The 139,137-nt window shown below is 48.4% G+C and overlaps 4 protein-coding genes, 1 long non-coding RNA gene and 1 other non-coding gene across 6 annotated transcripts; 2 read left to right on the top strand and 4 right to left on the bottom strand.

The window, feature by feature from the left end:
* Positions 1 to 7,272: 7,272 nt before the first annotated feature.
* CDC42EP2 (CDC42 effector protein 2) lies at positions 7,273 to 8,400 on the bottom strand. The gene has a single exon (XM_012778057.2). The coding sequence runs from the start codon at positions 8,398 to 8,400 to the stop codon at positions 7,753 to 7,755; it is 648 nt and encodes a 215-aa protein (XP_012633511.1). The 3' UTR covers positions 7,273 to 7,752.
* Positions 8,401 to 28,092: 19,692 nt separating this feature from the next.
* On the bottom strand, positions 28,093 to 55,328 carry POLA2 (DNA polymerase alpha 2, accessory subunit). Its single transcript, XM_012778052.3, has 18 exons — positions 54,913 to 55,328; positions 52,076 to 52,200; positions 51,194 to 51,285; positions 50,963 to 51,020; positions 45,803 to 45,909; positions 43,552 to 43,745; positions 42,851 to 42,939; positions 41,407 to 41,562; positions 40,840 to 40,902; positions 40,055 to 40,097; positions 36,678 to 36,802; positions 35,769 to 35,807; positions 34,616 to 34,689; positions 31,040 to 31,148; positions 30,662 to 30,768; positions 29,758 to 29,817; positions 29,380 to 29,506; positions 28,093 to 28,584 (listed from the first exon to the last, which is right to left on the bottom strand). Exons 1-18 carry the CDS (start codon positions 54,989 to 54,991, stop codon positions 28,435 to 28,437), a joined length of 1,797 nt encoding a protein of 598 aa, XP_012633506.1. The 5' UTR covers positions 54,992 to 55,328; the 3' UTR covers positions 28,093 to 28,434.
* A 26,279-nt stretch (positions 55,329 to 81,607) lies between these two features.
* LOC105878514 (solute carrier family 22 member 20) lies at positions 81,608 to 109,503 on the bottom strand. The gene is made up of 10 exons (XM_012778051.2): positions 109,129 to 109,503; positions 108,954 to 109,057; positions 107,331 to 107,485; positions 103,606 to 103,774; positions 102,913 to 103,036; positions 101,970 to 102,085; positions 93,022 to 93,236; positions 90,876 to 90,984; positions 90,517 to 90,720; positions 81,608 to 82,130 (listed from the first exon to the last, which is right to left on the bottom strand). The coding sequence occupies exons 1-10, from the start codon at positions 109,501 to 109,503 to the stop codon at positions 82,034 to 82,036; spliced, it is 1,668 nt and encodes a 555-aa protein (XP_012633505.1). The 3' UTR covers positions 81,608 to 82,033.
* On the top strand, positions 83,040 to 83,146 carry LOC142870719 (U6 spliceosomal RNA). The gene has a single exon (XR_012919064.1). It is a non-coding gene; the product is annotated as a U6 spliceosomal RNA (small nuclear RNA).
* LOC142870578 (uncharacterized) lies at positions 100,266 to 102,561 on the top strand. The gene is made up of 2 exons (XR_012918914.1): positions 100,266 to 100,436; positions 101,675 to 102,561. It is a non-coding gene; the product is annotated as an uncharacterized LOC142870578 (long non-coding RNA).
* A 1,849-nt stretch (positions 109,504 to 111,352) lies between the features above and the next one.
* CAPN1 (calpain 1) lies at positions 111,353 to 138,466 on the bottom strand. Its single transcript, XM_012778049.3, has 22 exons — positions 138,344 to 138,466; positions 136,797 to 137,064; positions 136,567 to 136,636; positions 136,183 to 136,301; positions 133,962 to 134,095; positions 133,684 to 133,852; positions 132,805 to 132,888; positions 132,384 to 132,469; positions 132,030 to 132,104; positions 131,733 to 131,893; positions 117,827 to 118,002; positions 116,962 to 116,973; positions 116,047 to 116,258; positions 115,902 to 115,941; positions 115,289 to 115,354; positions 115,152 to 115,209; positions 114,379 to 114,443; positions 113,876 to 113,944; positions 113,543 to 113,621; positions 112,822 to 112,938; positions 112,379 to 112,437; positions 111,353 to 112,037 (listed from the first exon to the last, which is right to left on the bottom strand). The coding sequence occupies exons 2-22, from the start codon at positions 137,061 to 137,063 to the stop codon at positions 112,011 to 112,013; spliced, it is 2,145 nt and encodes a 714-aa protein (XP_012633503.1). The 5' UTR covers position 137,064; positions 138,344 to 138,466; the 3' UTR covers positions 111,353 to 112,010.
* Between the last annotated feature and the right edge of the window lie 671 nt (positions 138,467 to 139,137).

Here is a 139,137-nt window from a genome sequence, read left to right as displayed (position 1 = left end):
TGCACTCCAGCCTGGGTGACAGCAAGACTCTGTCTCAAAAAAAGAAGAAAAGTCATTACAACCTCTGTTTCAATAACTTCAGAGATCTATTCTCTGTCCTGACGGGCCTCTGACACCATTGGCCATTCCTTCCTTTTTCAAACTCTGCTACAGGTCTTGAGACACCACGCCTACCCCAGCTTCCCTCTGTTCAACCTCTGTTAGAGTCCCCAGGGGCTTGGTCCTTGAACCTTGTTATTTCCCTATTATACTTTATTTCACCAATTCCAAGATGCACAAATTCCCCACCCCACCCTCATTTTAATATTCAGAATCAGAACATATCTTACCATCACTGTGCCTTATAATTCTGTTTAGCATATGAGAGTTGTGAGGTATTTGTCATTGATAACCCTGTGCCAGTGGCAAAATGTGCAGAATGGGTGTCAGCAACTTGGAAGAAAAATCCAGAAACAATACTGCTGCACTCTGTACTCTTTTACCCCTAGGAACCAAATGTGGGGATAGAGGTATCAGAGATGACTCCAAAGTGGGGATCAAAAGAATGCTAGCTGCTGTTTGTCCTGAAGAATGAAAAAATAGAAAAAACAAATTCTAAAAAAGAAGGAAAAAAAAGAATCCTAGCATTGGCCAGACTTGGTGGCTCACACATATAATCCTAGCACTTTGAGAGCCTGAGGCAGGAAGGTCACTTGAGGCCAGGAGTTTGAGACCAGCCTGGGAAAGAGGGAAAGTGAAACCTTGTCAAAAAAAAAAAAAAAATTATGCTAGCACTAAAATAGAACATATACTTAGCCTATGACCCAGCAAGTCTATTCCTGGATATATACACTAAAAAGCTATACAAGGATGTTTATAATAGCTCCAAATTGGAAACAATGCAAATGCCCATCAACGGTAAAATAAATTAGACAGCAGTGCAAGAACAAAGTATTACTATATGACAACAATAATGAATCTCAGAAAGTTAGTATTGAAAAAAGAAGCCAAATTCAAAATAGAACATATTTATGTAACGTTACACAGACACACTAATCTATGGGGACAGAAGTCAGGAGAAGTGGCTACCAAGGTGCTAGTGCTAGTATTCTTCATCAGGGTAGTGGTTTACACAGGTTTGTTCACCTTGTAAAAATTAATCAAACCACACAAAATTTATATACTTTTCTGTTTAAGTATATTTCAATAAAAAGTTTGAATTTAATAATATTAGTAATAGTAAGTAGGCTAGTTCCATATAATAGGAAAGGCAGCTTATGAGCCCAGCATCAATAGTTTTCAGTTCTTTTATGATTCTTTTTAGAAATTCTGTATCACCAAACAATAGCTACTGTACATGCTCTGAACCAAGGATCAGTATATCTAGTTTTTCTTTTATGAGCAGGAACCAAGAAGTGGCAGTAGGGGTGCACTCCCTTACAATCTCAACTAATGACTCTTTTGCAAAATGTTTATTTCCTGTTCCTGCAACTCTGGCCTCTAGAGACTTTGGGACCCAAGGGAGAAATTATCCTGCCAGGGGGCATAATAATGATTTCTCTAAATCAGGGGTCCTCAAACTTTTAAAACAGGGGGCCAGTTCACTGTCCCTCAGACCATTGGAGAGTGCACACTGTGGAACCGGGACAAGTCGGCTGCTAAGCAGGACTGGCAGCTGCAGCAAAACATCCAGCGGATAAATGTCCGAAGCAGGTGGCATGTGGCCCGCGGGCAGTAGTTTGAGGACACCTGCTCTAAATCATGAGCTGAGATTATCAATTAGCCATTTGGGGCTCCAAAGGCCACTGGGCAAGAAAGTAAAAAGAGGGTCTTACTGTTGGCTGGCATGATTGATTCTAGTTGTTAAGGGGAAATAGGATTGTTCTTACTTAGTGGGGGCAGGGAAAAATATAAATGAAACCCAGGGAATCCCCTGGAATGTCTCTTCTTAATATTATATACAGGTAGTGAAGGGGAGACAGGCTTCTGGTATTTGGATTCTGACCCTTCCTCTAAAGATAAACTAAAAAACAGGAAGTGCAAACTTATTTATTTATTTATTTTTTTGAGACAGAGTCTAACTCTGTTGCCTGGGAAAGAGTGGCGAGGCGTCAGTCTAGCTCACAGCAACCTCAAACTCCTGGGCTCAAGCAATCCTTCTGCCTCAGCCCTCCGAGGAGCTGGGACTACAGGCATACACCACCATGCCCGGCTAATTTTTTCTATATATTTTAAGTTGGCCAATTAATTTATTTCTGTTTATAGTAGAGACGGGATCTCACTCATGCTCAGGCTGGTTTCGAACTCCTGACCTTGAACGATCCGCCTGCCTCAGCCTCCCAGAGTGCTAGGATTACAGGCGTGAGCCACAGCACCCGGCCCCAAACTTTTTTTAAAATGTTGAAAAGCTAATAGTATGGTGAAGAATTACTGGCCAACATTTAGAAGGCTAAAACCCAGAGAAGTCAGTCCAGCATTCAAAGCAATTTTTGTCCTGGGGGCATTTACCAATCTGGAATATATAACCTTGAAATTAAAATGTTATTTGGTAGTCTTTGGAGTGGGGGACAAAAATCAAAACCTAGAGCTTTCCCAAATTAGGAAGTCAGCTACCCCACCACTGACACATATATGCTCTGAGATACAAGTCAACTTCTATGAACTTGTAGCTCAGAATCCTATTATCTGGATGGTCTAGGAAAGCTCAAGTCTTGAACTTGGATTAAGGTGGACCCATTTTTATAATATCCTCATTCACCTGATGAAGGCAAGCATATTTGGTACCAAATAATATCCTTTCTGAAGGACTATACTGTCATCCTAGGTCTCAAATTATTATTTTTTTTTTTTTAAAGAAAATCAGAGTCTTTTTTTATTCCTTTATTTATTTATTTATTTTTTCCATTTTCAGTTGGCCAATTAACTTATTATTTTTTTTATTTTTTTTTTTTATTTTTAGTAGAGACGGGGTCTCGCTCTTGCTCAGGCTGGTCTTGAACTTCTGAGCTCCAACGATCCACCCGCCTCGGCCTCCCAGAGAGCTAGGATTACAGGCGTGAGCCACCACGCCCGGCCTCAAATTATTTTTAAAAATATTTTTTCAGGCCGGGCGCTGTGGCTCACGCCTGTAATCCTAGCTCTTGGGAGGCCGAGGCGGGCGGATTGCTCAAGGTCAGGAGTTCAAAACCAGCCTGAGCAAGAGCGAGACCCCGTCTCTACTATAAATAGAAAGAAATTAATTGGCCAACTGATATATATATATAAAAAATTAGCCGGGCATGGTGGCGCATGCCTGTAGTCCCAGCTACTCGGGAGGCTGAGGCAGAAGGATCACTCGAGCCCAGGAGTTTGAGGTTGCTGTGAGCTAGGCTGATGCCACAGCACTCACTCTGGGCTGGACAACAAAGCGAGACTCTGTCTCAAAAAAAAAAAAAAAAAAAATATTTTTTCAGATACAATATACTGCCCATAGTCAATGGTAATTAGGCACACAAAGAAACAAGAAACCTTGCACAAGAACCAGTTCAAACAATAGAAGACACAAACTGACTCACAGACTTAAGATATTGGAATTTTCTGATATGAGCCATAAAATAACACTGCCTACTGTGTTTAAATAAATTAGAGATAAGCATAAAAATATCTGGAGGGAACAAGTAAAAAGTGCCATAACAAAAATTTAAAGAACCACATAGAACTTTGAAAACCATATATAGTAACCAAAAGTAAGAACACATGAAGGAATGGGTTAAAAGTAGATTAGACACAGCTGAAGAGAGAACAAGTGAATTGGAAGATAGTATCCTTAATATACTATGGAAAGGCAAAAGAACAGAAAATATAGAATTTAAGTAGAGACATCGAGGATATAGTGAGAAGTCTAACACACATTAATTGGAGTCCCAGAGGGTAGGGAGAGAAAAGGGGCAGAGGCAATATTTAAAGAAAAAATGATTACTAATTTTCTAAAAATGATGAAATACACAAATCCACAGATTGAAGAAGCCCAGTAAAGCCCAAGTAAGCTAAATGAAGACTTAATGGAAATAAATCCTAAAGTATTTGGTTTGAAGTATGATAATGTCTGCAACTTACTTTTATGGGTTTTTTTTAGACAGGGTCTTGCTCTGTTGCCTGGGCTAGAGTGCCATGGTGTCAGCTTAGCTCACAGCAATCTCAAAGTCCTGGGCTCAAGCAATCCTTCTGCCTCAGCCTCCCGAGTAGCTGGGACTACAGGCATACGCCACCATGTGCATCTAATTTTTTCTACATATTTTTAGTTGGCCAATTAATTTCTATTTTTAGTAAAGACGGGGGTCTCGCTATTGCTCAGGCTGGTTTTGAACTCTTGACCTCGAGCGATCCTCGAGCCTCGGCCTTCCAGAGTGCTAGGATTACAGGCGTGAGCCACTGCACCCAGCCTGCAACTTACTTTTAAAAGATCAGAAAAAAAATGTATTATGCAAAAAGATAAAGCAAAGAGGCAAGATAGTAATAATTGACAAATGTAGATGAAAGCATATGAAGGGTCACTGTGCTATTCTTTTAATATTTCTGTAAGTTTGAAATGTTTCAAAACGAAGTTTGGGGAGAAAGCAAATTCTATACAGGCAGAGCCACCAAGGGGTCAGATTTAAAAAATAAAGGTCTAGGATATCTTACCTATTAAAGAACCCTGAACAGCCAAGATGAAGGCTGAAGGCAAAGGGAATATGAACTGGGTAGTGAAGGAGGAAAAGTTATACCAGTTTTACCCTTCTTGTAGAAAAAGTCTATAGCTTCTACATAATATATTTTTTCTAGCTGTGTCAAGCATATTTTATATATATTTTAATTCTCATGATTCTCTCTTTCCCTCTGCTCCTATATAGGATGTATTTGGTGGTAATTAACTGTACAATATAGTTCATAGGTTGCAAAATATTGAGATGGGCTGGTAAGGGAATTGCAGGAGGATGGACATTATCCCAAAATCCTGGACTTGGGAGTGGATGTGATAATTACAAGACTTTGAGTTGTCTCCCTTTGGAAAGAGTGAATTTTTTTTGACAGAAAGAGGGATATATGCAGTATACTAGGTAGGCTAGATACGTTGTTGCTGTTTTTTGAAGAGTGCTGGAATAAAGACATACATGAATGTTGAGCATCTAAAAGAGTGGACTGTAGGAACATTTGTCATTTTGTTGGCTGTCCAACAACAACTTTTCTCCCTATTTTGGGGAATTCCTTTTGTGGATAGTATTTGTGGGACATAGTATCTAGACAAGCCTAAGAGAGAGGGGCCTTCTCTCTACCTATAGCTACCTTGGTGTGAAGTGTCCGAGCTCAGTTAATGTGATGCCTTGGGTCGCCTACCTATCTACCCTGATGAGGCAGGCCCGAGTGGTTTCCCAGGGTCATTTGGCTGGTGCCCGATGCAGGGTAGGTTGAGAACCCTTCCAGGGACTCCGGGCAGGAATGTCCTTCTGCGGCTACTCTGGCCTCAGCTGAGGTCCAGGGTGAGGTGCTGCTTTCCTCTGGGTGAAGCTCTAAGGAAGGTGTCCATTTTTCTTGTCTGCCTTTCCCCAGGCAGAAGGGGACAAGCCACTCAAGCACTGAGGGACCTGCAGCAAGAAGGTGCGGCTCTCTCCGACCCTTTGCCATCATAAGTGTAACCGGAGGGTGAAGCTGAACCCCTGTGGAGGCAGGGGATTGCAAGCACGGACAGGCTTTGGGTCCCACAGACCTGGGTTCAAATCCCATTCCAGATAGTACATCAAATCTCCAAGCTCTATATGATGGCAAAAAGTACAAATGAGAAAGAAAAGCCTTGGTGGGAATGTAAAATAATGCAGGCAATATGAAAAACATGGCTGTTCCTCAAAAAATTAAAAATAGAATTATTATGTGATCCAGCAATTTGACTTCTGGGTATATACACCAAAGAACTAAAATAGGATATTGAACAGATATTTGTATACCCATGTTCATAGCAGCATTATTCACAACAGCCGAAAGGTGGAAGCAACCCAAGCGTCCATTGATGGATGAATGGATAAACACAATGTGGTACATGTGATGAAATATTATTCAGTCTTAAAAAGGAAGGGCCAGGTGTGGTGGCTCACACTTGTAATCCCAGCACTTTGGGAGGCCAAGGTGGGAAGATCGCCTGAGGCCAGGAGCTCAAGACCAGCCTGGGCAATACAGTGACCCCATCTCTATAGAAAATACAAAAATTAGCTGGTCATGGTGGTACACGACTGTAATCCCAGCTAATCGGGAGGCTGAGGCAGCAACTCCCGTTGCCTCAGCAACAGTGTTCTCAGCTGACGCCCAGCTGTCCTCCAGCTTCACAGTCTTGCCCCTCCTGAGCCCCAAGTCCCTTTGTTACACACTGTAACCATTTTTAATACCTTCCATGTGGCAATTAATAAATATCCCTAAATTTCTCAAAACTCCTGCAAGGTAGGTATCATCAAGCCCATTTTAGAGATGGGGAAACTGAATCTCGCACAGGCTCAGTCCGTCTCAGAGGTCTGTGCTCTTCTGCCATGTGGCGGCTCCTCTCTGTCATTCACTCTGATGCCACCTCAGTGCCTTTGCTAATGAATGAGCATAAGGCTGTTAGCTCATATTCAGCTCAAAATCCCATGCGATCACCCTAATGTGCCCTGACACCACTTGCCCCTGGCATTCCTGATCATACTGTTTTCTTCATAACATTTACCACTGCTGGAAATAATTTATTTATAATTTTAATATTCTTCTCCTCACTAGAATGTAAGCTCCAAGAGAGCAGAGATCGCATCTGCCTTATATCCCCAGCGCCTGGAGCCATGCCAAGTACACTGTAGTTGCTCAATAAGCAGCATGGATGGGCTGATCAGCATTGTAGATCCCTCCCAGCCCCAGGCTGGTGCCCCTGCTCCGTGCACTCCCCTCAGTGCTCTGCAGCTGTTGGTCCCTGGCACACATCCTGTGGCTATTCTTTCACTCTTGGGTCTCCCCTTACAGACCCCAGATGCCTAGGCAAGGATTGGACCCAGACCTGGCACAGTGTGTAGCCTACCCCAGTGCTCAGCCACCTCTTGCCCAACAGCTGAATCGATGTCGGAATATCCACATTGACACTTGGTTTGTTCCTGCTTCATCCTAACTGTGGGCTCAGAATGAGGTGCAGCCTTCCCGAGGGGAGGGCCTGCCCTCCGCAAAGCCCTCTGGGGCTGGAGTCTCCCCTAGGTGAGTCCACAGCTCACAGAGACTGGCCTGCCCTTTGGAGGAAACCTGGGACAAGGGTACAGGGAGCTTGGCCACTGGCAGCAGCATGTTTTATTGCAACCAGATCCTGGTCCTGTAGGGAAGGGATGGGGCAGCGGACAAGGTGGGACACATCTGGTCACCGACACCACACTCCCAGTCCAGGACGAAGCCAAAGGTCCGGAACAGCCTGCCCACTGCTCAAGCCCTCTGCTGGTTGTGCCCTGCCCCCAGTCAGGGCATGGAACGGGGCTGGGCAGAAGGGAGGGATAAGGGGAGTCCATTTCAGCAGAGCCGTCATCCGAGGGGCCTACCGCACATGTCCTTGGGTGTTGTTAAGGAAAGCACTTAGGCACACTCTGCCCTTGGGGAGAGGATGGGTGGGAGGGAAACAAAGGCTCAAAATGAGAATCACTGGCCAGTGACCACACAGGTGGGACCCTGGGATCCTGACTCCTAGGCCAGGGCTGTGTCCACAGCCTGCCTCCCTGGCATCACCCCAACGTGGGCACCCAGCCTGGTCAGCCGCAGGTCCTACGTGGGGATCTGCAGGGGGTCCAGGTCCTGATCCATGATCTGGAGGACGTCATCCAGGATGGAAGGCCCCAGGTCCACATGCAGGGACAGCAGGGAGCTTGCATGGGACAAGAAGGGATCCTCGGCCCCTGTCTCTGGGGTCAGCCCATTGTGGGGTGAACCAGCCTCTGGTATCCTCCAGATGTCCACGCTCCCGGCCTCCTGCGGGGAAGGCTGTGGGGAGGGCTGAGGGGTCTCCAGGTGCAGGCGAGGGGGTTTGGGTGGAGCCTGGGCTGAGGGCAGGGTGATGGCCTGGGGCCCCCCGATGACCGGGAGGGAGATGGCATTCTTGAGCAGAGGGGACGGGCCATCGGGGAGCTCCCGCCCACATACCGTGGTGGTGGTACGGGTGAACTGGAAAGGGAGGTCGAAGGTGCCATCCTCCTCAGGCCCCTCAATTACTGTCCCCGGCAGGAGGTGGAACTTGCCCTGCAGGAAGGAGATGTCACCGAACATGTCGCTGCCACCACCACTGCCAATGTGAATGGTGTGGCGGAAGTCCCCCAGCGGCGGGCTGATCATATCTGAGGACAGCAGGTCGCGAAGCTTCTCCTTCTTGCCCTTGCGGCTGCCACGCTTCAGATAGATGGGCACCTTGGTGGACATGGTGACTTCACCTGGCTGGCCTGGCTGCGAGGCCAGAGACAGGTCACCTGCCGAGACCACAGCCTCCTCTCAAAACCCTCAACCAGAAACACTTGTTCCAGAGGGTGCTTTTCAGACACCAAAAACTTGCCAAAGGGCTCAAGGCTGGAGTGTAGACGTGACCAAAGTTGGCTCAAGGAATTAGGAAAAGAAAGATTAAAGATCAGTGACGTCAGAGGGTTGAGATAACAAAAATCACTTTCTCCCCATAGAAGAGGGGTTCTTGTAGGCAGCAACACACTTTGGTCTTGTCCTCAAGAATTTCTCCCTGGTCTGGGGCTGAGGAGCTGAAACAGAAAAGGTACACGCAAGTCAGGGACAGGAGGACAAAAGTCAGAAGCATCTGTCTTGTCTCTGGGCTCCCTGCATCAGCCCTGGGAGCCCAGGGGGGGCCCCCTCTCCTATGGGGGAGCCCTGCGGGAAGAAGCATGGACCAACTGCATCTTTTTTTTTTTTTTTTTTTGACATGTTGGCTATGTCTTTAGGACCCACTGCATCTTAGGGACTGGACCTCCGGCACCAAGCCCCTCCCTTTACATGTGAGGAAACTGAGGCCCAGGAACCCGAGTGACAAGCCCAAAGTCACATACAGAGCCCTGCTCTGGTCTCTTGCCCTGGGTCCCAGGCAATATGGAGCTCATCACCCTCATTTAAGTACTCCCTACCCTGTCCACCATTGCCATTAATTGTACCTACAACATGGTAAGGGCCAAATTGTGTGGGGGGTCTCACAACTCCCTGTTCAACCAAGGACAGAGAGCTTGTAACCTCTGTCTCTCCCTCCCAGGCCTGGCAAGCAGCTAGACACACGGCAGGCATTCAGCCAAGGGTGCTGAATGGCTCACACCTCCCATCTGGCCCAGTCATGTCCCAATGGAGGTGAGGTCACCTCAGTTTCCCTTTTCTCCTCCTCCAGGTTTGGAACTCCTTTTGGGCAGGGGCTGGGTCTAATATAGTCTCTGGCCCTCCTTCCTTCCCCAGCACCTAAAGAGAAGGTGGTGTGAGGAGGACAGATATTTTGGGGGGAGGGTGCTCTGCTCTGTACCTGTCATTCTTCTGAGTTCTTTGCAAACACATCTCAATTCATCAACACAACCACCCTACAATCAACCCCATTTGAAAATGAGAGGTATCAGACATTTTGGAGGGATTCCCACAGACATTACAGAGAGAAAGAAGTAAAATGCAAAAGGGTAGCATAGACAATACCATTTATTGAAGGCATTGACTAACCCTCCTTCCCCCCGTAGATGCATATGTAGCTCCATACATACATAGGTATGCAGGCCTGTGTAGCATTCTATCCTATATAACAACAGAGGAGAAATGTGGAAGGCCAGCACTAGGTTGTCATATGGGCTACCTTGACTGGGGTGCAGGACAAGGATGGGGTGTGAGGTCACTGATAGGGGAGGAAAGGTGTCCTCAGTAAAACTAATTTGTAATATTTAGTGCCATTACTTCGCATGATATATGTGTATGATATATGTAAATATGCAAGGATAGTGGCCCAAATGTTAGTGGTGGTTATCTCAAAGTGGTAGAATTGCAGGCTGACTTTTCCTTTTTTGTTCAGGCTTTTAGAAACTTGAATTCTTAGTAAATAAGCATGTATTATTTATAAGCACATATTATTTATGTACCCAGGAAAAAATAAAGCTATTTTTAATGTGGAAAAATGAATATACTATGAAGGGATGTCGTCCTAGTTTAACAGAAAAGGAAATGGAGCAGGCATCCCCTCTGGGTGGGGGTGCCGATGGGGGATGCACCTGAGCTCAGGAGTTTGAAATCAATTGGGTGTGGTGTCGCACACCTGTAGTCCCAGCTACTTGGGAAGCTGAGGCAGAAGGATCGCTTGAGCCCAGGAGTTTTAGGTTACAGTGAGATAAGATCAGGTCACTGCACTTCAGCCTGGGTGACAGAGTGAGACTTTTTTTTTTTTTTTGAGACAGAGTCTTGCTTTGTTGCCCAGGCTAGAGTGAGTGTGGTGGCGTCAGTCTAGCTCACAGCAACCTCAAACTCCTGGGCTCAAGCAATTCTTCTGCCTCAGCTTCCCGAGTAGCTGGGACTACAGGCATGTGCCACCATGCCCGGCTCATTTTTTTTTTTTCTGTATATATTAGTTGGCCAATTAATTTCTATTTATAGTAGAGACCGGGTCTCGCTCTTGCTCAGGCTGGTTTCGAACTCCGGACCTCGAGTGATCCGCCCACCTCAGCCTCCCAGAATGCTAGGATTACAGGCGTGAGCCACCGCACCCTGCCCAGAGTGAGACTTTGTTTCTAAAAAAAAACCAAAAAACGAAAAAGACACTCCTCTAAGGTCACTCAGTGATTAAGGGCAGGGCCAAGACTGAAGCCAGGTCAGCCAATGTTTCCCACTGTCCTCCGCAGGCAGGCCAGGGGCTGAGCAGAGGAGGCTGCTGCCTTCTTCTGCCCCATTCTTCATCCTGGACAGGGGGAGGGGGAGGACATGGGGCTGGTGGGAGGGCACAGGAAGAAGGGAGGAGGATGCAGGAGTGGCAGAATCCCAACTGCCTCCCCCACCAGCCCAGGCCCTTTCTCAGGAAGCCCCACCCCAAGACTGGACACCCCGGGTCAGTCACGCAGAGCCAGAGAGGCCAGACATCTTCTCCTCCCAGAGCACCTGCAGCTTAACGGGAAACAAAGGATGACTCTCTGGTATCGGAATTCCAGCTAAGCCTGGAAGGAGCTGGGGGGAGGGTGGGGAGGCATGGGTGCCCTGAGGTCTTGGAACCCCATCAGTCACTCAGCTTGTGTCCACCATGCCACGCCTGGGGGCATGCTGACAAACATCTAATACATCCCTTGTCAGGTAAGAAGCCCTGGCATTACTTTTCCTCCCTTTCATTCATGGAAAGTGCGGCTGACTGGTGGGACTTGCCCAGAGCCTGGGCCAGGTCCTCCCCCTATCCCCACCCCCTCGCACAGGAGCGCCAAGACAGCCTGAGTGTTTCTACAACAAACCAATCTGGGTGTCCCTGACAGCTGTCTCACTCCAAGCCAGATGTACCCACCCAATTCCAGATGTAGAGAGAACGGAGGGTGGGGCCAGCATCAGCCGCCCAGAGAGCTGGGAATTATAACCATCAAGGCCCAAGTATTCAGATCTGGCAGCCACAAGACCCTTGGCTTCTGCTTGCCACGCAGTTTCTCATTTTAACGCTCCCTGCCACGGCACGGTGGGGTCATTACTGCCCTTTGCAGAGGCACAAGGTGAACCTCAGAGATGTCAAGTAACTTTGCCGAGGTCAAGGTCATCCAGCTAGTAAGAGTAAGAGTGGGCAATGCTGCCCAGCCTGGTCCATGTGGCTCCAATGCAGTGGGCCATGCCGACCACTGTAATCTGGTTGGGGGGCAAGCCAGACAAAAATAGGCTCCCAGCTAGGCTGGGGCGTCCAGGTACCCAGGCCTCCTGCACCTAAGTCCTTCCCTTTGGCTCCCCTCCTCTGCCCAACTTGCACATGTACCGAGATAAGAGAATGAGCTCTCCCTCGGGACAAGGTTGTGGGGGGCTGGGAGAGGTGGCTCCCTGCAGCAGTGGGGAATCAGATGGGGCCAACCCAGCTCTCTGGGCTTGCCCTGGACAGGGGCGCTGGGCCTTCCGCAGAGAAAATGACTTCTTGGAGGCAAAGCCCCTCCTGTCATAAGGAATATTAGGCCATCCCCTATTACGGATGTTCAAGGAGTAGCCCCCAGACCTTGAAGTCAGGAGACCAACCTTAAATCCAGCTCCACTTGGAATTCGCTCTGTGACCTTGGGCAAGACGCCTCTCTTCTGTGGGTCTCACCTTTCCCATCTATAAGATGGGCTGACAGTAAACCACTACCAGAGGGCTGCTAGAGACCCCACTGCTATGTTGCAAGTGAGAGTGCCAATGTACAATAGGCGGGGTCTGTGGGTCATTGTCAGTCCCATCATTCATTTAGCAAATACCTGCAAGGCCTTTCTCAATCACCTTGGTTCTCCGGGGACACTGCTTGAACAAGACCAAAAACAAGACCTGGGGCCTCTGGCCCTAGGCATCCACCTCCTCCAGCCCTCTCCAATATGGCCAGCGCGGAGTACCCCTGGCTCGCCTTGGGGTCTCCCGGGGTCCCCGTGCGGAGCAGCGAGCAGCTCCACAGCCGCTAGGTGGTGCGCGCTCCCGCGATCGCCCTGCGTACCAGAGGGGTCCGGGAGCGCACAGGGCCTCCAGCGCGCCTCTGGCTCCAGGCAGGCGCCCCCCCAAGGAGCTGCGCGTTCGAATACCAGATGGGGATTGTTTGCGGGATCTTTTTCCCTTCTGGGTTTCTGGTCGCGCAATCAGACAAATAGGGAAAAGGGGGCGACCAGGAAGCTCTGGGAGGAGCCTCTCCCGTGCCTTCCGGCCTGGGCGATGTCCGAGTGTCCTCTCGGCACGGGGCCAGCGCTCTGGCGTGCAGGCCCCTGCCCCTCCCACGGGTCTGGCTCCTCAGCCCGGCTCGGGTTCCGGCGCCGACCCCTCCCCGCCCCCTGCCCGGGCACGGCGCAGCCCAGCCCAGCCCGCGGCCGCAGCTAAAGATAGGAGGACACCTCACCATCGGCTAAAAATACGGCCCCCAGCCCCGGCGGGGACACTGGCCAGCAGCATGGTGCTCCTGGGTCCTGGGCGGGGAGCGGGGACTGGGGACAGAATGGAGAGCGGAGGGGGGAATTCGGGCAGGGATGCGCGGCGCCCACGGCCGTGGGGGCACGGGTGGGGCTGTGGGGGCCGAGGCGCGGGCGGGAAACCTCACGGAGCCCGAGGCGCCCGCGAAAGGACCTGCGCAGAGGTGGGATGGGCGCGAGCTGGGGCGAGGCGCCACGGAGATGGGCCTCCCGGGGGTGCCGCGGAGCCGCAGACGAGCTGCAGAATCCCAGTCCGAACTCACCGTGAGGCCTGCAGACAGCGACCGGCGGGCGGCAAAAGCTCCGGAGCTGGACCGTGCGGCTGTGCGACCCGACCCGGGCTGTGAACTTACCGAGCGGACCTTGGGCCCTGAAGCCCCGCCCCCAGCCCGCAGAGCCAATGCCAGGGCCGCTCCATGCAGGCCCCGCCCACAGCCCCGCCCCGCTCCGGGCACGGCCCTGGGCTCCGCCTCGGGAGAGGCGCCTCGCGCTGGCTCCGTCCTGGCTCGGGCGGCTGCGGGCCAGGCGGCACCGGGTGCCCGGGCTGCACTCTGCGGACTCCGACTGTGCCTGTCGGAGCTCACACGCTCGGTTCTAGAAAGGCTGGGGGAGCGGCGGCCGGAAGACCGAATTCTTCAGAATTCGCAGAGCGTCCTTGGACCAGTTCCCTCCGTGCAGGGCTGGGTCGGGGGAGGCGCCCGCACAAGTGTATTCAGTGACTAAGGGAATGAATGAGGCCGTGGAGACGCCCACGTTAAAATACAACAAACTTACGAGCGTTTTGATGAATTTACCGTCCCCTGGAAATGAGGGTATTGAGAGGGAGAGGGGGCAGTATTGCCTGGGCACTGCTGTCAGGCTTCCGGAATGGGGGTGGGGTTCAGACTCAGGCTTGTTCATTTGTTCATTCATTCATTCAGCTAGTCGTTCATGCATATGGTACTAGAAACAATTTCCGTAGGGTAGGCACTGCACAGGGTGTTGGAGACAAACTGAAGGAAACTTTGTCCTTGTTCCATTCCATGATTGAACAGATATTTCTTGAGCATCTACTAAGTGCCAAGCTCTGTTCTTGTCACTGGGGATTCAGCCCGTCTGGATTGGGACCTACAGCTCAAAGAAGGGAAATGGAGAGAATCCAAGTTCCCAAGTGTACTGTGATACCCTTCCAGGTGGGTGAGTGCTAGGAAAAGTGAGGAAAAGGAATGGGTAGATAGTGATAGAGGGGACCTTGCTTTCTAGAGGGTGACAGTGTGACAGTTTAGTGTGACCAGGATGGTTGGCTTGTGGTACTGTAAATGTGGAAAGGGCCCTTAGGGAGGCAGGGCCAGGAAGATCTCGGGAAGGAGGGGAAGATACTGGGGAGGTGGGGGAGATGTCAGCCAAGCCAGGAGGGAAGGGAGGATGGGAAGAAGAGAGCAGTGACAGGTGGCATAACAGCTCCTAAAGATGTTCACAGCCTAATCTTCAGAACCTGTGAACATCTTCTGTCACATGGGAAAGGGAAATTAAGGTTGCCGATGGCCGGGTGTGGTGGCTCACCCCTGTAATCCTAGCACTCTATGAGGCCGAGGAACGCTTGAGGTCAGGAGTTTGAGATCAGCCTGAGCAAGAGCGAGACCCTGTCTCTACTAAAAATATAATAGTTCGTTGGGAATGGTGTCTTGTGCCTGTAGTCCCAGCTACTCGGGAGGCTGAGGCAGGAGGATCGCTTGAGCCCAGGAGTTTGAGGTTGCTGTGAGCCAGGCTGACGCCACGGCACTCACTCTAGCCCAAGCAACAGAGTGAGACTCTGCCTCAAAAAAATAGGTTGCTGATGGAATGATGATTATTAAATCATCATTTAAAGTAGATTATCCTGAATTATCTAGATAATTATCCCAGTGTAATAACAAGAGTTCTTCAAAGTAGAAGAGGGAGACAGACAAGAACAGTCAGAGAAAGGTGTGATGGTGAGGAAAGGCCAGAGAGATGCTGCACCGCTGCCTTTGAAGATAGAGAAAGGGGCCACAAACCAAGCGGTTCATGCGCTTCTAGAAGCTGGAGAAGGCAAGGAGATGGAGTGTCCCTAGAGCCTCAAGAAGGAACACAGTCTGCTGACACCTTGATCTTGTGAAGTGAGACCCATGTTGGACTTCTAAGCTACAACACTGTGAGATAATTAATTTGTGTTGTTTTAAGCCACCAAGTGTGTGATCATCCATTCCAGCAGCAATAGAAGATGAATACAGGGACGTTTCAGGTTTTAATCTTGAGCCTACCTGTTCTCCCTCAGCTCCGCAGGGAGAGTCGGCCAGGTGGATTGTGCTGGACTAGCCTGGTGGCTTGGGGGGAGACTGGGGCCTGGACAGCTGAGGAAGTGGGGATGGTGGCCCTGGGCCAAGTCTTGGTGTGGGTGGGTAAAGGGTGTGGCTCTCCCCCTTCTTGCCACCTGGGCTTTGCCAGACACCCACCCACATGGGGGCCGTTACCAATAGTCTCTTGTGCCTGAACTCCTCAAATCCTTCTGAGGGCCTGGTGGGGTGGCCAGGGCCCGGGTCATTATCCCCATTTTAGAGACAGAAACTGAAGCTCAGGGCAATGACAGTGATTTGCTCAGCCTGGAGGTAGCAAGACTCACGGGCTCTGGGCCCTCCTCAGGCTTCCCCTAATTATCATCCCTGCCATCCCTCTCCTCAGCGACGCAGAGCTCAGAGATGAGGGACAGCCCAGTGCCTGGTCGTTGGCCTCTGAACTAGCGACTAGGTTTTGAGCTGGTTCTGCCATCCTGACTTGGCCTGTGGCACAGGCAAAGGACTTCCTTTCGGAACCTCCTTGCCTGTAAAATGGGACAGTAGCATCAGGTAATGTGAGTTCCAAGCAAGATAAAGGACTTGCATGAATACACAGCCCCTTGGGTGGCACAGTTTCCTGGAAACATTACCTGTAACAGGAGCTTTGGCGCACGGTGGGCTGGTCTCGCAGCCTTGCTGTAAAGACCCTAATGATGAGGCGGGGCACAGTGGCTCACGCCTGTAATCCTAGCACTCTGGGAAGCCGAGGTGGGAGGATCCTTTGAGCTCAGGAGTTGGAGACAGCCTGAGCAAGAGCGAGACCCCGTCTTTACTATAAATAGAAAGAAATTAGCCAAACAACTAAAACTAGAAAAAATTAGCTGGGCATGGTGGCACGTGCCTGTAGTCCCAGCTACCTAGGAGGCTGAGGCAGGAGGATTGCTTGAGCCCAGGAGTTTGAGGTTGCTGTGAGCTAGGCTGATGCCACGGCACTCTAGCCCGGGCAACAGAGTGAGACTGTCAAAAAAAAAAAACAAAAAAAAAAAACCCCTAATGATGAAGCCACCTGAGCCTGCAGGACTGAGGCTGAGGTGAAGCTCCCAGCCCCTGCCCATCAGCGGGGGGTCCTACCCTGGGGTGGGGGGTGGGGAAGGATCAGGGGTTCCACTCAGAGCTGGTGACAAAACAAAGTTACAGGGATGGAAGACAGACAGAGGCACTCACACAAGGCCACACACAGCCAGGAACCAACAACTCCACGGCTCTTTGAAGAGGTTCTGGTGGGGTCTCTGGGGGGGGATAGGGAGCAGCGGAGCCTCCAAGCCTGGCCCTAGCTCCTGCTCTCTTCCCTCAGCCTGGCTGCCAGGCTGGCTCCAAGCCAGGACTGGAACCGCCGTCTGTGCCCTGGGGACTGTTTGAAGCCCACTGGGATGTGACAAGGTTCTGCTCAGTACTGGCTCCCTTACTGCTTGGTCCACAACTGCTGTCACCCAGAGCACAGGCCCGGTCCAAGCCCGCATCTCAGGAGCGATCAGGGTTCTGCCTTCTGCAAGTGCTCAGGAAGGACGCTTCCTTGTCCCCATTCACAGATGTGGTTGACACTTGGCTGGGCCCACAGAATCCCTGGGGAGGTTCTGCTGAATGGACAGGAACTTTGTGTACACACCCAGCATCGCCACGGGAGCCGCGCCATTAATAAGCATTCATAAAACAGGATTTCATCTACTAAAATTGGCTATTTTTGCCCAATTTCTCAGGCTGTGTGTCAGGGCCCCAGCGTGGGAGGGGAGGCGGGGATAGCCTGAGTTCAGGGACAGCAGGGTGGCCTGCATTCCTGACCCAGAAGACACTCAGGCCAAGTCCCCTGCCCAAACTTGGACCCCATGTGCATGGTCTGATGTCTCAGCCAGGGCTGGGACTATGGCCCATGGAAGGGCTCTGGGACACCCTGGTGGCTGAGAGCATTTGGGAGGGCAGAGCAGGCCACGATGGAGAAACACCCAGAGTGGGGTGTTCAGCTTCCTTCGCCTCAGCCTGGAGCCTCTTACTGGCCCTGAGATGGGCCCACTAGGGGCCCCCTCCGCCCGCCGCCAGCTACCTGCCCCCACTGTGATTACCTCATGGGGACTGACTCAGCCCTTCCTTCCCCTCCCAGCCTCTTCTTCCTGGAAATGGCCTTCATCAGTGGCCACAGTCCCCTAAGGCCCTGGGGGATGGAGTTGGAAGCCCCGTCCCCCAGGGCTGACCAGACCGGACAGACCAACAGGAAGCACCCCCCCCATGTCCTGCAAGACTGATGCCAGCTCTTTGAGGCCCCGCCACCTGGGACCTAGGACCCTGGGAGGCAGGTGGGATGACAGGGCCAGGGATCTGGGAGTGGAGTCACAAGGGAAGGGTGGTGATCCTCTTGGGGGGTGTCTAGCATGGCACTAAGAAGAGAATGGGGTCTCTGGAGGTGCCCCAGCTCCCCCCGCTGGGCCACAGGGTGGCAGCGAGCTGGGAAGGAGCCGGTCCCAGCCAGAGCCCAGCCAGCAGGGCCCTATGCGTGGCCTGAGCCAACCCCAGACCCAGGCTGGATTTTTCCTTGATTGTTTCTTGTTTCCTTCCTGCCCTGGACTCCTGCCGACTCCAGCCCTGCCCTCCTTGCTCTCCACCCACCCTCAGGGAGCTCTGACCTGTTAGAGGCTGGGATTACAGATGACCGGTCACCCTCAGAGTTACTCTCTCCTCTGCCTGGGACCCTCCTTGGGAGTTGGGTAGCAGGGCCTTGCTGGGGGGACTTTCCTTTGGGTCTGGATTTTGGCCTCAGGCCCAGGGCCATGGGGGCTTTCCAGAGTGGTGACAGCCCTGTCCTAGCAGGAACCAGCCCAGGCATTTCCTCTCAGAGGCCTCTGGGAGTGTCCCAGCTCCCCGCTGTCATTTGGCCTAGCGAATAAATTGTAGAGTCAGCAGAGGCCATTGTCAGGCTTCCCACGCCTTCAAGGCACCTTGTCACTCCTCATTCTGAAAACCCAATGGCATCTTCCCTGTGCCTAGGGCTGTGCTGGCCCGGAGAAGACACAGGAGGCCGAGGCTGAGCCCAGCCCTCGGGGAACAGATAACTTGGGCGAAACAAAGAACCAATTCTAAACTTTCTCTGTCCCAGGCCAGCATGCACAAGCCTCAGCCAGTGACGGGGAACTGAATGAAGAACCAAAGAGGACAACCATGAGAGGGATTTGTTCTGCCAAGGATGGGAAAGCAGGTGGGAGAGTTAGAAAGGCTTCAAGGAGTAGGTGGTCTAAGAGCAGGGCATTAATGGATGAGTAGGAGTTTGCCAGGCAGAGAAAGGGAAGGTTATTCCAGGGGAAGTAGGCAGAGGCCAAGAGCATTGCAAGTAAATGCATGGTGTGATCAGGAAACATGAGATGCCCAGTAGGCCATGGCATAGGAAAGGGACAGTCCAAGAGGGTCATGGACAGCTCGGTTTTCCCTGCCCAGCATCCTTCCCCTCTCCTGTTCTGTGACTGCTCCTCAATTTTCCAGAGTCCCCATTGTCACTGACTCCATCCCCAACCTCTAAAAATGGGTTTGAGGAGTCGGGCAAAGTGGCCCACACCTGTAATTCCATAGGCTGAGGCAGGAGGATTGCATGAGCCCAGCCTGGGCAACATAGTAAGACCCCATCTCTACGAAAAATTTGTTAAAATTTAGCTGGATGTGGTGGCATGCGCCTGTAGTCCCAGCTACTCAGGAGGCTTGAGGCAGGAGGATGGCTTGAGCCTGGGAGTTCAAGGCTGCAGTGAGCTAGGGTTGCACCACTGCACCACTGCACTCCACTGCACTCCAGCTTAGACAACAGAGTGAGACCCTGTCTCTAAAAAAAAAATTTAAATTGAAAATGAAAGTGGATTTGAATACTGTGCCAAGCCAATCTGAGACAGAGGGATGGTTCAAGGATGGGCATATGACACCCATGAGCACCGTCCAGGGGACTTGCTGGGACTGTTGGGGTGGCAGATGCCAAGATGGCAGCCCAGGGTTGCTGGTGGCCAGCTCTGCCACCGTGAGGGAAGAGCCTGCTGAGAATAAAGCCAGCATAGAAAAAAGTGGAACCAAGAGAATGATCTCAGTGATACTGCTTGTGTTCCTGGATCCAGCCATGCCTGAAGCGGTTTCCATTATATGAGCCAGAAAATTCCAGTTTTTGCTTAATCCAGTTGGGGTTGTGTTTGTGTCACTTGCCTCTAAGAATTAAAGGCCCATTACAGAATGAAGTCATGATAGTTGCTGAATGCAGTGGGAAGAGTATCAAGGGTCTGTGTACAGAGGCACAACATGATCAGAATTGCATTTTTTTCTTTAAATTACTTTTTTGACGAGATACTGCTTTCACATAGTTCAAAATTCAGAATTTATAAGAGGCAAAAACTCTCCTTCTCACCCCGTCCCCCAGGCACTCAGTTCTCCTCCTCTAGATAACTGGTGTTAGCAGTTTCTTGTGAACACATGTACAAGCAAAGCCCTCCCACCTTTTTTACACGAATGGCAACATTTAGACAAGTAGAGCCCCAAAGTACTGCAGGCCCTGGTGGGAGCCAGGGGAGGGCAGGCCCATTGTCTGGCAGTGGGGAGGACTCTGCTGGGGGCCATAGGACGCCACCTTTCCTTGAGCCTCTGCTAGCCATCCTGGCTAGCGCCTCGCTTTCTGCAGTCAACGTTGTATTTTGGAGATCACTCTACGTCAGTACGTAGAGTCTGTCCCCGTTTTCACACGCCTCCAGATGCACGTGTCCCAGCACAGAGCCCACCATGGTCCGCAGAGGCGTATCTCAGCGGTGGGCCTCCGGCTGTTCCCAGCCCTTTCCCACGACAAGCAGGGCCACAGTGAGTCATCGGTACACACACCCTTTCACACGTGCATGAGTGCAGCTGTGGAACAAATTCCTAGAAGGGATTTTGGAGGGGGTGCACAGAGGACGTGCGCAGCGGTCATTTTGTCAGTTCTGTCAGCTTGTCCTTCCCAGAGGGTGTGCCAGCTACCAGGTCCACACACGGGTGACAGCCTCACCAGCACCTGATTCTCCACCTATTTTTTTTTTTTTTTAGACAGTCTTGCTATCATCCCAGGCAGAGTGCAGTGGCGTCATCATAGCTCACTGCAACCTCCAACTCCTGGGCTCAAGCCCTCCTGCCTCAGCCTCCCAAGGAGCTGGGACTACAGGTGCATGCCACCACACTCAGCTAATCTTTCTATTTTTAGTAGAGACGGGGTCTCGCTCTTGCTCAGGCTGGTCTTGAACTCCTGAGCTCAAGCCACTCTCCCACATTGGCCTCTACGGGTTTGATTTTTGTCAATCTGAAAGATAAAAACTAAATGAAAGAAACTGTATAGTTTTAGTTTGTTTCTCTTATGATAAGGGAAGAGAAGCTTTTCGGAAGCTTAAGAACTGTGTGTAATTCTTTTTGGTGAATTGACTGCAGAACTGCGCCTAGGAAGATGGGGCCGGTAGCTTTGGAGAGGGGACCTGGAAGGAGGCCATGCTGCAGGCCAGCGCCAATTCTGGGGACAGTTTGTGCAGCTGGGACACAGAACTTGGCCCCGAGGAGAGTTGTGTGAGAGCCGGGGATGGAGGTGATGAGGTTGAAAGATTGAGATTTGGTGATGGACCAGCCACCACTGGGGCTGTGGAGGGAGGAAAAGGGGGAGTCAGGCCCAGGCCAGCTTTAGGACTTGGGTGACAGGGTGGGGTGGGGGGGACAATGGGGCCCCCAAAGATTTTGAGGGCTAAAATATACCACCTGTCCAATCTCCACCCCACGTAGTGATGCAAAAGCACTGATCTGATTGCCCACGCCTGCTCCCGTGCTTCCTGAGGCTCTCAGCTCGGTGCTCCCCTCAGGAAAGCCTTCTGGACCCCAGTTGGTGTGAGGTGCCCTTGTGACACCCTGAGAAGCTCTGGACCGCTGTCCTTTCTTTGCTGTTGTAATGCAATCCATGTCCCTCCGTCCCTCCTGGACCGTGACCACGGTCTCCCAGCGCGTTCACCATGTAGTAGGTACCCAGTGAACATGGACGAGTGGGTGAATGAATGAATGAATGAATGGCAGGGGGCTGGGCATATAGAAAAAAAGCGTTTAGGAAAGGAAAGCCTGGAGTTGGTGACCTCTCTGTGCGGTGCACTAGACGGCCCTGGGCGCCCCCCTGCCGCTGGCCTGCTTTGGTTCTCTGCAGCATTTGCCTCCATCTGACGCACCATGGTGTTCACTGTTTGCCGGTTTCTGCGAGGGAGTGGCCGCTCTGTGTGGGGGCAGGGCTCTGTCCGCTTGGTCACCTCCGCCCCCGGCTACCTGGAGGGATCCCGCCGGGAGCCACCTGCTGCGGTGTGTACGTGCGCCGCCCCTTCTCTCCACCACCGGCTCTGGAAGCCACAGGGGTTGCTCGAGGGCCTCCGTGCGAGACTCTCTAGAGGCAGCAGAGACCACGTGGACACAACCGTCCCTGCCGACACGGGGAGGTGGACACCACGAATGCTCAGGGCGTGGAGCGCGTATGGAGCCGCGGCAGGAGAGTGGCGTTTGTATATATGTAACTATATAGCAGTGTGTTGACCCCGCGCCCTGTCTTTTAAAGTAATCCACACACGTGATAAGAGACTCCAGACAGGATGTGAGGGCGGACATTGCAAACCGTTCTCCCGGCCCTCCCGCTGCTGACCCCAGCCTCTCGGCACCCGTCCCCAGAGGCAACCAGCATTATTACCAGAAATATTCTAAGGGGCGGACAATGTGAAGGGGCCTCGAGTCCTCAAGGGGAAGGTGGATCTTCAAGGGGACGCAGCTGCAGGGAAGGGCCGTGCCTCTCCCTAGGCACCCTGGGAAGTGCCACCCTCAGGAGCTGTGCCGTGGGCGGCAGGGGTCCCAGCCTGCCTGATGGACGCTCCTGCCACCCACCAGTGAGCAGCCCCGGAGGCAGGGGCTGTCCCCTGCTCAGAGGGAAAGCCACTTCTTCTGGGGCAGTCAGGGGGATGGGGGCCTGCCCCTGCCCGGCTTCTCCGCTTTCCTACTCCTCCAGCTGGGGCCTGCTGCCTCAGCCCCGGAGTCCCAGTTTTCTTTACTTTTATTTAGAGACAGGGTCTCTCTCTGTTGTCCAGGCTGGAGTGCCGTGGTGTCATGATAGCTCACAGCAACCTCAAGTTCCTGGGCTCAGGCGACCCTCCTGCCTCAGCCTCCCGAGTAGCTGGAACTACAGGCATACGCCACCATGCCTGGCCCCTCTGTCTCAGCGAGAAATGCTTCAGACCATGGGAAGATCTGGGGGGCGATGGGAGAGGCCAGAGGAGACGGGGCTCAGCTGGGCCCTGCTGGCTTCTGGGCTCTCAGGGAGCAGTGTGCAGGACCAGGGGCAGTGAGGTCATGGGGCAGCAGCTGTTCCTGAGACCTCCCTGGGGCCCCTTGGCCCAGGCGCTGCAGGAGCCTCAGCTGTCAAGCAGGCTCTGGGTGGGAGGAGCCTGGAGCCCGGGAAGAAGGGTGGGTCTGGGAGGGGGAATTTGGAGCTGGCCATGGACCCTGCTGGGTGGAGGGCAGCCCAGCCCCAAGGCCCCATGGCATTTCCAGGGTAGACCCAGAGGGAGCAATGATAGGGACAAAAAAGCCAGGATGACCAAGGCTGGGGTGACAGAGGGGCCCAGATACCTGAGCGCAGCAGATTGAATCCCACTGTGGACGGCCAGGGGTGTCCTCTGGCCTCTGCAGGCAGAAAGCCCAGCATCTCCCTGCTGCCACCCTTTTCCTCCCCTCCTCCCAAGCCAGTCCCACCCTTTGGCCTGTTGATTGTTGACCCTTAAGCACAATGTTGTCCAAAGTTCTCTCCGGACCCATATCTAACCCGTCCCCCTCTCTCAGCCAGCCTCCCAGCACCTCCCAGTTCTGGAAACTTTTGAACACAGTGACTCTCAGATCAACCTCTCCGCTGCCCACGGCTCACCAGAGTGCTGCTGCTGGAACTCCCACGGTCCACCTGGGTGCTCCTCTTCATCCCCACCTGCCCCGCAGACCCGAGCTCCTCCCCTGAGCACTGCTGCCCTCAAACCACCCTCCTCCCAAGTGCTCCAGGGGCTGGCACCTGGGACTCCTTGTTGGGTGGACAGGTGCATCAGCATGGCAGGGTGGAGAGACAGAGGGTCTGGAGTTTAAATCCCAGCACGATGGATTATTTAGACAGGTGACCTGGAAACTCTCAGAGCCTGCTGGCAGGGTTTTGGGGAGAGTTAGACGTGATTGCATACGTTAAGCTGCACACAGTCCTCGGAAATGTTAGTCTTTGTACCTGAGCTGTGTTTGATCTGTCTGTCCCTGACAGGCATCCCAACTCTGCTGTCCTAGTTCAGTCCCTTATCATTTTGGTTGTAAGTGACAGAAAATTCAACTCAAACCAGTTTATGAAAAATAAAGGGTGGGGGGTATTGTGATCTGGGCTTGGGGATTTCTATAGTTTGGATTGTTTGTCTCCCTAAATCTCATGTTCAAATTTTTAAGGCTGTAACCTTGAAGTAAAAAAAAAAAATTGATCCCCAGTGTTGGGGGTGGGGCCTAATGGGAGGTGTTTGGGTCGTGGGGTGGATCCCTCACGAGTAGATGAATGCCCTGGGTGGGGGTGGGGTGAGTGGGTTCTCACTCTCTTAGTTCTTGGGAGGCTGGTGGTTAAAAGGGACCTGGCACCTTGCCCTCCCTTGCTTCCTCCTCACCCTGTGATCTCTGCACTATCCCGCTCCGCTTCACCTTTTGTTATGAGTGGAAGCAGCCAGAGGCCCTCACCAGAAACAAATGCTTCTTGTACAGCCTGCAGAACCATGAGCCAAATAAACTTCTTCTTCTTCTTCTTCTTTTTTTTTTTACAAATTACCTAGCCTCAGGCATTCCTTTATGGCAATGCAAGTGGACGGAGACAGGGATGGAGGAGGCTTGCTTTCCTGGAGTTCAGACACTGGAGCTTGGTTCTGACCTCTCTCTCTCCATCTCCTGGCTCTGCATCCTCTGGTTTAGTGCACACTCAGGATAGGTTTTCCCCTCATGGTGGCAAAATGGCTGCAGTAGCTCCACCATCACAGCTGTGCCCTTTCTACCAGCTCCAACAGAAGCCTGGGAGTCATTGTGTTTGGACTATCTTAGGTCACACCCATTCCTGACTGGGTCACTGAAGCCAGGACATGTGATGTACTGTTTGGCTTAGGCAAGGGAGGAAGGAGTGTGGAACAGGGATAGCTCCCCAACAGAGAAACTGGGGTGCTGTTTCCATAGGAATGAAGAGTGGGTGCTGGGTGGCTCTGTCCTCTGATAGCTCCTAAAGTGTCTCTGGTCTTCAGCCTCCTCCAGCTTCACTTTGCTCTTCATAGCACTGCCAATTCTTTTCTTTCCTAAGACGCAGATCAAATATTGCCCCATCCTACTCTGAAGCCTTTAAAAGTTTCCCCGGGCGGCGGGCAGAATCAAGTCCAAACTCCTTTGCACGGCATTCTAGACTCTATAATCTGGCTCCAAAGCACTGTTCCGGGCCTGCCACTTCTTCCCTCCCCTCCTTCTTCCTTTCCTCTTTTCTTTTTCTCCCTTCCTCCCTTTCTTCCCTCCTTCCCTTTCTCTCCCTCTTTGCCTTTTCTTCCTTCATAAACCTAAAGCCCCCCATTCCTAGGTATATACTCAAGAGAACTGAAAACAAGTGTTCACACAAAAACTTGTACATAAGTGTCTGCTATTCATAATAGCCAACAAGTGGAAACAACCCAACAATGGATGAACGCATAAACAAAATACGGTGTAGCCATACAATGGAACCCTATTCAGCCATAAAAAGGAATGATGTAAACTGATGCATGCTACTGCATGGATCGCCCCTGAACCCAGTAAGCTAAGTGAAAGAAACCAGACAGAAAAGGCCATGTGTTTTCATGACTCCATTTAACGAAATGCACAGCATAGGCAAATCTATAGAGAAGAAAAATGATTGGCTGCCAGGGAATGGGAGTGGGGAAGAAGTGATAAGTGACTGCTAATGGGTGCAGGGCTTTTTTGTTGTGGTGAAAATACTCTGGAATTAGATGGTGGTAAGGTTTGCACAACATTGTGAATCTAGCAAAATCACTGAATCATCATACACTTTAAAAAGGAAGTTTATGTTATTTATTGTATCTCACTAACCATTTTCTTTCTTTCTTTTTTTCTTTTTTTTTTTTTGAGACAGGGTCTTGCTCTGTTGCCCCGGCTAGAGTACAGTGGCATCATCATAGCTCACTGCAACCTCGGACTCCTGGGCTCAAGTGATCCTCCTGCTTCAGCCTCCCAAAGTGTTGGGATTACAGGCATGAGCCACTGTGCCCCACCCTCACTAACCATTTTCTAAATGTTAAAAAATCCCTCCCTGCCAGGCAGTCCAGGCATTCCTTGCAGAGTTACAGGGCTTGCAGCCTGGAGGCAGAGGCCACATGTGTGCTAGCAGGATGGCTTTCGGGTGGTTTGGCCAAGAGGCCAGGGTCAGGGGAAGGGAAATGTGTACCAAACGCACAGTGAGAAATCAGCCCAAATGGCTACTCCCAGCATCAGGGGAAGCGGCAGGGCTGGGCTGAGCTGGGCTGGGTGACCCTGGGTCAAGGGAAAGGAAACAGCAAGTCCAGAGTGGCTGCAGAAGGCAGGGCAGGGTGGAGGGGCCCCACCCCAGCCCTCCGGCCCCTGGGTGCCACTCACGACCCTAATTCCCTGGCTTTGTTCTTGGCACCCACTTGGGTTCCCACGCAGAAGAGCTATGAGGGGCTTTTGTTCCCCTCGGCAGCTCTCCCCTGACCCTGGCAGAGACTGAAATTCTGAAGGGCAGCCAGGCCAGGGGTTCAGGGGGGCAGAGCCTTCATGGAGTGAGGAAGAGGCGCCACCCTGTGAGGCAGAGGCTGGGGCAGCTCTGGGCGGCAGGGTGGAAGGCAGACTCTGGGCAGGAGCTCGGGACTTCGCCCTTGGGATCGTGTGTCAAGGGTGGGGTTGTAACCAGACCAGGGGGAGGCAGAAGGCCCGGCCTCCTTAGCACTCTGCACGCGCCCCCCCCCCCAGAGCCTCCTTCGAAGACCGTGTATCCCAAAGCAGGTGGGAGCAAGAGCCTGGGGATAACAGACACTTCGGGAAACTGGTGACACAGCTGAAGTGGGGCCCAAGGACAATCAGCTGGCAGTTGCTTGGCACTGACTTCCTGATGAGCAAAAAGGAACATCTGGTGGCAGAGGCACGGCTGCCCTGACCTATCTGCTCTCTGGGGTTCGCATCCTGCTTGCTTTTTGTTTGAATCTCTTAAATGCCTGCTCGCCCTCTGGATCGGTTCCAACAGTCACACGACTTGTATCCAGGCAACCAGGCTTGCTCCCATTCATGAGCGACAGGGAGCTCCAGCTCTCTTGCTTTCCGCTGCCTTCTGGCACCTCCCCTGCGCACTCCTCCCCCTGCGCCAACCCCGACAAGCCACCTGGGCCTCTGGATCTTTCTGTGCGAGGAAGGAGGGAAGGAGGCTCTGTACCTTGCCTGGTGAGGACAAAGACCTTACCATTCCCCATAAGGATTCTTCAGAAGCCACATGGCACTAATTGCCATGTGTGGCCCCCAGAAGAGCCACACGTGGGCTCACACGATAAGGGCTGCAGGATACGTGTGCAGAGCCCCTGTTTATCGTGGTGGAGGCTGCGGGCTAATCTTCCCAGGCACGGGCTTCCCAGGGCAGGGAGAGGCGGGTTTTAGCTGATGCTCGACTTGGTGGAAACCCAAATGATATCCTTGAGCTGGGGTATCAGGTTGTTAGGTTGTGGGCGGGGCCTGGGCTCCAAAATAGCAACATCTGGAGGCTGGCACTGTCATGCTGCCCCCGTGGGACACAGCGGGATGGTTCACCTGTGGAAGACCTGGGGCAGGAGGGAAAATCCACTCCCCAAGTCGGGGCTTGTCTCTCATTCTTGTCCTCAGAGGAGGCGCCTATAAAACAAACGAGACAGAACAGCAGCGCCTGTGTTTAGAGACGCCTCGCCCAACCCCGGTCAGATCTGGAGCTTGATTCCATTTCACCTCAAAATGGAGATGCGGAGGCCAAGTCCGTACACTGCCAGGCACCTATTTATCTCAAAGTCAAAGCTTAGGCAGTGGCCCCTCACTGCGCCCTCGCGCTCTTCCCTCGCCCTGACGGCTGGGGTGCTCCAGCCTTGGCTCTGGCACATGAGGTGGGACAGGCTGCCAGCCTTGGGCAGAAACCCTTCTAGCTTTGGCCAGTGACAGCCTTTCTCCAGATGGGACGCAGGGGTTTGGGGATGTGCTGGGACCCCCAGACGGCCTGACCTTGTCTGAGTGCTCTGGGCTCCAGGCGAGCCCCGGCTGCTCACGGCTTGGCAGAGCGGCTGCCGCCAGGGACTGCAGCTTTGGAACAGCTCAGGGAAGCCACCCCCTCCAGATGGAGAGGTCAGGCCGGACCACAGCACGCATGTGAGGGGCTGCGCCGGGAGGGCCAGGCACAGAGCCAGCTGCTCGCTCCGCAGCCAGCTCCGGCCTGAGCCCAGTGCCTCTCAGCTGAGGCCGCCAGAGCAGCCTCAGGACGAGGGGTGGGGCCGAGCGGCTGGACAGAAACCCAGTGTGACCGACGCTCTGCCTTCTCTGGACATAGGGCAATTAGGAGACTCTCTTTGTCCACTACCAGGAAAAAAGAAAGTGGAAGAAAGACTAGACTCAGAAGTTATACTCTGATTTTATTTTTATTTCTCCAAAAGTTGTTTCTGTGTTTGATTCATGTAGAAAATCGCAAAGCCTCTTGTCTGTTCTGAGTATGCAGTGTCCACAGCCAGCTCGCTTCTCGACGCCACGTCTGCATTCAGACGCAAGAGCTTCCTTCCAGACAGAAGCTTGGCTCACAGCAGGGTCCTGCCACACAGGTCCGCACTATGGCCCTGTCCCGCAGCCCACCCCTCAGGGGCTGGCTCCTTCTTTCTTCTAGCACCTGACAATTTGGTCCCGTCAGAGGGCTCCATCTCAGCTGTCTGCTGCCCGCACAGCGGGGGACGGACGGCGGAGGACAGAAGCCTCAGATCCTGACCACCTGGGCGGCAACACACGGACTGCGCCTGCCTGCCTCGTCCACCGCCGGCCCCCTGAGGTAGAGTCGGCCGAAGGTGCCGCCCACCTGCCCTTTGGTGAGGCGCCCGGGGTTCACACAGACACAGCCGAGGATGTCCTGGGGAAGGAGGGAGAGGACGGCGGGTTTGGAGAGGCCCTAACCTAACTGTGGACTGATGTGAAAAAGAAGGAATCACTGGATGGTTGGACCCCAAAGAGTTTCATAGACAAAGGCAACCAAACACATTTCCAGTCAAATATGTTAACTTATTACTGGAAAACTTTGGATTCCTTCTGAGTCTCTCCAACAGAATAATGAGGTGACTTGGCAGAATGACAATCAGTTCCCAAACGTGGAGACAAACCTGATCTAGCTGTTTATTGTTTTCCCATGTGAAAAATCCCGTACCTCTTGAGGTTGAATTGCCTCCGGTTTGGCAAGAGGGGGCTGGTCTGGGTGGATTCCCTGTTAAGGCCCAATTCTAAGGTGGGCAGGGTCTTAGGGTAGCAGAGATCAGAATGACCTGAGAGCATCTTTGAAATACTCTCAGCTGAGCCCACTTGGTGGTCATGTCAGAATTTGGGGGAGAAGGCAGGCTACATATGTGAAACATTCCCCAGGCCACCCTCACGTGCCCTGGTGAGAGCCATCACTTGAGGCCTTCTCACTGGCCACGTGGGCTCCCGGTCTCTGGGGAGGGGTGGGGAGCAGGGAACACTGTCTACTCAAGCATTTTATCAACAGATTGATTTTCTGGTCCCACAACCTCCCCCAAAGAAACGAGGTCCCGGTGGGGTTGCTTACGCCACTATCCCATCAGCAGGTCTGTGAAGGGTGAGTGCCAAGTGGTCTAGAAAGGAAAGTCAAAGACTGGTTTTGGTGTTTCTGGAAAAAAGCAGACTTCAAACCTACCTTCACAAAGTACTTCAGCTCTGAAGGGATTATGAAGACATCTGGGGTGACAGGCAGCTGTGCGTGGACATAGAAAGTCTCATAGTCAATGGCCATGTCTTCTTGGGGCGGGTAGAGTGGGTAGAAGCTACAGAGACGGAGAGAAAAGTTAGCAGCAGTTGGTTTGGGGTCCCCTTCCCAGACTGAGCCCTTCTATGTACTGGCTTCTGTGCTGCTTGCATTCCTAGACCGACTTTTTCTTTTTTGTGTTTGGGGGGACAGAATGCAGGCTTGTCGTCACAGGGTGAAGTTCCCTGGCAGTGGCCCGGTGAAGGCTTTCACACCAAGCCTGTCCAAATATTCTCTTCACAGCCAGGTGATTCCAGCAAGCGTGCTCACCTCCTCTGGGTCAGGATGTGCTTGAGTATTCGGCTGAATCTGTCTGAAGTTCCAGAAGTACTGGGAAGGAAGGAAAGCAAGAACTAGAAGGCAGAACCTTCTCTTATAGCCCCTAGTTCTCTTCAGGGAAGACTTAAGCATTTAATAAACTAGAGAAGGCTAAATGACCAAGACATAGTGACAAGAGGATACCTTTGGGGAAGTTTAAAGACCTACCCACAAGTAGTCTGGTCTATTCCCACGTGAACAGGGAAGCAGGGCACTGCAAGAGCACGGAAAATCAGCAGCACCACAAGGCGAGCATGTAGCCGGGCTGACCCCGAATCTCAGACTTCAGCCAACGAGCACACACCCATCTCACTTAACACATGCATTGCTTCACACACTCCTTCTCGGCAAGGGCGATGGGAGAACTGCTGAACCGCAACTTGACAGATTTGGCAGGGTCTGATTCTCTGCAGAGCTACACAGTTTTGGTAACAAAAAAAACCCTTCAGAGCAAATTCAGTTCATTCTCCTCAAAGAGGACACCTATACTTGTTCAGGTCAAAAATTTGGGAGATGAAAAGGAAAGCAGAGAAGAAAATGTAGATGAATTTCTATGCCTATAAATTAAGTGCAAGGACAGAACAGATGTGGTTCTTTTGGGCCTTCAATAGTGTTTGAGACCCTCCTTAGACAAGTGGTAACAAAAACAAATGCATGGGACCACTCCTCTTGGACAAAGAGAAACTCCAATGGCCAGAGGATGTGGCATAGGGTCCTGCTCTCAGGACTATAGGGTCCTGCTCTCAGGACTTGCCAGTCAAGACTGTCAAGCAGCCCTTTGGTTTTCTTGGCCAAGGAAAGGACCTAGACCAGACAGTCAGCTATTTTTGCTTGGGGCCTGCAAAACGCGTCTTACCTACTGATCTCCTCAGCCCCCATGTGGAACAGCAGATCTGTGGACGTCAAGCCAAAGATCACTCCATTTATAGAGAGGCTGCTGGGCTCAGACACAAACTGTACTCGCTAAAATGAAGACAGATTGAAAGAAACATTTGCTGCACACCAAGAAAATTCTTTCCCATGAAAGTGGGGCGTCTCTGAGGATTGGGGAGGGAACCAAACCAATGTATAGCAAAACTTACAAACACATTTGCCTATTAAAAAAAGGAGTTTAAGATTTAGTCTGCATGCAAGCCTGAAAGGGTCTATCCACCCTCCACTTCAGGGACAGAGCTGGGTCACTGTGGCATGTTGGATTTTGGCTGCCTGCTGGTCAAGGAGGGGTTGCTGGTACCTTTTTGTCTTCTCGAGACAGATCGGAGTAGCTGAAAGGCGGCTGTGGGTACACCGGCTCGTGGTGCACATCTCTCAGTGATGGGACAAACACAAGGTGGGAACCAGAGCTACTTTGTCAAAAACAAACAGAGAAGGGAGAAAAATGAGTGCAGTTGAGTTGGAACAGCTGGACAACAGACTGGATGTGTCAGCGCTGGATACAAGGAAGAATCCCAGAACTGGACTCTACTCTGAAGAGAGATGTTGTTTCCCATAAGACACTAGGAGTGAAAGACAATTTGTTCTAATTCACACATGTCCATCTTGATAAGGCTCCGACTGCCCAGGACACACTTTCTCACTGCTCTGTATGGCATTCCACCAGGGAGAGGATGGGAATAGTTGCTTGGTAGAAAAAGGAGAGAAGAAGTGGAGATCTAGAACATCTAGAAAGACAAGGATTTCACCAAATAATCACAGCCTCAGGCTGGGCACTGTAGCTCACGGTTGTAAATCCTAGCACTTTGGGAGGCCGAGGTTGGAGGATTGCTTAAGGTCAGGAGTTTGAGACCAGCCTGAGCAAGAGTGAGACCCCATCTCTACTAAACAAAAAAATAGTTGGGTGTGGTAGCATGTGCCTGTAGTCCCAGCTACACAGGAGGCTGAGGCAGAAGGATGGCTTGGGCCCAGGAATTTGAGGGTACTGTGAGGTAGGCTGATGCCACTGCACTCTGGCCTAGGCAAGAGAGTGAGACTTTGTCTCAAAAAAAAAAAAAAGAAAAAAAGAATCACAACCTCATTCACTTCTAAGCAAAATGGCAAAAAAAAAAAAAAAAAAAAAAAAAAAAAGAATCACAACCTCAGAGTCAGAGCTGAAACCAAAGTTCTGACTCATTACACAACAGTCTCTCTGACACATAACTTGGTAAAGCATGAAGCTGGTGATCTTTCCTAGGGAGAAACCAGGCATGCTAATCAGACCCCAAGAATGCCTTAGTGTTTAGAAGATCAAACTGAAACCTCTTGACTAACCAAACACGGGGCTATAATCACTGGATACCCAAGACACAGACATTTCCAGACAGATGGGGAAGAACAGGATCAGCTTCTCTGAGCTGTCGCACCCCTCCCCTCTCACACAGGCACACCCTCCGTTCTTACTTCTGAACAGACTGTCTTGTGAAAATGAAAGAAATATTTAACAGCAACAGTAAAAGCATAGATGACAGCAGATGTCTCCTTTGATAGAGGCAGAAGGAGAATCTCTAAGGTTACAAGTCAGTGAAGAAAAAAGCTGTAACTCGAAGGGCCAACTGTTTATTTTCCCCAGCCACGCAATAGAGGAAAGGAAAAAAGTCTCGAAAGGTGGGTTAAACAGAAATGTGTTCCTTCTATGACAGTAGTGTGTACAGTTGTCACACTGCCGGTTCCCTTAGCTGTTCTTGCTTGGGAGAGGCCTATTATAAACCAAATAAGCATGAAGTGTACTTCAGGGGCATGTTTAAAATCTACCAATAGCTCTCATTTCCAGCTCCTTCTCTTGCTATGTGGCCCTCTTGGGCACAGGTATAGGTACTTCACTTGTGATAAAGGTGCTGGTGACAGTTGTCACCCTTATCACTTGTGTGTCGTGTCTGCTCAGAGTGTGAACTGAAGACTTCTGCAACAGAAAATCAGAATCTTGAGACCAAAGGTACTCTGCATGTTAGTTATAATCTCTTTAACATCGAGAAGTTCACTATAATTACATGAGTCCACCATTTGGGTGCTAGGAGCTGGTAAATAGGCCCCAGGGTAACTGGAACAGGACAATCTATGCTTCAGATCCCGAGGGCTCAAAGTTTGTGATGGACTCAAAGGACTGAGGTGCAGCTGGCTGCTGTCATGGCATAAAATTGCTATTTCAGTGTAGGCTTTGGAAAAACAACAGTTAAGAAAGGAACAGCTCTCCTGCTCATGGTTATAAACTGGCTATAGGGGGAGGGATCAGAAAAAATTCCAACTATGCTCAGCATTGCACAACTTCACACATCATGGTGGGAGGGTCCTCATAGCTTCTCCCTCAGACAGAAGGAGAACACGGGCTCTGCTTGGCTCCTGGGCTGGGTGTGTTTGCTTCCTCATTGGTTTTAGATTTTACCGATAAATCAGCTTATGCCCTGCATTTCTGACCTCTCAGGAATAAAAAGAAATTCCACCCGAGGACCATTTATATACTCCTTCTAGACGGTGGGGCGGCTCCCCCTGCCCTGTGGCACACTGGCACAGATGAAAGTGCCTGGTGGCGCTGGGCACTCGCCCCACTGTAACAAAGCCAGTTTGTTCTTTGTTTCTCTCACTGCTGTCAATACCACATGGGGTAAGGAGCCAAAAACAGAACCCAACCTCAAATTAAAAGCACCCAGCCAGAGCTGGGGCACTGCGGCACAGTCCCTGCCTGTCCCCAACGGCTGACAAGGGGACACAGCCCTGCTCCTGTGTTTTGGGGAGATTATCTCCTGAGAAGTGCTAAGCACTCTCCAGGTCTGATGAATTCCATCAGGCTCACAACAAATCTGGGGAAGAGGGAAGGCATTTGTGTCACCTTCGTTTGAGGGAAGGAGGGAAGAAGGGCCAGAACCTGCTGCAGGCTGTCACTGGCACAGCTCAAGTCCCCGACTCCACCCGCCCTCTTCACCCAGCCCAGATGCCTGCTCTACTGGCCCATGCTGCCGGTACAAGAAGGTAGCATTACCACTAATCAACTCTGGGATCAGTTCTCACGGCCAAAAGGCAGAAGATGAGACATCTTGTTTTAAAAACCACCTTTGTTACAGACTTGTTTCTAAAAGCCTAGCCTCAGGAACATTTGTTTTTTATGAACTCGGCTATAGGCAAACGAATCCCATGAGGAGAAGATCTATCACCTACACCAATTTCTTTCAAACTCTGGCACTGGAGGAAAAAAAGACAGGAATTGAGGATGTCAGCTTCCTGAATAACTTTCTACTTCTAGCTTTAGACTCTTCCTGGAACAGTGACTTTCCTCTCAAATTAGAACTGCACAGCTCTTTCATCACTGCTGTGACCTTCCCAGTTCCTTCCGTTTGGTCTATGGCAGGGATTCAAGTCCTCACCCTCATCAAGTCCCTACCATCCCTGGCTCTAGCCACAGAACCTGGGAAGCACTGACTCAGGGGAAGAGCTTGGGCTCACCCCAAACAATCACTTGCACAATGAGATGTTTGGGGCTTCACAGGATTTTGTTGTGTAAATCATCAAACACTTCTCAAAGTCATTCTGCGAAGATTCCCATGGAATGTTAGTTTATACAAAAAAGAGTGAGAAAAGGAAGTAAGTAAAGAGGGAAGAAAGAGCAAGGGAAGAGTGAGAGTCTATGTAACCTTTTCCTTTCAAGTATGTTTATCTTTGTGTTTTACAGAGATGCTTCCTAACTCAGAGTCTGCACTTGAAGTTCAAGGGTTCTATCTGATCTCAGTAGTTCAAAAGGATGAAAAGAACAGTAACTTTACTTTAAAACAGTTTCAGTTTCTTAATGGGAAACTCTGGAAAACCTAGGAAGCTTAAGATTCTGCCCAGCATTTTGAATTCTGACCTTCTTGTCCCTTCAATAATTGTTCGTAGACATTGCTTGAAAACATCTTCAAATGAACTTGTCAGTAGACAGTTCTGCAAGAAAGGAAAGGAGACAGATTTAGAGGGTAGACTTCTGGTGTTTAGTCACTTGCTCAACATGTTAGGCAACCCTTAGATGCCTGTGGGGCTAAGAGCTGAAGGAGATGAAAGATGAAAAGGGGGTGGTCTCTGTCTGCAAGGAGCTGAGTCTAGCAAGTTGAGAACAGGAGGGAAGACGGGGAAGAATTAAGCCTCTTGAATGGAATCTGAGAGAGACTAAAAGGAACAGTGCTTTGAAATCTTTTCTGTGGAAAGTAAAATATCCTGAGACAAAGGATAGCAGGCCTCAGCCCTCAGCCATAGAGAAGTCCTGTGAAGGGCTGCTTGTGTTTTATGCAAAGGACAGCAAGATACGAGCTACCAGCTTAGGGTAGTGGCCAGGAAAGGTACGTCATAGTGCAGCCCAGTGATTCAGACACTTGCAGTTATGCTACTGCTCTTTTGTGCCTTACTTAGCATGAAGCATCACACAATGGAACGTCAGGACAGATGTATTTATATTTTCCTCTCCTGGTTTCCAGACAGCTTTGTATTCTGGTGAAATGAAGCCCTAGAATTCAAGGTCTTTATTAAAAATACCCTGCTACAATGTTTTTTTTTTTTTTTTTTTGAGACAGTCTCGCTTTGTTGCCTAGGCTAGAGTGAGTGCCGTGGGGTCAGCCTAGCTCACAGCAACCTCAAACTCCTGGGCTCAAGCAATCCTCCTGCCTCAGCCTCCCGAGTAGCTGGGACTACAGGCATGTGCCACCATGCCCAGATAATTTTTTCTATATATATTAGTTGGCCAATTGATTTCTTTCTATTTATAGTAGAGACGGGGTCTCGCTCTTGCTCAGGCTGGTTTCAAACTCCTGACCTCGAGCAATCCGCCCGCCTAGGCCTCCCAGAGAGCTAGGATTACAGGCGTGAGCCCCTGCGCCCGGCCTACAATGTTTTTCTGATCAGCCACAGGGATTAATTAATTTCAGTTTGTTACAGATGTGGGATAAGCTCCAAAAGATGATAATAAAAATGAGGGCTTGACTGAATGCAAGCATCCAGTACTCCTTCCCACTCCAACCTGAGTCACTTACCTCCACCTGTTCATGCTTAGCATCCAGGAAAGGACCAAACTGCAAATAAACCCAAGGGGGAGAAACAAAGGCACCAGAAGAACAAGTCAGAATTACATATGTCTGTGAATGATTTCAGATAACCTCTACTAGCAATTCTCTGCCCAGGGTCCATCTGTCCCTCCAAGGTTACCTGTAGAGCCTGGGGACAGTTAGCAGATGGGATAGGGGGTGCCTCACCAATTCTGCAGGCGGAAGCAAGTGAGCCCTGGAAGGAGGGAGGTTCCCAGGGCCCAATAACCAGTACTACTGCCCCCTCTAACATTGGGCTTTTTTCTGACTTTCTATACCTAACAAGGGAAATTGACTACCATACTAAGAGTAGTACTTTGAACTTTAAAAAGAGATGCTCAGAAGTTCTACAAAAGCAGTGAAGGGTGGCAAAAATGTTGGGCTTTTAAATTTACTGAAGGTCTGTAAATAATGCACACCTCTCCAAAAATGTAAGATTAAGAACTAGAAGATATTTTTATTTTTATTGAGACAGAGTCTCACTCTGTCACACTGGATAGAGTGCAGTGGCATCATTGTAACTCACTGCAACCTCGAGTTCCTGGGCTCAAGTGATCCCCCTGCCTCAGCCTCTTGAATAGCTGGGGCTACAGGTGTGTACCACCATACCCGCTAACTTTTTCTATTTTTGGTAGAGACAGGGTCTCACTCTTGCTCAGATTGGTCTCAAACTCCTGACCTCAAGCAATTCTCCTGCCTCAGCCTCCCAGAGTGCTAGGATTATAGGCGTGAGCCACCGCGCCCGGCCTAGAAGATATTTTTAAAAGGGGGAGAGATGGACATGCTTCTTAAAAATTTAGAACTGCATTAAAACCCTTTTCTAAGAACAACTCCCGTTTTCCCACTGGTGCCTCCTACCAGGATGCAGACATCCGGCCGGTCATGGTTGATGACAGTGATCAGGTCAAGCAAGGGGTCATACGTGATACTGTCGGACGTGGTGTATGGCCCACAGGCAGCCAGGACCATGCTTTGCTCAAAGTCTAAAACAGAAAGGATTGTCTCGATTAGAAGGGGACAGACATTGGAGTAATGGGGGGAAAAGTGCCATAAAGGGAAAATGCCACAGGATTCCATTTATTGAGTCTCCTTATGTGTATAACTCTGGGGATCTAAGACAAGGAGGCCTCACCCCACCTTCCAGAAACACTCTACCAGGTGATAGAGACAAGCAGGCAGGCAAACACCTAGAACACGTGCTAGGCACTTTACTGGCAGTGCACATGAGTGATGCGAGGGCAATGGCAGTCAGGAAGAATTTACCAAGGTGAGATGTGCTCACACTTTGGAGAAGTTTCTGGGAGTGAGGGCAAGGCAGGGTACAGGAGAGCACTGAGCCTTGAGTGTGCTCAGTGTTAGGAGTGTTTGGTGGTCCAGTGTGGCTGGAGAATGGCAGATATTGAAGAGCCCAGAAAGACCGGCTGGGGTGAAAGGCCTGGAATGGGAGACTACTGGGTGACGAATGCAGGGGCATTTGTGGTTTTCTGGCCACCCATCTCGCCTTGCCCTTTTCCTAATGGCAGCTGCTTTCCTTTTGGAGAACCAGCCCTCTTCTCCACAAGACAGTTGAGGTGGGTAAATTAGATGCTCTGTCTTCTCTTCCTCTACATAAGGGGCAGGCACATGATCTAGATTAAGCCACTCACACTCTCCTCTCAGGATCTGAAATCTTGAGGTGAACTACCCAAGGACAGAAAAAGGTTGGAGCTAACCTATTCCAGCCAAGGTGCCCCAAGGAGACAGGTGGGGAATTCCTGCTACCTGGACACCAGAGTTGCTGGCCCTTATCCTGGTTCCAAGCCTGGGTTTCTAGCTGCCTGTCCAATCTGTGAGCTATCTTGTTAGTCTGAGCCAGTTCCTGTAGCTTACAACAACAAAATCCAAAGATTCTGACTTCTTTTTTTTTTTTGCGACAGAGTCTCACTCTGTTGCCCCAGCTGGAATGCCGTGGCATCAGCCTCGCTCACAGCAACCTTCAACTCCTGGGCTCAAGCGCTCCTCCTGCCTCAGCCTCCCGAGTAGCTGGGACTACAGGCATGCGCCACCATGCCCGGCTAATTTTTTCTATATGTTTTTAGCTGTCCAATTAATTTCTTTCTATTTTTAGTGGAGACAGGCAGGGTCTCGCTCTTGCTCATGCTGGTCTCGAACTCCTGAGCTCAAACCATCCACCCGCATCGGCCTCCCAGAGTGCTAGGATTACAGGCGTGAGCCACTGCGCCTGGCCGATCCTGACTTCTTAACATGCAATTGTACTAGTTTTCTATTGTTGCTTTAACAAATTATCACAAACTCAGTGGCTTAAAACAACACAATTAAGGTGTTGATAGGGCTGCCTTCCTTCTGGAGGCTCTAGGGAGACTTCGTTTCCTCACCTTTTCTAGCTTCTAGAGGCTGCCTGCATTCCTTGGTTCATGGCCTCATTTTCTATCTTCAAAGCCGGCAGCTTAACACTTCTAATCTCTAACTCTGATCCTCCTGCTACCCCTCTTGTAAGGACCCTTGTAATCACACTGGGTCCACCTGGAAAATCTAAGATAACCTCCACATCTCAAGGCCCTCAACCTAATCATACCTGCAAAGTCCCTTTTCCCATATAATGGAACACATTCCCAGGTTCTAGGGATTAGGAGCTACTGTGTAGTCTACCACAGCAATAATACCATGAACTGAGACAAAGAATTCAAGGGAAGAGTAAGTTTCATGTGGTATTGGGGCTGGAGACAAACTTAAGATTGGCTCTGAGGAACCTACAGGAAATGTAAACCCTAAAGTACACGGTAGGTGCCTAGAAGGCAACATCCATGTCTTAGTCTGTTATCTCCCTGAGTGCCTTGCTTATTTCCTTATTAAAAAAAAAAAAAAGTTTGTTAACAACCCACTAAACTGCTTCCAAAGGCTTCCCTGGCACACAGCTGAGGCTCCTGGCACCTTGGCCAGGTCAATTTCTTTACATTATCTGAATGTATTATCTGCATGCCACCCTTGCCCCCATAAATACATTTTCTGATAAAATGTGCAATCCCATAAATGCCTACATCTCATTCCTGATTCTAAGTCATCTCCAAGAATGACCTTGCACACTGTTAACGGGGTGCATGGGGTGTTACGATGTGCTAGCATTGGCCATCTGACTGCTAATTCTTAATAGTATTCTACTTTGCTTATAGAAGTGCTTTGAAATATTTTGAAGCAAACTTTGTCAAAATTTCTTCTTGGCCTTTTCCCATCTAGATTAGTTACCAAATAACATTAGGGTTCTTTTTTTTTTTCAAGCCAGCACATTTCTCATAGTTTATTACACAGCAAAAGCTAACTGAAACACATGCCCGTGAGCCTTACGGCTTAGGGCCAAGCCCATGGCCCCAGGAGGCAGAACCAAGCCCTAGAACACTTCCTGGGCTGGAGGACACAGGCAGGAGGGTCTCCATGGCTCCTAGGGGAACACCACCTGTTTAGAACAGAGACCCAAGAGGACCCTGAGAGAGGGAGTCTTTGGGGGATGCCTGAGGTCTGCGCTGAGCTGGGCCTGACTGGTGGCAGAGGCAGGCTGGTTTCCCGATGCTTGGGTGGGAACATTAGGGTTTCTTAGAAATTCTTTAATATCTTATTTTTAAATAACTTTAGAATTGTAGAAAAGTTGCAAACATAGTATACAGTTCCTGTATATCTTTCACCCCATGTCCCCTAATGTTTACATCTTGCATAACTACGGTCTATTTGTCAAAATTAAGGAATTAACACTGGTGTATTACTGCTTACTAAATTCCTGGCTTTATTCAGACATCACTGGTTTTTCCACCAAAGTCCCTTTTCTTTTCCAGGATCCAATCCAGGATGCCACACTGCATTTGAAGAAATTCTTTTTCAAACTGTACACCTTTTTCCTTTTCAAATTAACTTTCCTTATTTTTCTTCTTTTTTCCCTAATTTTACAGGCATAGAGCCAATGATCTTCTTTAAATACCTGTTAAACATTAGTCTTTAAATGATGCACTTGGTGTTAAGTAGAACCCAGGCTGTAACACTGCCAATCCTCACTGGGGTCAGATAGGTGGTCTTGCGACAAAGGGTTTTTGAACCCCTCACCCCACAAATTGGCTATGCCTCTACTGCTTGGTCACACGGCTCTTGAACAGCTTCTGCAGCTTTCTCGGGGTATGAGGAACCGCATTCCTGGACCCTGGTCCACCAATTCTCATTGTAGGCAAAACAATTTTTGAACCAAAACTTACCTCCATCCTCTTCAGTGGGCTGATAAAATGGAAGTGGCACCCCCTTAAAAACAAGACAAAGGCTCAACTAAGATTTTGCACCAGGCTTTGCCTTGGCGAGGAAAGGAGTGTGCATTGAGCAGGGTGTGTGTGCAAGTGCGCGGTGGGAGGCCGGTGGGGAGAGATGAGAGAGTGTGAAAGATGCACCTCTGTTTTTCTCCTGGAGCTGAAAGCCCACATAGCTGATGGGACCTGCCATTTCTCAATACTGCTCAGAGTGGCAAAGAAACCCAGGTAATGGGAGGTTACCATTAAACTCTCATAAAACACCCAGCAACAAGTTGGAACAAAATAGGTCCCTAAAATATCAGTATGCTTCTAGACAAGGATAGGAGAGAAGTGTGTCTTGCTACTTTTCCTGACATTCTGTGAAAATCTCTGGAGGATTACTGCCTAGAGCAGGGATAAGTAAACTATGGCCTGCAGCCTAAATCTAGCTACAGCATTTTTGTAAGTAAAGTTTTACTGGAACATGGCAACACTCATTCACTTACAAGTTGCCTATGACTGCTTTTGTACCACAATGGCAGAGTTGAATCACTGTGACAGCAACCATATGGCCTGCAAAGCCTAAAATACTTATAGTAACAGTTGCTAGAGCTAGTGCCAGATTCCCACTCTGTAGATAGAAAATTGACTAACAAATAAATGGGCTCTTAAAAAGGACCAGTTTCTAGGAGAGACGGTTTCTAGACATACTGTGCCTGGAGCAAACGAGGAGAGAAGGTGGGGGAACCACTGTGTACCTCATAGAGTTTGGTGGCAACCAGTTTTCTACCAGTGGTGTTGATTCCTTCCATAATTACAACCTGAAAGACAAGACACAAAACAGGATTGCTAAGTGGGGGAGATAAATGAGAGGCCCAGAATAAATTATTCTGAGGCAGTTAAAAGCACTGTCTAGCTACTCTCATTTTGTAATTGTAAACTTAGGGCATTTTTCTAAAAAACAAATTAAGGGGCCTTAGTAATAATAATCTGCTGTACAGGAATGATCTAATTTTCAAAACAATCCTGTGAGGTAAGAATTATTATTACCCATTTTACGGTTGAAGATTAATTACCTTGCCCACAGCCACACACCTTGTTGGATAGAGTTGGAATTTGAACCTGGGCAATCAGACCTCAGAGCCAAGGTCAGAACACACAACGGAAAACTGGAACCCCAACAATGGTGTCTGCTCCTGGGCCTGTGCTCCAGAGAAACCTCATGGCATGAGAGAGAGGAAGTGAGGAGCAGCTGCCCACAGCACACACACGCTACAGACGTGAAGAGCCTATCCACATGCCAGTGGACACATCTCTATTCTCACCTGTCCAGGAAACAGAGAATATTCTTTGAGCTCAGACAAATCCACTGGAATTTGAGCACCTGAGGAATGTTCCCGGTCTCCTTCAAGAATCACAGACTTATTGTTCAGCTTCCCGTTGCTGTCACAGCCAATCTGGCCCAGCAGAGTGACAGGCTCCTACCAAGGAAGATTGCAGTGTAAGAATGAGTTTTTGGGGAGGAGCTCAAAATCTGAAGTCAACAGTCAGCAGTGAATAGTAAACAGACCCCGAACAACAAATCCTTCTTTGGCAGGGCATTACTTTGACCCTGAGGTGAACACAGCATAATCACTGACTCTCAGGGTGGAAGAACTGAGAGTTCTCAGGGCATCAGGTCCACCTGCCCACCAAGACTTTCCAGGTGGCTGCCTAAGCATGAGCATCTCTAATATAGGCCCAGTGAATCTCTGGATAGCTATAACTTAATAATAGCTATAATTTATTGAGCTTAGTATATATCAGGCACTGTTCTAAAAGCTTACAGTGTATTAACTCATTTAATCCTCACAACTACCATGAGGTGGATATTACTGTACCCACTTTACAGATGAGGAGAACGATAAACAGAGAGGTCAGATAATTTAGTTATGGTCACAGTGGGAGAAGCCTGGGTTTGAAGTGCAGAAATGTGGCTCCAGAGCCATATCCTGAACAATACACCATACTGTCTCTCAACAGGAAGTTCTTTATTGAGCTAAAATCTCTCTCCCTCTGGCTTCCTCCGTCCTGTTCCTACTCTTGGGAGCAAGGGGAGGGAGTCTAATCTTTTCCCACATGAATGTGCATCTCTGCCTCTGCTCTGCTACTTCCTCCCAAGTCCTCCAAAACTTCCTTCTATGACATGGTTTTGCGTATCTTTTCCAACTGGTCATTCTTCTCTGGATGCAAACATATGACAAAGGTATCTTAAAGAATCCTCTAGAACATATCTTCCCTTAGATTAGAAAATGTTCTAGAGAGAAAACACTAGTATATATACCAGATTAAACCATGATGTAAAGATACTATAGCAGTTGGTCTATAACAAAAGAGTCCAAATCAAGGAAGACAGGAAGTTATTGTCCAGAGAACAAGACTCTGAAAACCCCACCCTCACTGTTGTCCTCACATTTGGATACTTGAATACTTCTATTTGTGAGAAATCTCCAGGGGACTACCTGCTTCACCGAGGGAACGAGGGAACAAAGCCTTCAATTTTTGCTTATGTGCAAGACCCTAATCCAGGTAGGAAGAAAATAATTCTCTGGTCACAAAACCAGAGAGCATTTATAAGTCTTTCTTTAGAAGAACCCATTTTACCAAATTCAACCAAGATAGATGTTCAAGCTAGAACATAGACAAGAAATGAAAAAAGAAGAAAGATGCCTCTTCACCATTGATTTTAAAATGTAAGATTAATTAGCAAGAACTATTAGAACAACTTACTTGTGCTGGGACTAGAAGAGGAGTGAAAGTCTCAATCTTGTAATGTTCCTTGAGTTCACTGCCAAGTTCTTCTATCTTACATGTCAGAACTGCAATCCCAGAGATGAAAAAGAGTTGTGTTTAAAACATTTCACTTGTGAAGAAGAAAAAATACAGCACATTGTAAATTATTATAGTCATTTTACGAAGCAGGAAGGGTGCCTGGGACATCTGGCCAATTTAAACTTTCTAAAGCCTTAGCCAAATTTCCAATATTTGGTTGCTGAATTTGGCTTTCTCTTTGGCCACAGGAGGTCCCATAGCATAATGCCAGGGAGTCAGCATGAACTCTCACACCCAAGCCTGCCCTTTATTCACATCCTCACTGCAATTTCAGGGAGGTCAAGGCAAACCTGCAGACAGCACCCAAAGAAGAAGCCATAAATGTCTTTAATTTGAATTCCTTTAAACAGTTCAAGTTTTCATTACTGGGAATGGTTATGTGCTTTTTCTTTAGCAAAGTAACATGACTTGGGAGAACTACTGATAGTATCGCTAATGTCCCTGCACTACTAGGGTATCCATAAGGACATCTGTCAACTTATATATTCAAAGGCAACCTTGGAACATGTTCTACCAGCCGAACTGACCCTTTATTACTTGCTCTAAACTCTTTCAGGTGGTTTTATATCTACCAGAATTTCAAAGGGAAAAATAATCACCTTCTCGAATGTCTGGAAGCTTCTGAAACATGGTTTTGTAGCTCCCAGTGAGTGGCTCTGGACACCCCAAGACTTTCAGGCTAATGTTTCCAGTTCCTCCTCTCCCAGACCAAGACACTCCCTGTGCTGAGCCAAAGGAAGTAACCACTTCTCCTCGGTTATTTCTCGAGTTGTATTTCTGAGAGGGAGTAGCACTAATTGGAAGCAAAACAGATTAATATTACTGTGTTCATATCCAAAGGAAGAGAGGAATAAAATAAGGTTACCTTTTAGAAATAGGGATTAAAGAAAAGGCAAGTTGGCCTCACATTTTACAAATCTAATCAGCTTAATAGGTTTGGACATACCCAGACCTTTAAAAAATTTCAGGAATGAGGGGCTGAGGAACACCAGGCTCAGGAATACCAAACATGTTTAGAGAAGTTTAGAGACAGAAACACATTTTAAAAGGTTGTCATTCTCTTGGCATTAAAACTAAACAAGGCAAAACAAAACCCAAACCCTGATTAAAAACCAAGTTTTATATACTATTTTCTTCTTATGAGTTTTTAGCATTTATTAGAACATCATTGGAGCCTGGATCTATAGATAAGCCAAAAGTTGCTGGGTACATATAAAAATTCTCACAATGTAGTTCAAGGTAGAAACAACAATAAAATGAAGCTAAACAAAATTAATCAACTTTCCCCAGTGCCTGTAGACATAAAGAGGTAATGAATTAAGTCTGCTGGTATGTAAACATTCCCATTTTCCAAGGCTCAACTAACAAGTTCTCGTATTTCTACTTCTTGACTAGTAAATTACACCTCCAAGAACACATGGATTTTGCTGATCTGCTTAGGTAACAGTGAGTTCTTCTAATCCTTTGGTTGTGAACATAATGTACAGAGAGGTCTATTTAAAACAGGCTTTGTTTAATGCACTGAAACTGTTGGAACCAGTTTTACGTGGGACATCATCGCAATTGGTGCCATTACTCCTTTCCACAGACAAGCTACAGAAAAAGAGCTTAATTAATTATCTCTATCTCCAGTGGTGCCTCTACCTGAATAATTTAGAAGTTACTTTTATAAATTACAAAACCAGTTTCTGTTGCCAGCTTTATTAGTGTGCATTAAAAAATGACTAGGCAGCATTTTGCAGATTTCTCTGAGCTGTTCCCTGCAAAGGTCCGTGGGACAACCTTTTCAGCAGACCCTTTAATGAAGTGAGAAGCTCACATGAGGCCAGCTATGGGGTTCAAAGGATTGCATGTTTAGAATCAACTCCTATAATGGTGCTGGCACATCTATGAGAACCATCCCCATACGTCAAGTTGCAAAGAGGCCAAAGTCAGTAGGAGACCACATTAAAATCACATTGTGCTTTAAAATCTAAGACCACTCATCTTCAATGACTGCAGAGCTTCTATCACCACCTTTCTAAAGTGACAAAGCTGAAAACTCTTAAGCTCTGGTCAGTGTAGAAGAAGTGATACAAAGTAGGGGCAGCAACTCCTGGCAGTCGCACATCCCTAAATAGTTAGTTACCATCACTGCTCCTGAGCCTCATCTTGATGTGGCGGCTCCTAAAAACCCTTCTTCTGCTCAGCAGACCACTTACCTATGGAATTCTCTAGTATAAGACATGTCATTTACGGATTTCAAAAAAAATCACATATGATCTTTGTGGATTTATGTGCAATGGTGGCAGCAGGGAAAAAATACCAATTAAGTCAGTGTAGATTTAGTGACAAGAAAATTCTCAGAAACTAGTTGTAACCTGAGTGAGGAACAATAAACAGGTTATACAACATTGTGAACAAAGATACGTGTTTTTCTTTTTAATAAATAAATACTTTAGATTTAAAAAAAGAAAGAAAGAAACCCAACAAAACACAAACTAACAGAATCAGGTGAAAACCTATTTGCCTCTACTGGCAAGACTCATAGGACTCCTGGACTTCTGAATAGATGGGTTGTTTTCAATAGAAGATATCAGTTCCTGATCTAGGAAATGAGCCCTAGAAAAGTAGGTGGAAAGTGAGTTTCCTTAACTACTGCAAGAAACAGTAATTTTCCACAAAGGACGAGAAAGCAGGCAAGGCAGAGAGCAATAGGCTTTCCAGCCAATTCTCTGCAAATGCACACGCCCACTCACAGTTAATAAGTTACTCTGTAGTTAGCCTCCATTAGACAGCCTGCTTTTTGGCACTTGAAAGAAAGAGGAGTGAGGCCTGCTTTTTGGCACTTGAATTAATCATGATCCATACCTTGGAGAGAAACTTGATGGTGACAGGAGCTGGTGGGGGCTACGAGTAGACACACTCCTTTTTGTTAGGGGGGTTTCTGGTGTAGCAATAGCTCGCTTTTGAGAGCCCTAGAAATAAAAATGGAAAACAAAATCCCAGTCACTCTAGACCCAAGTTGCTCATTAAGTGTACGGTTCTTTAGGAAGAAAAGGGAAAAGGGTGCCCAAAGAAGGGCACAAAATAAGATTAGGTTAGTTCTCTTCTTACAGTCCTGTCCCCCAAACAGAATCCCATGAAGAAACCTTCAACAACTGTAACCGACATCCATCAGGACGCTGTCCCCATTTTGAAGGCAATTATGAAAAAGTATAAACATTTTCCAAAAAGAATCACCAGGTGGGCAATCTGTCCTGTCAAATCCTTCACATGTTCACTTTCTGTGCCCACCTCTCTTTGCTTTTGAACAGATAAGAGTTTTGCAATGTATATAGTTTTGACCTACATGTACACATTTTCTTGAGAAGGGATGGGACCACGTTACCACTTATTTTGGAAAAGTCTACCACACACTTTCAAAATTAAAGAAGGGAATGACTCCAGGAAGATAATGTAGTTGAGCTCATAGTTGGAAGTTAGCAAACTCACTGATGGTTTCTGGATTTGGTTCCTTTTTTTTGGCTCATCAACAAGAATCCAAAGATAAGCCAAGAATGGAGGCTGAAACCCACAGTCCAGAGACCTATTGCTCCCTAAAGTCTAGAATAATAATGACTATAACACAGCAAAGACAAAGTCCGGGCCCAGACAGCAACCAGGAAGCTAGCTGTGTACAGAAGCTTTTCCTGCCCTAGGGCTCCTCCTGGCTGCTAGTTTTAGTTATGCCATCAAACTGTCAACTGATGGCAAATATGGGACAGAATTTGAGATAACAGATTCAAAACCATCATTCAGCAGCTGCAATGAAAACTAGATTTTTAAAAAATACCCTTATGCTACCATACTTACATAATAACTATTTAAAAATATTCCTTAATAGTATTTTAATATTTTTCTAATTTTAAAAATATACAAATTGTGGTAGTTATAATCTCAGTTTAAATATAAACCTAAGTATTTTACATACTGATTGTTTTACTATATTATGAACATCTTTCCACATTGTTACAATCTTTATCCTTTTTAGTAGCTGTGCCATTTGATTGAATTGGTACAATAATTTACATAACTTCTCTATTGCTGGATTATGGGCTGTTCATAATCTTTGATGATTATACATAATGCTAAAATGGACATCTTCATGCATACAGCTTTCTCCATAATTTAGATTATTTCCTCAGGAAACATTTTTTTCTAGGGAGAATTATTGGGTCAAAGGATAGAAAAGATTTTATGGTTTTAATATACTTTCTCCAAAGATTCTTCTAATATACAGTAGGCTATAGTACTCTAGGGCCAGTGTTGTGGGGCAGGGATATTTCAAGAGAATGATAGTCTGTCTGCCAGGACATGACAATGTGATGGCACTTTGGTAAACATGGCATAGTCTGGTAGATCTAGTCCTCAGCCTTAGTGGTACAACTTAATTGTGTTAACATACTAACTTCAGTTATAGTTCTCAGGAATGTGATCCCTTTAACCAAGCTCGTGAGGTTCATTATTAACATTAAATACCAGTTTAAACATTTTTTTTTTTTTTTTTTGAGACAGTGTCTCGCTTTCTTGCCCAGGCTAAAGTGAGTGCCGTGGTGTCAGCCTAGCTCACAGTAACCTCAAACTCCTGGGCTCAAGCGATCCTCCTGCCTCAGCCTCCCGAGTAGCTGGGACTACAGGCATGAGCCACCATGCCCGGCTGATTTTTTTTTATATTATATATATTAGTTGGCCAATTAATTTCTTTCTACTTTTATGGTAGAGACGGGGTCTCGCTCAGGCTGGTTTTGAACTCCTGACCTTGAGCAATCTGCCCGCCTCGGCCTCCCAGAGTGCTAGGATTACAGGCGTGAGCCACCGCCCCCGGCCCAGTTTAAACATTTTAAATGAGAAATATAGTCACCAAGGGTACCATATTATCATATCTTAGGGTGAAGTACATTCTCACACTACACAGAAAGTCAAATTATAACCAAGGATGCCAGTTTATTAATTTACTAGAAACATAATTGCCAAGGATATGGGAACTTCAAATCCTTAGGCTAACAAATTCTCTCTCTGTTAGACAGGACATGTGGAAGCCAAATTATAAGCAGAAGATTTATGGTGAACATAGAGGCAAAAGAACAGCTATCAGTTGCACATGTGAAATACTTAATGGTGATAAGCTAAAACCACTGACATATTCACCTTTATAGCAGAGATATACCTGTCCCCAAGACCTGACAAGGATCGGGCAACATCATCCTAGCACTGTCAGTATGGGAAAAGCCAACGTTCATACTTTGACTCTTTTATCATGCTGCCATTGATGCATGGCCTAACAATGATGGAAGAACTTCCATTTGAGGGGTAGTATTCTAAGCATTTCACATATCTCCAGCCCAGACACACAGTATCTCTTTTAAGCTTCAGACACATATTTCAAATTGTTTGCTCAACATTCCAATCCAACTCATTTAGTGTGGATTCCATAGTCACAAATTTTGTTTCATAGTTTAGTTTCCTAAGTATTTCCATAGCAGCAATGAGTATCCTAAATATGATATTTCAGTCATTGGAAGGGCATCTATATCAACAGTAAATTTGCTTCTGGCTTTAGCATCAGTCTACTGAGAACTGGGTTACCATGAGTGAATATGATCCAAGAATATAATCAACTTTGGATACACAGACAAATCAGATAAATTCCGGATCTGTGAAGCTGCCAATCAGATCAAAATTCTGGTGGCCTCACTGATACTGTAATTCTGTGAGATCCTGCCTAGACAGCCTACCAACCTCCCTTATTCAGAGGTCTGTCTTTCAACAACTATTAATATGTCAGGCACTGGGAAGACAGCGAATAAAGCAGTCTGCATCCGCAAGGAACTCTCATTCTAATGAAAGGGAGATAGACTAAAACAAAGAAATAAATATATAACATGTCTGGTGGCAATAAATTCTATGGAGGAAAATAAAGCAAGAATATAAAATAAAGGAGGGGAAGAGGGGGTTTGTTACTTTAGACAGGCATTCTCTCTGACAAGGAGACATAGGAGGTGGACATGTGCTTGGCACAACAGAAGCAGAGAGTGAGAGGGAGTGTGGAAGGAAGGAAGATGGAAACCCAGTGGGGAGAGTTGTGGGCGAGAAAACCTAATCTGACTTTCATTTGAAAGGAGCCCTTAGGCTGCTGTGTAGAGAGTTGGTTAGAGGTGAACAAGGCAGAAAGAGGCAAAGGGACCAGTTAGGAGGCTGTCCCAATCATTCAGAAGGAGACAGTGAAGCCGTGGACCTGATGGTGGCAGTGGAGGTGTGAGAGATGGCCAGATCCTAAAAGGAGGACTGATGGGACTGGTGGCTGAGTTGGATGTGGGGTGTGATAGAAAAAGAGGACTCAAGGAGGTCTCCAAGGTTCCTGGCCTGAGCAAATGGAAGAATAGAAGTGCCCTTCACTGGGATGTGAACTCTGAGAGGACTACTTTAGGGGGAAAATTAAGAGTAAAGTTACAGTCTCTCCAATCTTGACAAACTCTAAGAAAAATTCCTGGCCAAATGCGGTGGCTACACTCCTATTTATTATCCTGGCACTTTGGGAAGCCGAGGTGGGAGGATCGCTTGAGACCAGAAGTTTAAAACCAGCCTGAACAACATAGTGAGACCCCATCTCTAAGAAAAATACAAACATTAGCTGGGTATGGTGGTGTATGCCTGTAGTCTCAGCTACTTGGAAGGCTGAGGCAGGAGGATCACTTGTACCCAGATGTTTGAGGTTGCAGTGAGCTATGATGATGCCACTGTACCCTAGACCAGGCAACAGAGTGAGACACTGTCTCAAAAAAATATATATATTAAAAAAAAAAAAACTTTCCTTATTTCCTTTACTATGATATGAACCTGGTTTTGTGTTAACAATTTCATAGGGCACATTTTCTTGCTCTCCACGGACATACCTAAACTACTTATCTTCTTTCTTATGATGTAATTTACTTTGAAAAGTTAAGGTTTACCGTATGTCTATGGATTTCCACAATCTTATTTAGTATAAAGAGTAATTACTACTACTGAATATATTGCTTAGGGGCTTGTACTTTACCTATTCATTTCCTCTTCAAGCCCTCCAAGATGGTGGATCTTATCCTCTGGCTGTCAGCTTCTTGAAGGCAGAGCCCATCCCTGCCTGTTGCATTCACAACTGTTTACCCTGTGTTTAGTGCAGTGTTTGGCACAGAGTAGTTGCTGCATAACTGAATGAATGAATCTTGATTTTATACATAAGGAAACTGTAGCTTACAGAAATAAAACAACTCACCCAAGGCCACCTTAGGTCTTCTAACTCAAGACTTTAAAGGCAATGCTTTTCTGGCCGGGTGAGGTGGCTCATGCTTGTAATCCTAGCACTCTGGGAGGCCGAGGTGGGTGGACTGCTCAAGGTCAGGAGTTTGAGACCAGCCTGAGCAAAAGCAAGACCCCATCTCTATTAAAAATATAAAGAAATTAATTGGCCAACTAAAAATATATATACATAAAAAATTAGCCAGGCATGGTAGCGTATGCCTGTAGTCCCAGCTACTCGGGAGGTTGAGGCAGGAGGATCACTTGGGCCCAGGAGTTTGAGGTTACTGTGAGCTAGACACCATGGCACTCTAGCCCAGGCAACAGAAGTATAACTCGGTCATTCATTCATTCATAAATAAATAAATAAATGCAATTCTTTTCTAATGCCCTACACTTGACCTCTCGAGCTGGGGTCTAATACCACAGAACTGGATTATTCAATAACAGTATAAAACCAAACAACTATTTAAAAAGGGCAACTATGGAGAAATTATATTTATGGCTAACTGAAAAAGCAAGATAACTATAGGTTCACAAGGATTGAGATAATGTAAAACATTTAGGCATATAATCAGAAAGATATATAAATGGAAATATAGTAGGAACTGTAGGAAAGTGGTTGATTTGTTTTTCCTCAGATTTTCAAATGTTGTGATAATGTTTTTGAAAATGTTAGGTGTAGAACACAATTTCTAAACACTGTATATTTACCTTAGAGGGTGTGGTATAAGAGTTCAAGAGAGTTTCTTCCTCTTCCTCCACTTCAATTCTAAAAACATTGGTTAAGAAAAACAATAATAAACTTTCACCTAAGGTAAGAGCTGATTAAATAAGAAATCTGAATATTAGGCAATTTTGATTATTGTTTTTAAATTATACATGCAACTGTAGACAAAGACAATATGTGGCTTGGTGCAAAGACCTTCAAGCAGAAAAGGATACAGTTCTTGTATAGAAATAATGTCTCTAGCTCCTGCATGTCCACCATTCTTGAAGGCACTGTGCCGGGCTTTGGATAATCTTTTGCTCAGAAACTGAGGAATAAAAGATAGTAAATATATTATTCCATAGTCAAGTAATAGGGAAGGCATTTTCTAAGGCCTTGAGGTAATAATAGGTATTCAAAATATAGTCAAAGATATAAAATTCCTCAAAGTAAGAATTAAGAAACCTGTAATCCTAGCACCCTGGGAGGCCCAGGCAGACGGATTGCTCAAGGTCAGGAGTTCGAAACCAGCCTGAGCAAGAGCAAGATCCTGTCTCTACTAAAAATAGAAATAAGTTAATTGGCCAGCTAAAAATACATAGAAAAAAATAGCTGGGCATGGTGGCACATGCCTGTATTCCCAGCTACTTGGGAGGCTGAGGCAGAAGGATTGCTTGAGCCCAGAAGTCTGAGGTTGCTGTGAGCTAGGCTGATGCCACAGCACTCTAGCTGGGGCAACAGAGTGAGACTCTGTCTCAAAAAAAAAAAAGAATTAAGAAAATGCATACAGACTAAAAATAAAGACTTACCCCGTGGCTGTCTACAACACCTAACAATTCTAATAAAGCCAATTATTTAATGAAGACCTATGACTTGCTGGGCACAGTTTTAGGTGTTTTACATCCATTCTCATTTAATTCTTAAAATAATCATAAAAAATACAGATTATTAGAACCAATGACAGAAGAGGAAACTAAGGGTCAGGGACATTAAGAGGTCACATAGGGCCTGGAGTCCAGGTGTGAGTCAACACCCATACTCTTTTCAATATATCACAGTGCCTCCCCTATAGAGCAGAAGTGAGCCACATCATTACTTTGCTTACATTTTCTTCTTACCTCATGCTCAAAAGAGTTCAGGATCTCTGAGGTAAGGTCAACTTTATGGGTGCTGGTGCAGAAGGCTATGAGCTCGCCTACCATTCCCTCCTCATTCTGTCCATACTGAATACAAAGCTCTACCACTGTAGGAAGGAAAATTGGACAAGTAAGAACTTAGTTCATTTCTGGCAGCTTTCACTTTGAAAATAGAAAATAATCTTCTACTTATTCAATCACTATTTATTCAGCATCTACTAGTGTCAGGCACTATTGTAGGCAGAGAATACAGCAGCAAATAAAACAGAGAAGAATCCTTGTCTTCCCAAAAATTACTACTGGGGGGAGATAGAAGGCGGCAAGGGCAGAATCAGGGAGACCAATTAAGAGAATCATGGCAGGTCAGGCTTGGTGGCTTATGGCTGTAATCCTAACACTTTGGGAGGCTGAGGCAGAAGAATTGCTTGAGGCCAGGAGTTGGAGACCAGCCTGAGCAACATAGTGAGGCCTCTATATCTACAAAAAATAGAAAAATTAGCTGGGCATGGTGGTGTGTGCCTGTAGTCCCAGATACTAGGGAGGCTGAGGCAGGAGGATTGCTTGAGCCCAGGAGTTAGAGGTTGCAGTTAGCTATGATGATGCTACTACATTCTAGCCTGGACAACAGAATGGCAGGAACAAACAAACAAACAAATAAACAAAAAGAATTGTAGCAAAGTCCACGTGAGAGATGATAGTGGCTTGGATCACAGTGGTGGCAGTGGAGGTGACAAGAAGTGGGTGGACTCTGGATAGGATATATCCTGAAGATAAAGCCAGTGAGATTTGCTGACCAGGTGTGAGGTGTGAGAAAAACAAAGGAATCAAGGATGGGGCTGATGTTTTTAGCCTGTAAAACATGAAGGACGGAGTTACTATTAACTGAGATGGGGAAGAAAGCAGGAGCAACTTTGAGGAGGGGAGGAGATACCAGGAGCTTAGTTTTAAACATACAGTTTGCAATGACAATTAGACATTCAACTGGAGGCGTCAAGCAGGCCGCTGGACAGATTAGCCTGAAGTTCAGGCAAGAAGTCTGGGCTGACATGTAAACTTGGGAACCATCAGTAAACACATGGGATGTAAATCCATGAGACCAGGTGCAATCACCACGGGAGTGAATGTATCTAGAAAAAAGAAAAGATCCCTGACTTGAGCCCTGGAGTGCCTTACAGCATTTGAGAATGAATGTGCAAAGCCTGACACCAGGTTACAAGTAAGGTTAAAAAAAAACTAGATGTAGGAAGGTGAAGTGGTGGAGACACAAGAGCTTACTGAAATGGATTTAAGGAGGAACCATTTGAAGACAGCAAGTCTTTCGAGGTTTGCTATAATTGAGGAGAGAACTAGAGTGGTAAGTGGGGTCAATAGAATATTTTAAAGGCAGGAGTTGGAACCACATTTCTATGCTGGTAGGAAAAAAATCTTGTAGAGGGAAAATTGAAAACATGTAAGAGGGGAGAATTACTGGAGTGATGTCCTTAAAGTAGGTAAGAAGGAATGGGATGTAGGACTCAAGTGGAAAGTTTTGATTTTGCTAGAATATAGAGTTTATTCATTGCAATAGGAAAGAAGGCTAGGTACACACCACAGGCATGGGTAGGTGAGAAGTAATGGTGGTAGCTGATCAAAGTTTTCTAATGTTTCTATTTTCTCAGTGAACAGAAAGTAAATTCATAAGCTGAGAGTGATGATGGGATAGAAGGATGTTAAAGGAGAAAGTGGGCAATAGTCATCTGGAAGACTAGGAGTGAAGAGACCTGGGAAATATGGTATGACTGTCAGGCAACATTAAGTTAGTGATTATCCAAAATCCAGAATTCCAAAGCCAAGGTATTCCTATGTGAGATGGAAGCAACAGGCATCTTGGACTGAGCCTTTGCAAATTTGGCTCACGTAACTAATTTCTCTTGTTACGATCAGGTTTTTCACTTAAGTCCCCTTTTAAGAGGAGAATGCACTGGACATAAAGACTTGGGAGTATTCTGGTCTCTGTGAAAGGAATTTCTCATCATAAAATAATATGTTTGCATTCTGATTTTAAAGATAAAATAAGAAGCTCAAAGTGTTGCTAAGTGGTTAAGTTAGGTGCACATTCATCCCCAATTCTAAAACTGAAAACTTCCACATCTCCCAGAGTCTGTCTGCTTCAAATAACTCCTTACACTGCCCTAGAGCTTGACCATGATGCACCCAGATGATGGAGCACTGAGGCAGGGGATGTGGGTTCACAGACAGCTCAAGCAATTAACTCACCTTGTCTGTTTCTCCATCTGTAAACAGGGAGAGCCGACAAGCTCCCTGAAGTTCCTTCCAAAGCTAAAATTCAATTTTAGGAACCCACCTCAAGGGATTCACATTTACACAGACCAACAGCTTTGATGAGAGAACTAATGGATCAGCAGAAGTTTAACGTGTAGGCTGGAAAGGGAGGAGCTGAGAATAAAAAGCTACACTTCAAAAAACCCACATATCTTGTTTTATTACCAGAGCTTAAACAATTTCCAAGCTTAGAGATGCCACCGGGGCCTAGTCTCAACCGAGCATGTCCCATTTCACCTTCCAGAAACTTCGCATTGATTTAAAACCATGCTTCATATTCCTATTTTTGATTTGGGATACAAGCAGTACCCCGCTAGCATTTCAAAGTCCTCATATCCCAAATCTCAAAACTCAGTTTAATTCATCTCACAGCCACCGAAAACTCCAATCGAAGGGAGGTGAAACCTGGAAGCGCTCCCCTTTCGGTTCTAGGCGCCAGGGAACACGGGCAAGAGAGTGGACCAAGGCTAGGGCCAGGGAAGAGGCAAGGAACTCACATTTCTCAATCAAAGCCTCCTCGCAGTCTAGGCCGAAGATCTGCAGCTCCTCCGCCAGCTTCTGGGCGGACGCGGACATGGTCGTCCAGTGGGGAGGCCGCGGAGCCAGCCCAGCTCGACCTGCACCCAAGAGACTCACAAGGTCCTTCTTATCCTTTCACCCTTCTCGGACCGAGACGGGAGGTGACCAAATGGCCCAACACCTCAGGCCGTCCGTCAGAAGGCCCCTGCTGCCAGTCACAGAGAAATACTTTTTTTAAAAATGTGGGGGTAGCCCCCAAACGCCCCGAAGGGAGGAAGCAGAAATCTCGAGAGGTCGCTCTTCTCGGAAGAACCTCCAGCTTCCTAAAAGCTACCGCTGAGCTTTTCAGTGACCGCGGCAGAACTAGGCAGCCGGCAAAAACCCGCCAAATGGTTTGTGCAGCGCACGCATGCGCGAAACCCTCGAGACCCGCAACCCCACCCCTTCCCCTGGCTCCCCACGGCGCATTCCCCGACCCTGCACGCGCACGCGCACGCGCGTCTGAGGGCGCACAAACGCAAACATTCCTGCTCGTGCGCACGCGCTTGGCGGTCCGCCCGCACTACGGCGGCTGCGCAGTTCTCTCCCCCAGGGCAAGATAGCCGGGAATGACGGGTGGATTCGCTATCACTCGGTCACCCGCGCTGAAAGTGAGCTTCTCTGCTAGCGGCGGATGCCTATTTTCTGGGAAGCTCTGCGAAGCTCCGTGACGCATATTCGTCACCCTTTTGTCCTGTGCCTTGGTGCGCCGGCGCTGTCGTGTACATGCCTTGGACTGACCCGAACTTACTGTGACCAGCACGGAGGAGGAGGGACGTGTAGTCCCCGCAGTACCCCTTTGTCTGTACCCCTTTGTCATCTCTGCCTGCTGTGTCCTAGGGTCATCCTAAAAAGGCTTCGGTAGGAAATCTGGTTGCCATGGTTATCGTGATTATCACCGTGGTGCCAGTCACTTGGTGGATCTATTTTATGAATGGGGGCAGTTGGGGAGATGTGAGGTGAAAGGTGAGAGAAATGATTTAGTTCTGGACACGTTAGGTTTGGGTGCCTTTGGGATTTCTAGGTAGAGGTTTCCACTGGGTGACTGGATGCTTGGGAATGAGGGTATGTCACCAAAAATAGAAAGTTTTGTAAGATGAGAAGTGGGTTCTCCCTCTGAAATACTCCCTAATTCTTTGAGAGACAATCTCCATTGGCTTAGCTTAGATCAAATTACCGTAGGCATCTTACTTTGCTATCCGGATGTTAGAGTGGTAGAGCCTTTCTAGAAAATAGTAGGGAGTATGTATCAGGAGTTTTAAAAATGTCCATCCCTCTTGACTCAGCATTCCCTATACTAGGTGTTGGGGGTCAAGCTGCATTTCTTCCTAGAGGTTTCTTCCACCAGCCAGAGAGAGGAACTCTGTTTTTAAAGAGCTAATATAATTAGGGCAGGCCCACCCAGATAATGCTTTTTAAAATTTTTTTAATTTTTAATTATTTGTAGAGATGAGGTAATGTTATTTTGCCTAGGCTGGTCTCAAAATCCTGGCCAATAATGTCCCTTTTTTAAGGTCAACTGATTTGGGACTTTTTAAATTTTGAGACAGAGTCTCGCTCTGTTGCCCAGGATAGAGTGCCATTGCATCAGCCTAGCTCACAACAACCTCAAACTCCTGGGCTCAAGCAATCCTTCTGCCTCAGCCTCCCAAGTAGCTGGGAGTACAGGCATGTGCCACCATGCCCAGCTAATTTTTTCTGTATATTTTTAGTTGGCCAATTAATTTATTTCTATTTTTAGTAGAGACGGGGGTCTTGCTCTTGCTCAGGCTGGTTTCGAACTCCTGACATTCAGTGATCTGCCTGCCTCGACCTCCCAGGGTGCTAGGATTACAAGCGTGAGCCACTACACCTAGCCTGATTTGGGACCTTTTTTACATTACATCACCAAAATCCCTTTACAGAAGTACCTGGATTAGTGTGAAGAGAGACACTGACCCAACACGAAAGACATTGACCTAGTGGAGCATAACAAAGAAAAACAGTGAAATAGGAGGTTATTGAAACATGGCTGGATCTGTTTTTTGTTTTTGTTTTTTTGAGGCAGAGTCTCACTCTGTTGCCCTGGCTAGAGTGCCGTGGCATCAGCCTAGCTCACAGCAACCTCAAACTCCTGGGCTCAGGCGATCTTCCTACCTCAGCCTCCCGAGTAGCTGGGACTACAGGAATGTGCCACCATGCCCGGCTAATTTTTTCTATGTATTTTTAGTTGGCCAATTAATTTTTCTATTTTTTTTTTTTTTTTTTAGTGGAGACGGGGTTTCACTCTTGCTCAGGCTGGTTTTGAACCCCTGACCTCGAGCAATCCACCTGCCTCGGCCTCCCAGAGTGCTAGGATTACAGGCGTGAGCCACCACGTCTGGCTGGCTGGATCTGTTTTGAAATATCTAATACCTTTAACATTGGGTTTAGTTTCATTTCATAATAATTACTAAAAATAATGTATAGAGGAGAAGGAGTTAGACAGTGATCTCCTCTGAGTGTCTAATGAGCTAGGTGTCATGCCTGCTCATTAGGTATGACATTAGGTATGTCATACCTACTCATTAGGTATGACACCTAGCTCATTAGACACTGGCCCTCACACCCTTTCCAATACTTCTTTCAGTTATCAATTGTCTGGAGGTGGACAATGGGAGTTGATATTCAAAGCACTGGTTCTGGTCTCTAATGGAAAGTTTTCAAGAGCATGTTAAAAGCCTCTCTTTATGATGTGGGCTCATTTGTCATATCTTAAGACAACAGGAAAACTCATTCCACGTCTTGTTACAAATGTTTATTGACCACTTGGATTTCCTTTTCTGCAACTTGCACATTTACATCCTTTGTCTTTTGCTTTTTCTTAGCAAGTATCAGGAATTCGTTGTATGTCATAGAGCAAGGGTTGCAAACTAATTCTCAGGCCAAATTCTGCCACTTGTTCTGGCGCTTGTTTCTGTGAGGCCTGCAAATTAAGAATCATTTTTACATTTTAAATGGTTGGAAAAAAACAAAAGAAAAATAATATTTTGTGATGTGTAGACATATGAAATCTAAATTTCAACATCCATCAAATTTTATTGAAACACAACCATGCTCATTTGTTTATGTGTTATCTATGGCTGCTTTTGCACTACACAGAGTTGCAACAGAGCCCTTATGCCTCAAATATTTACTATCTGGCTGTTTACAGAAAACATTTGCAGATTCCTGCTGTAGACAGTGATTACTGGATAGCAAATGTATTACGTACATATTTTTCCCAACCTGATCTTTTATTAAAAGCAGCTTTAGTGAGATATAATGAACACACCATATGATTTGTCCATTTAAGGAATTTAATTTTTTAAAAGTATATTCACAGAGTTATGCAACATCAGGCTTTGTTTTTGTTTTTGTTTTTGATATAGGGTCTTAATCTGTTGCCTGGGCTAGAGGTCACTGCAACCTCAAACTCCTTGGCTGAAGCGATCCTCCTAGCTCAGCCTGAATAGCTGGGACTATAGCAGGTATGTGCCACCATGCCCAGCTAATTTTTAAATTTTTTATAGAGATGGGGTCTCGATATGTTGCTCAGGCTGGTTTTGAACTCCTTCGCTCAAATGATCCTCCTGCCTCGGCCTCCCAAAGTGCTAGGATGATAGGTGTGAGCCACCATGCCTGGCCTGATTTTTTTTTTTTTTAATGTGTCAAAAAGGCTAGGCTATTGATGTTTTTGGTTTTGGTCAACTGTGAGTCTGTATGTTGCTGTGAAGGTATTTGCACATGTGATTAAAATATATAATGATTTACTTTTTTTTTTTTTTTGAGACAGGGTCACAGTCTGTTGCTCAGGGTGGAGTGCAGTGGTATGATCATAGCTCACTACATCCTCAAAGTCCTGGGCTCTAGCAATCCTCCTTCCTCAGCCTCCCAAGTGGCTGAGATTACAGGCTCAAGCCACCACACCCAGCCAATCTGATTAAAAAAATTTTTTTTCAACCTGACTTTTAACTTTGTAGCTTCTACCACACAAAATTTTAGTCTTTTTGTCAGTCATTTCCTTTATGGCTTTTAGGTTTCTTGCTTTGCTTAGTAAGTTCTCTTCAACCTAAGCTTATGTAAATATTCTCTTAATGCTTCTTTTTTAAAAAATGCTTTTAATTTTTTTTAGAAACAAGATCTCACTCTCTTGGCCAGCTGGAGTGCAGTGGTGCAATCACAGCTCACTATAACCTCCAACTCGTGGGCTTAAGTGATCCTCCTGCCTCAGCCTCCCAAAGTACTGATATTAGAGGGGTGAGCCACTGCACCCAGCCTAATTTTTCTTTTAATAATTTAATTACTTTGCATTTTAATCCACAAAACTATTTATGATGTGAGGAAGGATTTAGCTTTGTTTTCTTTCAGACAAACAGCCAATAGCAGTTACTTTTAGTATATAAAACATTCACCAAACTATGATCTTTTTTTCATGTATCAAGTCTCCATAAATATTTTGATCTGTTTCTGGGTTTTCTATTTTATTCCATTGATTTATTTGTTGTCTTTTCTGTGTCAATAATATTATTACTTTGATTTTCTGTGTCATAATATTTTGTTTACATGTAGTAGTATATCAAGTGGGTTTTGGATGAGTAACATAGTCAAATCCTAAAACAACAGTGGCTTGGACAAAACAGGAGTTTATTTCTCTGTTAGATAAAAGAATTCCAGAGATAGGTAGCTCTGGGCTGATATGGTAGCCTCCTGTTCATCAGGAACTGGATCCTGTCTTTGTGTTCCACTGTCCTCAAATTGTCCTCTATCCATAAGGTAACCTCATAGCCCAATTTGGCATCTGGAATTCCAGCCATCATGTTCACATTCCATTCCAGGTAGCAGAAAGGAGGAACAGGAAGCGGAAAGAGCAATCAATCAATATTTTAAAAAGAATTAAAAAAAAAAGAGAGAGGAAAAAAAGAAATGAGGCTGGGCGAGGTGGCTCATGCCTGTAATCCTAGCACTCTGGGAGGCCCAGGCGGGAGGATTGTTTGAGCTAAGGAGTTTGAGACCATCCTGAGCAAGAGCAAGACCCCGTCTCTACTATAAATAGAAAGAAATCAACTGGCCAACTACAAATCTATAGAAAAACTTAGCCGGGCATGGTGGCGCATGCCTGTAGTCCCAGCTATTTGGGAGGCTGAGGCAGGAGGATCGCTTGAGCCCAGGAGTTTGAGGTTGCTGTGAGCTAGGCTGACGTCACAGCACTCTAGCCTGGCCAACAGAGTGAGACTCTGTCTCAAAAAAAAAAAAAAAAAAAAAGGGCCGGGCGTGGTGGCTCACGCCTGTAATCCTAGCTCTCTGGGAGGCTGAGGCGGCGGATTGCTCGAGGTCAGGAGTTCAAAACCAGCCTGAGCAAGAGCGAGACCCCGTCTCTACTATAAATAGAAAGAAATTAATTGGCTAACTAATATATATATATATAAAATTAGCCGGGCATGGTGGCACATGCCTGTAGTCCCAGCTACTTGGGAGGCTGAGGCAGAAGGATTGCTTGAGCCCAGGAGTTTGAGGTTGCAGTGAGCTAGGCTGACGCCATGGCACTCACTCTAGCCTAGGCAACAAAGCGAGACTCTGTCTCAAAAAAAAAAGAAAGAAAGAAAGAAAAAAAGAAATGAAACAAAACAGAAAAAGAAAATGACTTTTCTAAACCTTTATCTTTCTGAAGGAGTGTTTCTAGAAGTCCTTCCCAAAAAGTTTTGATAATATTTTAGTCAGATAACCATATCTTTAAGGGAGGCTGGTAAATGTGAGTTTATGTTATAATATTATTGTGGAGACACATGGCTATGCCACTAATATGCAAATTTTGTCAGTAAAGAAAGAAGGGAAAGTTAGTGCTAGGTAAGCACTTAGTAGCCTTTGCTTCAAAGAGCTGTTTAGTAACTTTTAAAAACTGTTGAAGCGGCTGGGCATGGTGGCTCACGCCTGTAATCCTAGCACTCTGGTAGGCCGAGGCAGGCGGATTGCTCGAGGTCAGGAGTTCGAAACTAGCCTGAGCAAGAGCGAGAACCCCGTCTCTACTATAAATTGAAAGAAATCAATTGGCCAACTAATATATATAGAAAACATTAGCCGGGCATGGTGGCACATGCCTGTAGTCCCAGCTACTCGGGAGGCTGAGGCAGGAGGATTGCTTGAGCCCAGGAGTTTGAGGTTGCTGTGAGCTAGGCTGACCCCACGGCACTCTAGCCCGGGCAACAAAGCGAGACTGTGTCTCAAAAAAAAACCAAAAGAACACCCCAAAACAACAACAAAAAAAACTGTTGAAGCATTTTGCTATATTTTTGTTTAAAATTTTAAAAAACCATTTTAAACTTTAAAATCATTCTATACAGTACATCCCACTCCCCTCCATTCCAATAGGAAGTTCTTAAATTTTTTATATATTTGGGAAGAATGGATACTATTATGATATTAAACATTCCAAACAGGATACTGGCATGTCCCTTCACTTTTTCCCAGGTGTTTTATTTTTGTCTATCCATCCAGTTTTATAGTTTTTTCCATATAGATCCTATTTTTGTTCAATTTATTGACACAATATTTTTTGTTGCTTTTATGAGTGGAATATTTTTCTCATATTGTCTTCTATTAAATCATTGACAGTTCAAAGAGAAGCTATTGGCTTTTGGACATGTTTCTTGCAACCAATCGCTTTTACCATGTTCTCTTATTAATATGAATGTTTTAGGAGAGTCTCAGATTTTCTAGATAATAATAATATTTACAAATAAAAATATCTTTTTTCCCCTTCTTTTCAAATAGCAACACTGATCATTTTATTTTCCTGTCTTGGTGCATTGACGCAAACCTTTTTTAATTCCATTTTTTATTTTTTCTCTTTAGCTTCTTATACCTGCATATTTTGAAGCAAACCTTGAAATCATTGTTGAATCACAGTAGGCATCCTTACCTTCTTCCTGTTTCTGAAGGCAATGGCTTCAGCATGGCCTCTTGGTTTGATGGTTACTACTGGTTTGTGTTAAGAATGCATAATTAGGGTTTAGTTGTTTTCTTCTAGTTTTATTTTACTTAGAGAGTTTATTAGGAATGACTACTGAATTGCACCCAATACCACAAGGGAATGATTTTCTCCTTTAACTCATGGGTGTAATAAAATGTGTCACTTTTATAATGACAAACATTTATTTTTAAATATCACATATTAAAAACTTCTGTGTATCAAAGGACACAAGAAAGTGAAAATTCATAGAATGGGAGAAAGCATTTGCAAATCATGTATTTGATAAAGTTCTAGTATCTAGAACATATAAAGAACTCTTTTTTTTTTTTTTTGCAACAGGGTCTCCCTCTGTTGCCCAAACTAGAGTGCAGTGGCATTACCATAGTTCACTGTAGCCTTGGACTCCTGGGCTCAAGTGATTCTCCCACCTCAGCCTTCAGAGTACTGGTACTACAGGTCCACACCCACCTATTTTTTGAATTTTTTTTTATAAAGATGGGGTCTTGCTATGTTGCCCAGGCTGCTCTCATATTCCTGGCTTCAAGTGATCCTCCCACCTCGCTCAGCCTCCCAAAGTTCTGGGATTACAGGAATGAGCCACTGTGCCTGGTAAGTACTCTTACAACTTAATGACAAAAAGACAAACTATGGGCAAAAATGGGCAAAGGCCTAAAACAGACATTTCTCCAAAGAAGGTATACCAGTAGCCAATAAACACATAGAAAATGCTCGATCACATTAGTAATCATTAGGGAAATGCCTATCATATCACTTCATAGCCACTGGGATGGCTGTAATATAAGATGAATGATAACAAATGCTGTTGAGGATGTGGAGAAATCTGAACCTTTAAACATGCTGGTGGAAATGCAAAATGGTGCATCTGCAGTGGAAAACAGTCTGAAAGTTCCTCAAACAGCTAAACATAGAATTGCAATTCCCCTCCTAGGTATATACCCAAGAGAACTGAAAGCATATGTATACACAAATACTTCTACAAGAATGTTCATAGCAGCACTATTTTTACTATTCAAAGAGTGGCAATAATTGAAATATCCACTGACCAAAGGATAGATGAATAAAATGTAATATATGCATACGATGGGATTTTATCTAGCCATCACGGATACATGCCACAACATGGGTGAGCTTTGAAAGCATTATGTGTGGTGAAAAGAGCCAGACACAAAAGGTTACATATTGTATAATTCCATTTTTATGAAATGTCCAGAACAGGCAAACCAATAGAGTCAGGAAATAGATTGCTGTTGCCAGGGGTGAGGGAGAGAAGAACAGGGGTGACTGCTAATGGGTATAGGGTTTCTTTTTGAGGTTGAAAATGGTTTGGAATTTGATACCAGTGACGGTTGTGTAACATTGTGAATACACTAAAAATCACTAAATTTTACACTTTGAAAGGGTAAATTATATCAATAAAGCTATTATTTTTACAAAGATCATGTAGTTGTGTTTTGTAAGCAATATAGTACAGTATAAATGTTCATTATTTTCTTTAATGTGAGATACTATGTAATTAATGTGATTCCTGCTAAGCTGTGAATAAACCTTATTATCCTGAAAGGGTGGGATGGGGAGGATTTGTCATCATTTTCTAGAGTGGCTTGTCCTCTTGAAGGAATGGTTTAGTTAGGGAATAAAAGACATGTGATGTCCCATGCAGTGACATACTGTTCTCCCAATATAAATTTAAGTCTGTGGGAGAAAAACCCGGGCTACCTGTGTGAGGGGTGGGGCAGCTCTTGGTCCAAGTGGCCAGTCAGGGAAGGGCCACCGGGCAGCCCCCAGACCAGTCTGCGATCTGAAGGAGCTCTCAGCTGAAGTACCACGTACTGTGCACCTGCTCTGGGATAGCCCTTTGACCTTTGCTATGTCACGTAATGATGGCGGCAATCTGTGAGCCATTGGTATTGCTACCTTAATTTCACACATGCTCATATGCAAGCTCAGAGAGGGACATGGTATGTTCAGGGAAAGCCCTCCCCTAAATGGCCAGGGCAGATTCAGTCCAGCCCAGGTCTCCACCCCAAGTCCACGGTTGCAGTGAAGAAAAAAAGCTATCTTAAAATAAGAATACGATATTTACATAGTGCCTTCCAATTTATGAGAGAGACATTGTTAATCTCATTTTACGGGTGAGGATTCCATGAACTCAGAGGAGTAAGTGATTTGCCAGCATCACAAAGCTAGTAAGTAACAGTTAACTGTGGGCCAGTTTTATGTTGCAGCTGAAGAGATGTTTGTTAGTGTGAAATGATGGCAGAGGTTAATGCCAAGGTCCAGTTGTACTCGGTTGTTGGCACACACAGGGTGAGTAGGTCACATGCATTCTATAGGCCAGCAGGAACAGGCACAGAGTAGAAATCACATGGAACGTGGTGCTGAGAATTTATGTTTGGAAACTGCAAAAGGGTAAATGGTGGCTTTCAGAGAATTGAGTCAAACAACAGTGGTATATGCAAAACATAACATATAATATTTTATATAACACATAACATATATAATTAATAGGATGTAATGTATAATAGTATATAGTTACACACCCCCCCCAGGATACCATCGAGGAATCTTAAAGGGCTTGGAGAGAAGTGCAAAGATAGGATAGAAATACTTTGAACATTACAAGTGGGGAGTAAAATTTGAGGGTGATATGACATAACCCTGGGATAAGCAACATTATATCCTAAATCAGGTGAGAAAGGACTTATTTTACTCTTTTATCTCATTTATTTTACACTTCTCTGTTTTTCTTGTCATAAAAAAACACATGACATGACATTTACCATCTCAACTGTTTTGAAGTGTACAGTTCAGTAGCGTAAGGTACACCTTTAATTTTCGATGCTCATATTGCAGGGAAGCACTGCTCTGCGCTGCAGTATGTTGCCACCAGGTGGCGGCAGTGTGGCATGATCTCAGGCTCTGGTCTGCGTATCCCCAATATTGTTGTTATTCAAACTCTGTACTCCCTAAATGATGTCATCTGAAACTAAGACTTTCTGGATAGTGGGAGGCAAGATTTTTTTTTTTTCTTTTTTTTTTTTTTCTTTTTTTATACCTCTCGTTCCCAGATGATTGATATTTTTTTTTTCTTTTTTTTTTTTTTTTCTTTTTTTATAGGGAGGCAAGATTTTTAAAAACAAAGCTATGAACCTTGAACCAATGAATTACTACTGTGTCTGAGGCACTGGGTTAGACCTGTTGAGGGGGGGTGGTGGGAGCTCAGAGGGTTAATAAGAGCAGCTGGAGCTGGTTGTGGTGCACACCTGCAGTCCCAGCTACTGGGGAGGCTGAGGTGGGAGGATCTCTTGAGTCTGGGGGGGTTCCAGGCAGTGGTGATCACACCTGTGAATTGCCACCGTGCTCCAGCCTGGGCCACAGAGTGAGACTCTATGTCTTAAACAAACGGACAAACGAAAAACATCAACTGGGGTAAGTGAGTATTGGATGCATCTCCTTTGCTCCTTTGGCAACCCCGTGCCATACTGTCGTCCACCCCCACACCCCATGTGTTCTCCCTATTTCAGCCACTGTGATCTGTTTGAGACTCAAGTGTGATCGTGTCAGCCCCACTCCCCACGGAGAACCTTTTCAGTGAGGTCCTTGTACTTTTAGGGTGATGGCCAAGCCCTTAGCCTGACCCGAGGACCCCCTACCCTCGGCCTGACTATTTCTTACCTTTTCTCCTTTCTCGGGCCACACTGTTCCACCCTTACCCCAGCTTTCCCCTTGCTGTGCCCCTGCCTGGACCGCTCTTCCAAGAGCTAACGCCAACTCCTCGTCCAAATTTCATCTCTGTGGCGTTTTCTCAGGGCCGTCTTCCCTGGCCTCTGGGATCTGTCCTTCATAGCCCTTATCACGGCTTTAATTGCACATTTATTTTTGTCATTCTTGGATGACTATCTTTCTGGCCCAATTCACCGTAAGCTCCACAGGGGCAGACAACCACATGTCCTGTTCTTGCATCCGGCGCCCGACACATGGCAGGCTCTCCGCACGGTGCTGCCCGAGGAAGGGAGGAGGACGCAGAAGGTCAGAGGGACTTGCTTAGGGTCCCGCAGGCAGTACGGGTGGCAATCTCGACCGGGCGCAGATCTGCACTCTGTACTCAAGTTGGCTCTGAGCCCTTTGTGACCTTGGACAGTTACCTGACCTCTGCACTTCAGTTCCTAGCTTGTCAGGTGGGTACCACGTGGCAGGACTGCTGGAAGACCCCAGGGTGACTGGGAAGACGGAACCAGTTGACACAGGTGAAGATCAAGCCCCTGGAGTGCAGAGTAGAGCCCCAGGTGGAAGCCAGAGTCAACCAGGCGGGAGCAGATGGGGGCTGCAGAGTCCCCCATGAGGCAGCTGTCTGCCCCACATGGGGTGAGTCTGCATCAAGTTGTACTGTCAGTGTGAAAGACTCAGAACGACAACAAAAGAATGTAAAATATTTTTTTTTTTTTTTTTTTTGAGACAGAGTCTCACTCTGTTGCCCCGGCTAGAGTGCCGTGGCGTAAGCCTAGCTCACAGCAACCTCAAACTCCTGGGCTCAAGCGATCCTCCTGCCTCAGCCTCCCCAGTAGCTGGGACTACAGGCACACGCCACCATGCTCGGCTAATTTTTTCTATGTATATTTTTAGTTGGCCAATTACTTTCTTTTTACTTATGGTAGAGACGGGTCTCGCTCTTGCTCAGGCTGGTTTCGAACTCCTGACCTTGAGCGATCCGCCCGCCTCGGGCTCCCAGAGTGCTAGGATTACAGGCGTGAGCCACTGCACCTGGCCTGTAAAATATCTTAATTAACACTTTTTATATTGATTACATGTTTAAATGATAATATTTTTAAAATGTTGGGTTAAATAAAATGTTATATGATGTATTGGAGGGTTAAAAATATGCCATTGTGGCATAATGACTGTTTAAATTAAAGGTACTTGAGAGCAGCAGAGACAAGATCACTCTGATCTTGGTGCTGTTTTTTAAAAGCGAGAGATGAAATTCCCTTGTGAAAGGAGTCCTACCTGTACATCCGATCATCAAGGAAGGGTAGTTGAAACCAAGAGAATTCCATACGGACTTTGTTAAAATAACTCTTATCTTTGAAGGCTCCTCACATAATTTAGTAGCTTCCTCACTACGTACTATTTTTGTCCAATTCAGTATATAAGCAACTGATTCTGCTTCTTTTGGTCTTCATTTCCCTAGAGGACTCTCATGCCAGGTGAAACTGTGTTAAATACATTTGTATGCTTGTCTCTGGTTGCCCTATCTTATGTCAATGTACTTCTTGGGCCCAGCCAGGACTGTAAGAGGATGGAGGTGGAGTTTTGCCAACACTACAGTGTACCTTATAATTATAATGTATATGATAATTTTATTGCATTATTATACATTAATTATAATGCACATTATAAATTACTTTCTTTTTATTTCTTTTAATGTGACCACTAGAAAATTTTAAATTACATATGTGACTCACATTATGTTTCTACTGGGCTGTGTTGTTGCAGGTGTTGATGGTATAGACATGCTCTGGAATTAGCTGGGTATGCCAAACACAGGCTTTGACTTGGCCTATGGGGTGGACTGGGAAGTTACTGATATTTCTATTTATGCCAGGTCCTCCTGGAGCTGCCCGGAGTGGGTGGGTGCATGATCCAGTGTGGCCCCGAATGGACCTTTATTTATCAGGCCTGAAGGATTCCTGGGTGACTCAGTGTTAAGTACTCAGGTGTTTCAACTTCCTCAGGGCCTGGTCATTCCTGAGGATGTGACGACATATTGTGTCCAGACTTGGAAGGCCTTCAGAGCCCTGGAGGTGCAGTGTAGGTGATTAGGCCTTCAGGAGTGTCAGTTCCCAAGTCCAATCTCACTTTTTGTCTTCTCAAAAAGATAGAATGGAAGCTCTAGGCTTAATAGCAGGTGGTCATTGCCACGCTGGGGAAATCTGTAGGAATGGGTACGATGCCCACTCCCTCAGGATGTGGAAAGCCATAGAGAAACCTGGAGCAAGGAGCTGTTTTATGTCAAAGAATTTGACTATGAATTTCAGTATAGTGGTTTAAAGTCCGCCCATACATTCTTTGATACTTCTCCCTTCAAAAGGTAGAGGTTAGTTACCCTCCCCTTGTTCCTGGGCTGGACTTAGTGACTCATGGTTAGTGACTAGAATGTGGTCAAAGTGACCATGTGTGATGGCTAAAATTAGGACTTAAAAGCCACTGTGGCTTCAGCCTTTCTCTTGGATCACTCGCTCTGGGGGAAGCCAGCTGCCGCATCATGAAGCCGCTCCAGCTGACCCTAGGGGCCACACCCTCTATCCCTCTGATGCACCTGTGTCCAAATAGCTTCCTGAATCTTGCTAAACTTTTTCATTTCCTTTTATATAACCCGCTATTTCCTGGGATTCTCTTAAGTTAACAAGTCTCTTCAAAAAATAAAGGAGTATGGTAGTTATTGCTAGTAGGTTTTAAGAAATATCAGTAAATTGCACATGACAGGAAAATAGGACAGGCAACTCGCCTTCCTCCTATTGTAGAATGGCTTAATACTTAGTGGTTAAGCAGAACTTCTGAGTGCAGTTGTGCAGGCTGTTCACTGAGCAAGGGTTCCTGGGCAAGCGGGTCAGGTGGTGCTGAGATCGAGCCCATGATTTGGACAGTCAAGTTGTGCATCACGCTGTAAAGCTACATCTTCCCATGGGTGACAGAGCGACTCTTCCTGGCTTGCACAAAAGCACCATCCACTCACCAAGATGCCCCAGAGAGCTGCATCTGCTCTGAGCGGTAGGTTTTTCAAGTTCACACAAGGGTGGTATATGGACTAGGTGGCCTTAGATTTATGGTCAGCCCAGGCAAGACCCCATGTCTACAAGAAATAAAAAAATCAGTCAGGTATGGTAGTGAGCCTGTAGTCCCAGCTATTTGGGAGGCTGAGGCAGGAGGATTGCTTGAGCCCAAGAGTTCAAGGATGCAGTGAGTTGTGATTGGACCACTGCACTCCAGCCTGGGTGACAGAACAAGACCCTGTCTCTAAAATAAAAAAAAAACCAGATGGGCCTACTTGCATGTCTCAGTTCAATTAAACACTCTACTCCAGGGATCTAGGAACTTAGGAAGGAAAAGGGAACTGTTTATTTTGGGAGTGCTGTGTACAAAAGAGAAAAGGTGGAAATAATAGCAGTTGCTCTTCCCCTCACTTTCCCAGCCCTGCTCGCAGGGTGGAGGACTCTCTCCAAGTAGACATTCTGCCTCAGGACCAAGCTAGACTGAGCTGGGGCCCCAGTTTTGGTTTCTTGTCTTGTCCTTACAGGTGACATTGTAGGAGTTGAGTTGGGTCTCCAAGGACCTGTGGACATGTGGACATACGAGATGAATACTGCTCCTTTCTTTAGCAGACACTTGCTCAAGGGCAGCCCAAGGCCACCCATCTTCATATGGTGCTCCCTCTGCCTTCCCACCTCCCTGCCCATCCAGCCACGAAGAACACATCCTCCCCGCACCTCCCCCACGGAGGGTGCTGTTTCATCCTAAGAGCCAGTAAGAGCAGTGCTGTTGGCTCCAGAGCTCTGGCTTTCTTTGGGGGGCCGGGCCAGGTTTAACAAATCAAAATCTTCTTCTGTAGAAGTTTTCAGGAAGATGAGAGGGTGTGAAAGGTTTGGAAGATGCAGCTGTCAAGGAGACAAACTTTTTTTCTTGCACATACCCTGAATGCATGCAGGTAGCTAGCAAGTAGCTACAAAGCTGTGGTGGGTTTTCAGCTCTATTTATATAGAATTAAATCCATGGTTGTTTACATCATCTTCCTTTTAGTAAACAGCACAGTTGATCTGTGTTAGTGGTTACGCTGATGTCCTATTTTTCATAATTCTTTATCAGGCTGACTTTGAGGTTCCATTTTCCAATCATTCTTCTGTTTTTTATTTTTTTGAGACAGAGTCTCACTTTGTTGCCTAGGCTAGAGTGAGTGCCGTGGCGTCAGCCTAGCTCACAGCAACCTCAAACTCCTGGGCTCAAGCAATCCTGCTGCCTCAGTCTCCCGAGTAGCTAGGACTACAGGCATGCGCCACCATGCCCGGCTAATTTTTTCTATATATATATTAGTAGGCCAATTAATTTCTTTGTATTTATAGTACAGATGGGGTCTCGCTCTTGCTCAGGCTGGTTTCAAACTCCTGACCTTGAGCAATCTGCTGGCCTCGGCCTCCCAGAGTGCTAGGATTACAGGCGTGAGCCACCGCGCCCAGCCCATTCTTCTGTTTTCTTTCAACAAATTTATTTAGTTTATTAGTTATATCTCCTTTTCCAATCAAGCAAAAGAGAAATCTAGACCATTTTGAGCCTTTCTCAGATGAAAGAGGGAACTTAGCTATTTTTATTGCTCTGTGTAAACTTAATGATCCCTTTGTGTTCTAAAGTTACTTTTTGCCTTTTAAATATTAGAAATGGATTGCATATGTATGGCTTGCTGGCAAATAACAGTATCTTGTTTGGCACATTGGATGAAAAATTATAATTGCAAGATTATGACTGGCGTTACTTTTAAACATTTGAGTTTTTGCTTCAAATGGACATTAAGGCATCTGTCAGTTCTGAGTTTTTGGCAGTTTACATGAAGTTAGACAAAAGTTTGGGAAGAGAATGAACTTTCAACTTTAAGGTCAAAGTTATAACACAAAAACCTTTGCTATGTGTAATCAAAGTTTCTCTGAATAATAATGTTTCTATCCAGGTGGCCGGACCTCACAGGCAAGCAAATATATTAATAAAAAATAAAAAAAGAATGCTCCTGCAACAAGCAAGCATTTGGCCACTTAAATGCCCAAACCTCAAGTGCCCCTGAGGTGGCCCCGAATTGGAAAGCTGCTGCCTCCTCGAATCTTCCATCCTTTGCCTGGGCCAGTGCTTGGCTCTCTGAAGCTGCTGCCCAGCTCTTCCACCCTCTTCCCACCCTTTCTTCTCTGCGTCCCTTCTTCCCTGCCTATTTGGTCTCTTGCTCACATATTAACACCTTCCATGGAAAAGGCCTGGCCTTAGGCAGTCAGGACCAGCTACATAATTTGAGATGCCTAGTGCAAATTGAAGTGCAGGGCCCCTTGTTCAAAAATGATTAAGAATTTCAAGATGGTGGCAGCAGAGCATGAAAGCAAGAGTGGGACCCTTCTGAGCTTGTGGCCCCATGCCACTGCTCAGGTTGCATGCCCATGAAGCTGGCTGTGATCACAGTCATTCCCAGCTAATGCCAGAGGGTCCCTTTGCTTGAAGCCAGCAGCAGGCCGACGCTGCTCAGGTTAGCTGCTCTTGTTTGGACTTGGGCTTCTCAGCTGCTCCACTTCTGCTCGGTGGGGCTATGTTATAATTCTCACCACAGCCTTCTGGACCTGCTGCAGCCTGTGAGAGGGGAGGAGTGTGCTAGGAACAGCCTTGGCTGGGGAGCCAGGAGGCCTGGCTGGGTTCCCTCTCCAGACAGAGCTGGACGTGGGCTAGGATTATATGACAACTGACCTTGGGCTGTCCTTGAGCGAATGCTTGCTAAAGAGAGAAGTGGCCCTGGGAGCCCATGAAAGGCTGCCCTGAGGAGATAACAATGGATGCATTATTTTTAAACTCTTTTTCTTTTGGACATTATGCACAGTCATCCTCTCTTGCACAGAACTTCCCTCTAGAAGTATTAGGAAATCAGCCAGAACAGGCCTATTCTTCATACGTCGCCTTATTTGTTAGAAGTAATTAGGACACATCAGGAGAGGGGCCCCGCTTGCAAATGAAGGCGACTTTATGCCACTGCCTCTTCGGCAACGAGACTCTGACATCGACATGCTGACCTTGGCGTGGAAGTAGCCAGAGCAGGGCCATGATGGGAATGTTCTAGATCTGTGCTGCCCAACGCAGTAGCCACCAGCCCCATGTGCCTACTGAGTACTTTGAATAGGTCTAGAGAAACTGAGGAATTAAATTTTTTAAAAAATAGGCCGGGCGCGGTGGCTCACGCCTGTAATCCTAGCTCTCTGGGAGGCCGAGGCGGGCGGATTGCTCGAGGTCAGGAGTTCGAAACCAGCCTGAGCAAGAGCGAGACCCCGTCTCTACTATAAATAGAAAGAAATTAATTGGCCAACTAATATATACAAAAAATTAGCCGGGCATGGTGGCACATGCCTGTAGTCCCAGCTACTTGGGAGGCTGAGGCAGGAGGATCCCTTGAGCCCAGTAGTTTGAGGTTGCTGTGAGCTAGGCTGACGCCACGGCACTCACTCTAGCCTGGGCAACAAAGCGAGACTCTGTCTCAAAAAAAAAAAAAAAAAATGTAATACTGTTTATTTAACTTCAGAAGCATTTCAGCACTCTAAACACACAGAAACAAATAACAGAACGTTGCAAATCGTGTTTAAGTACGGAAGGTTCTTGAACTCTCCTTGATGCAGCGGCTCTTTGCTTTGCTGACCATGAAGAATTCTACAGCTTGTTTATAAACAAACGGTTTTGAAACTACCACGCTTAAAAAAAAATTCAAACACTTCTCCTGCCAGCTGACCCCCTTTGTCCACAGCTAAGAAGGGCAGCAGAAAGCTAAGTCGCCTTACACAGAAACAAGCCAACCTGAAGCTGAAAGGGTGCCCACGCAGGCACGGCCCCTCCTGAGGGCATTTTCCGCCACAGCCTCCACGCCAAGCAAGCGGCACCAAGAGTAGGTCTCGGTTATCTTGTTCTTCTTTCAAACTATAGAGATATATAGTTGATAACTCAGGATTTCTGGCCAATAACCATATAGTTAACACCACCTTATAAATTAAAAAACAAAATTCCAGAAACATCTTTAAATGCCTTGTCATACCAACAGCAACGTGCACAGAGTAAGGAGAACACGAAAGCGCATTTTCATTTTGAAAATGCTTGGAAATCTGTACAAATTGGACACGGTTTCAGCTCCAGACACTCACGGCCACTTCACGTAAACCACTGACAATTTCTAGAGCACTTTGAGACTACGATGTGATCATCATCAAATTTTGTAATGAGTGCTGGGCACGGTGGCTCAGGCCTGTAATCCTAGCACTCTGGGAGGCCGAGGTGGGTGGATCGCTCAAGGTCAGGAGTTTGAAACCAGCCTGAGCAAGATCGAGACCCCCGTCTCTACTAAAAATAGAAAGAAATTAATTGGACAACTAAAAATATTTAGAAAAAATTAGCCAGGCGTGGTGGTGCATGCCTGTAGTCCCAGCTACTTGGGAGGCTGAGGCAGGAGGATCGCTTGAGCCCAGGAGTTTGAGGTTGCTGTGAGCTAGGCTGAGGCCACTGTACTCTAGCCTGGGCAACAGAGTGAGACTCTGTCTCAAAAAAAAAAATTTGTAATGAAACCTAATGTGGGCAATAGACGTGCCCCAAATAAGAGGGGTGTCCACTACCCCTACTCTAAGGTGTTATTGCCCAGCTGGGTTCTTTTTGCCCACGGAGACAACAGGGTGCAGAGTTAAATAGTCCTTTGGCAGCTGAATGTGTAGAGGGGAGAAATTTCTCAAATATGCCTCTCAGAGAAGCTCTGGGCTGGGGATTTACGGGGAATTTGGTAGGCAGGGGGCTTTGGGAATCGGCATTGCTGATGGTTGGGTGGGTGGGGGGTGAAATCACAGGAACATAAAAACTGCCTTGTCACGCTGAGTCAGTTCCCAATCTGGTTGGTATCAGTTCAGTCCCGGGTTTTACAACAGAGGCATTATCTGTAGAAGCGATTAAGGGATGTTAGCAAACTCCTAATCAGTAAGCAATGGTAGGGAGACAGGTGAGGGGCAGAAGCTGGTTAATCCTTAACTATAACTATTCCTTGTAAGGCTTAGAGTTCTAGCAAGCTTTTAACCCCTTGCTTTCAGTTGATATTACAGGGACCATGTCAGCAGTATTCACAAGGAGACAGATAAACAGTTTTTTATCTTCTTCTTCTTTTTCTGCCTTCTCCTTTTCCTCCTCCTCCTCCTCTTCCTCCTTGTCTTCTTCATCTTCCTCTTCCACCTTTTTCCGGGCAACTTTACCAGGACCTGTTGAGCCATCAACGTTTCCATTAGACTTAGAGTCAGCAACATCCTTCTCGTGCTAACCCTTCGCCGTGGCTGCCTCAGTGACCACGGCTGCTCTTCACTGTTATGTACGTTATTCACATCCCGCCTGGCTTTTTTTTTATGCCACATTTCCAGTAGAGATGCCAGGGTTTGTGGATTTGATCTTGGGCAGAATTCTAAACAGATCAGGAAGAATCCAGAAGATAGCCTTTTGGGGGCACTAGGGTCCTTCTTCCTGCATCCCTTAGCTGGTCCGGAATCCTCCGTGTCCTGGGATAGCGCACTGTCTCTGCCTTTGGCTTTCCAAACATTTAGAATTTCTCTTTCCTAGACATTGCACCTCTCAGAGCACTTTTTGAAAAATTCGGCAAAAAACACAGGAACCTCTGGGTTTTTCTTGTTATGTTCTTCCCTGCTCGTCTGCACACAGAAGTCGTAAGCAGACACCTGCCCTTTGGTTTCTTGGGGTCACTGTGACCATCCTGACGGCCATCCTAGTCCAGCAGCGCAGGGCACAGGTGGTTAGGTGAGCCCCAGCCTTGCACTAGCTGCCTCCATGAGAACTGCCTCAAATTTTAAATTTTATTTAATTTTAATTAATTTCAATAGCCACATGTAGCCAGTAGCAACCTGATTAGACAGCACAGACTAAATTTAGAGTTTAGATTTAGAACACTATAACCTCAAGCAACTTTAAACTATTTGTAAAGGCCGGGCGAGGTGGCTCCCGCCTGTAACCCTAGCACTCTGGGAGACCCGAGGCGGGCGGATTGCTCGAGGTCAGGAGTTCGAAACCAGCCTGAGCAAGAGCGAGATCCCGTCTCTACTATAATAGAAATAAATCAATTGGTCAACTAATATATAGCAAAAATTAGCTGGGCATGGTGGCACAAGCCTGTAGTCCCAGCTACTCAGGAGGCTGAGGCAGTAGTAGGATCGCTTGAGCCCATGAGTTTGAGGTTGCTGTGAGCTAAGCTGATGCCACGGCACTCACTCTAGCCTGGGCAACAAAGTGAGACTCTGTCTCAAAAAAAAAAAAAATTATAATAGTAATAAATAAATAAAAGAAATTAATTGGCCAACCAAAAATATATAGAAAAATTAGCCAGGTATGGTGGCATGTGCCTGTAGTCCCGGCTACTGGGGAGGCTGAGGCAGCAAGATTACTTGAGCCCAGGAGTTTGAGGTTGCTGTGAGCTAGGCTGACGCCACGGCACTCTAGCCGGGGCAATAGAGTGAGACTCTGTCTCAAAAATAAAATAAAATAAAATATTTGTAAAAGCTCGAATAATGTCAAAAAGTGGTTAAATTAAGGAAGTGTCTGGTGTGGACAAATCGTGGTGCAGCGAAGCTCTGGGAAGGCTGCAGAGGAGCCCACCCGTTCCTGCTTCCAGAGGCTTGCACTGATGGGGAGAAATCACCAGCATGGAACGTGAACCAAGGTGTATTATGAAAATGATGGCATCTACAAGCTGAAGTGACCCAGAGCTTATTTAGTCCTTTTCTGGTTGTGCTGTTAGACTCTCTTGGTTGTAGAAACAACCCTGAAACATGATGATGATGGTAATGTCATCATGTCATCTCCCAGGAAGACAGCAAGGTCAGGGGTCACAAGCTGCAGAGCAGGGATATATTCATAGTTGCAGATGGTATTGTAAGGATTTAGATCCCCAGGTATCTACAAAGTCCCTAGGACTTAGGTCTGAGTTTCTGAGTATGACTGAAAATGAGGACTCTGAAGCAAAGGGAGATTTAGGGGGAGCAGAATGACTTAGCACTTCTGTGTAGAGAATTAGCTTTGGGAGGGTTGACTAGTGACAACGATAGAGTACAGAATCTAAAGGAATAATTGTACTTTGATCCCCTGCATACATATGCTGCCAGTTTGAGGTTTGAGGTGTTCTTGAGGTGACTTTTGTGCATGTTTCTGTTCTTACCTCTTCATCCCAGGTGGGGAGAAGCACAGAACAGCTTTGATACTGTGGCCAAAGGGCAAGTGCTTTGTAGACGGAGGAGCTCTTGGGCCTCTGTCACTTCCCTGAGAAGGAGAAGCCTGCTCACCCCAGAGGAGGAGGAGGGATGGGGGAGCAGAGCTGCCCCCAGGGAGGTGCCCTGGCCCAGCCCAGCTTTTGGAAGTGCTGAGATCAGCCAAGCCCGCACAACCCAAAAGAACCTATTTGCTAAGAATTGGTCAGTGGAAAGATTAGATGACCCATGTTCCTTCTAAAATAAAATTTTTAAAAAGGCTAAAATTCATCGGGAATGACAGACAGGGCTTTGCACCTGGCTTAATCACCATGGAGATTTGTAGGGAATTTGGCAGCATGGTGAGTTCCTTCCATGTACGCAGTGATGATGTATTCAGTAAGGGCAGAATTTGGCAGAATTGTGCATGGTCTCCTGCATGACTTGTCAGACTCCCAAGCAGTCACCATAAAGTTTATTTTTTATGTTATTTTATTTTTATTTTTTATTTTTTGAGGCAGAGTCTCACTCTGTTGCCCAGGCTAGAGTGGCATCAGCCTCACTCACAGCAACCTCAAACTCCTGGGCTCAAGGGATCCTCCTGCCTCAGCCTCCTGTGTAGCTGGGAATACAGGCATGTGCCACCATGCCCGGCTAATTTTATATATATATATATATATATATATATATATATATATATATATATATATTTAGTTGACCAATTACTTTCTTTCTATTTATAGTAGAGACAGGGTCTTGCTCTTGCTCAGGCTGGTTTTGAACTCCTGACCTTGAGCGATCCTCCTGCCTCGGCCTCCCGGAGTGCAAGGATTATAGGCGTGAGCCACCACAAAGTTTAATAAATTGGAAGCTGTTATTACATTTACGGATGGAGAGTCGGGAACAGTGGGGACTGCCTGGTGTCCTGACACTGGCCAGAGGATACTTTATCAGTTCCCACTCCTGCCAAGGAAGAAATAACTCAGCCAACCCCACCGCCCTATTCCCACAGGACACATGGGCTTTCCAAAGTGCTGGAGAGATGGGGAGGGGCCACCTCTTCTCTGTTTCCTCAGTGGTGTCAAGCAATGAGCAGGTTGTTGGTCTCTGTCGGAGGAAGCCTGCTGCGGTTGCCAGGAGTGGGGCCAGGCCAACAGGGGACTGCAGGGCTGCACCGTAGCTGCCAAGGGTGTAGACCAGGGTGCGAAGAGGGAGCCCAGGCAGGAGCATAATTCACACATCGTGTATTATGCAGTACACAGTGGGAGTGAAGGAATGACCCGGGCCTTGTCAGCAGGGCTAGTGCGCTGAGAGGAGTGAAGTCCAGTGGAATGAAGACCCCCAGCAGGCTCCTGTCCCTGCCACCACTCGCAACTCGAGACCCTCTGGTCCAGTAGCCTGGCTGGCAGTGATGCTCCAGGTTAAGGCTGTGAGGTTCTGCAGGAAGTTGTGGCAGCCCAGCAGGCACTCAGGGGACAGCAAGAGAGCCGTCCGGAGGATTTGGAAGTTCCCCAGGCCCCCGATGGTGTGGAGCAACTCAGAGACCCATCCTGCTGTCTCACTGCTACCGGTCACCCAGGCTCCTCCACACATGTGCTCGTGCTCTGTGAAATATACTCTCTCGCCTCTTTATTCTAGTGGGTTCCTGGGTATTGGTCCAGCACAATGGTATTAATATATTAATATATTTCCGTCTTGTTGGCTATCCATCAGGAAATAAGGTATATGAACATTCCTAAATGAGCTATATGAACTAAACCTTTTATGCGAATACTTTAAATGGAAGCTGTCCAGATCTATTCCCTGTCCTAATCTCGTCAGTCTCCAACACGTACTGAGGTTTTATAAATCAGTCCTCTCCCAGACTCAGGGGCATCATTAGAGCTGTGTGGCAGCAAAAAATTCTAACCTCAGATTTTCTGACTCAGCCTTGGCTAAAATGAGAGGTGAGGCCGTCGGCCGCTGTGGAGCTCACACGTGCCAAGGCCAGGTCGGGTCAAGGCCTGGCTGATTTGACCTATAAAGACACGATGAGCCACTCTTAGATTTAGGGTTTATTATTTACATAGACAGCAAAAAGGAGAATGAGCCAAAAGCACCAGCTCTTGTGGTCCTTGTCCCCTACACCATAAAGGACCCCCTGAGACATAAGGGGCTCGTAGCTGCAAGGAGGGTGCTGGGACACCCCGCAGCGAGGAGCCGCTCTGGACAGCTCTGTGCTGAGGAGGGCAGGGCGGAAAGCTTCAACCTCATCAGAACCCAGAAGTGATGCAAAAGCCTCTCACAGGAGCGTCCCCTGCCCCGGGGGAGTCAGGGAGGCAGTGGCATTGGCCTCGGAGCAGCTCCCACAGGCCTCCATCCTCGGTGCTGCGGGAAGATCACAGAGCGTCCTGCCAAGACTCCGTGCACTGCGGTTCCAGCCTTGTCTGCTGGCCTGAGCACCCTGCCCCCGACCTTTCGCATCCAGGAAAGGATTCTCGGGAGTACAGGCTCCCCCATCAGCTACTGTGCTGCTTGTGGACTTGGACTTGGACCGAAGCCATTGCATTTGCCTTAGAGAACATCAGTGAGCGTGACCATGACTGTAACTCCCAGCAGGCTGACCAGGCCCACACGGCCAGCCTCCCCACCCAGAGCCAAGCCCCCAAATACGCCATTAAAGAAATTGTGCAGCAAGAGGTGCTGGCTTCCACACATTCCCTTCCTCGACTAACCCAAAGGAAGTCCAGGGCAATATGATTGTCCATGGCCACTGGTGTTGGACAATTCTGAACAATCAGCCTGGGAAAAACCTATAAAACCACCTGGCAATAATAGGATGAAACAAAAGGGACCAAACCAGTGCCTACTGGTAGAAAGTGAATCTTGTTCCATTGTCTTGATGGGAGGCTGTTCCCTCCTGGGGTCAGTTGTCCGGAAGTTTCTGATTAGGTCAGTGGTCCAGTTGAAGGCAGTGGTGGCAGTCTGAGTTAAACCGGCCAAATGCCCTATAGACAAGAGCTGAGAGGGCTTGTGGCCCCACCTCCACCGTGTCCCTGCCTCCACCCTGACTGCCCAGGTCTACCATCCTTCCTGCCCTCCAGCTGTAGCTCTTGTTCTCCTTCCACAGCCCCAGGGTCCCTGCGACCAGTTCCTGCAGCCACTGCTTCACCCTTTTCCAATCTTCCCCTTGTCTCCCCACACCATTTGCCCAGTCTTGTCCCTAGGAGGCTGGGCAGTTTCCTTACATGCCTTGTGCCATTCTAAGACATCCGTCTCCCACCACCTGACTTATGGGCCATGCCAGGTCCACCTTAGGAGTTGTCACCTCACCTTCAAGATCATTATCATCAATATCCATAATCGCCCAATGCAGCAAGCAGAATGGCTACAAAGGAAGCACCAGGTTAGAGACGCCCATCCTCGCCCCCCTTCCCACTCTCTTCTTTGCTATTGACAAAGTCTAGTAGCCTGGTTTCCCAGGGTAGGCGTGGGAAGAAAACAGTGGAGTGAGAAGTTAATTATGTGGTTTGCTCTCTTACATCCAGCCTAGGCCTCTCCCTGCCCCAGTTTCCTAAAAAGAACATTCTAGGCAAGTGGGGGTGTTCCTCTGGTGGAATTGCCACATTTAGAGCTCAAATTGCAAGTGTGCGCTGCCCTGGGTGCTGAGCCCCAGCCGTCCAGGTGTCTTTTTCAGTTTCTCCTGTAAAGTCCGTCTTCGGTGGCATCTGCTGCCTGGCAGCACAGGTCTGACCAGCGTGATCATGGGTCACAGGGAAAGTGTAACAATGTGTGTTTTAGGGGCCGTTTTCCAGGGCAGGAACCACAGCCCGCATTGAGCAGAGTCCCCCTTTCCATGAACACCAGTCAGCAACTTCCTCTGGGGCTGCAGAGCAGCAGTGGCCCAGGACACCCACCCTCAGCCTTGAATTTAGCTGATCTGCCCATGAACCAGGCCCAGGCAATCACCTGGAAGCCTCCGGGCATGTTGGCAAGCCATCTCGCCACAGCCACGAGGCCCAGTAATACTCAAAAACCTAGAGATTTCCAGAAGACTGCTGTTACAGGGGCTCTTGAAAATAAAACACACTGGCTAGTCAGTGCCTTCAGATGGAAAAGTAAAGGAATCTGGAAGCTATTTGCCAGTTACTATTTAACATAAAGATTATTGGAAGGGCACCAGCCAAGCGGAGTCTTGTTTAAACACTCCATTCTCTATGTCATCACTGGGAACTTGCCTTCATTTAATAGTTTCTGGCCAGTGTTCTGCAAAGAAGGACAAGAGTAGTCATAGGCTTTATGGTTTTATCCGATGGCTGCAACCTACAACTTCAAGATAATTTAGGCTTGCCATGGGAAATGTCATGGTCAGAATATTTATAGAAAATCTGGTTTGTTCACTTAAGGTATGAATTGTCTTTATCCTGGGAAATCACATTTGCTTACTAACCTCTTGGTAACTAACCCATTAAGTAGGAGTTCACAGTCTTGTTATAATTAACCTTATCTACCAGGTTAAGTTGTCTACATTCTCTTGCTGGTTAGGAAAACTATTTCTGGATCAGTGGTTTTCCCCCTGGGCCCTCACACCAATCAATGACATCAGAATCCTGGGTTTTTTTTTTTTAAAGCTTGAAGGTGATTCCAAGATTGAGAACCACTATTTTAAATTTTCTTCAACAATAAAAATAATATGGTGCTTATAAAAGATTTATAGATGTGTAGATTCGTGTTCTTCTGCCCAGGTCTCCTGTTTCCTCCCTTGGCATTTGGAAGTTTAGGTCTTTTTTTCTCCTTATGGATGTTGCATTTACTCTAGCAATGTGAACTGAGCACCTACTATGTGGAGGCCACAGTCAGGCAAAGATGACCTGACTCTGCCTTCAAGGCACCACCGGAGAGATCAGCAGGTGAATGGGCCCATCACACCACACTGGCAAAGGTGCAATAGGAGGACATATGGGGGCATCATGGGAGCCCAGGGCAGGCAGGGGCAGTCAGCGAGAGCTGCCTGGAGGAGGTGACCCCCATTGTAAAGCTTGGCCCGGCACAGTAGCCCTCTGTCTCTTGAATTTACTGATTTGCTGAAGCTGTGGGTTGAGGACAACTCTAATGAGAAAGCTCACGTGGTGGGTCACTGACAGTCCCTCACATGTTCAACAGAAGAGGTTAAATCCACCGGAGGGACTGAGGACTCAGTGCATTGATCTCGTTTGACTCTTTGGCAACTCTAGAAGGAAGGGATTGGACAAGAAAATCTGCCCAAGACCATCCAATGGGACAAGACTTGAATACCCTGTGAGTCTAATCTGAATTCTGGTGGAGGTTGGGGTCAGGGTGCAGGCACATGCCTGACATCTGGGCTGGGAATGGATCAGTGCTCAGAGGGACACTGGGCCATGCCAGGGGTTCTTCCTTCTGTTAAGACTTCTGGGGGGCTGAACCATATCCCATTTCTGCAAAGCGGTATTGCCAGGAATGCAAACGACAAAGTTCTCCATCCATTGCCTGGGTCTGGCATCACCATTTCCTCATCGGCTGTGTATTGAGCATGTACCACCTGCAAGGCCCTTAACGAGGGTTGCTGGGCCACAAAAGCAGGCACGTAGGCTTGCTGTGGAGACATTTGCTAGTCGAGGACATAAGTCACACACACTTAAAAGAGCCTTATCCCATAAGGCAGGAAAAAATATTTACTCTTTCCAAATAGGTGGAGCAGAATGAGTTCTCAAAGTCCCTCAAGGACAAGTGGGGCTGTTCCAGGGACAGCCCTGTGGCAGAGACCTAACACTAACTCTGCAAAGACACAGTGTTCTCAGGAATAAACAGAGACATTTTAAGGGGCAGATGTGACCCCTGGGACTGGTTCCTTCCGGCTTTCTGTATATTCATAATGTGAATTGGCCGTTGCTGGTCGGGTTTCCCTCCGAGCAGCCCCCAGCTCTGGCTTGTGCATGGCTGTCTAGCTGAGCCAGGACGTTTCCAGCGACCTTTCTTCCAGTTTTGCACCGGCATCCCCAGGTGCTCCCAGGAGAAGGCCCTGGGCAGTGGGAACCCAGCTCAGGTGCTGCTAACCAGTGCCAGGCTCATGGCAGCTCAGATGGTCTCTTTGAGGGCAGAAGCTCCCAGCTGCTGAAGAGAAATTTCTTCACTCTTCTCTTCTGCGTCTTTCTTGGAACGGCCTTCTTTGACTCTGTGGAAATGAAAAGGTGTAGGAGAGTGGTGAGGGACGGGGGCGTGTGTGTCTCAAGGGAGGATTTGTGCCACATGCACGGTGTGTATTTCCCCTCTCCCAAAGCCAAAAGGGGGTGGAAGCTGCAGCAGCCTTTCCTCTGGGTTCTCCTGGGCACCTTAGTGGGCTCCTTGGCGGGCACCCTCTCACTCCCACTCCCCCTCCCTCCTCCCTCGCTCCATCTCTGGGTCTCAAGCTGGAGAGGCTAGCCTGGCTGGTAATAGACTTGGAAGAGCTGCAGAGTCAAGGAGTCCAGCAAAGAGTTTGACAGACGAGGACCTGGAAGCCAGGCATGTACCAAAGGTCACCCAGCTGGTGAATGGGGGGCCAGGCCTCAAACAGGCTTGCCTTGACCAGGGCCACCAGCAGAGACCCCCAGGGACTGGGCACCACCAGGGCCCTTCTTCCCTGCCCCAGGAGGCAGAGAGAGTGGAGGGTCAGGGCTCTGGGATGTTCCTCAAGGAGTCAGGGGAGGGGTTAGAACGGGGAAGTCACCTGGCTTTTGAAGCCCCCCTGGTCCTGAATAGCTGAAGGCGACCCCAGACAGCTTTCCAACCTTTGCCCAGACCCAGCTTGGCCTTTGTTTCACTCCTCTGATCTTTGAAATGATTTTCTTTCTAGTTCCTTTCATTTATTTTATCTGCATGCTGTACACACTGATAATTGTTGGGTTTCGCACTGGATTGCCTTAGTTTTGTTATCTTCTTGTTCCAGTTATTTACACATCCTGCCCTTTTTCCTGTCCACTTTTAGCTGCTTCCACTTTTAGAACTTTTTCAACATTCAAACCGCTTTATATGAGTGTTTCCATCCTTACCTTGTAATTCTTCTACTTCTAATCTTTTAGATCATTGGTTAAATTTAATTTTAGTGCTCGCTTCGGCAGCACATATACTAAAATTGGAACGATACAGAGAAGATTAGCATGGCCCCTGCGCAAGGATGACATGCAAATTCGTGAAGCGTTCCATATTTTTTTGGATTCGTCACAAATTTACCAGGTCAAGAATTCCGGATAAAGTGTTTCAGCCTTCACCTGAAGATCATGAAAAGTATGGTGGGGATCCACAGAACCCTCATAAACTACATATTGTTACCAGAATAAGAAGTACAGGAAGACGTCCATATTGGGAAAAAGATGTAATAAAGATGCTTGGATTACAAAAACCACATACCCCTCAAGTTCACAAGAACATCCCTTCAGTGAATGCAAAACTGAAAGTGGTTAAACATTTGATAAGAATCAAGCCCCTGAAGTTGCCACAAGGACTTCCAACAGAAGAAAACATGTCTAATATGTGCCTCAAGAGCACTGGGGATTCAGACAACTGACTTGTTTGGGAAAAAAAAAAAAAAAGAGCACTGGGGAATTAGTAGTGCAGTGGCATCTGAAACCTGTTGAGGAGGAAACAATTAAGTCCTAATGCCAGAGTAGCTCCAGATTTAAAAATGCAAGTCATTTTTATTTAAAATGATGAGAATGTTTTCATTAAAATTTGTTTTAAGTAAAAAAAAAAAAATTTAATTTTAGTTGAAATTTTTGTTTTAATTTTACTTTTTGTGATTATGTCCTAACACATCAGACTCTTTTCTTCTCACTCTACTATCCTACGTCTGTCTTTTTGTGCCCTTTGAACCTTCTCGTTTTTCTGATTTCTGTCTCTTGGTATCATCTGGCTTCTTGGTTTTATCCATCGTGTGCCAGTGAGAAACACGCATGGGAGGTAAGTGGTTGGAGCGTTGGAAGCTTCTGCAGTCCAGGCTGCCTGCCACATTGGCTGACTTTGGCCATCGGCTACCCAGCTCCTCCCCTAGCTGCTAGGCCTGAAGTGAGGGTCTGGGAAACTGCCTCATTGCATTTTTGTAATTTTTAAAAATTATGTGCCTTTCTCCCGATTACCAAAGAAAACCTACCCAATGTAGATAATTTGGAGGCAATTTTTAAAATGTAAAGCATCCAGAAAAAAATAAAATATCACCCATACTTTGAGACAGCACTGCCACTATTTTAACATATTTTTTCTCACTTTCAAGTCCTTATTTCATGACATAATTAAGAAAATATTGGCTGGGCCAATATTTATTTATTACAGTGGCTCATGCCTGTAATCCCAGAACTTTAGGAGGCTGAGACAGGAGGATCACTTGAACCTATGAGTTTGAGGTTGCTGTGAGCTATGAGGAGTCCAGTGCTAAAAAAAAAAAAAAAAAGAAAAGAAAAGAAAGAAAAAAGAAAAGAAAAGAAAAGAAGACATTTGGGGGATGGACATGCTTGAAGCTCTTACTTGAGGGGGGAGGGGGGCATGGGCAATATATGTAACCTTAACACTTGTACCCCCATAATACGCTAAAATTAAACAAATAAGTAAATTTAAAAAAAAGAAAAAGAAAAGAAAACAAGAAAGAAAAGAAAATATCAATATCATAAGTAATTTTAATATACTGCTTAACAGTATTTGCGGACATTTCCCATGCCATTAAATTAAAACTCTTCATAATATAACTTTCATTTTTTATTTATTCTATTTATCTATTTATTTTTTTGAGACAGAGTCTCATTTTGTTGCCCATGCTAGAGTGAGTGGCATGGCATCAGCCTAGCTCACAGCAACCTCAAATTCCTGGGCTCACGCAATCCTGCTGCCGCAGACTCCCGAGTAGCTGGGACTACAGGCTTGCGCCACCATGCCCGGCTAATTTTTTCTATGTATATTAGTTGGCCAACTAATTTCTTTCTATTTATAGTACAGACAGGTCTCGCTCTTGCTCAGGCTGGTTTCGAACTCCTGACCTCAAGCAATCCGCCTGCTTCGGCCTCCCAGAGTGCTAGGATTATAGGCGTGAGCCACTTCGCCTGGCCAATTTATTTATTTATTTTTGAGCAGAGTCTCACTCTGTTGCCCAGGCTAGAGTGGGTGCCGTGGCGTCAGCCTAGCTCACAGCAACCTCAAATTCCTGGGCTCAAGCAATCCTCTTGCCTCAGCCTCCTGGGTAGCTGGGATTACAGGTATGCGCCACCATGCCTGGCTAATTTTTAAATATATTTTTAGTTGGCCAATTAATTTCTTTCTATTTTTAGTAGAGACGGTGTCTCACTCTTGCTCAGGCTGGTTTCAAACTCCTGACCTTGAGCAATCTGTCCGCCTCGGCCTCCCAGAGTGCTAGGATTACAGGCGAGAGCCACCAGAGCCACCGTGCCTGCCCTATAACTTTTAACTATTGTACAATGTATCATAATTTACTTACATTGTTGGATGTTTGGAGAGTTTACATTTTTTGTGGTACAATAAACACTGGTGACGAATATCTATGCATATGAACTCTGTCCACATTTCAGCTTATTTTCTTAGGACAAATTCTTGGAAATGTCATTCTACTTGAAGAATATGAAACTTTTTATAGCTCGGTAATGCCAAAGAAGTTTCCGGAAAGAGTGTAGCGGTTTCCTCTGTATTACCCATAGATGCTCCTGTACTGCATATTACTATGTTTTAAAATAGTTCCTTGTTGGATATCTAAAAATGATATCTCCCTGTTTTAATTTGCATTTCTTTGTTTCTGACTGTAGAGGATACTTTTATTCTGATAACTTTCTATTTGCATTTCTTGCGCTGTGGATGTTCTATTCTTACCTAAAGGGATTATCTTGAAGAGGTTAGCCAGCTGTTGGGTGTTACTCCGACAGGCTGGGACACAGCCCTAACTAGGTCACCTGGGCCGAGCCCAGCACCTCATCATCAGGCATGAGGAACATTCTGAAGAATCATACCTGTCTCATGATTAATGACGGATCTGGCAATTTATGCAGAAACACATTGCGGCATTCACAAATGGTTGTTGTTGGCCTGTGAAATAAGTGTGGGGGGGCCCACTCGCATCTTCTCCGCAGCAACAGGAGATGAGAATTAACCCCGCTCTCCTCGCCACCAAATCGGGGATGAGCATGTTGCAAAGGGCCATTTTCTCTCTCCTCATCCTTATGCTTGAGCCAGCGTGTGACTGGCTCCTGTAATTATTTGGTAAGATTAGAAATGGAGAAAAATGAGATGGGCCTGGGAGTTTTTGAATTCTTACTGTCCAGACACCTGAAACTCCATCGACTGAGTCGAGAGAGAGAGGCCGTCCCCGTCTGTCTCCTGTCCCCAGCATCACCATCTCCCACCACACGAGCACCAGTCGAGCTGTTCCTGCCCCGTGTTTGGATGGACAAGAACTGCCCGGAGGAGCCCTGGCCGGGTTAACGAGGAAGCCCGTGGGCCAGAACACCTGAGAAGCCGCACAGGGACGTACTAAATGCGCATCTGAGCATGAGCTTCTTGGTAGCTCTGACAATCCTAACTGCAGGGAGTCCCGGGGCCGCTGGACACAGAAGCGGAGCTTTAGAGCCTGCTTCTCCCTGGCGGCGATGTTGCCCCCAACAGGGCAGATGCTGTTTCTTAGAGGGCAAAAAAATCTCAGATATTACAATGGTTTGTGGCTTCCGAAAGGCCACAGTACATGAGCAGATACACAGTGTATCTTTGGTATTAAAATTTTATTGGCTCACGCCTGTAATCCTAGCACTCTGGGAGGCCGAGGCGGAGATCATTTGAGCTCAGGAGTTCAAGACCAGCCTGAGCAAGAGCGAGACCCTGTCTCTACTAAAAATAGAAAGAAATTAGCTGGACAACTAAAAATATATAGAAAAAACTAGCCGGGCATGGTGGCACATGCCTGTAGTCCCAGCTACTCGGGAGGCTGAGGCAGGAGGGTCGCTTGAGCCCAGGAGTTTGAGGTTGCTGTGAGCTAGGCTGATGCCACGGCACTCTAGCCCGGGCAGCAGAGTAAGACTCGGTCCCAAAAAAAAGAAAGAAAATTTTATTGAAGTGGAGGAATGTGATTAGGAAAAAAATGTCTACAAAGGCTTTTGAAGGATGATAACAGAAAAAGGTTGAGCAGTGCTGTTCTGGAGCGACTGCCTCATATGCCCACCTGGGCCCAGGACTGAGACGCCTTTTAGGCTGAGATCTCATAATGAGACAGAAAGACTTTGAAAAATGTAAATCAGACCACATCAATCCCTTCATCCAAGTCATGTGGTGGTTTCTCCATAGACTTAAAATAAAGCCTAAATACCCACCGTGGTCGCTAAGGCTGCCCCTGCCCTCTCTCTGGCCCCATCTTGGGAGTTCACGCCTGGCTGGCTCCCAGCAACTCCCAGCTCTCTGGGACCTCCGGGGCCTTCTCAGACTGTTTCCTCCTCCAAGGACACATTTCTCTCCTTCTCAGCCTGGCTAACCCCTCGTCCTCCTCCTTTGAGTCTAGGCTCAAGTCCAGAGGCATCCCCAGCTGCCTACATGGTGCCTCTTAACTCCGCATTAATTGGTGTGATTTATTTGTGTGTATTTTTTCTGTGTCTCCCCTACTCTGTAAGCTCCAAGAGGGCAGAGATCACACCTGTTTTGTTCATTCTACACCCCGCACTTAGCACTGTGTCTGGCACATAGTAAGAACTCAGTGAACGGTAACTGACTAAATGAATTAGATCTCAAAAGGCCTAAATCAAACCCTAGGTAAAATCCTTGGCCTCTAGAACTCTGCAAAGCCTTGCTGGCCAGTAGTCACTGATCTCCCTCCGGCACGGCTCCATCTGGCTCTCCTGCTTGGGGTCTGCCCAAGGGCGGGGCTTTGCTTCCTCAAGAAAGCCCTGTTTGTTTGTTCTCCTTGCTAAATAAGCACAGTGCCTGTTTCCTCTTTAATAATACCGCAGGCTTAAATTTCTTGTGCAAAGGTTACACGAGATGTAAACAGGCCTCGGGCCTGGCCAGTCTATCTTTGCTCCAAGCCCGAGGAGAAATCTGTGAGGACAAAGGGAATCAAGGGGGGTATGAAGCTGGGGGACAGGGGAGGTCAGGGCATTGTACTTCATCTGCTTACGAGAATGACAACCTGTGTCATCAAAAACATATGAAATGTAATCCTAGCACTCTGAGAGGCCGAGGCGGGTGGATTGCTTGAGGTCAGGAGTTCGAAACCACCTCTGAGCAAGAGCGAGACCCTGTCTCTACTATAAATAGAAATAAATTAATTGGCCAACTAATATATATAGAAAAAATCAGCCGGGCATGGTGGTGCATGCCTGTAGTCCCAGCTACTCAGAAGGCTGAGGCAGCAGGATTGCTTGAGCCCAGGAGTTTGAGGTTGCTGCGAGCTAGGCTGATGCCACGGCACTCACTCTAGCCTGGGCAACAAAGCGAGACTCTACCTAAAAAAAAAAAAAATGAAAAGCATTTCTTCCCTTCTCTTCCTCAACAAGCTAATCCCAAAGCCATTACTTGGGACAGAGCAAGGTAGGTGTCCATATGTTGAGGTGGCCCAGCGTGGGGCCAGCCAGATCACACCCAATCGGCAGATTGTCGTGAGAAAGAAGGACTTGTTATCAATTACTTTAAAAATTAAAATTATTTTCAGTAAATGGTCTTTAAATTTTAGTTGGTTCATATCCATTAACAACATACAGTAACTTTTATAACAAATCGCTCCTGGAAGAGTCACATTCCCTAAAGCTAGAATTTCATTTGTTATTCCTGGGATTCTTCCATAGCCAGGGTGAGCAAAACTTGATTTTAAAACTTACCAGGCCAGGCTGGGCCCGGTGGCTCACACCTGTAATACTAGTACTCTGGGAGGCAGAGGCGGGTGGATTGTTTGAGCTCAGTAGTTCAAGACCAGCCTGAGCAAGAGCGAGACCCCGTCTCTACGAAAAATAGAAATAAATTAATTGGCCAACTAAAAGTATATATAAAAAAAATTAGCCGGGCATGGTGGCACATGCCTGTAGTCCCAGCTACTTCGGAGGCTAAGGCAGAAGGATCGTTTGAGCTCAGGAGTTGGAGGTTGCTACGAGCTAGGCTGACACCACGGCACTCTAGCCCGGGCAACAGAGTGAGACTTTGTCTCAAAAAAAAAAAAAAAAAACTGGCCAGGCCAGACTCAACTCCGCTGTTCTCTCTGTAGCATCAGGGGAGGACATTTCTCCAAGTGTTTTTTCACATACTCAGGTCCCTCAAGGAACATCTCAGAGAAACTGCAAACCAGGTTCCGGGATTGGATTCCTGACAAATACTTACCCAGCACCTGGGATACCTGCACCTGGGTCTGTGGGATAAGTGAGTCAAACATGGAAGGAGCAGGCAGAACCTTCTAGACAGAAGGAGCAGCCCAGGTGGTAGCCAGGCTGCCAGGGTGAGGGGCCTGATTACAAGGGCCTTGTGAGATTTCAGATTTTATCCTCAATGCAAAAGGGAAACACCGGTGGGTTCTGAGGGGGTCAGTGCCGCAGTCCCGTTTGCACCATGAGCCCACACTAGTTGTCGTGTAGACAATAAAATGGAGAGGGACGGCCAGGCTTTTGCAGCTGTCCAGGGAGGAGATGATGGGGGCTTGGAGTAGGGCAATGGCCCCGGGGTTGGAGGGAGACGGACAGATTTCAAAGTCTGTTCTGGAGGTAGAATTGACGAGACTTGCCAAAGATTATATCCTTGATCTCTGTGCAGCCCACCCTTTGTGTGTGGTTCGGGTCAGAGATGGGACGTTTAGGAGGGATTATGTAAGGGTGGCAAACACAGCCCCCACACAGGCCTCTGGGTATAGCCAGGTCTGACTTTGGGATGCGGCTGGACTGCCAGGGAAGGCTACAGACTTGGGCCCTGTTACCTTCCCTATCACTGTTCCCCCAAACTAAGGGTCTTGCCTGAACCCACTGTTGCTGAGAAACGCCACAGGGGCCAGCCAGACCAAATCCCCTCTTGCCTTTATTTTAGGAACATTGTCCAGGACGTTGCTATCACCTCACCCAGTAACCTCTCTAAGGAGACCCAGGAGAGAAATCTCTTCTAGTGCTAATTGCTAAGAATAGCTTCACTTTCCAGAAATGCCAGGAAGAACTGGCATTCTTTCTCCCATTGGACAAGAGCGAAGTCAGGAGTGGGGTCTCCCGTTCTGTCGGAGGGACCTCAGAGCCAAATTCAAAGACCTCCAGGCAACCCCAGGGCCTGTCTTTGCTCCTGACTGTGGGTCCCTCTCCTCTCCCCACCTCCCTGCCGGGCTGCACTTCCATCCCACGGTTCCGTATTTCCTGGTTTATTCTACGGTTCACTCTTCTTTCTCCTAGACATCTGTGATTGGGTCTGCTCTTGCTGAAAGCTAAGCCAGTGTAGGTGGCGGCGGGGAGGTGTCACCGCTCTGGTGCGTCCGGTTGTGATGTTCCTGACACGCAGCAGCTGGAACATGCCGTTTGTTCCTGGCGGCTTCGCGTGAACCATGGCCTGTGTGGCCGCCGCACCCCGAGGTGCCAGAGGCCCCTCACCTCCTCTCCATCGCCGCGATGGTGTCCACCAGGGGCACGTTGCGCGTCTCGGTCAGGAAGCAGACGGCCAGCCCGGCCAGGATGGAGGTGGCCCCGAAGCTCACAGGCGGCAGGACAGTGCTGACCTCCCCGAGCGTGGTGACCAGAGGCGCTGCCAGGCCCCCAAGGCGGGCGTTGACGGAGGCGAAGCCCATCCCCATCTGCCTGTGGGACGAGTGTGCATGGTCAGCGCCAGGCCTGGACCGCCCTGAGGGCAGCATTATTGGGCCGGACCCTGGGGGTGGGAGGGCAGAGCAGGAAGGACCCAGGGGTCCTGCTTTGGGGAGCCCAGCAGGTCTCAGGCCTGCCCACGTGCCCACCTGATCTCCGTGGGGTACAGCTCTCCCGTGAACAGGTACACGCAGATGAAGGAGCTGGCCAGGCAGCCTTTGCCCAGTGCCGCCTGGGCCGTGCGCAGGGTCTGCATGTCTAGACAGGGAGGAGGCAGAGATGTGGGGGAGGGGAGGAGTGGAACAGGGTGCAAGAGGGGAGACTCAGCAGGGGATCGGGGGGAGAGGCAGAGCCATAGGGTGTGTGCGCGCATGTGCGCCTGAGGGATGGGGGCGCCCTGCTTCTCAGGCCCCCCGAGGAGGGGAGCCAGCCAGGGTTTCCACCACCTCACCTTCCCACTGAGACCCAGAAGCCCCCAAACTGCCTTCTACCTCTTTTCTCCCTTATTTGCATCAGTCACCAATCCTGCTGGGGAGGCAGAACAAGCTTGGAGCCAGGCCAGTTCAAATCCCAGCTCCGACCCTGCAGAGTGACCTTGGTCACTGTTGCTTACCCTCTCTGTGCCTCCTGGTCCTCATCTGTAAAATGAGGAAAATACCAGCACCTGCTTCACAGATTTGTCCTAAGGCGGACACGATGTCATGAGTGCAAAGTGCTTAGTGCTCCTTGTTTGCTGTTACCCTCATTATTAATATGCTTGTTCTGCTGTTGTATGGAAACAGCAAAACCCCAATTTAAGAGTCCCACATCCGCCGGGCATGGTGGCTCACGCCTGTAATCCTAGCACTCTGGGAGGCCAAGGTGGGAAGATAGCTCCAGTTCAGGAGTTCAAGACCAGCCTGAGCAAGAGCAAGTCCCTGTCTCTACTAAAAATAGAAAGAAATTAATTGACCAACTAAAAATATATAGAAAAAAATTAACCGGGCATGGTGGCACATGCCTGTAGTCCCAGCTACTCGGGAGGCTGAGGCAGGAGGATCACTTGAGCCCAGGAGTTTGAGGTTGCTGTGAGCTAGGCTGATGCCACGGCACTCTAGCCCAGGCAAGAGAGTGAGACTCTGTCTCAAAATAAATAAATAAATAAATAAAAATAAAAGTCTCTCACATCAGGACAATGGTCAAAGAAATCATGGTACCTCTTCTGCTTGGTGGCAGCCCCAGCTGCACACTAGAATCGGGCAGGGAGGTTTTATAAAATACCCATACCTTGGCCCTTCCCAATATCCATTATAGCAAAGCCTCTTGGGGATGGGCTCAAGTTTGGGTATCTTTTAAAAGTCTCTAGGAGGTTCTGTTGTGCAGCCAGAGTTGAGAAACTTCAACCCAGATGAAATATTATATAGTAACAAAAAGTCAGGCCCATGAAACATTACATAATTACAAAAAATATGTAATTACATGTTTATGTTATAATGTATAATTAAAAAGGGGTATTTTATATATATTAATATATTATATATACATGCATGCACTTATACATATATAATCCCATTTACATTATTGTGTGTCTATATACATATGTAAAATATAATCTCAAATATGTCAAAAAGAAATCTATAAATAGGAAAAAAGATTGGAAGAAAATATGTCAAAATACTAATAACAACATTTATCCATTTTACAGGTGAAGAACCGAAGCACAGAGAGGTTAGACAATCTACCTGAGGCCCTGGTGGCACAGTGGGGCTCACACCTGCACACGTGGTTTAGCACAAGCTCTAGGTCGCTGACAGTCAACCCTGGCTTCTTGCTGGCATCACTGGTCAGTTTTTAAAAAACCAAGGTGAGGCATGAAACACCGAGCACTGGGAGCTTTCAAAGGGCTCCAGGTAAAAGTCATTTCAGCCAGGTTTGCAAACCACTGCTGCAGGGCAGCCTGGCTGAGGTTCAACTCTAACTTCTCAACCCTTGCACATGCTGCCTGCTCAGACTCCAGGTGGCCACACACGAGCCAGCACTTTGGCTGTCCAGCTGCCATAATTACATACTTTTGTCTAACTTCCCTGACAGGACTGTGAGTGCTCTGAGCGCAAAGACTCTAGTCCTTTGTAGATCCTCAACACTAACTGACACTAGGTACTAAGTGCTTAATAAAACCTCTTTTAAGTGACAGTCCCTTTTCCACCAGATCCAGAAAAATACCCCTGAGCCTTGCTCCCCTGTGGTACTTGTTGCCCACCAGCACTCAGAGGCTCCCAGCTCTTGGTGTGGGTGGGGCAGAAGCGGACGGCTCACCTTCTGGCACAAACATGTTGGCGATCACCATGAGCCCAGCCAGGATGAGGAAGGAAGCCACAGTGGCCCGGCGGCCCACATAAATCATGGTGGCAGTGGCCACCAGCATGGCCGGGATGTCGATGATCCCAAACAGAGCCTGCACCACGTATATGCTGAGCCCGAACTTCTGCAGGTCCATGGCCAGGCCGTAGTAAGCCATGGAGTTGGAAAACCTGGGAGAGGGGCAGAACGGTCCTGTTTCACCCCACGGCTCACCACTCTGGACTCCGGAGGAGACACAAGGATGGATAACACAGGATCCCTCTCTTAGACAGTTAAAATCCCCTGACTTTCCATAATGCCCTTTCCCGCTATTCTTTTTTTTTTTTTTTTTTTGAGACAGAGTCTCACTTTGTTGCCCAGGCTAGAGTGAGTGCCGTGGCGTCAGCCTAGCTCACAGCAACCTCAAACTCCTGGGCTCAAGCGATTCTGCTGCCTCAGCCTCCCGAGTAGCTGGGACTACAGGCATGCACCACCATGCCCGGCTAATTTTTTCTATATATATTAGTTGGCCAATTAATTTCTTTCTGTTTATAGTAGAGACAGGGTCTCGCTCTTGCTCAGATTGGTTTCGAACTCCTGACCTTGAGCAATCCGCCCGCCTTGGCCTCCCAGAGAGCTAGGATTACAGGCGTGGGCCACCGCGCCCGGCGCCCTTTCCCACTCTTCTAAGTCTCTGACTTTGGCCTTGGAGCCCAGACCCCTCCCTCTATATCCCTTTCCAACCACCCACTCCCTGAGTCCAGTCCATGGGCTCCGGAGTGTGCTTGGTTTTCCCAGTCAACACCATTTCAGCGCCAGAATTAAGGCAGTCCTAAAAACAAAAAAATCGAAGCAGAGGAGGTATGTCAGAGGACACGGGAGCCAGTGTGCAAGAGGTCCCCACGGCCACAGCTGGAACAGCTGGGGAAATGAAGTAAATAATGTAGTATTTACTACATAAAGGAAATAATGTGACTGAATTGTAACCCAAAGTATCAGATACATGAGTATACATGAATCTATAGAAATAAATTATTTCATAAGTAAATCCTTCTTACAGAAGAATCCAGGCAATATAGGTAGATGGTCCACCCCTTCAGGAGGTTGAACTTAATTCCCCTCCCCTTGGTATGAACTGGACTCACTTCCAAATAATAGAATATAGTAGAATAGAACATTATGGGTTTTTCTTTTTTTTAACTCACCACTATACAGACGAGAGAACATTATTAACTTCACAGTGGGAAAACCTGGAAGATGCTATCCTAATCGGGTGATCAAGTTTACCGTCACAGATGATAAGCCATGCTGGTATCACATATGCTCTGATATGATGAGATGAGGAGGGCATATCACTCCATGGTGCTCGCCCCCCAAATCTGGAACCCCAGTTTAATCATGAGAAAACCATCAGCGAAACCCAAATGAGGGATATTCTACAAAACTCCTAACCAATACTGTTGGAGACTAAGACCCTTCACATTCCAACGACTTGCCCTATGCACGGGCCTCCTCCTCCCGGAAAATAGCACCCAGCCCCCCAGCTATAGTTACAAGAAGAATGCATTCCATGCCATGCTTGCTCCAGGGCATGCCACCTGCAATTGTTCCCAACCCCCTGCCAGGTTGGGGTTGAGTGATCCATCACAAAGAGCTTCCGGTGCCATTGGGATGCTGATTGGGGCTGATTAGCCCACAGGAAAGCCTCATTATTCCCCCATTCTATTTTTCTGTTTCTACTTCCTTGTTTTCTGTATATAAAACCTACTAAAAATCCAAGTAAAGTAGACCTTGACAATCATTCGCTTGGTCTCGTTTCTTTCTCTCGCTCATCTCTTTCAGGCACGGTCCCCCTCGCCCCCGCGAGTAACAGAAGGTCCCTCGGGTCAGGACAATATCCAAACTTGTAAAATCCAAATAAAGTCTCTACTTTGATTTACAGTAAAATATCAATGTTAAAAGGATTCTTACTTTTGACAAATGTACCACGGTAATTTAAGATGATAATATGAGGGAAAACTGGGCGCAGTGTATATAAGAACTCTCTGTACTATCTTTGCAACTTTTCTATGAATATAAATATATTCCAAAATAAAAATTTGATGAAAAAAGGTGAGATGAACAATAGAAGAAGATATTTGCGAAAAGCAATATCCAGGAAAACACCTGCATCCAGAGAAAATATATATACTCCTACAAGACAACGAGTAAAAAGTTAACCCAGTAGAAAAATTGGCAGAAGTCTTGGATAAGGATTTCACAAAAGAAGATATCCAAAATGCCAGTAAGTTTATGAAAATATTCTTACAATTAGACATCAGAGAAATGGAAATTAAAATCACAATACAACTACATACTCATCATAATGGCTAAAATTAAAGTAATAGACAATACCAAGCATTTTTGAGGATGTAGAACAACTTGAACTCTTAAATGCTGCCAATGAGAGTGTAAATTGGAACAGCCACTTTGGAAAACTGTTTGCTTCTATCTGTTACAGAGAACTATGCCTGTACCTTATGATCAGCAATTCCAATCCTAGGTAGTATCTGACAGAAATGTTTGTGTTTTCACCAAGGGAAACGTGCAAGAATTTTTATAGCAGTCCTATTTGTAATAGCCTAAACTGGGAAAAACCCAAATGTCCATCTATGATAAAATAAAGTTTCTATATTAATTTCCTATTGCTGCTGTGACAGATTACAAATATAGTGACTTAACACAAATGGGCCGGGTGTGGTGGCTCACGCCTGTAATCCTAGCACTCTGGTAGGCCAAGGTGGGAGGATCACTCAAGGTCAGGAGTTTGAAACCAGCCTGAGCAAGAGCAAGAACCCATCTCTACTAAAAATAGAAAGAAATTAATTGGCCAACTAAAAATATATAGAAAAAATTAGCCAGGCATGGTGGCACATGCCTGTAGTCCCAGCTACTCGGGAGGCTGAGGCAGGAGGATTGCTGAGCCCAGGAGTTTGAGGTTGCTGTGAGCTATGCTGAGGCACTCTAAGCCAGGGCAACAGAGTAAGACTAGAGTGCCACTGCACTCTAGCCAGGGCAACAGAGTAAGACTCTGTCTCAAACAAAACAAAAAAACAAAAAATACAACACAAATGTATTGTCGTACAGTACACTTCTTTTTTTTTTTGAGACACAGTCTCACTTTGTTGCCCAGGCTGGAGTGAGTGCCGTGGCCTCAGCCTAGCTCACAGCAACCTCAAACTCCTGGGCTCAAGCAATCCTCCTGCCTCAGCCTCCCGAGTAGCTGGGACTATAGGCATGCGCCACCATGCCCAGCTAATTTTTTATATATTTTTAGTTGGTCAACTAATTTCTTTCTATTTTTGGTAGAGACAGGGTTTCTCTCAGGCTGGTTTCAAACTCCTGACCTCAAGTAATCCACCCGCCTCTGCCTCCCAGAGTGCTAGGATTACAGGCGTGAGCCCCCACACCTGGCCTGTCTTACACTTCTGAAAGTCAGAAGTCTGTGATGGGTCTTCCTAGGCTAATGTCAAAGTGTTGGCAGGGTTGTGTTCCTTCTTAGGACTCCGGTGGTGAATCTGTTTCTTTCCTTTTCTAGCTTCTAGAGGCTGCCTACATTCCTTGGCTTTTGGCCCCTCCCTCTGTCTCCAAAGCCAGAGGCTAAGCATCTCCAAAGTTCTCCGACTCTGATCTCCTTCTTCCACTTATGAGGACCCTTGTGATTACATTGGACTCGCCCAGATAATCCAATATAATCTCCCATCTCAAGATCCTTAATTTGTTCACATCTGCAAAATCCCTTTTGCCATGGAAAATAACATATTCCTAGGATCCAGGGATTAGGATGGGGATAAGCACTACTTATTGATTTGTAGTTATATGTATTTGTAGTTATGTATATATGTAGATATATTTTCTGTATACAGCTTTTGTTGGATGTTTGTTTCTGCAAATATCTTATTTCATGCATAGCTTGCCTTTTTTAAAATAAATTTTTAAATTTTGGAATAAACATATTCACAGAAAAGTTACAAAGATAGAGTAGGACATCTTGGGGTGCCATTATTCTGTCTACCACAACTAGTATATTCATACAATGGAATGCTATAAAAGAAGAAAGAACAAATTAAATTATATACAACAACATGGATGCAACTCACAAACATAATATTAAATAAGAGAAACTAGTATGGTTCAATTTACATAAAGTTCAAAAATAGGCTGATCTATGGCATTAGAAATAAAGGTAGTGACTCCCTCAGGGGAGGGTAATGACGGGAAGAGGACACAAGGGGGCGTCTTGGGCTGATCACGTTCTGTTTCAGGATCTGGGTGTTGATTAATGGGTGTGTACGGTTTGTGAAAATCTGTCAAGCTGAACATTGTGCATTTCTATATGTATGTTATACTTCAATAAAAAGTATATATGACAGGCATAATCCTAAGACAGTCCCCCAAATTTCCAGTCCCAGGCATACACAAACCTCCCAGTTATTCAAGAGCTAATCTAGGTGTTAGGAAAGGATTTTGCAGACGTCATTAAGGTGAGAAATCACTTGACTTTAAATAGAGATATTTTTCTGAGAGGGCCTGATCTAATCACACAAGTCCTTTAAATTTGGATCTAGAGGTCAAAGACAGGCAGTCAGAGATTCAGAGCTGAGAGAGATTTGACGTGAGGGAGATGCTCCGTTGAGAGAGAGGGTGCCACGTGGCCAGGAATGCGGGTGGCCTTTCAGAGCTGAGAGTGTCCCTTGGCTAACAGCCAGCGAGCTAATGGGGACATCAATCCTACAGCTGCAAGGGGTTGAATCCAAATAACCATCTAAATGAACTTGGATGTGAAGTCTTCCCGAGCCAGTGCAGCCTGACCAATACCTTAGTTTTAGTGTTGTAAGACCCTGAGCAGAGAACCCAGCCATGTTATCCCTGGAATTACGACTTGCAGAATTGGAAGTCCATAAATAGGTGTGATTTTAAGCTGCTAAATTATGGTAATTTGTTATATAGCAATATAAGACTAAAATAGCTGGGCGTGGTGGCTCACGCCTGTAATCCTAGCACTCTGGGAGGCTGAGGCGGGCGGATTGCTCCAGGTCAGGAGTTCGAAACCAGCCTGAGCAAGAGCAAGACCCCGTCTCTACTATAAATAGAAAGAAATTAATTGGCCAACTAATATATATAGAAAATTAGCCGGGCATGGTGGCACATGCCTGTAGTCCCAGCTACTCGGGAGGCTGAGGCAGAAGGATCACTTGAGCCCAGGAGTTTGAGGTTGCTGTGAGCTAGGCTGATGCCACGGCACTCACTCTAGCCTGGGCAACAAGTGAGACTCTGTCTCAAAAAAAAAAAAAAAAAGACTAAAATATATTTTTTTTTATTTTATTTTTGGAGACAGAGTCTCACTCTGTTGCCCAGGCTAGAGTGCCATGGCGTCAGCCTAGCTCACAGCAACCTCAAACTCCTGGGCTTAAGCAATCCTTTTGCCTCAGAAGGATCTTTCTGCCTCTTTGTGCCCGGCCAAGACTAAAATATTATACAAAAAATAAAGTGACCATTGAGAAGGTTGAGAGACACTCAGTCAAAAACCACCTGGTCAGCCAGGCATGGTGGTTCACGCCTGTAATCCTAGCACCCTGGGAGTCCGAGGCAGGAGGATCATTTGAGCTCAGGAGTTTGAGACCAGCCTGAGCAAGAGTGAGACCCTGTATCTACTAAAAAAATAGAAAGAAATTAGCTGGACAACTAAAATAATAATAATAATTATTATTATTATATATATATATAAAATTAGTCTGGCATGCTGGCGCAGGCCTGTAATCCCAGCTACTTGGGAGGCTCAGGCAGGAGGATTGCTAGAGCCCAGGAGTTTGAGGTTGCTGTGAGCTAGGCTGACACCCTGGCACTCTAGCCTGGGCAACAATAACAAAAGAAAAAACCACCTGGTTTACATTCAGATCCTTTGCTTAATAACATGTTTGCTCAACTAGGGGGAAACGTAAGGGCAGCCTTGTGAGGGAGTGAGTACCAGGATCCGGAGTCTTCCCAGAGAGACTGGACCAGGACCAGCCAGTCCATTGGGGCAAGATTGGCATTGGCAGGGAGAATGGACCACATGTTCTCTAAGATTCCTTTTTTTTTTTTTTTTTTTTGAGACAGAGTCTCACTTTGTTGCCAGGCTAGAGTGAGTGCCATGGCATCAGCGTAGCTCACAGCAACCTCAAACTCCTGGGCTCAAGTGATCCTCCTGCCTCAGCCTCCCGAGTAGCTGGGACTACAGGCATGCACCACCATGCCCGGCTAATTTTTTCTATGTATATTAGTTGGCCAATTAATTTCTTTTTTATTTATAGTAGAGACGAGGTCTTGCTCTTGCTCAGGCTGGTTTTGAACTCCTGACCTTGAGCAATCTGCCCGCCTCGGCCTCCCAGAGTGCTAGGATTACAGGCGTGAGCCACCACGCCCGGCCTAAGATTCCTTTTTGTCTTATAATTCTGTGGCTTATGACATTCTAAAATTCATTCATTCATTCATTCATTCATCAAACTCCCACATACCAGGAACAGGTAAGTAGCCGTAAAACAATGTGCAGATATGATTAAGTTATAAAAACCAAGTTGCAGAATATGTAGAATATTATCCCATGTTTGGAGAAATGTGTGTGTGTAGGGGGTTGCATGTACAAAGATCTGGAAGGATACAAAGTCACGCTTGACAGAGTTTGCTGTTGGGAGAAGGAAGGAGGAGTGGGATGGGAGGAACATTCACTTTCATCTTACACCTGATAACTGAAAGCATCGCACATTCAGGTACTGATCTACCTGCTTTACAGACCTTAACTCTTCTAATCTTTACAGCAACTCCATGTGGTAGATACTATTGTGATACTCGCGTTATAGATGGGGAAACTGAGGCACAGAGAAGTTAAGTAACTTGGCCAGGATCATACATACCGCCAGTAAGTAGCAGAGCTAAGATTCGAACCCAAGCAGCGGGTTCCAGATTCCTGCTTCTTAACCAACACTCTATACTGCCTATGTGTTTCTGGATTGTTTGAAAAACAAAATTTTTTTTGACTGTGTATGCATCACTCTGTAATTTAGAAATAAAGCTGGTAAAGAAAAAAAAAATCCAAGTTAATGGAAGGCATTTCCGATAGGGTTTGGTGGAAGTTTGCCGGCTCCTAAACCCTCCTCTTCCTCTCCTCGCCACCCCCTGCAGCTTTTTAATACCCCAGGGATCCCCGCCCCCACCGGCCGGACGCTCGGGCGACGAAGCGGCGAGGGGGCAGCTCGCGGGGCCCAGGCGCGAGCCCGCGGTGCCCGCCCCCGCAGGCGCGTGGGGTCGGTGGGGGAGCCCCGCTGGGGACCGGATCGCCCCACCGGCCGGCAGAGTCCCGGAGCGCTGCCCAGGTACTTTCCTCCTAACCAAAATGCGCCTTTGCTCGCCCTTCCCAGTCGGTCCAGGAGAGGACTGTCAGCTTGGACTTTGGAACGCATGATTCGTGTCCTCCTGGCGGGGAGAGGAGCGAGCAGCGGCGGCGGGCGCCAAGGGCAAGCCCGGGGGACGCGGTGACACGTCCCTGCCCCGGACTTGGATTCGCAGGCGCCTCCCAGCTGTCGGGAGCCAGAACCGCCAGGCCGAGCCTCCCAGCCCCCCGCGTGGGGCCCCCACGTTCCCGGCGCGCGGGGGCACACCCCCAAATCCAGGCCGGACGACAGACTCTGCCCGAGAGCGTCCCAGGGGCAGTGTGCGCTTACGGCGCTTTACACGTCCGGCAGTCCCCACGAGGACCTTACAGAAGGAGGAAACTGAGGCACTGGGAGGCTGGCCGACTTGTTCAGGTCACATGGGTAGTCTGGCGCCAGAGCCCAGCTGGTGACTACTGAAGGGGAGTGCGGGGTCGCCCCAAAGGACAGATAATCACCCATTGCCTACTTTCCGCACACAAATGTCGACCCCAATTACTCAAATGTCCCGGAAAAGGCCGGGCGCGGTGGCTCACGCCAGTAATCCTAGCACTCTGGGAGGCCGAGGCGGGTGGATTGCTCGAGGTCAGGAGTTCGAGACCAGCCTGAGCAAGAGCGAGACCCCATCTCTACCATAAATAGAAAGAAATTAATTGGCCAACTAAAATATATACAGAAAAAATTAGCCGGGCGTGGTGGTGCATGCCTGTAGTCCCAGCTACTCGGGAAGCTGAGGCAGAAGGATCGCTTGAGCCCAGAAGTTTGAGGTTGCTGTGAGCTAGGCTGACCCCACAGCACTCTAGCTAGGGCAACAGAGTAAGACTCTATCTCAAAAAAAAAAAAAAAAAAAAAAAATGTCCCCAGAAATCCAGAGGAATGAAATTAAGGCAGACTTTTTGTATGGGCTCCTCCCGCTAGGACAGGCCAGCTTCCAGATGGTGGCGCTATTTCCTGTGGGTTGCCTGTGTGCTTTTACCCATTCCACGTCTTCATGCCTACGAACCTGTGAGGAATTCCTTCCTCCCCACCTTGCAAACTCAATTAACCATCATTTAAAACCCTTCTAAATGCCATCTCCTGCATGAAGCCCTCAGCAGCCACGGCCAGGAGAAATGCTGTTGGGATACTTGTCATGATGGGTGGAAATTATTGTTTCCCTGTTTGTCCCCTTCTCAATCCAGATGTGTTTTTCCAGAGTGGGACACTTCCCAGAGAGCCCCAAAGGCGTATCAGGATGGGACAAGGTGCATCTGAAAAAGCTGCCTAGGTGATTCCAATACGTGCCCCCATACACACCCCAGGTGAGACCCGCCGCTCAGGTGCGGGGTTGCTAGGTCAGCACCGCAGCTCATCTATCACCACGTCTCAGCACCCAGCAGAGGCCGAGGGTGTGGAATGCGACTGGATTCACAAGGAAGGCTCACCGTTTTACAGTCAGGGCAGAAAGTGTGCCCCGGCCTCAGGTTAAAGACCTACCAGACCACCATGAGACAGCACGTGACCTTGCGGATGGCTGGGGTTCGGAAGAGGTCCAGGATCGAGTTGGAGGTGCGGACACTTGCAAACTCACTCTGGATGTAGGAGCTCACCACCTGGATGAGGAAAGTCTGTTCAGGGAAAGCGAGGGACCTGGGACCCTACGTCCCCTGCAGGAGGAGGCAAGTCAGGGTTGAGGTCTCTGGCAAGATGGGCTAGTGTCCCTTCCATCCCGGGACCGATGGCCCTCATCCAACTGTTCCCAGGGCTTTGAGATGCAGCAGAGGCTCCAGCACGAGCCCCAACACTCTTGGGGTTCTGTGGCTCTGAGCACGCCCCTCTGCCCCCTCCCCTAGTATAGACTTGGAGACAGAGAAGAGCTGTGGTTGCGAGTGACTCTCCCACTGCCCACTGTGTGCTCTCAGGCAAGTTACCTGGCACCCACACTTCAGTTTCCTGACTGGCAAAACGAGGCATTAAATGAGATTATGTATGTAATGCGCTTAGCATAGGGCTTGGCATGGGGCTCAGTGAATGGTACTTATTGATAATAAATGGTAACCATCTTATAATAAATGGAATTTATAACAAATGGTACATTTGTTATTGATTCTCCAAATTTAGTTTATGATCACTATTTTCATAATTTTTATTTTAATATTTGATTAAAATTTCAACTGGATGTCGTCATTAATAGGGTTATTTCTTCATTGCACAGACGGATAGACTGATGAACAAAGCAGTTAAATTATTCATCCCAGATCACACAGCCATTCAATGTTCAAACAACGTCCTTCTCACACCAGAACTCTGCACGTCCTGCTTATTCCCAACCTTACACCTGGAAAGCAGGTGAAACCTGGGACGCTGCTAAGTCCTCGTGTAACCAGAGGCTGCCTCAAGACTGAAGCCTGTCTCTACCCTTCCTTCCACCAGTGCTTACCTCCTTGGTCAACCTGTCCCCTTCCTCCTTCCTCCCGTTCACTGCAGCCACCTTCTGCAGGTTCTGCATAGCTAACTGGGACTTGCCATGAAGGAGGAGCCAGCGGGATGACTCTGGCAGCCACCTGGGACCAAGAGAAGGAAGAAGGAGCCAGGGTGGGGTGGAGCTCATTTTGTTCCCCAAACTCAAGTATAGCTTCGTCCACCTTCTTCTAGCCCCTGAAAAAGGTGAATTGTGCTCCTGTCTGCAGAATCAGGAAGACTGGTGGACATGCCAGCTTCCCTTTTTTGCAGCACATCCCTCAGAGACTCACCGAAGGCTGCTTAGCGACTACAGATGACTGAGGACTTCAACAGACCTGGTTTTGAATCTGGTTCTGGCACCAGCTGTGTGACCTTCAATAAGCTAAGGACCCTTTCTGGTCTGTGTCTCAGTTCCCCTCTTAAAAGCGCCATGGTGTCGTGAGGTGCAAAGGGGCTGATGAAGGCAAGAGCACTTGGTGTGTTCTGGAGCCCCACACTAAAGTAGGGGATTTTACTGGAGCTTCCCAGAGGCATTCATGAACACCTGTGAGACCTGCCATCCTTTGTGTCTCCAGCAAGTCCCAGTCACCGCACACCCCAACCCTTCATAGTGGCAGGCGAGGGCTCAGCCACACAGGTGCACCCTCCCTCCAGGCTGCTCAGCACATACCAAGAATACAGGAAGAAGATCAGGAAGGGAGCAGAGACGGCAAACTGCAGCCACCGCCAGGGGCGGATCAGGTATGCCACCCCCGCCAGGATGAGCTGGCCAATGGTGAAGGAGTACCCCAGCAAGACCCCTGCCACGGTCCGGCCCCGGGTGGGCATCCACTCCACAACTGCGGAGAAAACGACAGCATGTGCAGTGGGATTCCGCTACCCACGTGGCTGCTCAATCCGCCCCACCCTCTTTATTCCCACGCTGGCGACTTAAACTCATTCTGGGTCTCATTCTTGGAGACCCACTGAGACACAGGCAAAGGTGTCCCCACCTCATTCCTCATACCTAGGTAAAGTCTAGGTGCATGGAAGAACTAAATGTAGACAACAATGCCACCACAAAAATGTTGGAAGAAATCATGGTAACTTATTTTACAGTCTTAAATTGGGGAAAGGCTTTTCTGAGAGTATCACAAAACCCAGAAGCAATAAAAGGAAGGTTAACAACTTTGAATTCATAAAAATAAAAAAGTCTGCATCGGAACAAAACAAAACACCACAAGCAAAGTCATAATGTCAGCAAAAAACAAAAACCGCAAAAAATATTTGTAACTCAAATAACAGATAAAGGGTTAATTTCCCTAATATTAAGAGTTCTTGACCAGGTGTGATGGCTCACGCCTGTAATCCTAGCACTCTGGAAGGCCAAGGCGGGAGGATCACTCAAGGTCAGGAGTTAGAAACCAGCCTGAGCAAGAGCAAGACCCTGTCTCTACTAAAAATAGAAATTAATTGGCCAACTAAAAATATATAGAAAAAACTAGCCGGGTATGGTGGCACATGCCTGTAGTCCCAGGAACTTGGGAGGCTGAGGCAGAAAGATTGCTTGAGCCCAGGAGTTTGAAGTTGCTGTGAGCTAGGCTGATAGCATGGCACTCTAGCCTGGGCAACAGAGTAAGACTTTGTCTCAAAAAAAAAAAAAAAAAAAAAAGAGAGTTTTTGGCTGGGTGCGGTGGCTCACACCTGTAATCATAGCACTCTGGGAGGCCGAGGCGGGAGGATTGCTTGAGCTCAGGAGTTCGAGACAGCCTGAGCAAGACTGAGACCCCATCTCTACTATAAATAGAAAGAAATCAGCCAAACAACTGAAAAAATAGAAAAAACTAGCCAGGCACAGTGGTGAGTGCCTATAGTCCCAGCTACTCAGGAGGCTGAGGCAGAAGGATCCCTTGAGCCCAGGAGTTTTTGTTTGTTTGTTTGTTTATTTATTTATTTATTTATTTATTTATTTATTTATTTATTGAGGCAGAGTCTCACTCTGTTGCCTGGGCTAGAGTGCCATGGCATCAGCCTAGCTCACAGCAATCTCAAACTCCTGGGCTCAAGAGATCCCTCTGCCTCAGCCTCCCAAGTAGTTGGGACTACAGGCATGTGCCACTGTGCCCAGCTAATTTTTTTTCTATATATTTATAGTTGGCCAATTAATTTCTTTCTGTTTTTTTAGTAGAGATGGGGTCTTGCTCTTGCTCAGGCTGGTTTTGAACTCCTGGCCTTGAGTGATCTACCGGCCTCAGCCTCCCAGAGTGCTAGGATTACAGGCGTGAGCCATCACGCCTGGCTGAGTCCAGAAGTTTGAGGTTGCTGTGAGCTAGGCTGACGCCACGGCACTCTAGCCAGGGCAACAGAGTGAGACTCTGTCTCAAAAAAATAAAAATAATAAAGAGTTCTCACAAATCAATGGGAAAGCCACCAAAAAGCCAGAGGAACGCAGGGAAAAGTGCTCCAAGTGATGCAAAGACCAAAAAAGGAAAAAAAAAAACAACCGAATTTTTGTAAAAAGCAAAACTTGTAACAAACTAAATGTCCATCCCCAGGGGACTGGTTGACACACACTTACGAGGCAGCTGTAACAAATTAATGAGGCTTCTCTCCAAGGAGCAATGACCTCATGTGTCCAACACATCTGCAGATCCTGTTGTTTCTGCCTTCGGAATTTAGCCAGAGTGTGAGCTATCCCCGCCTGCTCTGCTGCCACTGCCCTGGCCTGTTCGGCCTGGCCTCTCACAGAATGACAGCTGGAGCCTCCTAACTGGCCTCCCTGCTCCCGTTCTGCTGCCATACGGCAGGCAGAGGATCTTGTCACATCTCAAATCCTGAATCAGATCACCGCTCCTCAGCTCAGAATCCTCTGGTGGGTCTTGTCTCATTCAAAGTCAAAGCCAAAGTCTCAAATGACCACAAGGTCCCTCAGGATCTGCCCCCAACCACTCACCCCCGACTCTGTGCCAGCCACGGGGATCTCCCTACAGGGCCTTTGCAGGAAGTTCCCTCTGCCTAGAATGTTCTACCCCAGATATCTGCAGTGCTCATTCCCTCAACTCCTTCCAAGTTTGCTCAAAATGACACCTTTTCAGTGAGCTCTTTCCCTGACTACGCTAATTAAAACTGCAGACCCCTCTCCTCCACCCCAGCCTCGGTTCCCTCTGTAGCACTTATCACCATGTGACCCACTTGTCTGTGGTGTTTACCTTCCACCTTCCCTCGCTAGAACATGGCCTCCAAGGAGTCCTTGTTCACTGCTGCGTCTTGGCACCTGGAAACTCGCCAGGCATGTAGGAGGCCCTCCATCGACAAGGGACAGATGGCAGCATTGTTGAGTGAAAGAATGAAGATGTGGGACAGGGCACCCGAGTGAGACTCTACAAAGAAGTCCTTATAGGCTGAGCTGTCCCGAGACAGAGCACCTGGCCTTTGGATGTGTGAAGAGGCTGAGCAATCTCTGGTGTGTGAGCGTGTGTGTGTGTGTGTGTGTGTGTGTGTGTGTGTGTGTGTGTAGGTGTTAGGGGGCCTTTCAAGCATGAGATAAACCTCAGATATCTGGTCCAAGCCATAGCTGGGTGTGCCCACCCTGCAGAATGAGGTGAGTAGACTCTGATTTGCTGAGAGCCCACTAAGTGCCAGGAGAGGGAGGGGCGGTCAGATGTGTCCTGGTTCTCCAGCCCCAGGATTTCTCCCTCAGCTCTGAAATAAAACACCCATCTGTCTTTGGACAGCAGAGGGTGATGGCGGTTTTGAAGTCTGGTGGTGTCCCTAGGAGCAAGCTAAGGAGTTAAACGGAAGCGCAGGCAGGTGGCAGCCCTGTGTCCAGGGTGGGCCTCCTATTGCCCTGCAATGCTCTCTGCCAGGACCGCCCAGGAGCTGCCCAGAACCAGCCTGGAGTGAAGACTGACCCTGTCTCTTGTCACTTGGGGGGTGACTCCCGGCTGGCATCCAGGAGCTGGGTCTCCACCACGGAGCTAAGGAATCTCTGGCCTTTGCAGCCTGGGTGAACCTCACCCTTCTTAGAGCCACTCAATTTCAGGGACCCCTGTGGCTCACTCCTCCCTGTGTCCTGGTGCTCTCTGTGGTCCCACACTAAGCCTGGCACACAATGGGTGCTTAGTAAGTGGTTATTGTTGGCTAACTCACAAAGGAAACAAACCTAACCCTCTCAGTCTACAGATGAGTGAACTGAAACCCAAGCCAGCGTAAAGGCTGCCCAGGGTCCCTGCCCTCTGCCGCAGGGCCGCGGTCCCAGTTCTCCCAAGCCCAGAACTCTGGTAGGAGAGTTTGAGTTGAGGCTGCTGGGCGAGAATCCCAACAAAGTGAAATAAGAAAGACGTCCGATGACAGGGCTGCCACTTCTCTTCCTTCCCCAGCCCCAGCCCTTCCCGGCCTCTCCGTGGCTGGACTCACCCAGAGAGAGGGAGTTGAGGATGATGCCGGAGAAGGTCATGCCCATCAGGAACCGGAAGGCGCAGTAGGCACTGAAGGAGCCAAAGTATGCTGTGGCGGCCCCCGAAACCGCCAGCTGCAGGTACGACCAGACCAGGGGGCCCTTGCGGCCCAACCTGAGCCCAGGGGACAGACACAGGCATTAGAGTTCAGGAGGTGGCAGTGGCATTCCCCCAGGGGGCAAAGCAGCAGCCTGCACCTGACCTGCTGCCAGACAAGGGGAAGCTGGGGTGCCCTGCAAAAGCCACCCCTCCAAAACAGGAACTCGCAGCTGCTGGGACCCAGGCATCGGTAGCACCGGTTGGCAGAAGGAATGCCATGATGTAGAAGAAATGGGAGATAAAGAGATTTATTCCAGGGCTGGGAAAGAGCAAGGATTCCTGCAAAGACCCAGAGGGGGTGTGGCTGGTAGAGAGCGACACCTCAAACCAGAGCTCACAGGGGGGAGCCCTTGGCCAGTCCCAGGCTATGGGAGCAGGACCAGGGTCAGGTCTTCATGTGGACTGGCCTCACCGGGGAGGCTGGCGTGGGGCGTGGGGTGGCCGTGCCCACAGGAATCCGAGGCCAGGGCGGCTGGGTTATCACTCTCTGGCCTGGGCACTGCTCCATTTGCAAATGAGGGTCCAGGGCCAGAGCACACAGCCCCAGTGTGGCCAGGAGGGCAGCAGGCCAAGAAGGGGGAACAGCATTTCTTCTCCACACAGTCCATGACACACTCATTCATTCAATCAATCATTTGTTTGTTCATGCATTCATTCATTCACTCATTCATTCACTGTTACCTAAATGTTCTCTGATCACCTCTAAGGGACAGGCCTGAGCTGAGGGCTGGTGACATAGAAAATACTCTGGATAAGTTACAAGCTCACATGTAGACAGACCAGGACGTGTCAGGACACACTGTGATGAGGGCCATGACAGAGCCACCTGTGAGGGGCCCAAGGTATGCAGAACCGGGAGCCATCTGCACTCCAGGGTATGGAGTCTGGAATCCAGGAGGGTCTCCCAAAACCTGCACTGGGAAAGGAGGGGCAGAGAAGAGAGAAGAGGAGAGAGGGAGAGAGAAGGGGAGAAGAGGCAGGGAAGGAAGGGGAGGAGGTGCAGAGCTGCGTCGTCTGGTGTTGTCCGTCAGTGGCTTTCAGTCAGGGTTAGCTCTGGCTCGTTCACACAGCAGGATGTGGTGTGGACATTAGGAGGGACAGAAAAGCTCTTTCCAAAGGAATAGGAGAGGCCTTCAACGTGAAGAAAAAGCCAGGTGCAGGACCACGTGTGGAGCGTGCCAGACGCGGCGTGTGCACCACTTGCTTGCCTGTGCGTAAAATCGTAAAACCTCTCTGGTGAGAGACACAGGAGCCAGGCTGCCGTCTGGGAAGTACCGCAGGGAGGGGCAGAGGTGGGACACGGATGCTTCCCTGCGGGCTCCTTTGCACTTTTTGGGATTTTGAACCCTGTGAATGGTGTTTTATGTACCACCTACTTAAAGATACACAGGTAAACTTGAATAAGGAAAACTTATTGCAGAGGCCTGGGGCTTTCTGGCTTTCTGGGGGGTGGGGTGGCTGGGACCCTCATCCCAAGGCTCACCTGTCTGCCAGGCTGCCAAACACGATGGCCCCTGCCAGCACCCCAGCCATGTAGAGGGACTGGGCCAGGTCGCGGAGGGTGCGGGCCTCACAGACCAGATCCCACTGCAAGGGAGGAAGAGACACTTCAGCCTCGGCCTTGGCGGCAGCCCCCCACACCACGCAGCCCCTCTGACCTCCATCACGATGGTGGATGGGAAAATGCTGCGGTCGTAGACCCAGCCGTCCTCGCAGCTCTCTGTGGCCGCCCCGTGCACAGAGGTGTTGGGGTTCAGGAGGGCCCACTGAGGCTCAGTGAAGCGCTGGCATGGCTCGGGGGCCCCGAGCTGGTCCAGGGGTACAGTGGCCCTCAGCCAGGCCCCCGAGTCATTGGTGGTGGCCTCGGTGTGGTTGGCGGGGCCCCGGCAGTGGTGGGGGGGCACGGCGGCCGTGAAGTTCTGCAGGAAGTTGTGGCAGGCCAGCAAGCTGCAGGGCAGCAGCAGCAGGGCCGTGTAGATGAGCTGGAAGCGGCCCACGCCGCCCAGGGTGTCCAGCAGATCCGTGAAGGCCATGGCCACGGGCCTGACCTGAGGCCCAGCCTGCCTGGGCCTTATGTAAAGGGGCCAGGGAGGGGCCCTGGGAGGTGGAGGGACAGGTCAGGGGTTAGGACCGAACATGCCGTGTGTGCCCTGTGTCAGAGGGCTCCAGTTACACCCCACAGGAGGGTTCCGGTATCCCCACAACTGCAGGGCTCCTCTCCCCCAGGCCCTGTCTCCAGGTCTCCATCTCTCACCCGGAGAACCGCCTCACAGCCACCACCCCGATCTGCAGGCACAGTCGTCCTGCCTGCCCGTCCCCATCGGCTGGACCCCAGCAGTGAGCGCAGCACTGTCACCTTCCCTCTCTTCCAGGAGCCCGATTCTGGCCTTGGCACATGGAACACAGTTCTTGACACTGGGGTCCAAGTGGCAGCTGGAGCTTATGTGCTCAGAGGTCAGAATATCGGGGCCCCAGTGAGTACACTGCTCGACCCTCCCCTACTCCACAAGAAGTCAGGAGCTCAGCTACACAGGTGACACTTGGGAAAAGTCCTTTAAAAATGCCCCAAATTAGGCCGGGCGCTGTGGCTCACGCCTGTAATCCTAGCTCTTGGGAGGCCGAGGCGGGCGGATTGCTCAAGGTCAGGAGTTCAAAACCAGCCTGAGCAAGAGCGAGACCCCGTCTCTACTATAAATAGAAAGAAATTAATTGGCCAACTGATATATATATAAAAAAAAAAAATTAGCCGGGCATGGTGGCGCATGCCTGTAGTCCCAGCTACTCGGGAGGCTGAGGCAGAAGGATCACTCAAGCCCAGGAGTTTGAGGTTGCTGTGAGCTAGGCTGACGCCACGGCACTCACTCTAGCCTGGACAACAAAGCGAGACTCTGTCTCAAAAAAAAAAAAAAATGCCCCAAATAGAGGAGGCCCCACTCTCCCTGTCCCTCGGGCACCCTCAGCCTCAGAGTCAGAGTGTTTGAGGGTTGGGGCCCCAAGATCACCCAGACCCATGGTGTCCCAACCCCCTCATCAAACACAGCCCAATGCAGAGAACAACTAAGGGTGTGAGCAAGAGGGTGGGTCCAGCCACCCACCCCATCCTTGCCTCCTCCACCCCAGGCCAGGCTCCAGGAAGAGACAAGCCACTCCCCTCACTGACAACGCTGAGCCCAGCAGGACCTGGCCCAGGGGCTCCCAACGGACAAGGGCAAAATGCAAGCTCAGGACAGCAGAGACAGTCTCCAGTCTGCCACTTGGGGAGCAGGGACCCCCACCCCAATCTCCATGCAGAAGCTGCCAAGGGCTGCCCCTGGGCTCCCTCAGCCTTTGCCCTGCAGATGCCGTCCTAATGTGCGGCTGCGTCCCATCCCCCGTCCCATCCCCCGTCAGCCCCCAACCCACTCTTATCTCAGGTGAGAAATGCCCGGATCCCAGAGGGGGCTGGAGTGGCTTATATAAGCTGCAGATGGCTGGGTCACAGGGGCACCCCCTGCAGGAGGACCTGAAAGAGGCTCTGTGCTCTGGGGAAGCTCCCTGGGGGGTCAGGTTTGTGCTAAGTAGAGGTTTAGGTTTCAGCTGGAGCATCACCTCAGGGTGCAAGAGTGTGCAGGAAAGCCAGGGGGTGAGCAGAACCTTGTGAGCTTCAGCTGTGGCCCTGTTCCTGCAGCTGCGGCCCCTGGCCCCGGGGCCCATCCTTCCTGATCTGCCAGGGCCAGAAATGTCCCCACCCACTTTGCACTCCAGCAGCAGGTGCAAGCCTCTGGGGCCATGTGGAAGGGGATGGAGGATGGAGAGGTGGGAGGGCAGGGGTGGGCTGAGGTCACCAGCTGTCCCCATAAGTCAAGCAGCAGGTTGGGGAGAAACACACTCCAGAGATAGATGTGGGGTCTTTTCCTTTATTATTTGGGGTTCCTCCACATGGAAACATGGGACCTCCCCACCCCACGCCCAGTGCCTCTGGCATCCCCGTAACCAGTACACCAGTTCCTGAAGAGTCCCCTTTAAAATCACCAATATAAAAAAGGAGAGAGGGAGGGAAGGCCTGGCCACCCCCAGGCTGGGCAGGGCTGCCGGGCAGAGAGGGGCCTTGGCTTCTGCGCGGGAAGGCACAGGCGTCCCAGCCCCGGGGCTCCCCCAGCTGGGAGGGGCTCTGCACGCCGGGACTGCAGTGTGCAGAGCTAGTGGTTATAGTTTACAGTCCGCAGGTGGGGCCGGCCTCTGAAGTGAGGGGAGGGAACACATCTGGATGCTTGGTGGGCCTGGGGCTGTCCTGAGGCAGGGACAAGCAAAAGCTGCCTTCCTGGTACGGTGATGGGAGGGGCTGGGGGCCCATCCTGAGCCCATGGCTGGCGCAGGCAGGGAGAGCCACACAGTTCTGCCCAGGGCAGACGACCGGGCGTGGCTGGGAGAGGAGGGGACAGAAGGGCGGGCACCTCCCAGCTCTGAGGAAGGCACTTGCAGCTGGCATGGGCTGGCTTGGCGCAGCAGGAGGTGTGGCTTGGCAGACAGGAGAGGAGAGGAGCTGGGCGGGCACCCCATCTCACGCAAACATGGTCAGCTGTAACCACTGGCAGGTAGAGAGCAGATGGCTTTCTCAGTCTTCCTCCCCACGGAACCCCAGGCCCAGCCCACTGCCCCATGGCTCAGCAGCCACCATGTCTTTGCCCCCGGAGCGGTCCTTACTGGAGGGCCACTTTCTTACTCCTCCACACCCAGGAGACCAGGCTGCTAGCTCCCGCAAAGGCCCCCAGGGCCTGCCCTCCTACTCCCTTCCCAGAGCCCAGGCCCCCACCCCGGCCCTCCAGGAAGCCCAGGCTCCACCAGGAAGGGACAGGAGAACATTGGTCAAATAAGGAAACTCGACCACCTCAAATTCTTCCCCCACTGTGGGCCCAAGGAGGTTCCCACCTTAAACAAGTCAAAGGTCACGACTCCATCCAGATCTGTGTCCAGAGTTTTGAAAAATCCTGTATGTTCAAGAAAAGATGACTTGGGGTGAAAACTCAGTGGGACATTTGCACAGGGCCAGGACTGGCCCCCTCTTCCTGCCTGACCCTCCCCCCACCTTCTCACAGCACCCTAGGCTATCACCCCTTAAAGCCAGGAAGTAGCTCTTCCTGCTGCCTGAGAGCCCCCCCCAATTCCCTCCCCTCCCCCACTCTCCTAGCCCTCAGCCTCCAGGTGACCAAGCACAGAGGCCACCTGGGGCGCAACCCCAGACCTCAGCCTGTCTGGCACACGCCTGCTACACTGGCCTGCTATCTGCCATTCACCCATCGGTCTGTTCCCTCCAGCTCATGGGACGCATTTGGGATACAGCTGGAGGGCGGGAGCCGACTGGGGACACTCACGGAACATCGTCTCCAACCGAACCAAGCAGCATACAAAGTTGTCAAAGTCGACAGCCAGGTCGGGCTCGGAATAGCGGGTGATAATGAGCTCGTACAGCTTCTTGTTGAGCTTGAAGCCTGGTCCAGAGAGTGGGTGAGGTCAGGGGCGTGGGTACAGAGGGGCAGGGTCCCCAGAAACAGGGAGGAGGTGGGGCTAGACAGGGTGCTTGGGGCCTTCTCTTCTCCAAGGGCTTCCTGGGCAGGGCCAGTCCCAGAGGAGCACCAGGGCCCAGGTGTGCCAGAGAAGCAGGAGCTGGCCAGCGAGATGCTGTGTCTGGCTTCATTTGTCCCAAATGCCCAGGCCTCATCCTTGTGGGGTGGGCCCGCACCTCTCCCACGGGAGGCTCTGCAGCCTGGCTCTGCCCCTCCTGGCTGCGAGGCTTGAGGTCAGTCACCCTCCCTCCCTGAGCCTCACTGTTGTCACGTGCACAGAGGGGATCATAAAAGACCCCATCCTCCTCAGGCTGCAGCGAGCAGGAAGGAAAGCTGGGAAAGCACTTAGTTCAGTGACCACAGGCACAAGATGGAAGATGGCTGTACCATATCATCACTAGCACCTCAGGGACGTGGGCCAGTTGGGTGGGCCTGCCCTGGGGAGCTGTCAAGGAAGCAGCCTGGGGCCTGGGAGCAGTGAGGCCATCCATCCTGGGCCCAGCAGGTACCACTAGCCTCTGGGCCTCACCTGCAGATTCGATGGCCATCCGCATCTCATAGGCACTCATGCTGCCCGACTTGTCCAGGTCGAACTTCCGGAAGATGGCCTAGAGTAGGGGGCAGAGGATGAGAGCCAGGTCGAGTCAGCCAGCCCCGCCTGCCCACCCCCCCAGGGTGGCCGTGGATGGAGGGGAGAGGCCCAAAGGTGGGTCAGTTGCTGGGACATGGGGGCTCAGGGTCGGGGAGGCTGCAGAGGAGGGCTGGACCCCTCAGCCAGCCTGGGCGCCAGCTGAGCAGCTTGGCCCCGTGTGACTGAGGCCACAGAGGGGAAGGAGGTTCCCAGCCAGTGGGGACGACTCACCAGGTAGTTCCGGATGCGGTTCCACAGGATGTTGAACTCCACCAGGCCCAGCTTCCCGTTGCCATCACGCTGGGCGACTGTTAAGAAGGCAACTCCATAGCTTAGACCAGGCACGTGACAACGAGCAACTGGGGCGAAGGGAAGACAGGCCGCAGAGAGCAAGCCCTCGGGGAAGGTAGGGCAGGAGCCACGTGCAGCCAGCTTGCAACCAGGCTTGCCTCGTTCTCTGAATTGGGGTGCAGCGGAGTGGGCTGGGTACGGGTATAGAGACAACACCAGCCTCCACTTTTCACTTGACACAAGTCCTGTGCCTCAGTTTCTCCCTCCCAATCAACAGAAAGATGCCCCAGAAGGCACCTGACCATGTGACGCTGGTGCATCCACACTGCACAGCTCTGTCCCATTCTCTGTGCTGCTCCTGGGACAGCTCGCCCAGTGCCTTTCTCCGGCTCATATCCCAACCCAAAACGCCACTTGGGAGGGACAAGCAAACGGAAGGATACGTCCATGAGGTTCACCATGCTGCGGCACGACTCCATGCTGAAGCCCTTGGTCCGCAGGTCTTTGTCTGTAAGAAAAACCAGTTCCAAGCTCTCAACCCAGCGAGCATAGTTGTGCCTGCCCCTGCTGGGGCGGGGTAGGACGCAGTCGGGGAGGCAGGATTCCTGCCAGTGGATGTAAAATCTAGCAGACGAAGTGGGCAGGATTATTTTTCTCACCAGGAAAAAAAGGTAAAGGATTTTAGCAATCAAGCCAACGTTCTGACAGTCACAAATTACTCCGAAGTAAAATGAAATGGGCGCTAAAGAAACGCGAAAGAAACTGGGCAGAGCGGGTTCGCTGCAGCTCCGAGGGCTGGCAGGGCTTCCCCAGCGCAGCCGAGGAGGGAGGTTCTGAGCCGAGGGCACCGTGCCACGGAGGCCGCTGGTGGTTCGGGGCGCTGTCTTCAGCTGTGTGCCTCAGGGAGTGAAGCCAGCCACGTTCTACCCCCTAGCCACCGGCTTGGCCCAGGGGCGTCTCTGGGAGGAAGGGGAGCCTTGCCCTTGGCACCAAGGCACAGAGCTCAGGACCGGGAACAGGGATGCAGCAGGACAGTGTGAGGCATTTGGGTGAAAATGGCAGGGAGCTGGGCTCAGAAAGGCAGTGGAGGGTCCCCCCACCCATGCACACCAAGGAGTGGGGCTCAGCTCAACATGGGAGCCGAAGCCAGATTCTGACACTTGGAGGAAGTGGGGGGGCGGGAAATAAGATGGAGCAGACACTTGGGGACACTCACGTTTGCTAATGATCCTGTTAAGGATGGTCTGCAGCTCCTTGACACTGATCTCCATGTCCTGGGGAAGAGAGAGGATGGCACCTGTCCCGGGGATGGCTGCCTCAGTGGTCCCGCCCACCCCGCCTCGCCCAACCTACCGCCCCAGCCAGTTGCCTGAAGAGGGTCTTGAAGTTCTCGTCAATCTCCTCTTCTGAGAGCACTTGCTGGACCGAGAAGAAGGGAGAGCAGGTAAGGGGCCCGCCCCGGCCATGTGGACGGCAGCTGGAGGGAGGTGGGGACCACTCTTTCGCTGCATGTCGCTTTTCTGACCCATAAAATGGGGACCTAGTCCTTGCCCTGCCCCCTGGGGGTGCAGTCCAGCTCAGCGATGAAAGGGAAGGGTTTGGATCGTTGCTGTATGACCCTGGGCAAGTTCCTTAACCTCTCCGAACCTGAGTTCCCACTCAGAGGAGATATCGTGACAGGACCAGGACAGGATTGTCACAGGGAGGAAATGAGATGGCCCAGGTGAAGTGCTCAGCACAGAGCCAGCAAAGACAGCGAGCTCGGGACTGCACTTATTATCACAAGTCCTTGCAAACTGTCCCTTGCTGGGCGGATGAGCGATCAGCATTACTCTCAGGACTCTCATGGGGGGCGGGTGCCTTGCCAGCAGGAGTCCAGAGCCCAGGGGCTGGGACATCTGGGTCCTCATCACATACCCGGGGAAAGGGAGAGGGGACAGTGCCTGGTAGGGGTGGGACCACGCACCTCGTCTGGGAGATTGGCCTGGATCTGGTCGTCCAGCTCCCTGCGAGAGTGGGAAGGAACAGCGGGGTCAGGGTGGGGGACAGAGCAAGGGGCCTGGGGGTGGGAGGTGGGGAGGGCAGAGCAGAGGGGCCAGGCCATGACTCACTGGGTCCCAGCGCTCTTTTCCGAGAAGAAGCGGAGCACAAAGTCACCCTCCTTGTTGGGCTCGAAGGTGGAGGGCACCACAACGTACTCCCCGGGCGGCAGGCGGAAGCGGGTGCTGACCTCCCGCAGGTTGATGAACTGCTCGGAGCGCGCCCGGGACGCATTGGCCAGGAAGAAGTCCCGCTTCAAGTGCACGGCTGGCTGGCCCACCAGCTGGAGGGAAGGAGGGGGAGCGAGGCTGCAGCTGCCCACTCAGCCCCTCCTCAGGGCCAACCCCAGACCCAGATCCCAGGCTCCAAGTCACTCACAGCCTGTGTGACCCTGACAAGTCATTTTGCCTCAGTTTCCTCATCTGTAAAATGTTACCCTACCTGCTGCAAGGGTGGAGGGTTATGAGGAGTGGTTAAATGCAGACAAGGCATATATTTAAGTAATAGTCTCACCATTACTACTTGGAGTTTCCCCATGTCAGATGCTGCAGGGTGCTTGGCACCTTATTTAATGCTCCCAACAACCCTGTGAGGCAATGCCCATTTTACAGACATAAACACTGAGGCTCAGAGCTTAAGCAACTTGCTCAACACTTTGCTCCTAACATTGACCCAGACTGCCCCAGTTAGCACTTACTCAGTGTCATCGGCAAGATGGGAGGAACCTCATGTGTGCATGTCGGAGGTGCTCTGAGGACCAGGGTTCAAATCCAGCCCCCTCACTTATACCTGCTCTGACCCTCAGGAGAGTAATGTTTGTTCTTCCCACTGAACAGTCAAGGGAAAGCACTTTTCAAGCAGTAAAACAAGGTGACTTCTTAGCTGTCCATGCAAGGGTGGCTTTGCCACTGTGCTGCTCCCCTCTGGGCACCCTCAGGTCATGTGCTGGGGTATGTAAATCCAGGTGAGTCAGGTGCCACACCTACCTCTGGAGGGACCTGCAAGAGAGACAGGGAAAGTTAGAGAAGCGTGTTTGTCCCAGGGGCAGAGGGCAGAGTACGTGCCAGACAGAGGTCCTGAGTTTTTAGACGGGAGTGACAGGATGAGGTGACAGGACTCAGACCTGTCCCCACACCAGAGAGTGATCTCAAGAGGGAGGGCCCAGGCAGGGCTCTCTTGGTCCCTGGAATGCCCTAGGGCTCAGCTCTGAGTCACAGTCTTCAGGATAGTCCCTGGAGTAGCCAACCAACATGTCCCAGAGCCCAGGGACATGAGGGGTCCACACCAGTCTGCTGCCAGGGGCTCTGGATGTAGGCCAAGGCTGTGGCTTCCTTTTCCTGGCCAGGGAGGTCCAGAAGTCCCCTCTCTCCTCCCCCTCCCCCTTGAACACAGTGAGGAGTTATAACACAGAGAACGGGGGTGGGGTGGGTGTCCACCGTCATACACCTCCATTCCAGCCTCCACTGACATTCTTCCCACACAGGGAGCTCCCGACTCCCCCAGGGCAGCTTCTCTCTAAAGCTGAGCCAAAGTTTGACCCCAGAAGCTGCCTTCCTAGGTGCAGCTGAGCCAGCTCCTCTCCCCAGAGCAGCGCCCCCCCTCTGAGGATGAGGGTGAATCCCACAATCTTTCCTTGCGGAGCCAACCACCTTCCTCTCCTGGCTCCCCCATGGGATGCATTGGAGGTCCCAGGCCAGCCAGCAGGCTTCGGCAGGTGCCTCCTGGAGGCTCCCTCGGGGCCACCCACTCACAATGCGGCTGCCCAGTGCGCCCAGGAGGGGGCCGCGCGGCGATGGCCTCTGGCGCCCCCTGGCGGAAACCCGCCCCTGCTGGGGGGACCCACGGGCTCACCTCGTAGACCGCGAAGCCGATGGTCTCCATGTCCCGGCCGAAGCGGCGCTCGCGGCGGCGGTGCTTCTGCATGAGGGCCAGCACGACGCTGCAGCCTGACTCGCGATCGCCGTAGTCGTCTGGGTCATCCACCTCCTCCAGCCGGATCTTGAACTGGGGGTTCACCCAGAAGGTGGCTGCAGGTCGGGGGAGGCGAGATCAGAGGTGGGGCAGAGTGGCCCTCCGCCAGCCTCACCTGAACACCCCCATGTGTCCATTCCTTCATTCGACAACTCTTAGTAAATGCCCAGCGTGTGCCGGGTGCCAGGACAGTCCTGCCATCGTGGGCTTGCAGTCCAGAAGCAAAGGCCGAGCGTGAGCAGGTCAGGTCAGTGAACAGAGCAATGACAGAGAGCACGCGGAAGTGGGTCAGCAAAGGTGACATGAGAGCTGAGACCCGAAGGCACGGCTCTGGGAAGATGCTGGGAAGCACCAGCCAGGCAGAGGGAGATCCAAGAGCAGAGGTGGGGAAAAGCCCCCGCCCATCTGCGGGACAGCAGGCGTCCGGGGAGCCCAGCGATCCAGGGAGGTGGCAGAGGTGGGCAGGCGTTAGTCAGGGGCTAAGGTGTGTGGATTGAATCAAACAATAAAAGGACCCTACAACTCGCTTGCAACAGAGAGGGACATGACCTGATTAACATTCTAAAAGGTGACTCAAGCCACTGTGTGGGCAACGACTTAGATGCTGGCAAGAGAGAAAAACGGGTCTGACAGGAGGCCAGAGAGAGCCAGCCCGGGCCGCACTTCTGGCAGTTTGGTGATTTAGCTGCTTGAAGGACCCTCTTGACTAAAACCACCCAGTACTGGACGGAATATGCAAAATTTCTTTCTAAAGGCACTAATAGCCACAGCACTGACCCCCCCCCCCCCAGTTGACAATAATCAAAAAGATAAGTGTTGGACCGGGCGTGGTGGCTCACACCTGTAATCCTAGCACTCTGGGAGGCCAAGGCAGGAGAGTTGCTTGAGCTCAGGAGTTCGAGACCAGCCTGAGCATGAGCAAGATCCCATCTCTACTAAAAATAGAAAAAATTAGCCGGGCATGGTGGCGCATGCCTGTAGTCCCAGCTACTTGGGAGGCTGAGGCAGGAGGATTGCTTGAGCCCAGGAGTTTGAGGTTGCTGTGAGCTAGGCTGACACCACGGCACTCACTCTAGCCTGGGCAACAAAACAAGACTCTGTCTCAAAAAAAAAAAAAAAAAAAAAAAAGAAACTAGAAACTAGGAGCCCTGCAAGGTAAATAATGCCAAAGGACTTCTGTCGACCCCTGGACACCCTGAGCCCTGGGTACACGGGCAAAAAAAGTCCAGGATCTACTAGAGGCAAAGAATCCAACAGGAGATTCCAGTACTAAAACTGGAGCCCTCCTGAGGAATGCCAGCAGTTTAGTATGAAAGAAAAATAAAGCCTACTGGGAGGAAGGAAAAAAACACAAGCCAGACTTCATATGACCCTTCAGTTTTAATTCATACTGGCTGTGAGGTCGAGGAAACATTAAAGGAAGAATTTAGTTTTAAAAGGGTCCAACCTGAGTTGGTGGCATGATAGAAACACCCTTGAGGAACTTAACTTCATCTGAGGACTCTAAAAGAACTCCCACAGATGAACTTCTAGGCCAAATGAGGCAGAGACCTAACAAGGAAACAAGGCACTATGACGGAGCACCACCGCCACAATGGACAGAGACAGACGAACCAAGACTTCAGATATTAACAATCTCAGACATGGAATATAAAAGACCATGCAAGGCCGGGCGCGGTGGCTCACGCCTGTAATCCTAGCACTCTGGGAGGCCGAGGTGGGCGGACTGCTCGAGGTCAGGAGTTCAAAACCAGCCTGAGCAAGAGCGAGACCCCGTCTCTACTATAAATAGTAAGAAATTAATTGGCCAACTAATATATATAGAAAAAATCAGCCGGACATAGTGGCGCATGCCTGTAGTCCCAGCTACTCGGGAGGCTGAGGCAGAGGGATTGCTTGAGCCCAGGAGTTTGAGGTTGCTGTGAGCTAGGCTGACACCACAGCACTCACTCTAGCCTGGGCAACAGAGTGAGACTTTGTCTCAAAAAAAAAAAAAAAAAAGACCATGCTTATTATGTTTAAAGAAATAAATGAAAAGCTTGAAAATATGAGCAAGAATGAGCAGATTTGAAAAGATCCATTAAAACTTCTAGAAACTAAAAAAATAATTAATTGAAATTAAGTATTTAGAAGAACTAACCAAAGATTTGACACGGCCAAAAAGAAAATTAGTGAATTGAGAATGGAGCTGAGGAAACTACCCGGGACACAATCCAGAGAGATTATGAGATGGAAAATCTAAAAGCAAGGTTAACAGAGAGAGAAGATGGAATGAGAAGATAGAGTGGGAAGGAGGTGATATTCTAAAGGGTCGTGGTTAAAAATTCTCTAGAATTGTTGAGAGATGTCAATTCAGATCTAGGAAGCTCAATAAATCCAAAGAAGAGTGAAAAGAAATCCTTACCTTCACAGATCATGGTGAAATCATAGAATATAAAAGAAAAAATTTTTGAAGATTTTTTTAAACAAAGCATGGTAGACAAACTCTGGACTCACATGTAGCAACAATGGGAGCAGAACAGGAATAATAGAATCTTCAGTGGGCTGAAAATAATGTCAATGCAGAATTCTATATCCAGAGAACTATTAAGAATAAGCACACTATAAAGGCATTTTAGAAAAATACAGAGAAAGTTTATCACCAAAAGATCCTTGTTAAAAGAAATGCAAAAGGGTATATTTTAGGCAGGTGGCAAATGATCTCAGATGTAAGGTCTGAGAATGGTGAACAAAAATACTATTATTTTTTGTGGGCAATCCAAATAAATACAGGCTGTCTCAAATAATGGTGATGTTTAATTTATGGCAGAAAAAAATTGTTTAGAATTAAAATGATAGCTAATGATGGCATAATGAACAAAGGGAGGGGTGCTCCAAGTTAAATATTCTAAGGTCTTTGTATTGTTCAGGACGAGGGTAAGGATACCAATCACCAAACTTTGGGATATATGAAGCAAACTCTTATGCCTTTCAAACTCATAGAGGAAAAGACTAGTAGAGAGAAAAGATAAAAGGCAGCATGACAAGAGAGACAAGCAGAAAATAAGTAAACACATTTAGTCAGTTGAAATAATTACAAATAAATCATTAATCACTGTGAATATAAATGAACTAAACTCTAATCAAAGGGTAAAAAATCTCAAGCTGGATTATTAAAAAGCCAGCTATATGTTATTTACAAGAAATAAAAAAAACATTGGGCTTGGCCGGGCGCGGTGGCTCACGCCTGTAATCCTAGCTCTCTGGGAGGCCGAGGCGGGTGGATTGCTCAAGGTCGGGAGTTCGAAACCAGCCTGAGCAAGAGCGAGACCCCGTCTCTACTATAAATAGAAAGAAACTAATTGGCCAACTAATATATATAGAAAAAATTAGCCGGGCATAGTGGCACATGCCTGTAGTCCCAGCTACTTGGGAGGCTGAGACAGAAGGATCGCTTGAGCCCAGGAGTTTGAGGTTGCTGTGAGCTAGGCTGACGCCACGGCACTCACTCTAGCCTAGGCAACAAAGCGAAACTCTGTCTCAAAAAAAAAAAAAAAAAAAAAAACATTGGGCAGTAGAAAGATTGGACTTCAAAGAGTATAGAAAGACATATAAAAATACTAGCCAAAGAAAACTGGAATAGCTATAAAAACAATGGCTGAAATAGACTTGAAAGTAAAAAGAATTATCAGAGATGAAGATTGTCCCTAGATAATTTTTTTATTTTTATTATTTTTTTAATTTTTTTGAAACACAGTCTCATTGTGTTGCCCTGGCTAGAGTACCATGGCATCAGCCTAGCTCACAGCAACCTCAAACTCCTGGGCTCAAGCAATCCTCCTGCCTTAGCCTCCTGAATAGCTGGGACTACAGGCATGTGCCACCATGCCCGGCTCATTTTTTCTATATATTTTCTAGCTGTCCACATAATTTCTTTCTATTTTTAGTAGAGATGTGGTCTTGCTCTTGCTCAGGCTGGTCTCCAACTCCTGAGCTCAAACAATCCACCTGCCTCAGCCTCCCAGAGTGCTAGAATTACAGGCGTGAGCCACCATGCCCGACCTAGATAATTTTTTTTAATGTTTAATTCACTAAGAGCTTATAATAATTCAAAACTTGATGAACCCAATACCATAGCTCAAAATATATAAAGAAAAATGACTGAAAGAAATACAAAGAAAAAGTGGCAAAACCACTAAGATGGTGTGAGATTTTATCATCCCTCTTCCACTAATTGATAGATTAAGCAGACAAAATAATAAATGTGATATAATGGACAATTATAGAACATTCCCCCAATACTTAGAGAACAGTATACTAGTCAAGAGAACAGACTCCAGGATCCTACTGCCTGGGTTCAAATCCCAGCTGTACCACTTAATAGATCAGTGACTTTGGCAAATTGCTTAATTGCTCAGTGCCTCAGTTTCCTTACCTAAACTATAGGAATAATAATAGTATCTAACTCATAGCTTCAGTGTGAAAGTTAAACAAATTATCATATTTAAAACAGGCATGGTAGCTCACGCCTGTAATCCTAGCACTCTGGGAGGCTGAGGTGGGCAGATTGCTCAAGGTCAGGAGTTCAAAACCAGCCTGAGCAAGAGCAAGACCCCATCTCTACTAAAAATAGAAAGAAACTAATTGGCCAACTAAAAATATATAGAAAAAATTAGCCAGGCATGGTGGCGTATACCTGTAGTCCCAGCTACTTGGGAGGCTGAGGCAGAAGGATTGCTTGAGCCCAGGAGTTTGAGGTTGCTGTGAGCTAGGCTGATGCCATGGCACTCACTCTAGCCTGGGCAACAAAGCAAGACTATGTCTCAAAAAAAAAAAAAATTTAGAAGAGTGCTTCACATATAGTCACAGTATAAATATTAACCTGTCTTTTCAAGAACACATGAACCTTTATGAAAACTCGCCACAGCCTAGCCCATAGTGCCAACTTCTGTTCATTTCAAAGCTATGATCTCATATAGACCATATTTTTTGATTGCAAGGAAATTAAGACAGAAATAATTATTTTTAAAACTTGGGGGAAAAACCCATATGTTTAGAAGTTTTAAAGCACACTTCTATTTTTTTTTTATTTTTTTTTTTTGAGACAGAGTCTCACTCAGTTGCCCAGGCTAGAGTGAGTGCCGTGGCGTCAGCCTAGCTCACAGCAACCTCAAACTCCTGGGCTCAAGTGATCCTCCTGTCTCAGCCTCCCGAGTAGCTGGGACTACAGGCATGCACCACCATGCCCAGCTAATTTTTTGTATATATACTTTTAGTTGGTCAATTAATTTCTTTCTATTTTTAGTAGAGATGGGGTCTCGCTCAGGCTGGTTTCGAACTCCCGACCTCGAGCAATCCTCCCGCCTCGGCCTCCCAGAGTGCTAGGATTACAGGCGTGAGCCACCGCACCCGGCCAAAAACACACTTCTAAACAACTAGTTTATCAAAAAGATGATAATAGAAATGAGAAATCACAAAGAATGGTAACAAAAACACTATGTGTATATTAAAAAAGAAAGATATCAAATCAATAACCTAACCTTCCACCTTAAGAAGCTAGAAAAAGGGTAAATCAAAATCAAAGCAAGCGGAAGAAAGGAAATAGTAAAGTCTAAATGAATGAACTGGAGAATAGAGAACAATAGAGAAAAATCAATAAAACCAATAGTTGGTGTTTGAAAAGCTCAACAAACTGACAAAGGCTAGGCACTATGGCTCGTGCCTGTAATTCTAACACTCTTGGAGGCTAAAGTAGGAGGGTCATTTGAGGCCAGGAGTTTGAGAACAGTCTGAGCAACATAGTGGACCTTGTCTCTACAGAAAATTAAAAAACTAGCTGAGTCTGATGGTAAGTGCCTCTAGTCCCAGATACTCAGGAGGCTGAGGCAGGAGGATCACTTAAGCCCAGGAGTTGGAGGCTGCAGTAAGCTATGATCATGCCACTGCATTCTAGCCTGGGTGACAAAGACCCTGTCACAAACAAACAAAATAAAACGAAAAAATCGATAAGCCTTTAAACATACTGAACAGTAAAAAGAGCACTCAAATTACTAAAATCAGGAATTAAAGAGGGATATCATTACAACCTAAAAAAAAAAAAAAGATTATAAGAAATTACTATGAACAATTGTATGATAACAAATCAGATGAAATGGAAAAATTCCTAGAAAGAAACAAATCACCAAAACTGACTTAAGAAAAATAGAAAATCTCCATAGATTGATAAAAATAAAAAGACTGAATCAATAATCAAAAACCTCTCCACAAAGAAAGGCCCAGGTCAGATAGATGACTTCACTGGCAAATTCTACCAAACACTTAAAGAAGAATTAACACCAACCCTTCTCAAACTCTTCCAAAAAACTGAAGATGAGAGAATACTTTCTAACTCATTCTATGAGGCCAACATTACCTTGATACCAAAACTAAACAAAGATATCACGAGAAGATTACAGACCAGTATCACTTATGTAAATAGATGTAAAAATTCTGCAAAAAATGCTAGCAAACCAAATCCACCACTATACTGAAAGGAATATACATCATGATAAAGTAGGATTTATCCCAGGAATGCAACAGTAGTTCAACAAAAGAAAATCAATGCAATACACCACATCAATAGAATGAAGGGGAGAAAACTCCTCATGATCATCTGTCTCAAATGATGCAGAAAAAGCACATCCTTTCATGATAAAAAAAAAAAATTCAGAAGATCAGGAATAGAAGGGAATGTCCTAACATGATAAAGAGCATTTATGAAGGACCCACAGCTAATATCGTACTCAGTGGTAAAAGGAAGCTTTCCCCCTACGATCAAGAACAAGATACCACTTATTGCTATTCAACATTGCACAGGAAATTCTAGCTAGAGCAATTAGGCAAGAAAAAGAAATGAAAGGCCTCCAGATTGGAAAGGAAGAAGTAAAACTCTGTGTTTGCATATGACATGATCCTACATGGTGGCTCATGCCTGTAATCCCTGCACTCTGGGAGGCCAAGGCGGGCTGATCATTTGAGCTCAGGAGTTTGAGACCAGCCTGAGCAACAGTGAGACCCCATCTGAAAGAAAAGAAAGAAAGAAAGAAAGAAAGAAAGAAAGAAAGAAAGAAAGAAAGAAAGAAAGAAAGAAAGAAAGAAAGAAAGAAAGAAAGAAAGAAAGAAAGAAAGAAAGGAAAGAAAGGAAGAAAGAAAGGAAGAAAGAAAGGAAGAAAGAAAGGAAGAAAGAAAGGAAGAAAGAAAGGAAGAAAGAAAGGAAGAAAGAAAGGAAGAAAGAAAGGAAGAAAGAAAGGAAGAAAGAAAGGAAGAAAGAAAGGAAGAAAGAAAGGAAGAAAGAAAGGAAGAAAGAAAGGAAGAAAGAAAGGAAGAAAGAAAGGAAGAAAGAAAGGAAGAAAGAAAGGAAGAAAGAAAGGAAGAAAGAAAGGAAGAAAGAAAGGAAGAAAGAAAGGAAGAAAGAAAGGAAGAAAGAAAGGAAGAAAGAAAGGAAGAAAGAAAGGAAGAAAGAAAGGAAGAAGAAAGGAAGAAAGGAAAGAAAGGAAAGAAAGGAAAGAAAGAAAGAAAGAAAGAAAGAAAGAAAGAAAGAAAGAAAGAAAGAAAGAAATTAGCTGGACAACTAGAATATATATATATATATATATATATATATATAAAATTAGCTGGGCATGGTGGTGCATGCCTGTAGTCCCAGCTACTCGGGAGGCTGAGGCGGAAGAATTGCGTGAGCCCAGGAGTTTGAGGTTGCTGTGAGCTAGGCTGATGCCACGGCACTCTAGCCTGGGCAACAAAGTGAGACTCTGTCTCAAAAAACAAAAAATAAAAAAAAAGAAAGAAAAAGAAAATCCTAAAGAATCCACAAGAAAGTCATTAGAGCTAATAAATGAATTCTGCAAAGTTGCAGGTTACATGATCAAGACACAAAAATCTGTTGTGTTTCTATACACCAGCTGTAAACAATCTGAAAAGAAAATTAAGAAAACAATTCCTGTACAATAGCATCCAAAGGAACAAAGTAAATAGAAATAGATTTAACCAGGGAAGTGAAAGACTTATACACCAAAAATTATAAAATATTGCTGAAAGAAATTAAAGACAAAAAAAAAAATCAAAAGACAGCCTATGTTTATGGATTGGACAACTTGAAGTCCTTAAGATGTTAATACTACCCAAAGTGATTGACAGAGTCAATGAAATTCCTATCAAAATTCCAACAGTCTTTTTCACAGAGTGGAAAAGCTGATCCTCAAATTAATATAGAATTGTAAGCCCACAAGCCAAAACAATCTGGAAAACGAACAAAGTTGGAGGACTCACACTCCCCAATTTCCAAACGTACTATATACAATACTACATAATCAAAATAGTGTGGGTTGAGTGCAGTGGCTCACACACATAACCCCAGCACTTTTGGGAAGCTAAGGTGGGAGGATCACTTGAGGCCAGGAGTTTAAGACCAGCCTTGGCAATATAGCAAGACTCTGTCTCTACAAAATATTTTAAAATTAGCTGGGCTGTGCCTATAGTCCTAGCTACTCAGGAGGCTGAGGGAGGAGGATCACTTGAGCCCAAGACTTGGAGGCTGCAATGAGTTATGATCATGCCACTGCACTCTATCAAGCCAGGGAGACAGAGTAAGACCCCTATCTCTTAAAGAAAAAGACAAACAAACAAAAACAGTGTGGTACTAGCATAAGGATAGACCAAAAGCATAGAATTGAGAGTCTAGAAATAAATTTATATATATATGGCCAATTGATTATTTGACATGGGTGCCAAGACCATTCAATGAGAAAATAGTCTTTTCAACAGAAGATGTTGGGACAATTGGATTTCCACATGGAAGAGAATTAAGTTGGACCCTTACTTCACAGTATATACAAAAATTAAGTCAAAATGGACCAACAACCTAAATATAAGAGCTAAAACCATAACACTGTTAGAAGAAAACATAGGGATAAATCTTTACGACCTTGGATTTGGCAATGGATTCTTAGCTATGACAGCAAAATCATGACCACCACCAACAAAAAATAGATAAATTGAGCAGCATCAAAGTTAAAAACTTCTGTGCTGGGCCGGGCGCGGTGGCTCACGCCTGTAATCCTAGCTCTTGGGAGGCCGAGGCAGGCGGATTGCTCAAGGTCAGGAGTTCAAAACCAGCCTGAGCAAGAGCGAGACCCCGTCTCTACTATAAATAGAAAGAAATTAATTGGCCAACTGATATATATATAAAAAAAAATTAGCCGGGCATGGTGGCACATGCCTGTAGTCCCAGCTACTCGGGAGGCTGAGGCAGAAGGATCACTCGAGCCCAGGAGTTTGAGGTTGCTGTGAGCTAGGCTGACGCCACGGCACTCACTCTAGCCTGGACAACAAAGCGAGACTCTGTCTCAAAAAAAAAAAAAAAAACTTCTGTGCTTCAAAGGACACTATCAAGAAAATGAAAAGACAAACCAAAGAATGGGAGAATAAGTATGAAAATTATATATTTTGTAAGAGTCATATCTAGAATATATAAAGAACACTTACAACTCAACAATGAAAAGAAAAATAACCCAGCTTAAAAATGGCAAAGTATTTGACTAGACACTCCAAAGAAGATACAAATGGCCAACAAGCACATGAAAAGATGCTCGACACCATTAGTCATTAGGAAAATGCAAATCAAAACTTCAACAAGTACCCTGACCCCAAATAAAACTGAAGAGAGATTAAAAACAAAACAAACCCTCAATGAAATAACACTTCATACCCAGTAGGATGGCTATAATAAAAAAGATGGACAATAACAAGTGTTGGAAACAGTGTGGAAAAATCGGAATCCTCATACATTGCTGGTGGGAATGTAAAATTGTGCTGCTACTTTGGAAAACAATTGGCAATTCCTCAAAAAAGTAAACACAGAGTTACCATATGACCCAACAATTTCACTCCTAGATATAGGCCCAAGAGAATTGAAAACATTTGTTCATATAAACACATGCACATAGCAGCATTATTGACAATAGTAAAAAACTGGAAACAACCCAAATGTCCATCAACTGATGAATGAATAAGCAAAGTGTCATATATTTTTATGGCTGAATAATAATTCAGCCATAAAAATGAGATAAAGTTCATATCAAACTATAGCATGAATGAATCTTGAAAATATTATGCTAAGGGAAAGAAGCCAGGTACAAAAGGCCACATATTGTATGATTCCACTTATAAGAAATGTCTAGCACAGGCAAATCCATAGAGGCAAAAAAGTAGATTAGCAGTTCCCAGGGGCTGGGGGGAAAGTGATAGTGACTACTAATGGATGTAGGGTTTCTTAGGGTAAAGACAATGTTCTGCAATTAGATAATGCTGATGTTTGTACAACACTGTGTATATACTAAAACCCACTAAATTATACACATTAAAATATGGGCTGGGCATGGTGGCTCACGCCTATAATCCTAGCACTCTGGGAGGCCGAGGCGGGAGGATCGCTCAAGGTCAGGAGTTCGAAACCAGCCTGACCGAGACCTCGTGTCTACTAAAAATAGAAAGAAATTAATTGACCAACTGAAAATATATATACAAAAAATTAGCTGGGCATGGTGGCGCATGCCTGTAGTCCCAGCTACTCGGGAGGCTGAGGCAGGAGGATCGCTTAAGCCCTGGAGATTGAGGTTGCTGTAAGCTAGGCTGATGCACAGCACTCACTCTAGCCTGGGCAACAAAGTGAGACTCTGTCTCAAAACAGAAACAAAAACAAATAAAATAAAATATGAATTTCCTGGTATGAGAATTATATTACAATTTTAAAAAACACTATGTATCAAAGTTGTGTAACTCAGTTAAGGAGGTACTTAGAGGGAAATTTATCACCTTAGGTGTTTACATGGAAAAAAATTTAGGTTAATGAAATGAAAATTTAAGAAGTCATAAAATAAAGCCTAAAAATCAATCCAAAGAAAGTAGAAGGAGATAATGAACAGAAAGGCAAAGACTAATAATATAGAAAAAAATACTATACAAAGGACCAACGAAGTCAAAAGTCATTTCTTTGTAAAGATTAATATTGACAAGCCCTTCACAGGATTAATAAAGATAAAAGAGGCCAGGCCCGGTGGCTCATGCCTATAATTCTTGCACTCTGGGGGGTTAAGGCAGGAGGATAGCTTGAGGTCAGGAGTTCAAGACCAGCCTAAGCAAGAGCAAGACCCTGTCTCTAACAAAAATAGAAAAAAATTAGCCAGGCATGGTGGCACATGCCTGTAGTCCCAGATACTCAGGAGGCTGAAGCAGGAGGATGGCTTGAGCCCAGGAGTTTGAGGTTGCTGTGAGCTACGATGGTACTCACTGCAACTCTCAGGGCAACAGAGTTAAGATCTGTCTCAAAAAAAAGTTCAAATGCATGTTATTGTATCAGCAATGATTACATGGGAGATGTAATTTTAAAGGCAAAACTCTTTGCAATAGGAACAAAATGATAGGGTACCTAGGATTAAATCTCAAGAGATGTTTAAGCCCTTTATGATGAAAACAATACAATTCTATTGAAAGACATTAAAGACCAAAATAAAGAGATACACCACATTCTCGGATAAGACTTAAATTGTAAAAATATCAATTCTCCCCAAATGGGTCTATAGATCTCATCCAATTCCAAATTAAAATCTTGAAATGATTTTTCATACGACTTGGTAAACTAATCCTAAAATTCATATGGAAAAACAAAAGAACAGCTAAGAGACTCCTGAAGAAGGAATCCACTCTGTCCAATAGCAGGACTTCTTATCAATCTACAGCACTTAAATCATCGTGTTACTGGCAGAGGGACAGACCAAGGAACAGAATGATGAGCCCAGAAGAGAACAGACCCAGAACTAATAGGACCAAGCTGGTGCTGCTGGGCAGTGAGGAAAGGAAACACTTCTCAATAAATGGCCAGGGAACAGTGGTTACCTATTTGGGGAAAAGCTGAAATCGGATCCCTACAAGGGAGAAGAATGCTTCAAAAGAGAGAGCAGTGAGCCATGCCGGGGACTTCTGGAGGATGCAGGACAGAAGGACAGAGCCACGGGTGACTGTCAAAGCCAAACCATAGGTGATCTTCAAAGGGGCAGTTTCATCAGCATGGTAGGGATGCGGCTAGACTGGCAAGGGTTAAACAATGAACCCAAAGTGAGAAAGGACGCAGAGGATGTGGCAATTCCTGAGAAACTTTGCTGTAAAGGGAGCAGAGAAACGGGTGTGGGAGTAGGGTTAAGAGAGGATTGCTTCTGTTTGAAGACTGAGGATCCTTCATAACGACACAGGAGAAAGAGGTGACAGATAAAGGAGCAAATGCTTTCAGAGGTGGGGGCACCCCATGAGCAGGGACAGTTCTGCTACTGTCACAGGTGGGGAGGCAGGGAGGACAGGCACAGGTGCAGACAAGGCTGGGGGATTTGGAGGTGGGAATATGACAAGGTGTCCTACAGAATGAAGTCTATCTTTTCTTTTTTCCTTTTTCTGAGATACTCTTGCTTTGCTGCCCAGGCTAGAGTGCAGTGGCGTCATCATAACTCACTGCGACTTCTAACTCCTGGGCTCAAGTGATTCTCCTACCTCAGCCTCCCGTGTAGCTGGGCCTACAGGTGTGTACCACTGCATCCAGATAATTTTTTCTATTTTCAGTAGAGACAGGTCTCACTCTTGCTCAAGCTGGTTTCGAACTCCTGAGCAATCCACCTGCCTCGGCCTCCCAGAGTGCTAGGATTACAGGCGTGAGCCACCACACCTGGCTGAAGTCTATCTTGTCAATGAAGTGCAAGGCCAGATCCAAAGGTGAGAGTAGGGGGGGTGGAAAAAATAAAAAAAACAAAAACAAAGGTGAGAGTATAACAGTGGAGGGAGGTTGAGGAGAGAACAGGAACATCCCTGGCTAGTAGTGGAATTGTAAGGGAGCATGCAAAGTGCTCATTTGAGGTTTGTGGCTGTGAATGTACAGGGAAAATACAGCCTGCGTTGTGATTTCTCTCCTGCCACATTCAATGGTTCCCAAGCTGGTGGACAGCTGGGTTCAGCCAGGATTTTTGTGCCAGGTGGCAGGAGCAGCAGGAGGGAGGAGCCAGGAGACTGAGAGAGTTTGCAGGGACAATAAAATGATGACTCTAACCTACATAAGGAGAGAAGGCACGATGGGAGGTGAAGGATGGTGTAAAAGCGGCGGGTTCAACAGATTAGCTAGTTCCACAAGGGCGTGGAGCAGGGGTCCTCAAACTTTTTAAACAGGGGGCCAGTTTACTGTCCCTCAGACGGTTGGAGGGCCATTGGAGAGTGCGGTGCACATTCCACATATGCGCACTGTGGGCCTGGGACGAGTGGGCTACTAAGCAGGACAGGTAGCGGCGGCAAAAACACCCAGCCGGCCAGATAAATGTCCTCGGTGGGTTGCATGTGGCCCACAGGCTGTAGTTTGAGGACGCCTGGCGTGGAGTAAGGAAGCTGAAAGGATCCCAGGTGGAGGTCAGGCAGCAGAAGGTTTGCGAGGCAGGACAGCTCTGGTGTGCGCTTTAGTCGGTCACATGGATCTAGATGCCCAGGGAAAGGTGGCAGAAGAAGGGAGGAAGGTGGTGGCCAGGAGGGAAGGACTCAAGCCCCAAAATACAGGGAGAAGCGCAGCTCTTTAGACTCTACAAGGACATTCGATATTTCATTCCTCAAAGCAAATTTGAGAGATCAGCCTGACTGTCTCTATATTACAGGTGAGGAGACAGAGGCTCAGCGGAGTGATGTGCCCTGCCGGAGGCCCAGCCCCAGCCCCAGTGTGCCCTCTGTGCCCTGAGGTTCCAGTCACCTGGGTAGTTCCGGCAGCCCCCCGCAGTGCTGCCCCGCCGCCAGGTGCCCTCGTAGAGCGTGGTGTTCCAGTTGCGGATCGCCCGGCTCTTGAGCGCGTCCGGCGTCAGGTTGCAGATCTCCAGGCGGGTGAACTCGCGCAGGAAGTCTCGGAATGACATCCTGAGCATCCAAGTGCGGAGGTGAGTCACAGCCCCAGTCAGAGCACCACGGGATGCCGCTTGGGCTGGGTTTGTAGGGACTGAGAGGTGGGGCAGACAGCCCCAAGAGGAGCCAAGCCCGGGAAGGGGCCACTCACCAGAACTCCCCATCCTCCATCTTGACCCGGAGCTGATCCCGTTCATAAGGGTCCACGTTGTTCCACTCTGAGGAGCTGTGGCGAGCAGGGTATTGCTGGGGCTGGTGGGCACTGAGCGCCTGGCCTCTGTCCCTGGGGCCTGTCCACCCCGCCCAGGTCAGAAGGCCTCCTAAGGTCAAGCCCTGAGATCCCAGGTCCAAGGGGTTGTCTTATCAGGGCCGGTCAGATGCCCTGAGCAAAGCCACAGGCTGGGCACAGGGGCCGTCCTGAGTCCAGCCCAGGCAGAAGTGTCAGGGGCACCTAAGAGCTTCTCTGAGCCTCCCCAGCCAGCACGCACTGCCCACGGCCTCTCACCCGTCGCTCCAGGCTCCCGTCCACTCCACCTCGCCCCAGGGGTTCCGCATCCGGATGAGGTTCACCATCTGGCCCCGGTAGTTCACCTGTTCCCCAGAGCTCCCATCAGCACCAGCTTCTGGCATCTACTGGCATCCCTTCCCGGCCCGCCTCCCATACCACCCCACCCTCTCCGAGCCCTGCTCAGCACCCAGATGAAGCCTGTCCTCCAGGAATTTATAGCTGTGCACATGAGCTACAGTCAATCAAGGCAGAACATGATAAACATCTCAGAATGGGTGTCCCCAGGAGAGAGATAAAAGGCTGTAGGAGGTTATAGGAGGAACCAGTGCCTCCCAAAGCCCTGGTCAGATGCCAGAAAGGCAAGGACAGGCAAGGAAGCAGGAACCACCCTGCAGGGAGGCCCCACCCAGGGCAGTACCTGCTTGGCCCCGGTCACAGAGTAGGCGTGGCCCTTCACCAGCTTCTTGAAGGTGACAGCCTCCATGTCCAGAACACTGGAGATCTGCAGAAAGACACAGGCACTGTGGTCAGGGCCCAGGTCCTCCACGCACATCAGAAGAGCCCCAAGCACTCATGGGTCTTGGACGTTCCCACCTGCACATGTAACAGCTGCTGGGAGTGGCAGGCAGGGACCCTGATCCCATCTAGCCATCCAGTCCCTCACCCCCACATATAGATGCCACTCCTTGTTGGGGTGTGGGGCAGCTTGGCTACTCCACCATTACTGCCACTGGGGTGGGGGAAACCCAGACACCCCCATTGACACTGCTACTGGCCAGGGCTGGCCGGACCTGTGCAAACACATATGTGCATACACATAAAGCCATGCACAGCCCCTCAGAGCCACACGGCCTGCAGAGGGCCTCATGTGGAGGGAAGTGAGATCAGGATAGAGCCAGTTAGGGATGGGAAATGCAGGCTGGAGCCAGAGCTGAGGATCGCAGTGATGTTGGGGTCAAGTCTGAGATCAAAGATGGGGGAGGCCTGGAGATGAGTCATGGGAATCCAGGAGCAGTGAAGGGTGAGCATGGGACGAGATGACAGGATTGAGAAGGGAATGGGACACAGTGGGCGGTTGGGAAACCAAGTCTGGGGAAGAGCTAAGGTTTTAAGGAAGGAGCAGGGAGGTGGGGACAGGAGTGATGCCAGGAGTGGAGGTGGAAGGTGGGGCTGGAGTGATGGATGAAGCTAGGGCTGGGTTGGGGAGAGGGACCCACTGGAAGACAGGACAGGTCGGGATACCAGGGCTGCAGGGTACCAGGGTGAGGGTGAGAGGGTCGGGGGTGGGCACACTCACGTCAATGGAGCAGCCCAGCAGGGAGCCTCGCTCCAGCGCCTTGAGGATGATCTGGTAGAGGTCGCTGGGTGCCTTTCTCAGCTCGTACCACTCGGTGACCCCGCCTGTGAAGTCCTCAAAGCCCTCTGAGGTGCTGCCCCCTGACAGGGCCTCATAGCTGCCGTTTACCCTGTGGGTAGCCCCAGATCAGCACTCTGGCATCAAGCAGGACCTGATAAGAGGGTCAGGAGCCCCCACCCCCAAGGTGGGATGGAGCTGTGGCCTAGGCCCCTACTCACTTGGCATAGGCCTTCTCGAGCAGAGCGCTCCAGAACTCGTTGCCTTCGGCAGAGTGCACAAACACCAGCTTCCCGTCCTTGATGGGCAGCAGGTCATCCACGACCACGTCCACCCACTCCCCAAATTGCCACAGCTGCAGGGGAGGGGGCACAGTGAGTACCTGCCTCGGGATCCCCCAGGCCTGAGCTCCACCCTTAGCTCCACCACTTACTAGATGCATTATCCTAGATACACACTAGATGCATGTAGGCTAGATCATCACGTATACTAGATATTCACGAGATGCGTGTATACTAGATTATGTATACTGGATACATGGATACTAGATATACACTAGATACACGTATCTAGGCATTGAAGGAAATCAAAATATTCCACCGCAAAATATACTTGTCTGACATATTTTGAGATGGGTGTTCAGAAGGCCTGGGAACAGAAGCAGCCCTGTACAGCTGTCTTTTGTGGGGGAGATTTGCATCTGTAGAGAAAAATCTGTGTTGATACAGCCAGGTTTTCCCTGAGGCCCACCCTTGTTCAGATCTAGGAAAGATTGAGTCTGGCAACTTTAAAGTGAGACCAGCTTTGCCGGCCAGGCCTCCTCCTCCCCCTCTCCTAACCTGTCGTGCCATCACAACCTGGTTTGGGCCATGCTCCAGCCTCCATTCTTCCTGTCACCCCAAGATGGTATATAAGCTTCTGTACACCATTGGGGGATTGGGGTAATCACTCTGTGATTTCCCCCCACTTCCCCCGTGTATGCTAAGAAATTTGTATGCCATTTCTCCGAGGAATCTCCTTTTGTGAGTCGATTTTTCAGTGAACCTTCAGAGGGCTGAGGGGAAGCTTTCCTTTGCCCCTACAGTGTAAACTAGACACATGATCCTGAGCAAGTCATCCCCTCTGAGCCTCGGTTTCCCTAGCCATAAAAGGGAACAGCAGTGCCTTCCTCACAGAGAAGTCAAACAGGAGCACGCAGGTAGCCTTTAGTGCAGCACAGAGACAAACCAAGGCTGGGCTCCCCAAGGGATAGCCCCTTTTAGGCCACGCCCCCTCCCTTCCCTCCCGTTCTAGGCCTGGGTGTGGGGCGTTAGGGGAAGAGCACGTCACTGGATGTGGAATGAAAATGTGGCACCCGGATCCCTCAACCACAAGATGGGCAGGGCTGATTCCCGCAGTCACTGGGTTCCCTTCAGAGATGCCACGAGAGGCAGGTTTCCCAGAGGAGGAGAAGGGGTCAGGGCCCAGGCACAGGGCGCCTGGAGCCAGAAGCGACCAAGTACGGCAGATGCCACCTGAGGGGCCGCGGCCGAACAATGAGGGCCGAGAGGAGGCGGGGCCCAAGGAGCACAGGTTGCGAGCGTGGGGCGGTGGGCGGGGGGGGATGCTGAACAGGCCAATTGGAGGCCAGGGAGGAGCAGATTGGAGGAGTGAGGGAAGGGGCGGGGGAAAGGGACAACGAGGCCACGCCCCTGCGGACTAGAGCCAGGCAGGTGTGGCACTTGGCCAAAGTGGATCTACACGGTGGGTCCTCTAGGCCGCCTCCTCCCGCGCAAGATGGACGAGTACAGAGTGGGGTAAGGGGCTCCCTGACTAGGCAGAAAGAGGGGACACCCAGGAGTCCTTGGGACAGGGCTCGGCCCACCAAGGCTGGAAGGTCTTATCCAGGGTTGCTGGGGTGTGTCTCTCCCAACACCAGCTCATGGAGAATTAATTTGTGTGACTTGAAAAATGGGCCCTGTGCGCAAATAACGTCAGGAAAAGCTCGTGTGAATAGACTTTCTTTTCTCAGGGCTGTCAGAGGTTGCCAAAGCCCAGGAGGAGCTGGGGGATGGGAGGACTGACAGGTGGAGAAGGCCACATGTGCGGATCTGTTTGCCCCAGTGGAACGCTCCTTTTTCAGATGGGGAAACTGAGTCCCCAAAGAAGAAAGAAATGTGTCCCACAAGATATAACACAGAAGTCTTTCTACTCTCCCAAGCACTTTCTACCCGATATGTAAAACCGCCCAGGAAAACTGCCAGCCGAAATACCTGCCCAACGGTTTCACACATGACAGACCTGAGATGGCACTGAGAGGTCAAATACCTTCTAGAGGGAGGGCTGGCCCCCACAAGGTGTGGCCCTTGGCCACCCTAACTTAAGAGTGCTGTGGGTCACCCTTCTGCATCTCCCCCTGTGCCTGCTACCCCTCCTCCCCAGGGGGGGTGCAGGGCCCTTCACCTGGAAATGGAAGATGCCGGCATAGCCATTCTGGAAGCTCTGGCCATGTGGAACCACTCGGTGCAGAAGAGTGTCGTTGAGGGTGAGGGAGGCAATGGCAGCCAGGAGCCAACAGTCCCCTGGAATGAGAGGGACCCTTGTTGGCCTGCCTTACCAATTTGCCCCTGAGGGCTGCACTCGGGGACTCATGACGGGGAGAACCTGGGGTGCCCAACTCCACTTAGCTTACAGAAAAGACCCAGGAATCTGGGCAAACCAGCCTGGTGCTGATAGCCAGAGCCTGTCTGGGCTTGCAGGAGGGAGGAGTTGGGGCAGAGCCCAAAGGAACGGGAATGGGGAACTACCGTGGAAAAAACACGCGGCACCCCACCCCCAGGGGCCTACCGAGTGCTCCCTGGCAGATGTCTGTGCGGGTAGCTCCATCCACGATGAACTGGGGATTTGACAGCAGCTCCTATGAGAGACACAGAGTCCTGTCCCTGTGTTGGCTTCTCCAAGAAACTGGCACCCACCCACCCCAGACCCCACTTTCCATCAGGGACCTGGAGTCCCATCCCCCCTCCTCACCCAGGATCAGGGGTCAGCTGAGTCCCACCCAGGGTGGCCCCCCTCACCGTGGGACGTTTCCACTTGATGCCATAGGTCTTGGAGGAGTTGGGACCCAGGTCCTTGAAGCCCAGGCTCTGAGCCACTGGGGGGAAGGCCTCATCTCGGAAGAGGGCCCCACTCTGCAGGCACTGTGCCCGCAGTTGCTCATAATCCTGGCCCAGGTACTTGATGGCATTCTCATGGCGGCCCAGGCCCAGCTCCTTGGCCCGCTGCTTCTGCACTTGTGCTGACACCCCAGTGCAGTACACCGGTACGATCATCTCCTCCGCCATCCTATGGGACAGATGGGCCTGCTAAGAACCCAGGCCTTCCCAGGACTAGAACCTGCCCTCCTGCCCACCCCCCACCCTTTTATCCCAAACCTAGGGTTTCCCTGTCTCACTGCTCCCCTCATGGAGTCAGGGCTCTCAGACACCTCCCTATACTCCCACAATCCAGGAAAAGGACTCCCCAGTTCATGAGTGAGCTGGCCACCACCTCTACCCCCATACAATGCCACCACCTCTCCTTTCACAGCTTCCATTGTCCTAGGCCTGCAGCTCTATGGTCAGCCAGAGGGCCAGGTGGGGCAGGGCGGAGCCTCCTGATAGCAAAAGGAACTGGGAAGGTGGGACACCCCAGGAAGGTATTTGACCCTGTTTGCAGGCCTGTAACCCCCTCCCCAAACTAGCCAAGCTCCTAGCACACTGACCCCTTTCCCTGGGGTTGAAAAATCCAGGCAGTCGGGGTCCCCCTCCCCAGACCCCTGAACAGGCTGGGATGCAGAGCTGGTGGGCCCCAGCCCAGCCCTTGGGGACAGTGGTGAGCGCAGGCAGGGGCAGGCGCCTGGGCTGTGCCTTTTCCCGAGCCACCACCCCTGTCCCAGGCACGCAGGGGGCCCCGAGCAAGGGCCGAGCTGGGGCAGCCCTCAGCCCTGAAGCAGTGGCAGGGGTCAGGGAATCCCAGCCCGGCCACCCAGCTTCTTACCTGGGGGAGGGGTGTTTGGGGGGGCCGCTGCGGTCCCTGCGGCTGGCTTCCCGGTGGCAGCTCAGGGCAGGGCCCAACCAGGAAGAGCGCTCCTCCCCGCCCTCCTCCCGCCGCCCCTCCGCCCTCCCTCTCTTCTCTCCTCCTACTCCTCCTCGGGCTCCTACCCCGCTTCCTCTGGCTCTCCCTTATCTCTCGGGCAAGGTCTCTGACTATCTCTTACTCTCCGTGTCTCCCCGCCCCTCCCTCCACGGCCCCGGGCCAACTCCGCAAGAGGACAAATTAGTAAAAGGCAGAGTTGTCCCCGGGGAGAGGCCAGCGCCTGTCGGGGTGGGGAGGGCTGGGGACGGAAGGGCACCGCGGGGGGGAGGGCAGGGCAGGGGGTATTTTTAACCAGGGGCAGCAGCTCGAGTTGCAGGGCCGGCGGCCCCACCCCGCGCTGCGCCCCCGCGGGCACTCCCGCGCCGTCAGGCGGTGGCGGCGCCGCCTCCCGCAGCCCCCGGCCCGCCCCCTCCCCAGCGCGCTGGCTCCGCGGCCGCAGCTGTCCTCACCCGCTCCCGGCCGGTCCCCAGCGCGCGGCCGAGATTACCTCAGGCTGCGGCAGCTGCTCCTGGAGGGGCCGCTCTGGCGGCGAGCGGACCCCTGCCGGACGCTCGGCAAAAGGCAGCCCCACCCCACCGGGTCCCCGCCGCAGCCGGGCTCGGCTGGGCCGCCTCCCCGCCCCCACCCCACCCCCGCCCTGGAGCGCAGGCCTGCCACCCCGCTCCGTGGCCCGGTGCTTGCGGGCGGAGCGCGGGGGACCCGGGGCTCGCCGCGTGACCTTGGGTAAGTCCCTGGCCCGCGGGGCCTTGGTTTCCCGGCGTGTGCCGCGAATGAATTGGAGGTGAGCAACCGTGGGAGCCCATTTCTCTCTAGCATGCCGGGGTTCCTTGAACCGGGCAACTTGGAGAAGTGGACACTCCTGCCCTCTCCCCCAGGCCCTCAGCCCACCCATCTGGAAGCGCCCATATGCCGCCTTACCCAGGAGAGGGCGGCAGAGACTGCGAGCAGGACCACAGGCCCACCCAGCACACCGAGATCCTGCTTCACGGACTACAAGGTGGGGAGCCAAGAAGGGGATGGGGGGCTGCAGCAGTCCCCAGGTCAGGCCTTTTCGCTGGTCTCAGGGCCCCAGCCCAGCAGCTGCTGCACCCTTTATTGGCCCTATACACAGCATTTTGCCCGGGAAACAGTGCGTACCTTTCCTAGGACTGTAGGGCCCATGACTCCAAAAGTTAAGAGCCGCCGATCTAATTGGACCCCACTCTCACCCCCAGTTTACAGATGAGAAAAACTGAAGCTTGAGAGGGTGTGACTTGCCTGAACCTCCTCACCTGGTGAGTC

Source organism: Microcebus murinus, chromosome 4, assembly GCF_040939455.1.
Source record: "Microcebus murinus isolate Inina chromosome 4, M.murinus_Inina_mat1.0, whole genome shotgun sequence".
Taxonomy (NCBI): domain Eukaryota; kingdom Metazoa; phylum Chordata; class Mammalia; order Primates; family Cheirogaleidae; genus Microcebus; species Microcebus murinus.
Note: the sequence above shows the minus strand (reverse complement) of the source record. Positions and strands in the feature narration are given on the sequence as shown.

Coding starts and splice junctions, on each gene's coding strand:
- POLA2 (XM_012778052.3), bottom strand. CDS start 54,991: ATGTCCGCGTCCGCCCAGAAGCTGGCGGAGGAGCTGCAGATCTTCGGC. Junction 52,201..54,912: donor GGAGGCTTTGATTGAGAAAT/GTGAGTTCCTTG, acceptor TCCTTCCTACAG/TGGTAGAGCTTTGTATTCAG. Junction 28,585..29,379: donor AGCTGAAGTACTTTGTGAAG/GTAGGTTTGAAG, acceptor CTCCTTCCCCAG/GACATCCTCGGCTGTGTCTG.
- CDC42EP2 (XM_012778057.2), bottom strand. CDS start 8,400: ATGTCCACCAAGGTGCCCATCTATCTGAAGCGTGGCAGCCGCAAGGGC.
- LOC105878514 (XM_012778051.2), bottom strand. CDS start 109,503: ATGGCCTTCACGGATCTGCTGGACACCCTGGGCGGCGTGGGCCGCTTC. Junction 109,058..109,128: donor CATCCACCATCGTGATGGAG/GTCAGAGGGGCT, acceptor CCTCCCTTGCAG/TGGGATCTGGTCTGTGAGGC. Junction 107,486..108,953: donor TTTGGCAGCCTGGCAGACAG/GTGAGCCTTGGG, acceptor CCCTGGGCTCAG/GTTGGGCCGCAAGGGCCCCC.
- CAPN1 (XM_012778049.3), bottom strand. CDS start 137,063: ATGGCGGAGGAGATGATCGTACCGGTGTACTGCACTGGGGTGTCAGCA. Junction 132,889..133,683: donor TGCTGGGCTGCTCCATTGAC/GTGAGTGTGCCC, acceptor GTCTTTCTGCAG/ATCTCCAGTGTTCTGGACAT. Junction 132,470..132,804: donor CTGTGACCGGGGCCAAGCAG/GTACTGCCCTGG, acceptor TCTGGGGAACAG/GTGAACTACCGGGGCCAGAT.